The 144,179-nt window shown below is 34.9% G+C and overlaps 1 protein-coding gene, 1 non-coding gene and 1 pseudogene across 2 annotated transcripts; 1 reads left to right on the top strand and 2 right to left on the bottom strand.

Annotated features, from left to right (window-relative positions):
- Nucleotides 1-43,655: 43,655 nt before the first annotated feature.
- On the bottom strand, nt 43,656-44,415 carry LOC136309280 (small ribosomal subunit protein eS6-like; annotated as a pseudogene).
- Nucleotides 44,416-50,001: 5,586 nt separating this feature from the next.
- ADAM2 (ADAM metallopeptidase domain 2) lies at nt 50,002-136,738 on the top strand. The gene is made up of 18 exons (XM_066237506.1): nt 50,002-50,051; nt 50,415-50,493; nt 53,826-53,902; nt 54,289-54,457; nt 67,130-67,186; nt 72,057-72,128; nt 72,548-72,714; nt 73,685-73,766; nt 80,070-80,206; nt 95,459-95,639; nt 97,785-97,883; nt 97,996-98,191; nt 104,496-104,601; nt 113,484-113,667; nt 128,341-128,415; nt 128,641-128,776; nt 134,934-135,093; nt 136,675-136,738. Exons 1-18 carry the CDS (start codon nt 50,002-50,004, stop codon nt 136,736-136,738), a joined length of 2,091 nt encoding a protein of 696 aa, XP_066093603.1.
- Nucleotides 98,920-99,024, bottom strand: LOC136309751 (U6 spliceosomal RNA). Its single transcript, XR_010726400.1, has one exon. It is a non-coding gene; the product is annotated as a U6 spliceosomal RNA (small nuclear RNA).
- Nucleotides 136,739-144,179: the final 7,441 nt, after the last annotated feature.

Here is a 144,179-nt window from a genome sequence, read left to right as displayed (position 1 = left end):
TAATAAACGGCTTTATTGAGTACAGCGCATCCCGCCTGGCAAGGTTCCCTGGCCCCGAGGTAAGATGGAGGCCAGGGAAGTTGCAAGGATTAAACCGCGTGGGAGATATTTAAAGGGGTCCCTCTAGGGAAGTCGAGCTAACATGATGTGGTGAAATCCCACTGGCTGGTAGATGGTCGCTTTTTTCCAAATGGTTCCTGTGAAGCTTCGTTTGGCACACTTGGTTGTGGGTGGTCCTAGCCAAATTTCGCGGGTCTGAGTTCCCCAAGTGACCATCCCCCATTATCCACCAACCTTACATTCTGACCTTTTGTGTTAAATAGAAAAAGGGGCATCATTTATTCATCTGGCTACTTCCTGCTGAATAGGGGCATCATGGGGAGGGGGAGATTGGAAGGTGGTGGCTTTGAGGGGTGTCAGGAGGAACATTTGTGTGGCCGTGATAGGAGAAACTTCATGGATGCGGCCCTGTAAGGATTTTAAAAAACAGGGAGTAATAGGGGAATTAGTAGGGTCCAGCCTTTTGGTGAGCTGGAGATGGATGGAGTCCAGTGGTTCCGACTGCCAGTGGTCCTGTAAGGAGGCAAGCTTGAGGCAAAACTGCATGTCAGGAGTGGTGTAAAAATGGGTAAAGAAGGGGTCCCATCCATTCCCATAACAGAGACCTGTGAGGGAATTAGAGGTTCAGAGTGTAATGGCAAAACAGAGAAGGTAGCCCCCGTGTCCACAAGAAATGAGATGGACTTATCCACTTGTTGCAGCATACCCTGGGTTCTTCGTGTCCAGGCTGTGTCCTAGGAGTTCGAGCAATGCACCCACCTGGCTGGATTGGCCTTCCCATTCGGGCGGCTTGTCCTCCACGTAGAGGTGCTGAGGAAAAACCTGTTGCCCAAAGGGGCAATCACTCCGCCAGTGACAGGAGTGCTTGCAGTCAGAGCAGGGCTCAGTGGGCAGCCGCTGGCAGGGGCCCTGCTAGGACCAGTGGTCCTGCTTGCCACACTTAAAGCAAGCTGCTGGTGGCTCTGCTGGTCTCAGGGTTGCCACAGGAGTCGGGGTTTGGAGCGTTACCTTCTGCTGTATGCGGGCCTGGCAAACAGCCTTGGCCTGTTTCTACTAGTTGGGACCGTTAAAAACTTTAAATGCCATGTAAACAGGTTCCAGATAGGGGTTTGAGGGTTTGGGTATAAAAGGAGGAGGGCTCATGCGGAACCTGGCACCCAGATCCCGCAGGAAACACTGGAGCCAAAGACAGGACAGGGCCAGAACTTCCTGCAAGAAAATTGGGGTTGGACGTCCTGAAAACCAGTGTAAGAGCCAATGCTAGGCTGAGAATGGCCTGACAGAGGAGGGGCTTAAGAACACAGTGAAGGGAGGGGCCCCAGGCCAGCAGGGGAGGAGAAAGAGATGGTAGTGGTGAATAAGAAACAGGTTTTTGAGAAGGGAGGGGAGGGGGCTCTCAGAGGGAAGAGACCCGAGCACAAAAGAGGTCTGCAGAGGGACCAGAGAAAAGTCCCGAGAGAGGTGCCCCCAGGGGTCAGACAGGAGGGAGATAGGGTTGGGAGTCCACAGAGAAGGAAAGATTAGGAGTGGAGGTTTTAGGTGAGGTTTCTTTGGCCAGAAAAAGGCCTGCGCAATGGAACAGGCGGCACAGAGATTAAGGATGGGTGCGCAAATAATTAGAAGCCGTGTATGTAAGAGATCTCCAATCAGTTCCCAGCTTTTTTGGCTATAGTTAAATTGGTGAGGGTGTTAACACCGAAAGTCCCTCCAGGAGGCTAATTCAGTGGGTTCTGTGGCCTGGCCACAGCGGAGAAGAAGAACAGTTTCTTCTTTAGGGAGGGAGATTCCTGTGCCCCCACAGCCGCCCTCAGTCCTCGGAGTGGTCAGATTTGAGTGTTAGCATCATAAAAGTCAAGCTCTGGCCACGGATGGAAAAGGTAAAGTGGATGTGCTTGGCAGGTCTCCACAGCACACACACTCGAACGGACAGAAAAGACTTCACTGACGTCCCTATGGTTTTGGACAGGGAGTCTCGGAGGCAAGGGACTTACCACACCGTGTGCCCAAGTGGGTGGAAGGTCGGAGATCCTGGTTCTTTCTCCTGGTTCTTTCTCGGAGGGGATGAGGAAGAGGAGCAGTCCTTGCGGACTTCTACTCCTCCTGGGTTTTTGGCACCAAAATGTAAGGTATTTTTCCCTGCCGAGAAGGAAGGAAGAGGCCGGAGCCACAAAGTGTGGAATAATAAACGGCTTTTTTGAGTACAACGCATCACGCCTGGCAAGGTTCCCTGGCCCCGAGGTAAGATGGAGGCCAAGGAAGTTGCAAGGATTAAACCATGTGGGAGATATTTAAAGGGGTCCCTCTAGGGAAGTCGAGCTAACATGACGTGGTGAAATCCCACTGGCTGGTAGACGGTCGCTTTTTTCCAAATGGTTCCTGTGAAGCTTCTTTTGGCGCACTTGGTTGTGGGTGGTCCTAGCCAAAGTTCATGGGTCTGAGTTCCCCAAGAGACCATCCCCCATTATCCACCGACCTTACAATAACATCTCTTAAACCCACTTCTGCAAGGGAACATCAGAGAGAAGCAGCAGCTGTAGGAACTGCAATAAAGACTTACAAGTGAGCAGCTCTTTTACAGCTGCTAACAGTCAGGGGACAGACAAACTCTTTGATCTCATCTTTCAAAGTTGCTTTGAAATAAAGAGCCCCCCCCCAAATATCCTAGAGATTGAGACAACACAGAAACTATTTCTTTTGTCCTTAAAGCCCATAAATAGGAGGCCAGGTATCTTACTTCAAAATTATGGGCTACAGTAAGAAAAATAAATGGCCATTTACTTTCTGTGAAGTTTATTAAGGAATGGGCCCCAGGATTATGCACCATATCTCAACATTGTCCTGAGAAGCAGAAAAGAAAAATTACTTACTTTCAGTGACTACCATGAGGAAGCAGCCATATGACACAAAGGGCATCAAGAGTATGGATGATAAGAGCCATTTACAGGCTGACAACTTCAAGTCACAATAGTGGTGGGAAGAACAAAGGAAGTGGGAGAGAGAGATCCTGCCCAGAGCGAACATAGAGCAGGCAAGAAATTGCCTAAAAGAAAAGAGCACATCAAGAATGAGTTGAGGCCTGACCTGTGGTGGCGCAGTGGATAAAGCGTCGACCTGGAAATGCTGAGGTCGCCGGTTCGAAACCCTGGGCTTGCCTGGTCAAGACACATATGGGAATTGATGCTTCCTGCTTCTCCCCCCTTCTCTCCCTCTCTCTCTCTCCTCTCTAAAACTGAAAAAAAAAAAAAAGAATGAGTTGAAATAGGTGTGGACCCTGGAGAATATACTCTTTGAATTCTGGTTTCTGGAAATTCACAAGACATGTAATAATCACCTCAAAGACTCAAGAGCATGAAATCAGAGATTGTATTTTCAATAAAGTCAACCACTTCTGAAAAATAAAGAACGAGTTCAAACAATAAGACACAAAGATATTACAGAGGGATGCTGTAAACCTCTTGCAAGACCCAGTGGAAAGTGCCAAATAAGTCGACATTAAAGCAGCTAGACTGACACTGGCCTGATCTGACCTCAGCTCCTCATCAACTCTATGCAAGAACATTGTGTTGGCCTGACCTGTGGTGGCACAGTGGATAAAGTGTTGACCTGGTTGCCGGTTCAAAACCCTACACTTGTCTGGTCAAGGCACATGTGGGAGTTGATGCTTCCTGTTCCTCCTTCCTTTCTCTTTCTCTCTCTCTCTCTCAGTCTCACTCACTCTCCTCTCTAAAATGAAAAAATTTAAAAAAAGAATACTTTAAAAAAAAGTACAAACTTTCAGTTATAAAATAAATAATTTATATATAAAAAAGAACGTTGTGTTGGTTAACAACTAAATTAACTTTTGTATAACATACCCAAAGTAAGGGACATTAGCTGAAATATTTACCTGTTTAAATTTGTTAGTCATACATCTCCCTCAAGGAATAGTATAATTGCAAACATAGCTAAGGGAAACCCACAGCTGTGGTCTCAGCACCTCATAGCCATGTAGATAGAGCCATCTCGGAACCAGACAGCACATCACTAGAAGCACACGAATGCAGAGCATTGTTCCTCCAGGCAGCTCTAACTGGTATAGTCCCAGGTTGCTACCAATGCTACCTTAATCCTTCCCTTCCTCTAAGACAGAGGTCAGCAAACTACGGTGGCATGTGGGTCAAATTCAGCCAGCTGCCTGATTTTGTAAAGAAGCTCTTTGGGTTCATTTGTCTACATATTCTGTGGCTGCTTTCTCACTACAATGGCAGAGTTGAGTAGTTGCAACCATCAATACACTTTCTCCATCGCCTGCATCCTTCCTTTTCTTTGTCTTCCCTCTTCCCTTCTTACGGCTATTGCCCAGCCATAACCTTAACCCCAGAAAGTATATATATCTCCATCTAATCAGCCAGTCCAGAATCCAGCTGCCACTACTGGTACATTTTCATTTTGTTTTGGAGTTTGGAGAATTTTTCTGGTTATTAATTTCATCTCATTGGTTTTGTTAAATTAAAAACACTGCTTTTTTTTTTAAAACTAAATCATTTTTTAAAATTTTATTTATTTATTTTTAGAGAGAAGAGAGACATAGAGGGAGAGAGGAGAGAGAGACAGAGAGAGAGAAGGGGGGAGGAGCTGGAAGCATCAACTCCCATATGTGCCTTGACCAGGCAAGCCCAGGGTTTCGAATCGGTGACCTCAGCATTTCCAGGTCGACACTTTATCCACTGCGCCACCACAGGTCAGGCTAAAAACACTGCTTTTGATAAAAAGTCAAAAAGTACAGAGGAGCCTGACCTGACCTGACCTGTGGTGGCTGAGTGGATAAGTCGTCGATCTGGAATGCTGAGGTCGCCGATTCAAAACCCTGGGCTTGCTTGCTCAAGGTATATATGAGAAGCAACTACTATGAATTGATGCTTCCTGCTCCTCCCCCTGCCTTTCTCTCTAACCTCACTCTCTAAAAATCAATAAATAAAATCTTTTTAAAAAATACAGGGAAACTATTTTTAAAGAGACTCTTTCCTTCCTTCCACTACTTGAAATTATCAGTATTAATAGCAATCCTTCCATACTTTATTTCCAGGGGTGACTACTTTTAAAAATCTGTAGTATTATAAGGCTGAAAGAATAAAATACTTAATATTTAACATGCAGAGGACATTCATTCACTCAAGAAATATTTTTTAATACCTTTATGTTTCAAGCAGTACTCAGTGCTAGAAAATCAACTTAAAATTCTCTAAGGCAGATACCTGAATAGCAAATAATATCAGTTATTTCTTTTTTATAGAGTAATTAAATAGCCCCTACCATGCTTAATAAAGTAATAACAGTTTTATTGTGCACACTAGCTAGTTAAGCCAAGGACAGGTGACATTAGGCACAAGGAAGACTAATAAACAGTTAAAGTCATTCACCAGATCTCAAAATAAAATCAACTCAAAATCCAGGGTAAAAAAAAAAAATTAGTAGGAATCTTCTTATACTCTTCTATAGTCATCAGCTATATTTAGCCACAAGTCTGGTTCTCAGCCTTCCAAGGGGCTTGGTAGGCTTTTCACATTTTTTAGTGTACTTTTCACATTCTTGAAAGTAGGTAGCACTGTGGCACTTTCACTGGAACTAGGAAATTGGAAAAAGGAAGACCACTTAGTAGGCCTACATAATACCAAGGCACAAAGCAAAGAGGGCCTCAACTAAAGCAGAAATCGAGGCGCTATAGTAAATCACGTGGCTACTAGAGATTTAGGATGATGGAACGCAGTGCTTAGAGAATGAGACAATGAGTGAGAGCAAATGTCCAGTTTCCGGCCTGCATTATGGGTGGGAGTAAATGATTCCATTCACTGAGAAAGCATAATTGAACTGAAGAAGGATCCTGGTGAGTTTGAGATAAAATGTGTCTGAGGTACCATATGGAGATGTTTGGAAGTTGGATAGACAAAACTGAGATGATGGAGAGCAGCCTATAGTAGAGGCAAAGATTTGGGGTTAGAGAATAAATAATAATTAAGTTCATAAGTTTGGATTAGTTCTTTCACAGAAAGACTGAAGCAGCCATGTTCAATATAAATTTCTGCGGTAATAAAATTGCTCTATATCTGCCCAGTTCAATACTGTAATCATTAGACATATGTGGCTAGTGAGCATTTTTAATGTGGCTGGTATAACTAAGAAACTAAATTTTTAATTTTAACTTTGATTTACTCAAATTTAAAGGACATGTAATCAGTGGCTCCCATATTGGATAATAGCACAGTTCTCAAGTGAAAGTAAAAATGAGCTAAGATTATAGTCTCAAGAACTACTGTCTACTCTATTTATGTGTGCCCACATACATACCCATATATGCACTCAGTGTATGTGGATGTGTGTGTGTGTGTGTGTTAAAATGAAATAGTTTCAACTTCTGCTTCCAGCCAAGATGGAATAACAGAGACCAAATTTACTTTCCCACTTGAAACAACTAAAAAAAAGGTGGGAGGGCAAGATATATAAAACAACATGTTTCAAGACATTGGACCTTGGGCAATGAAATGACAGTGATTCCCTGAGAAACATAAGAGGTCAGTTGTGTGATTGCCCCAACTTGTAGAAAGTCTTCAGGCTGTGATACAAAAAGAGAGAAACAGGCAGACCATGTCTGATCCTCTTAGATAATGAGATAGAGTTGGGAAGCTGGAAAGCCAAAGTACCTAAAATACACAGGGTAAAATACCAGAAAAGACGGAATTTCTTAGAGAGACAGAGTCATAGGCATAGAGTATGAGTGCTCTCTGTATAGAGTTCCCCTTGAGTTTTAAGTAAGCACATGCATGGGCAGTGCTCTCTGTATAGTGTTCCCCTTGAGTTTTAAGTAAGCACATACATGGGAAGAAACCACTTGAGGCCAGGATAAAACAACCAAAAACTTTAGAGAAAACAATCCTTTGGGCTCACACAGAGTCAGGAATAGTTCTGTTCACACTACTGGGGAGGGGGGACCTCATGATTCCTTCAGCATTAGATAAAATACTCAGAAAAAACTGGCCTTGGTAGTGGGGAGAAAAATTAACCCTAGACTAATATTTCTCAATCTTAGGCAATGATTGCCTCCCAGGGGACGTTAGGCAATGTCTAGAAACATTTTTGGTCATCACCCTAGGGAGATGCTATTGGCATATAATAAGTAGAGACTGATAATTCTGCTGAACACCCTATAATATGCAGGCAGCCCTCCACAACAAAAATGATCCAACCCAAAATGTCAATAGTGATAAGGTTGAGAAACCCCACCTTAGACTACATGCTGCTCTGGTCTCACCTGACAGTTTAAAAGCAAGCCATGAAATGATCACATTTCTAAATAACTTGGCTGCATTCCACAATAAAACTCAAGAATATTTATAGAAATACAGAAATATACAATACCTAATAATTTAAAATTCATGTCTGGCATCCAATCAAAGATTATCAAGAATGTAAGCCAGGAAAATAGAACATAATAGAAAATAGCATAGTCAAAAAAACAATTGAGGCCTGACCTGTGGTGGCGCAGTGGATAAAGCATCGACCTGGAAATGCTGAGGCCGCTGGTTCGAAACCCTGGGCTTGCCTGGTCAAGGCACATATGGGAGTTGATGCTTCCGGCTCCTACCCCCCTTCTCTCTCTCTGTCTCTCTCTCCTCTCTCTTGGTCTCTCTCTCTCCTCTCTAAAAACGAATAAATAAAATGAAAAAAAGAATTTAAAAATTGTTAAAAAAAACCACACAATTGATCAATTATAACCAACAGAGAAATTAAGCAGATAATAAAATTAGTAGACAAGGAAACTAAAAGTTATTAGACCTGTATTCCATATGTTCATGAAGGTAGAAGATTGAGCATGTTAAGTGAACACATGGAAAATATTAAAAAAACCCAAATAGAATTTCTAGATGTGAAAACTGATGTCTAAAATGAAAAATATGCTGTGATATTAACAGCAGATTTACTAATGCAAAACAAAAGATTAGGGACTATAATATAATAATAAAGTATCCACAATGAAATACAGAAAAGAATCAACAGAGCATCAGTGATCTGTGGGACTCTAGTGGCCTAATGTACATGTAATTGGAATCCCTGAAGAATAAAAGAGAGAAGGTGGATGGAAAAAGTATTTGAAGAACTAAAAACATCAGATCATTTACAACAACAAGGACAGAACTTGATAACATTATATTGAGTGAAATAAGTAAATTAAAAAAACTAAGAACTATATAATTCCACACTTAGGTGGGACATAAAAATGAGACTCAGGGACATGGACAAGAGTGTGGTGGTTACCGGAGGTGGGGAGGGGAAGGAAGGGGTTGGGGGGATAGGAAGGGCACAAAGAAAACCAGATAGAAGGTGACAAAAGACTATATGACTTTGGGTGATGGGTATGCAACATAATAAAATGTCAAAATAACCTGGAGATGTTTTCTCTGAACATATGTACCCTGATTGATTAATGTTACCCCATTAAAATGAATTAAAAGAAAAAGAAAAACCAACTATAAATAAATACCAAAATATTTTGATGTCTGATGAAAGCTATAAACCCACAAGCTTCTTATTCACTAAGTTTGATAAATCTCAACATGAAGAAAATGCAATTGTTTTTTATATAGGTTTTGATAGAAGCTTCAAGACTGCGGATGCCAGCCTCACCTGTCAACTCATTTGTCATGAGTTGAAGTATATCCCCCAAAGAGATATATTGAAGTCCTAACACTCAGTACTTATGAATATGACCTTATCTTGAAATAGGGTCTTTCAGATTTAATCCAGTCAAGATAAAGTCATACTCAGTTAGGGTGGGCCTTTACCCAATATGACCAGTATTCTTATAATAAGATAAAATAGAAAAACAGACAGAGACCCAGAGAAAGAATGCCAGGTGATAAAAGATCCAGAGACTGAAGTGAAGTATCTACAAGCCAAGAAACTGTAAGGATTGCTGGCAATGCCAGAGTCTAAAGGAAAGTCATGGAACAGAATCTCCCTTAGAGCCTTAAGAGAGAGCATGAAGCTGCTGATACCTTGATTTTGAACTTTTAATTTTCAAAACTGTGAGAGAATAAGTTTCTATTGTTTCAAGTTACCCAGTTTATAGTCATTTGTTATGGAATCCCTAGGAAACCAATATGTTGTCTATGCAGGACCTGTACAGAATCAGCCAAAACTGTTTTTGTCACACTCAGCCTAACCCTCTTTCCCTACCTTAAAGATAAAAAAAAAATGTGAAATTGAAAATTGCAGGATTTTTCCAATGTGCTCTGAGTCTCACCCTCCCCTCCCCTCTCAGTGTCTGATGAATGAATTGATGCAGAAGGAGATGACAGGTAATCTCTTACCCACCTGTGTACAGCCAGCCCAAAAGCCACAGAGATGGATTACTAAGGCATTGGATCAAAATGACAAAGAGTTAAAATTTCTAAGAAGGGTTCCACTGATTCAAGGCTCTTAAAAAACATTGCCCTCAAGCCCAAGAAAAGGACCTGGCTGATGAAACTACCAGAAGGAGTGTCATTTACTCAAGGAAAACTAAATAGTTTGTCAGGCAGCACTGCTATAGCCTGATGCAACGTGCAGAGAGGATCTCAGGACAGTGAACCTATTCGGTCTCTGGCTGTCCCCAAACACATCGTAATTCATATCAGGTTGTAGTGGAGTGCTTTATGGCGCAGCAACCCTTTTATTCCTCAGTCAGAGACTCTGAGCACTGAGGAGCACTTGGAAAGAGCACATGCAAGAGCACATACAGAGAGGTGGTAGAGGAACGGAGGCCTACAGGCCCCTGACAGCTACCTGGGCCTTCTATTTCACATACAGATGCTCAGTGAGGCATCACATCTCTCAGTTCTTCTGTATGCATGGTGTGAGTGGTATGAGTGACATGTGCTTGTGTGTATGTGTGTGTGTATGTCTGTGTGTGGTGTATGTATGTTTGTATGGGTCGTATTGTACGTGGTATATGTGTGGAGTTGTGATGCAGTATGTGTACGGTGTGTGTGTCTGTGTATTGGGGAAGGTTGAGGGGAGGGGGAGGGGACCTAATCCCTGGCTACAGGATTAGATTGAACAAAACAAGTCCTAAGTAACAGCTGCAGCATAAGCAGCAATTTGGAGCTGATCCATTGTCTGGACTATTTTTAGCAGTGATGCTGCTGTGACTTTGCACTCTTCCCTAATATAATTGATGACAGCAGGATTCCATTGGGAGTAGCAAGGACAGCTAAGAACTCTCCCTTTTCCATATCACACCATCCCATAATCCTTTTGAACAAATCATGAAGTATTTCTGTACCTCTGAAACCTTTCAAATAAATGCTACATAATATTTTCCAAAAATCAAAGGGCAAAAGAAAAAATTGGTTGAATATATCAACACTAACACTATATGGGAACTTGTAATCTGTCACTCCAATCACCTTAAAATCTGGAAACTAAGCAAAAAAATGCCAACGTAGTGAAAATTCATGATTAGCATTCACTAGAGGCAACAAAGAAAGGAAAATAGTATCATAGTATGAATTTAGTAGCTTCTAGGCCCATTATAAAGCTCTAGGGTAGGTAGCTATTAAATAATATTAGTATCCTTTTATAAGAGGAGGCTATATCATAGATATTACAAGAATTCATATCAAGATTATTAAGAGATATTAGTTGCCCGAGCAACTCGTCAGAAATGTAATGAAATGAAATGAAATGAAATGCTATTATAGAAAAGCTCAGGAACTCCGAGAATGCCAAATCTGGTGAAAAAGCAAATCCTCACTTCAGTAAAATTGCATGAACAATTAGGAAATGACTGTGAGAGTCACAGATTAATTATGAAACCCAAAAGACACCTGAGCTCAAAACTTTCCTTTTACAGGCAAGGAAATGAATTGTCAAAGAGGTTAATGACTAGTCCAAGGTCATATCTCTTATGAGAGGCATCTCTTCAATTAATCCAAATCTTCTGACTTGTTGCCCAACATTCTTTATACTTCCTGAATTATACTGATACTCTCTTTGTCTGGCCCTATGCTAGGTGTTATAGAACCAGAAAAATGAAAACCCAGTGATGGCCAATCAGGAATGCACTAGAATTCTCTTGTTAGTATGACTATCCTGAGATAGAGAAAAAACTGAATTATGACCACCATGAGAAGCTGAAGTCAAATCACTACAGTCTGCAGACTTTAATAACTGCTTCCCCAGTGGAAATGGATGGTGACCACTTTCTGTTCCTAAGAGTCCTCCTTGCTGCAACTCTACCACTCCAGGCCTAACTCTTAAACTGGACTGCTCTGTCAGCCCTGGCATGGGGAGGGAGTTGACTTTGGGTGAAGAAAGTCCAAGTATATAGATGGGAGGTAATGGGGAGACTAATATAATTTCATTTTCATTTTAAACACCTATTGATGTAGGCACTAAATAGTACAAAATTGAATAGTACACAGTACCTGCCTTTAAAGATCTTAATAAGTGACAAATAGGTAAATGTATCAGGTGCTATACCAGAGGTAGGTAATAAATCCTGATCTGAGAAAATATTTGATAATGAGCATAGAAGTTGATCTTCAAAATAGAGGCAGATGTGACCAAAAGACACAATCAACAGAAGGAAAAAGCAACTATGGAATGAGAAAATATATACTGCCCACAAAAATTAGGGGATATTTTATTACTTCATACTCATTTTAAAATATTCCTTAATTTTTTTGAGCAGCATATTTGTAAATTATATACCTGATAAGGGGTTTTATTCACAATAAATAAAGAACTCCTACAACTCAACAACAATAAATAACCCTGTTAAAAGTGACCAGGCGGTGGTGCAGTGGATGGACTGTCGAACTGGGACACAGAGGACCCAGGTTCAAAACCCTGAGGTTGCCAGCTTGAGGACCAGTTCACCTGGTTTGAGCACAGCTCACCAGCTTGAGCCCAAGGTTGCTGACGACTTGAGCAAAGGGTCACGTGCTCTGCTGTAGCCCCCTGGTTGAAGGACATATGAGAAAGCAATTAATGAACAACTAAGGTGCCACAACAAGGAGTTGATGCTTCTGATCTCTCTCCCTTCCTGTCTGTCCTTATCTGTCCCTCTCTCTGTCTCTCTCTCTCTCTCTGTCTCTGTCACTAAAAAAAAAGTGGGCAAAACTTGAATAGACATTTCTCCCAAGATGGTATACAAATAGTCAAGAAGCACATGAAATGATACTTAATATTAGTAATCATTAGAGAAATTTAAATCAGAAACACAATGAGATATCATCTCATATCCACTAGGATGGCTACCATGGGGGGAGGAAAACAGAAAATAGCAAATGTTGGAGAGGATATGGAGAAATTAGAACCTTTGTATATTATTGGTAGGAATGGTAAAATGGTAGGGCCACTAATGGAAAACAGTATGGATGTTCCTTAAAACCTTAAAAATATAACTATCATATGGTACAGCAATCCCACGTCTAGATATTTATCCAAAGAATTACAATCAGGTTTTCAAAAAGATATCTGCACACTCATAGTCATATTCTCACTCACAATGGCCAACAGAGGAGTATCTATTTACAAATGAGTGGCTAAACAAAATGTGGAACATACATACAATGGGATAGTCAGCCTTAAAAAAGAAGGAAATATTGTCATACACCTTGAAGATACCATGTTAACTAAAATCGGCCAGTCACACAAAAAAGAATATACTGTATATATATATTAGAATCACATTTATATGAGGTATCTAAGGTAGTTATACTCATAGAAGTAGTCTGCCAGGAGCCAGGGTAAGGGAATAATGGGGATCTGATGTTTAATGGCTATATATGATAGTTTTAGCTTTGTAAGATGAAAAAGTTCTGAAGATCTGTTGTACAGCAATATAAACATACATAACTGTATTAAACTGTACACTTAAAAATGGTTTAGCCTTAACTGGGTAGCTCAGTTAGTTAGAGCATCATCCCAATATGCCAAAGTTGCAAGTTGGATCCCTGCTCAGGGCACATACAGAAACAGCCAATGAATGTATAAATAAGTGAAACAATGAATTGATTCTCATTCTCTCTCTCTTTCTCTCCTCATTCCTCTATTTCTAAAATCAAATTAATCAATCAATTAATTTTTAAATGGTTTAGGTGGTAAATTTTATGTTATACACTTTTTATCACTATTTTTTTTAAAAGAAGCCAGTAAGTTTCTCAGGCACAACAAGCTCTTTTTATTTCTTCTCGCATCTTTTTTATTTTTTATTTTTTATTTTTTTGTATTTTTCTGAAGCTGGAAACGGGGAGAGACAGTCAGACAGACTCCCACATGCGCCCGACCAGGATCCACCCGGCATGCCCACCAAGGGCGACACTCTGCCCACCAGGGGGCGATGCTTTGCCCCTCCAGGGCATTGCTCTGCCGCGACCAGAGCCACTCTAGCGCCTGGGGCAGAGGCCAAGGAGCCATCCCCAGTGCCGGGCCATCTTTGCTCCAATGGAGCCTTGGCTGCGGGAGGGGAAGAGAGAGACAGAGGAAGGAGGGGATGGGGGTGGAGAAGCAAATGGGCGTTTCTCCTATGTGCCCTGGCCGGGAATCGAACCTGGATCCCCCGCACGCCAGGCCGACGCTCTACCGCTGAGCCAACCGGCCAGGGCCTCTTCTCACATCTTACCACCAGACAAATAAAGTTGACTTACAAATTCAGAGCATTGTCCTCAAAAAAGAAGTCCCTAGTATGACCTCATATTACTAGAATATGAGCACTGGGAAAGTGCTGGAGTCCCTGATGAGGTGGGGAAATCTCCAAGGTTAAGTCAGGAAGGGCAATGAGTGCCTTAGATTGGTGGGAAAGAATACTCTTGGCAAGTAGAGGCCAATCAGATAGATCAGCAGAGGCCAGGTCAGGAGGGAAGTGTGTATCTGAGCCAGTAACAGCAAATCTGCAGACTGCCCAAGAGGGAAATCCTTCTTCACCAACGTCCACAGACTGAAAGGAGCATTCAATAATTGCTACCATGAGACTGTTGGATCCTATAATTTGCTGATATGGAGAGAACCCTTTTTGCTGATTTTCTTTGCTTTTATTACATTTTCTTCTGAAGCACTGTGGCTTGCAAGTGGTAAAATTAGTGTCAGGTTTGGGCAACAGTCAATGAATGAAAGAGAACATTGTCCCCAGAGTCTGAGACCAGTTGTACCACCTCCCAGACAAGTAATTCAAGCAAGTGACTTAAACTTTCTGATATTTCGTATACAAATCAGAAAAATGGGAGTAGTAATGTCAACTCAAAGACTTGTTTCAAAGATAACAAAAGATAATGCAGATAAAACTCCTAACACTGTAGCTGCAGTTTGAAAAATGATGATCTGAATAAATTAGACCTACAAACTTTAAGAAGCTCTATGCCACATTATCATCCCAACATCCTCACTTTACTACTTATATGGAAGCATGCCTGTTCAGATCAGCACCATCCTGAACTCTTCCATTCACCTTATGGAAGCTCTGCCCTTCCTACTATATTAGTCACTGACTGATTCTCCCAAAAATAAGAGAAGACAGAACAGAGGCAGGGAGAAGGGCACATACCCAGAACCAATCCCCAGTACCAACCATTATATTCAGATTTTCATAGGAGACATTTGCATAATATGCAGCTTGGGTCTTATTATACCCCTGCTCAAAAATCTTCTGTGATTTCTGATATGCATGCTAAAGTGTGTAAGGAGAACAATAAAATGGGTTGATGGAATGATAGACGACCAGATATGTTTAGATATGGATTGCATAAACCAGTTGCTGGTCATAGAATTCTTTTAATTTTTCTCCATGGCTGAAAATTTTCACAATAAAATGTTGAGGGGGGAAAAATTATTCCCATCTCCCTAACAATGCAGTTTATGCACAAAAATGTTCAGTATGCACTTGTTGGATAAAACTACAAATGGGTGATAAATACTTTAACAGGTAAAAATTTCCACTGATGGAAATAGCACAAATCCCAATAGCATGTACACTATAGGTATTTAATATAAGATCTGAGAAAAAAATGATAACTTTTGATTCATTTTCCAAATCTTGTCAATATTCATTGTGAGTGGATTACATTTTATCTGGTACAGGTTCTCTGGAAAGCTTATCTAGATATGAAAAAAATCCATGTGGGTCTTACCACACAGCTAATATGTGTTTATGCCAACTATAATGTCAAATCTATTCTTTTATCAAGAGTTGACTAACCAAGATACAGGGATGCACCAGTATAAATTCTAGTCTCAACTCTATTAGCCCTTTTCTACAAAGCAGTCATCAAGATTCTCATCACAACTGTACTTTGGGTCCCACAATCACCAGACAGGAGCCATATCAACTATATTAGAAGGTGGAACAGCCCTGCCTCAGAGACATTGCCCCTGAGCCCTCTTATTTGATATTCTGCCCCCTGTCAGGTATTACCTGTATGTTTCCTCTGTAACATATGTGGCGATGATCATCATAATTCGTAACCATTACACAATAGTTTAAAGTCACAAAGTATTTTCCACATATATCATCCTTTTTAATGCACATAGCATTGCTCTTAAGTAATGTCATCTCCCTTTTATAGATGCATAAACTGAGGATGAACAACATTATGAAATTTTCTCATGGTCAGTACTGGAGGCAAGGACCAAGCCTGGGTCCCCTGGTTCTAAATCTTGTCCTGTTTTTACTGTATTGTCATCCGTCGAGGCTCTTTTATTAGATGTGGCCTCCATTTTAAATCAAAGTGATCTCTACAGTTCACAAACTTAGGACCTCTTATGATCTCTGTACCCTGTTCCTGGCTGCCATTTTACTCCAGGCAGCAAATGGAGAGTGAATGCCATTGAATCAGGACACTCTGGAAACTTTTCTCCCCCTGGCTGAGGATGCCCTATTATTCATCTTCCCCACATGTCCAACTCAGCCCACAAAGAGTTTTAAGAACAATTTTTAAGATAGATACATTTGACAGTGCCCCAAAACCTCCTCCTAGTTAAAAAAAAAGTGCAACTAGTCATCTCCACCATGCAAACAGGCACTGGATGGCAGCTAAGGTGGATCTTGAACATACATCCTCATAAAATATTGAAAGATAGAACTTTTCAAAGTCCCCTGAACCAAAGGTGCAAAGTGATGCTCACAGAACTTCAAATAAATAGTTAACACTTCTGCAGATATAACAAGTATGTTAAAAAGAAAAGATTCATCATAGGAATTGTCAAATAAATGGGAACTAAAGGGAACAGGAAATGAGGAGGATGCAAGTGAGAAAGAAATGCCAAGTGTTTTTGCATGTTTTGTCTCATTTAATCCTCACGACCACCTAGCTAATAGTTATTATTGTTCCACTTTACAGTAGAAGAAATTGAGGCACAGAATCATTAGGGTATATGCCCAGGGTCGACTAGTAGAAGACTTGGGTTTCAAACTCAGACCTGTCTGAATCCAGCTAACATTTTATCACAAAGAGAACTAAGAGACGAAGAGAGAGACGTCAGGAATCATACAGGTTCATTCTTTTCAAAAAAGTTCGTAATTCATTGTTCATCTCACCCCATCAAGCCGTTAGTAGCTCAAAAGGCCACATTATGTCCATTGTAAGAGTTTTTTTTCCCAGTTTCTGACACACCGTCATGCTCACTAATAGGACTCTCCAGTGTCTTCCTTGCAGAGGTGACCTGAGTCCATGCTAGCATTAGCAATGGAATTCAGTATTGTCTGCAGTCATATGTCTGGCTTCCTGGCAAGGAGTGAGTAGGTCATTTTAGGTGTCTCTGTCACAGTGTGTCAGAGGGAAACCAGAGACCACTTAAGTCAGAACCCAGATTGTTCTGTAGGCCAAAATTTTGATGTTCACCTTACCTAGGAGTGGAAATCCCAGGTATGGGCTGGTTTGTGCCACCAAAGTTCACACTAGTCAGATTTGCTCCAGGGAAAGAGAAGTCCTTCATGCTGACCAGAGTACCAGGCTCTGGGCCACCAAAGAGACCTGTACTGTGCTAGGGCTGGACAAAACATTAGTGGTCCCACCCAGTGATTTTCAGGACACCCAGCTCCCTCCTTTGCATTCATTTACACTTTAGGTTTTCTGTAGAATTTTTTTTTTGAAATCTGTTGCTGGAAAGGAAAAAATCTAAAAACAATACATGATTCTAAATCTTTCATCTTTACCCTGGGAGACTGGGTCTCTCACAAATGCATGGGCTTGCAAGGTTACTCTAATAATCACGATGGGCAGGGTTATGCCAATGCAACAAAAACTTCAAAAGTCCCAGTGGCTTAACATAACAAAAAGCTATTTCTTACTCACACTGCATGCCCAACACAACCAGTGGTGGGATTGAAATAATTTAACAACCAGTTCCTGCCCTAATGACTGCTTTAAGTATAAAAATATGATATAGTAAAAGTTGGTTTATTATTTTGTGCATTCAATACTTAAGAACAATAAGAGATAACCCAAACTAGATTATGTTATAAGGAAGTTTTAAAATATGAATGAAAAAATATAAATAATACCTGAGAAAAAACAATAAAACTGTTATTTAAGATATTTCCATATCATTTCTTGATTGGCATCCTCACTTGCTATTTTTTTTCACCTATGGATGGAATGAACATTACTACAGGCATTTAGAATACGCTGTTGCACAGGTGAACGCTAAAAAAGGAGTAAGGAATGTAAATTTATGATTTCCACATTGGGAGGCTGCCCAGGCACCCACCTTAGAGAGAACCCCGATTACAAGTACCATTTTAACAACCATTTTGTCAAATTCAACAAAAAATTAGGTACCTGTTCTGGTGCAAACTGGCTAAATCCCACCACTGAACACGATTCTTCCTAATTCCTCCTCAGCAACCCAGACTGACAAGGGCTCTATCTTCACACATGCTTATGTAGTTACCACAGCAAGGAAGAGGGCAGTTGGCATCTGGCAGTAGTGAGTCATTGCTTCTACCCACAAGTGACATGTCTTTTCCAATCACATTTCCGTACCATTGATGTCATATGGCCACACCTGACTTCAAGAGGCTAAAGAAGTATAATCTGGGTACCTAGCCAAGTGGAAGATGGAAACAATGTTTGGGAACAGCCCTAATAACAACCAGAGTCACATAGCTAGTTAAGGGCAGAGCCAAGAACTCTAGTCTTCCAACACCCTTTTTATGTATTTTTGTATCCTGGTCCTTCCAGGCCTAGGTCAAGCTTACCTTCTTCACAAAGCTACCCCTGTGATTCTGGCCCATTTTTCTCTCTCCCTTTATTTCACTACTTTGGCTTTTCTTCTTCTTCTTCTTCTTCTTCTTCTTCTTCTTCTTCTTCTTCTTCTTCTTTTTCTGAAGTGATAAGTGGGGAGGCAGAGAGACAAGACTCCCACATGTGCCTGACCAGGATCCACCTGGCAAGCCCACTAGGGGCCGATGCTCTACCCATCTAGGGCATTGCTCCATTGCAACCAGAGCCATTCTAGTGCCTGAGGCGAAGGCCATGGCACCATCCTCATTGCCCAGGCCAACTTTGCTCCAATGGAACCTTGGCTGTGGGAGACGAAGAGAGAGATAGAGAGAAAGGAGAGGGGAAAAGGGGAAGAAGCAGATGGGTACTTTTCCTGTGTGCCCTGGTTGGAAATCGAACCCGGGACTCCCACACCAGGTCAATGCTCTACCACTGAGCAAACCAGCCAAGGCCACTCTTCTGACTCTTTAAGCTCTGTTTGGATACACTGGTGACTATCTTCAAAGAAAGCACAAAACCTTCACTCTTTTAGGTCTAGGAAATATTTATGAGGTAAACATACCTGTGCACTGAATGCAGGTGTGTGCAGTTTTTAAGAGACCTTTCTATTGATAATGGATCCTACAGTCTCAAAAAGGGGTGCCAGAAAGAGAAAGATCCCTCACTCCTGGGCTCAGTACAATACAAGACAAGGGAATTAAGAAGGGATAGTCCCTAGTGTAAGAGGATGCAGCAGGAACTGAGCCATGGGAAGCATTCTGACTCTATGAAGCAATGGTTGCTAGTCTGGATATTACTTTTGTTTTGTTTGTTCTGCAATCCACACTCATTCCCATTCCTCTCCTGCATTCTCCCCTGGATACCATGGGCTAGACTCCTAGAAGTAGAATCTCAAAATCCCCTTGCCTACAGAGGGATGAATGTGATTTATGTTCTGCCAGTGAGATGCCTTCACATGTGACTTGAAAGGAATAAAGGAGACAGAAGCCATTCTCTCATTTCTGCAGTAGTGGCACCAGATGCATCAGTTTTACATAAATAAGTGTGTCAATGGCCTCTGTGTTCCCATGCCAGTCACTCACCTCAGGATGGGAAGAGGCTGTGAAATCAGCAGCTATTTCCTGCTGGTTCCTGGCTCTTGGGTGACCACCTCTGGCTCTGGACAGGAGAATAGCAAAATTGAAAACTGATGGCTGATCCCCTGATTTTCACTCCTCAGGCTTCCCAGTGGTTTTTAAACACCCAAATACCTGAATAAGATTATATAAAATTCTCATTTTTCTGACCAAACCCTGACTGGAACAATTTACCTTTTTACATCTTTCCCTTCTGAGAATAAAATTAATACATAAAGTATAAGAAGTAAATTTAAAGCAACTATAACTCACCACCCAGATATTACTCTGTACATATGTTGATGTATTTTATTCTACTCTCTTTTCTATACAACACTGTTCCAGTCCTAATGTATGGATATTTCAATATGCACACAGATGATTCCAAACCCTAGTCTTCCAGTTTCTGGAGCTCCTCTCCTCATGTGATCTTGTCCTTCACTTTACCTCGGCCCCTCACATCCATGGCCACATCCACAATGGCCCTGTCATTACCAATCACTGCAATTTTCCATAAACTCATTTTTATGTATCTCACCTGCTGACCATCATTTACCTTTCCAGCTCATACCCTCTGGTACCCAAAATCCATCAATACTGAGATTTCCCATAAGACCATCAACTTATTGGTCCTACCAACTTCTCCTTCTCCCTCACTCAGCTTATCTGTGATAAATAATTATAATCAATTTACTCCCTTGTATCCCCTAATCCCCCTTGGCTCTCTCTTACTTCATCATTTGACTGTGACAATACCACAGCACTAATTAAATCCAACTTGCCACCTATACTATATGCCACCTATATGCCTACCTTAGTGCAGCTGGATGTGACTGAAGGAAAACATACCATCTATGATGACTGGCCTCACTATAACTCCAAAACACAAACCTCAAATATGCTCTTAAAGCTTCCCAACAATTATACTTTTTTTTCTTAGTCTATTCACTCTTTTCTAAACCTAGGTGATTATTTCACGTCTCTTCCTCTCTTTTCAACCTCTAAACTCTATAGCTCCAATCAACTTTCTGAACCTATGATCATGATTCCTACTTCACTAAGAAAATCCTCACATCTGAATAGACATCTTCTAAGGAAGACATACCAATAGCCAATAGGCACATGAAAAGATTTTCAACATCACAAGTAATTAAGGAAATGCAAATCAAAACCACAATTAGATATTACTTTATACCTGTTAGAATGTCTAGCATCAAAAAGACAAGAAATTAAGAAAATGTGGACAAAGGGGAACTCTTGTACACTGTTGATGGAACTGTAAATTGGTACAGCCATTATGAAAAACAGTATGGAGATTACTCAAAAAAATTAAGAATAGAACTACCTTGTGATTCAGCAATTCCCATTCTGGGTATTCTGAAGAATATGAAAACACTAACTCAATCTCATGGACGTAGATAAAAGTGAAGTGATATCAGGCGGAGGATGAGGAAGGGATGGGGAGAAGGGAGTAAAGAGGAACAAATATACAGTGACAGAAAATGATTTGACTTTGGGTGATGGGTAGACAACATAATCAACAGTTCAAATGTTATTGGAATGTTTACCTAAAGTCTATGCACTCTTATTGTTCAATGTCACCCTATTAAATTTAATTTTCTAAATAAAATAAATAAATAGATAAATAAAAGAAAACACTAACTCAAAAAGATATGTGTATCCCTATGTTCATTTTAGCTTCATTTACAATAGCCAAGTTATGGAAACTTCCATTGACAGATGCATAGATAAAGAATATAAATCTATACACACACACAACAAAACACACTACTCAGCCATGAAAAAGAAAATGGAACATTGGTATTTGCAACAACATGTATGGATCTGGAGGATATTATGCTACGTAAAATAAGTCACACTTTTATGTGACAAAACATATGATTTCACTCATGTGGACTATAAAACAAAAAACTAAAAAGCAAGCAAAATAAAAACAACCTCATAGATACAGACAACAAATGAGTGGTTACTAGAAAGGAAGGGGGTGGGTGGGAAACGAAATGGATAAAGGGGATAAAACATATGATGACAGATGAAAACTAGATGTTCAGTGGTGAGCATACAACAGAGTATACAGATGGAAATTATAATATACACCTGGAATTTATATAATGTTATTAACCAGTGTTACCTCAGTAAAACAAAATAATTTTAAAAGAAAATCCTGAGTACTTTATCCATCTACAGTATCTGTACTCACACACTGTGCCTTCCTGGATTCTCCAAAGTTCAATTGTTTCTTAAAAGCCAATGTTGCCACTTATCCACCACATGCTATTCCTTCCAGCCCGTTCACAGACATCACCCCAGCAATCCTCACCATTCTCTCCCGCATCAACTTTCCCACTCTGGGTGATCTTTCTTATCAGAAATATATTCTATTTCTCCCATCTTTAAAAACCAAACTCTTTTAAACCTATATCCCCTGACATCTTATATTCAATTATCTGCTCTTCTTTGTAGCAAAGCTTCCCCCTAAAAAAGTTGTCTATGCTTGTTTTTATAAATTCCTCTTCTCATTCTGATTTAAATCCATTCAAATAAAAATGTTTGTTCACATGACTGAAATTTGTCCAATAGAGGTTACAAATGACCTCCATGATGCTAATTACAATGTTATCTCAGTCTTCCTCTTTTTAGCACTTACACAACACCACACTCCACTAGATTTCCTTCTGTCTCACAGGTCCTTCCTTCTCAATTTTCTTGTAAGTTTCTCCTCTTATCTCAGAACTCTAAATGTTGTAGTGCCCAGAACTCTTCCTTGACTATTCATGCTCCTTGGAGATCTTATTTGGTCTGATGGCTATAGATGCCATCTATCTCCCAACATCTCTAACTTTACACTCTAACCTAGACATCTCTTCAGAATGCCAGACTCATATACCAAACTGCCTACTCAATGTGACTAATTGGAATATACTTGACATCTTAAACTAAAAATTTCACAATTCAATTCCTGAAGTTTCCCTCCAGAAACCTACTCCACTATCTCAAACAATGACAGCACTATTCTAGTTGCTCTGGCCAAAATTGTTGGCATTACGCTTGATTCCATTCTTTCTCTCATACCTTATATCCAAAGCTATCTCCAATAGCTGTCAACACCTTCAATATATGTCCAGAAGGTGTCCACTTCACATTATCTCCACTGCTACCATCCTAGATCAGGCCACCTTCATCTTTCATCTGGATTAGTATAAAGCATTCTAATTGGTCTCTCTGCTTCCATGCTTGGCCCCTAACATCTACAATCAAGTGTAAAGGTACAAAGTGATCCTTTAAAAACTCCAAGCCAGATAATATGACTCTTCTGTTCAAATTCCCCAGTAGTTCCCATCCAATTCATAGTAAGCCTAGAATTCAATAAAGCCTCATATTTTCTGGCTCCCTTGTTCATCTCTGACCTTATATCTTACTGCTTGCCTCATCGTCACTCTGCTCCAGGTGATCTGTTTGCTTCACTGTTGCTAAAATGGGCTCGTTCCTTAAAGCCTTTGTGCTGACTGTTCCCTATGCTTGGAATAATTTTCCTGTGGTACCCTCATAACTAACTCTCTCACCTTTCATGAACAGTTCCCCTCAATGAGGTCTCCCTTGGCCAACTCTAGATTTTTTAAATTAATTTTAATGGGGTGACATTGACAAATCAGGGTACATATGTTAAGAGAAAACAATCTCTAGGTTATTTTGACATTTGATTATGCTGCATTCCCATCACCCAAAGTCCAATTGTCTTCTGTCATCTTCTAACTGGTTTTCTTTGTGCCCCTCCCCTCCCCCAACCCCCTCCGTCTCCTCCCCCCCACCCTGTAATCCCTGCACTCTTGTCCATATCTCTGAGTCTCATTTTTATTTCCCACCTATGTATGGAAACATATAGTTCTTAGTTTTTTCTGATTTACTTATTTCGCTCAGTATAATGTTATCAAGGTCCATCCGTGTTGTTGTAAATGATCCGATGTCATCATAGGCAGTAAGCTCTCTGACATTTCTCGCAGCAATATATTTGCTGATTTATCTCCACAGGCAAAAGAAATAAAAGACAGGATAAACAAATGGGACTATATCAAACTAAAAAGCTTTTGCACAGCTAAAGACAATAAGAACAGAATAAAAATACAAACTACACAATAGGAGAATATATTTGACAATATGTCTGATAAGGGGTTAATAACCAAAATTTATAAAGAACTTATAAAACTCAATACCAGGAAGACAAACAATCCAATCAAAAAATGAGCAAAAGAAATGAATAGACACTTTTCCAAAAAGGACATACAGATGGCCAATAGGCATATGAAAATATGCTCAATATTACTAATCATTAGAGAAATGCAAATTAAAACCACAATGAGATATCATCTCACACCAGTCAGAATGGCGCTCATCAACAAAACAACACAGAATAAGTGTTGGCGAGGATGTGGAGAAAAGGGAACCCTCCTGCACTGCTGGTGGGAATGCAGACTGGTGCAGCCACTGTGAAAACAGTATGGAGATTCCTCAAAATATTAAAAATGGAACTGCTTTTTGACCCAGCTATACCACTTTTAGGAATATATCCCAAGAACACCATAGCACTGTTTGAAAAGAAGAAATGCACCCCCATGTTTATGGCAGCATTGTTCACAATAGTGAAGATCTGGAAACAGCCCAAGTGTCCGTCAGTGGACGAGTGGATTAAAAAGCTTTGGTACATATAAACTATGGAATACTACTCAGCCATAAGAAATGTTGACCAACTCTATTTTAAATTACAATCTTCCCTCATCTACATCCTACCTTCTTCCCTGTTGGTTCTGTCCTCCAACTACATCCAGAATCTGGTTCTTTTTCCTCTTTTCAATCACTATTACACTTTTCTTAGATTTATTTATTTTTTAATTTTTATTTATTTATTCATTTTAGAAAGGAGAGAGAGAGAGAGAAGAGAGAGGGGGGGGAACAGGAAGCATCAACTCCCATATGTGCCTTGACCAGGTAAGCCCAGGGTTTCGAACCAGCGACCTCAGCATTCCCAGGTCGACGCTTTATCCACTGCGCCACCACAGGTCAGGCCTTAGATTTATTTTTTATTGCCTGATTTCCCTTACTAGAATACATTCGTAATTAGACTAGGCATATTTTGCTCACTGATAATGTCAAGTGCCTAAAATAGTGCCTAGCATAGCCTAGATGCTTAATAAATTTTTGTTGAACAACTTTATATATATTCCAAAGTGTACTTTTTTTAGAAACAGGGTAGTGTCTCATAGCATGAGCCATCACAGAACAAAGATCCAAGGTCATGCTCTATCATCATTTCTCTACATCTCAGGACACCCTCTCCTCCACCTTTCAAAAGAAGGATGTTGCGGACACTATTGGTGCACCACACATTGGCCCTTTATACTCACCATTCAGTGCATACCTATTGTTTCTTACAACAAGCACCTGCAACTCTTTGCCTGAAGGCTTTCCCTGGCCACAGGGATGAACGATGCCATACACAGAGTTGGTAAGAAGTACCAAGGAGTAAACACCCTGGAGCAATTCTTTACCAATGTCACATGGTGACTGACAGATAAATAAAACTAGTTCCTTTTTCCCTCAAGTGGTAACTCTTCTAACTCTGAGGTATGTTATACACTGTCTTCCCTGTTACTCATGGTGGTAATCTACACAGTAATGCAACCATTTTGGCTACCTTCCTTTTTCCATGTCACCCCTACTCCCCTACTGGCGGTCCCAGGGATCATCTCCTAAATAAACAATTTGCTTTCAAATTCTTGACACAGAGTGTGCTTTGGGGAGAGAATCCAAGCCAAGGCAAGGCATTTGGATCAATGCTTGTCGAGACTGTGTGTTACACAATCTCTTAAATTTTCCCAAAGTTTCTCCTGAGCTCTCACAAAGTGCTAGAGATCAAAGAGTAGGAATTTAGAAACATCTCAAAACTCACACAATGCAGTTTTATTTTATTCTGCTTTATATATACTGAGCTTCCTCATAAGAATTGTAAAAAATAAAATATAATAAAGCTTCCCCTACAAAATGTAAAATTTTTAAAACCATAAAACAAGATGATCTCCAGTGATCTTGAAGGCCCCTCTTAGTTCTAATACTTGGTGATGCTAACCACACTTTTGTGAGTGTTACACCCAAGGAAGTTTTAGACATTCAGCTTTTACTATCAGTTTGTTACAAAGTTCTCATTGAGGTAGTGGAAACTGTTAAATTTGGAGGGTTTCTCAGGAAATTACACATGTAGCCATTTAGGCTCCTTGTGCCATCCTCCTCCCTGGCAGGTGTCACTGCTTGGAGACGATCGCCTTCCTCCAGGAAAGTGAAGTGTCACTCATACCCACAGGACCTGTTTCTTTCCTGTCACCTCTTGCATAAGCATAATTGGCAGGGATAACCAGGCAGATGGATAAATGGCTGGAAAGAAAACTCTGTTCTCCTGCTATTTTTCCAATTAAAACTAGGTCAAGTGTTTGATATTTTGCTTTGAAAGCTGAGCCACTGGTGACACTCTACTGGGGAGTTAGCATTTCCAACGGGCTAGTGAGGGTTGCTTGTTTATCATAATTAGATCATGTTTAACTTGGCTACAGGGCATACCAATATGGACAAAAATATGTGAACAATTGCATTCCTACTCCCTAGCACTCACAACCTAGCTGCTGCTATTTGCTTTAATCCATCAGCACTAATCTAATTAAAGCCTTTCTGACTGCTTACATCAGTTATTTGAAGACTCCCCAGATTCCAAGATAACCTCTCATTGCTCACATTCTAATCTTCATAAGGCCATATATATATGTACCTTCTATTCCTTCTCCTTTACCCCTCTCCCAACTCCTGCAACCAGTCTGGTGTGCTGTCTGAAATTGTCATCATTTAATTCCCTCTACTTTCTACCTCTGCTGCTACCTCTCTATGAGTTCTTTTTACTGACTTCTAACAAAAACCTGTCTCCCAGGAAGATGCTACTTCCCTGAAGCGCTCACAAGAAAACTTATTTCTTATCCCACAGTCATCAAACCACTGGGCATTGGGGTTCTATAGGCATCATCCTTGCTCATCACTGTCATGTTAATTCTCCTACCCTCTTTTCTAAAAAAGTAAAATAAAAATAAAACTTTTAGCTTTGAAGCTAAAGCCATCAGACTATATTATCTCATACCCCCTCATTGCTGCTGTCCTTCAACAACCCCCAGACTAACCTCCCCTCATTTCTCACTGATTCTTTTTTCTAATTGATTTTAGTTCCTGGTTCATTATCATTTTAATACTAATCTTGTTTTAATTTTTGGCAATTTTGATACACATATAAATGACCCTCCCAATAATCTGGCTTCTATATTCCTCAACATCCTCCTCTTCATTATCTTGTCCTTCATCCTACCTCAACCACTGACTTCCATGATCATATGCTGCATCTTGTCGTTACCAACACTGGACTTTTCAGACTCCAACTAACATGTCAATCCACCTGACAGCATCTTCCTGAATGTTCTGCCTTCCCATCTGTTAAGTTAGATAAGCACATTCCTATATAAATCTTCCCCTTCCAAGTTCACACTAAACTCCTCTTTTTTCACCTATTCAAGGACTTCTCCAAAAATTTCCGTCTCATGAATTTTTCCATCACTACTGAATTTTTCCAAACAGAATACAGACATGACATTGTTTATCCATTTAAAAAAAGAAAAAAGAAAGAAAAGCTATTGACTCACTTTCCCCATAAGTTATTAATTTCTTTGCATCCATTTGCAGCAAGTCTCAAACGTGTTCTGTAATTTTGTGTCTATCAGTTCTCTCTTCAGCCCACTCTAATCAGCTCCTCTTTGTCTATATCATTCCACCAGAATATCTCTTGAATAAGTCACCAAAACCTCCAGGCTGCTAAATCTAATGGTCAATTCATTTTACTTGATTTATTAGCATTTGACACAGTTCAATTCTCTTTCTTCCTGGACTTCACATGACTTCCAGGCTACTATAATGTCTGCTCCCACCTTCTCAACCTCCTTTCCTTGCTCCTCCTTTTCTCTTTTCATTCTTAATATTGAAAGGGCCCCAGATGCATGGTTTGAAAGTATTTTCTCCTATTTCATAGGCTGCACTTGCACTTTGTTGACTGTTTCTTTTGTTGGGCAGGGGCTTTTTAGTTTGATGTAGTCCCAGTTGTTTATTTTTGGTATTTTTGTCTGTGCTTCTGAAGTCATAAGCATGAAACCTTTGCCAAGATGAATGTCATAAAGTTTTCCCCTTATATTTTCTTCTAGGAGTTTACAATTTTAGTCTTTAATACATTTTGAGTTGATTTCTGTGCTTAGTATTCTTTTGAATGTGAATATCCAGTTTTCCCAACACCATTTATTGGAAAGACTATCTTTTCCTATTGTGTATTCTTGGTAATCTTTCCAAAGATCTTTATTTATGGATTTATTTCCAGGATTTCTAGTCTGTTCCACTGATCTCTATATATACCTTTATGCCAATGCAAGCTTGCTAAAAAAAAAAAAACCCTAAAAAAACTATTATTTTACTTTTTTGATTACTGTGGCTTTTGTTCATCTTCAAAACATGTAAGGAATTCAACTCAGATTAAAGAAAAGCTGATTTAAAAATGAGCTAAGGACTTGAATAAACATTTCTTCAAAGAAGACATATACATGGCCACTATATATAATATATGGAAAAAATGAAAAAATGTTTAACATTACTAATCATCAAGAAAATGCAAGGTTAACTCAATTAGTTAAGAGCATTGTCTCAAAACAACCATGTTGCAGGATCAATCCCCAGTCAGGACACACACAGGAAGCAACCGAGCAATGCATGACTAAGTGTAACAACAAATGAATGCTTCCCTTCTTCTATTCTTCTCTTTCCCTTCCTCTCTCTGCCTCTCTAAAAATCAACCACTCAATAAAACTCTGGCCAGATTACTCAGTTGGTTGGAACATCATTCAGAGCACAGAGGTTGCTGATTCAATTTCCCAGGCAGGGCACTAGGAGCAGTTCAATGTTCCTGTCTCTCTCTCTCCTTGTCTCTGTCTCTCAAAATATATAAATAAATATGCAAATAAAAACCACAATGAGCTATCACTTCAAACATAACAGAAAGGCTACTATAAAAAAAACTGTTGGTGAGGATATAGAGAAGTTGGAACCTTTGTACATTGTTATTATGAATGCAAAATGATGCAGCCACTATGGAAAACAGTATGGAGGGTCCCAAAACAACTAATAAAACTACCATATTACCCAATAATCATACTTTTGTATATTTATATAAAAGAATTGAAATATGGATCTCGTAGAGATATTAGCATTCTCATATTTATTGTAGCATTATGCCAGTATGTAGAAACAACCTAAATGTCCATTGATGAATAAATGGATTAAGAAAATGTGTCATATACATAGAAGAAATGTTATTCAGCCTTAATAAAGACAGAAATCCTGCAATATGCAGCAACATGAATGAACCTTAAGACATATGTTGGTCCTGGCCAGCTGGCTCAATGGATAGAATGTGGACCCAGTGTGCAGATGTCCCAGGTTGCATCCCCAGTCAGGGCACACATGAGAAGTGACTATCTGCTTCTCTTACCCTCCCTCTCCCCCTTCTCTGTTTCTTCCCCTCTTGCAGCCAGTCACTTGACTGGTTCAAGCTTTGGCCCCAGGTGCTGAGGATAGCTCGGCTGATTTGAGCGTTGGCCACAGACTGGGGTTTCTGGGTGGATCCTGGTCCAGGTACGTGCAAGAGTCCATCTCTCTACCTCCCTTCCTCTCACTTTAATAAAAAAAAAACAAAGAAAAACAAAAACAAACAAACAAAAATCCATTATGCTCAGTGAATTAAGCAAGTCACAGGAAAATACTGTATGATTCCAATTATATAAGGTATCTCAAATAGCCAAACTCAAACTTATAAAGGCTGAGAGCAAAACCATGGTTGCCAGGGGTAGAGGGGAAGGGAAATGGGGAGTTGTTCATCAATGAGTTACAAAGTTTTAGCAATGCAGGATGAATAAATTCTAGAAGAGATCTGCTGTACAACATTGGACCTATACTTAGCAATATTGTATTTCATCCTTAATAATTTATTAAAAGAGTAGATCTCTGTTAAGTGTTCTTACTACAATAAAATACAAAATTAAAAATTTTAAATATATATTGGAGGGCCCCAGGACTCACTCTCTGATCAAAGTCTCTACTTTATCCTTACTCATTCCTTTGGCAATCATTAAAGTGATATGGTTTTTGAATACCGTCTTTATGACAATGATACTCAAATGGATATCTATAATCCAAATCTTTCTTCCGACCTCCAGTCTTATATATCCAACTGCATACTTGACATCTCCATATATATGTCTGCAGTATATAGTTTTCTATTGCTGTAGAACAAATTACCAACAGCAGTAGCTTTAAACAGCAGCTCTTTGTTATCCCATAGTTTTTGTAGGTCAGAAGTCTAGGTGGGCTAAACTGGGCTTTGCTTGGGATCTGACAAGGCCAAAGTAAAAGTGTTGGCTAGGCTGAGCTCATTCATAGCTAAAGGTTCTGGTGAAGAATTGAATTACAGCTCACTCAAGTGATTGACAGAATTTAACCCCTTGAAGCTTTAGGATAGATGTCCCTGTTTTCTCGATGGCTGTTAGCCAGGGACTGCTCTCTCAGCTTCTGGAGGGCACTAACATTTCTCATCACAGGGGCTCCCTCCATCTTCAAACCAGCATGTAGAAAATATTTTGAGCTTTAAATCTTCCTGACTTTCCTTCTGCTTTCTTCTTCTATCACCAGCCAAAGAAAACTCTGATCTTAAAGCAGTGGTCCCCAACCCCCGGGCCGCGGACCAGTACCGGTTTGTGGGCCATTTAGTACCAGTCCGCAGAGAAAGAATAAATAACTTATATTATATCCGTTTTATTTATATTTAAGTCTGAACGATGCTTTATTTTTTAAAAAATGACCATATTCCCTCTGTTACATTTGTCTAAGACTCATTCTTGACGCTTGTCTCGGTCACGTGATACATTTATCCGTCCCACACTAAAGGCCGGTCCGTGAAAATATTTTCTGACATTAAGTGGGTCTGTGGCCCAAAAAAGGTTGGGGACCACTGATCTAACCTACATACAATGAGACTAATAGAATGAGACAAGAAATAAAATTGAATAGGGAAAATATTTGAACTGATCATGGCGATGAGTTTTTTAAAATGAATGCAAGATATAGACTCATGAATTCAATAAACTCCTCAAATTCTAAGAATAATCAACATAAAATAACACATCTGGGTGTATCATAAATTGCTGCTAACCAAAGATAACGAGAAAAACTCTTTATCTTTAAAAGTTACCGAAATAAAATTTTAAATACTAAATAAATACAACCAGTGAAGAATTTTTTAATCTAAAAAGAATATACTACAAAAATTAAGGCAAAATAAAAGAATTTTATAAAAACAAAAAGCTGAAAAAATTACTTGTATAAAGTAAAAGACATGTTAAAATTTATATTAAATTATTTAAGTAAATAAAATATTAACATTATTATTGTACTTAGCATATATAATGAAAATATATGAAAAAACTTTAAATGTATATTACTAAGGGAAAGAAGCCTACCTAAAACGATTAGTTACTATATAATTCCAACTACATAACATTCTGGAAAAGGAAAAATAATAAAGACAGTAAAGAAAACAATCAGTTGTTACCAGATATTCAAAAGAAGGAAAAAAAAGATGAAAAGTTGAGGCTATTTTGTATAATATTATGATGGAAAATATCTGTCATTATACAGTTATCAAATTTCATAAAATGTACAACATTGAGTTAACTACAATGTAAACTATAGATTTGGTTGATAATAACATGTCAATGTAAGCTTATTGATTGTAATAAATGTACTCCACTGATGCTGAATGATGATGTGAGGAAACTGTGTGTGTATGTGTGTGTGTGTGTGTGTGTGTGTGTGTATGTACGTGATATGCAGGTAAAAACTGTATTTTCTGCTATATTTTTCCATTAACCTAGAATTGCTATGTGTGTGTGTGTCTGTGTAAAATATCTGCCAATAATAAATGAAGATAAAAAATTATCTTGTTGGGAAGTCCTTACAGTGTTCATGATACAGTATGTGGAATACAATATGTTGAATATGTATAATATAATCTCTAGTCACTAAAGAACAAAAAAATAAGCGGTATGTTTTAAAAATTAAAGAGAATAAATCGAATGGGTTATTAAAGTGGTTTCAATTATTTAAGAAGATAAAGACTTGAAAAAATACAAATAAGAAAAAACTACCAGCAAGATGAGAGAAGTAAACAACACTTCTGTAACTAGAGCAAATGAAATGAACCTATAACTCAATTACAGCCAAATATTGTCAAATTAAATTTAAAAAAAACTATATGCTATTTAAAAATACACACATTTTAAATATAAGGACACATTTTAAAGTATAAGAACTCTTTTAAAATATTGCATGCAAATTCTAATTATAAAAAATAAATCTGGCTATGGAATTGTGAGATAAAACAGACAATGACAAGGAGTATTACAATAAATAAAGAATGATATTCCTAATGATAAGCATCAATTCACCAAGAAAATAAACCATTCCTAAATGGGTACATAGCAAATAATATGTTCAAAATACAAAAATCAAAAACTGATAGAACACAAAAGACAGGTAGAAAAATCTATCATTTTATTTGACAATATTAAAAAAAAACAGAGGCAAAAGAATTGGCAAAGTATAAAATATTTGAAACTCTATTATCCAATTTGACCTAATTGACACTTATAGAATACTATAATTCACAATTGACACTAATTCAAATTCTTTAATTTTTTATCTTTTTAAAAAATTTTATTTAGAAAATTAAATTTAACAGGGTGACATTGATCAATGAGAATACATAGGTTTCAGGTAAACATTTCTATAGCATTTGAACTGCTGCTTATGTTGTATATCTATCACCTAAAGTCAATCATTCTTTTAAAGTTTACAAGGAGCCATCTGTCTTAATAGACCATCTAATGAAGCATGAATTTTGTCTCAATGAATCACAATGTCTTAAAATTATTTAGAGTATGATTATGCATCAATAGGATTAAATTAGACATCAATAAGAAGAATGCAATTGGAACACCCTTAAATGTATAGAATTTAAATAACACATGGGGCAAAGAGAAATCATGATAAAATTAGAATATATTTTGAACTAAATATTAATGAAATACAATATATCAAAATATGGTATGTTAAATACGATAGATATAAATTTGGTGAGAAATTAAATGACATTTATAGTTTTTATTTTATTTATTTATTTTAATTTTATATATTTCTTTTTTTACAGGGGCACAGAGAGTCAGAGAGAGGGATAGATAGGGACAGACTGACAGGAACAGAGAGAAATGAGAAACATCAATCATCAGTTTTTCGTTGAGACACCTGAGTTGTTCATTGCTTTCTCATATGTGCCTTGGCCGCAGGCCTTCAGCAGACTGAGTAACCCGTTGCTCAAGCCAGCGACCTTGGGTCCAAGCTGGTGAGCTTTTTGCTCAAGCCAGATGAGCCCTCGCTCAAGCTGGCAACCTCGGGATCTCGAACGTGGGTCCTCTGCATCCCAGTCTGACGCTGTATCCACTGCGCCAATGCCGGGTCAGGCTGACATTTATAGTTTTAAATGCATATATTATAAAGAAGAAAATTTTAAAATAAATAAGAAAAACTTCCATTTTTAGAAGCTCAAAAAGAAAAAAATTGTACCTAAATTAGAAATAAAGAAATGAACACAAAAGCAAAAAATTAGTGAAACAAAAAATAAACAAATAGTAGAAGAAATTATCCAAACTTTATTTTTAAAAATAAATAAAAATATACAAAAAACTTCAAGAATAATTGATCATGACTAAATAGAAAAGTCACAAAATTATCAACATTAAGAATTTTTAAAAAGGACTATCTCTACAGATGCCACAGAAATCAAAGGAATGAAGAAGGAGGGGAGAGCATTATGAACAACTTTGGCCAATACATCTAACAAGTCAGAAGAAATGTACAAATTCCATCACAAATTAAACTTCCTCTAACACAAGAAAAAGGAGACTATCCGAATATTTTTAAAAAAATTGGTTTAATAAGTTAAAAATTCCTATTCTCTCACAAAGGAAATTTTATGTCCAAATAGCTGCATTTCTAAATTCTAAGAAATGTTAAAGGAAGAAATAATTAATCACAACATTGTATTAACTCTTTCAAAGACTAGGGAAAAGGGTAACATTTCTCAATTTATTTAATGAGGTCATTATGACTTTGATATAACAATTGACAATAAATTACAATAAAAGTTACAAATATTTCATATGAATATGGGTGCAAAAATACTAAACAAAATGTTGGCATATTAGTCCAGCAAAATATAAAAAAGGATAATACATCATGACCAAACAGTTATATTTCAGGAATACAGGTTTGTTTCAACACTGGAAAAAATAATTTAAATCATAACATTAACAGAAAATGAAAAAAACTATTTGATCAACATCTGTAGTAAGATACATATCATAAACATTTCATCAAATTGAAAAATATAGTAAATTTCAAAATATAAATGTGTATCTACAAAATCCCATTGAATGTATGCCCTAGCATAGAAGATATTTGCAACTATTATATTCAACAAAGGAATCATATCTAGAATATGTTAATAGCTTTTACATATAATAAAAAAGAGATAAGGCCTCTTAATTGAAAAATTAATCAGTCTCAAATAGGCATTTATAAAACAAGCTATATGAATGTCCAATAAATATGTAAAACTGCTAATTAACTTAATAATTAACAGTGACCTTCATTAAGAATGATTATATGCAAGTAAAACCAAAATGCAGGACATCTACAGGTCCACCAAAATGAATAGAATAAAATAAAATAATAAACAAAAAACTATAAGCATTGATGTAAAGTGTAATTCTCATCTTGTAAAACTCAATAGAAGTGTTTTCTAAAGCATACCTGGTGATCAGGCAACTTCACTCTAGTAATATACCAGTGAAAATTCATATGTTCACCAAATGACATGAACAAGAACTAAAATAGCCAAATATAACTTTTAATAGCTATAACTACAAATGAGCCAAATTTTAACAATAAAATGTAAAAACAGATGTTATATCGATTCTATCTGTAATATCGCCAAAAAGAATAAACATAACTATTGCTACTTACAACATGTTTGGATATTATAATCATTATAATAAAAGAGCTAAACCATTAAAGAGCCCATGGTTGTATACACTCATATAGAGTTCAAAAAACAAGAGAAAACTATGCTCTTAGAAGTGATGATTGCCAGAGGGTAATCTGGAGACATTAGTGGTTCTACATTTTATTGCTTGATATGGATGTAGGTGCTAATTACACTCGTTTGTTTACTTGAATATTATTAGTTGAGCTGTGTGCCTGTGGTTTATTGAAAATAATTATGTATACATAACTTTAAGTTTACTTAAGAATTACATATGAATCTTTCTGTTCATTAGCTGTTTCTTCAACCCTGCCGTTTAGAAATGATTCTGCTCTTTTTTAACCTCAAACAGGCATCCAAATGAGTCGAGGCCTCCTAATGCTTAGGTTTAAGGGGCTAAGGTCACCCATGTTCAACAGCTCACAGCACTGACCCTCCACCCACCCTCGCTCCAACAGCTGCCTGCCTCTGCAAGGGTCTCCTCGCGCTTCCAACTGTCTTCTACCCAAGTCAACCGCCATTATTCGGGCTGGAATCCAGGACGTCAGACCATGCTGTGCTTTCTGTTTTTGCTCATTGGGCTTCCCGGGCTCCAGACAGAGAATGGCAAGTACACTATTCTCCCCAAGCCCCTTTGACCTGTCAGAATATCAGCCCTCTTTTGGATTTCCCTCTGAAAGGATAGCTATCCCTGGGGAACCGCTTTCTTGTGGGGATCCAACTCGGTAATTACTCCTGAGCCCACTCCTTCATTGCCATCTTCCGCAACTGACATTGCTCACATTGGATGCCAGGGGACTTTCCCATTTGTCTTGGGACCACTGAAAAAATGGGAGATGTCATGTGTGGCTTGAGTGGACGCCTCAGGATTAGTGTTTCATACACTGCTCTGCATTTTTTACCCCTGGACACTGTAGTTGGAAGGTAGAATGCACCCGAGTTTATATCTACTGACAGTGCTTGGTCCTATTGTTTCAGGACTGCTGCGAATTGCCCACAGATCAATATTCTTAAAGCAATATAGCTGTTTCTCTTTACAAAGTCTTGTAATTACAGAAAGACTGTGGTTTGAGGGAATTTGAAAAGATAGTAAAAACAAATGATGGTGCATAGAATTCATATGAAGAATTATGAATTACAAAAAGGAAATAATGAAGGAAGATATGAGGCAATGGGTGTTGTTCTAACAAAACATTTTGAACCTTACAGATTCTGAAATACTACATTTGCAAATTATAATTCCGGAGAAAACACGGTCACTATCAAGAGAAGAGGATGAAACAAAAGTAATTAAGCCTTAACATATTTTCTTATAATCTAAAAACCATGTGACTGTTTTGTTCCTAAGAAATAAACCTGACATTTTTCATCCACACACACTTGCTCAATTTTATATTTTTACCCATTTTTCTTGAGTAAAAAAGTCCTTTGATATTGAACCAAGATTAAGAATGTTTTATAGACATATTGTGCAGTGACGCTGATTTTCAAAGCTCCAAGCTCCATCTTCTAAATGTATTTCTTTCTTGACTGAGTAATCCTTGGTATGATCCATCTAGAGATTCTCTCTTCACTCCCTCACCAGGCTATATTTGGAGGAAATTGTTCTTAAATAATCTTATGGCTTCTTTATGTGGGATAATGATCATTTGACTTTATGAATTGTTATGTGATGATTTTTTTCATCTTTATTGCAAACATGTTCATCATTAAGCCTGTTCTTTCATGCCATCGTAGTTCATCTTGGTTCAGCATTGTTTTCTTTTTTTTTAATTTCTTCAAATTAATTAGAAAGATTTGTATCTTTTCTACTAATTTCTAGAATCATTTCTAAGGAACCAAAAAGTGGTTTTAGATATACTATCTAGCTGGGTAGTAAATGTTCTGGTAAATTGAATGCAAATGTTTCTTAGCAACTTCCACTTGTCACCCTAATGCAAACATTACAAGCTTAAAATTTTCTGTATATCATTTTTAAAAGGATGCATGTTTATGAAAAATTCAAATATAATTACTCAAATGGCAAAAAGAGATAAAGCATTTAGCAGTATTTTAAATGCTTTATTTTATGCAAAACTATATGTAATTGTTTGGTTATATTAGAAAATAAACACAGAATCTCTGAACACATTACACACCAGTAGTTTTATTGCTAGATTTACCCAGTGGTCAGATAAGTTTCTATTGAACAAATACAAAAAAATATTTTGCATACACTTTAAAGTTAAATTTAAAGGTACACTTTAAAGTTAAATACCCAGTGCATTTTGAAGTTATTTATTACATGTTCTTACAAGCTAATATCTTTTTAAAGTATGATACTTTGTAAAACAAACCTTAGAACAGAAAACACGAGAAATATTGTGATCTGTCCGCAGAGGGTAATATCTTAAACCAATCACCACTAAGTTTTATGCCAGCAATTCTCATAACATTTGTAGAAAAAAGTCACCTGTATTCAACTGTTTAATTTATGAGGGAAAAAATTTAACTATTGTGTTAAATGTGTTTATCCCCAGTGTTTAGAACAGTGCTGACTACATAATAAAGTGTTAATAGCATTTTTTTAACCAGTAAGGGTTTACTGATCCAACAAATGCTACAAACAATATAAAACAGAGTATGTTTATGATTATTACAATTAATAAAGATTAAAGATCATAGAAGAGAATATTTAACTTGAAAAGACTAAGAGATTAAAAAAACAGAATGGAGCTTCTAGATATAAAAATTATAATATGAAACAAAAAGGATAAAGAATGAACTATAGACCAGATAGCTGAAGACAGTAAGAAGATGTAACATATAAATGGCTAAGGAAAAAAGGAGGATAGAATCAGAGGCTCAGGTATAAAATAATTGGAATTCCTGAAAAAAGCAATAAATAACAATGAGGTTATATTTAACATATATTAACTGAAAAAGTTTTTAAAAGAAACCTCAGATCAGGTATTGCACCACAGAGTACATAAAAATCAAAGAACAACTTGACAGAATGATATCAAAATACCAAATCAAAGAAAATATCTTAAAAGCAACCAAGCATAAAAGGTCCTCAACGTTGAAATAATAGACCCTCAAAATCAACAATGGGGATGAGAAAATAATGAAATACAAGCTTCAATGGTCTGACTTTAAATGGTATATCTTCCAGAAATTAGAGTATATGAACAATTTTTAGATTATAAGATAAGAAACAGTTAAAATAATATCTTCAACATGTAGAAATGAAAACTGGGACAAATAATAACATAAAAACTAAAGCTGGTAAAAAAAGTAGTGAATATGTAACTCCAAACAAAAAATATTGAGTGCACAATTGTAACAAAAGACTAAAAGGAGTGTATTAGTCTCAATCTAGTAGAAAATAAAAATAAAACTTAAATAAAAATAATTGACTGATTATCAGAAAATACACATATTTCAGATTGGATTTAAACATACATAAGAGACAAAGTTTAAATTATAAGTAAATAAAAGTCTAAGACAAAAATATGAAAAATTATGCAAACCAAGTTGTAACTAACAATAAGATCATGTAGCCATATTTTTCAGGCAAAAATAGTCCTTAAGGCAACACAGAAGAACAAAAGTATAAAAAAGACTATTAGTAAAGTTGAAAAAGTGATTTAGTGATACATAGAAAGTAAATTTTAAAAATGAATGGTACAATGAATAAATGTGCCAACAAATTTGAAAACCTTCAGGAGATGAGCAATTTTATAGGAAAATAACTTATGGGGAAAAGGGAAATAGAAAAATGGACAAGATTTAAAATATTTAAATCTGTATATAAAAACCTCTTTCTAATAGGAAAACTATTAATTGAACATAAGTAGGATTTCTTTGACAATTATGAATTAAAGAAGAATGGCTATTAGGGTTGTTTCTGTTCAACATTACATTTGACATTATAACTTAAGAGTAAGATGAGGAAAATGATAAAAGACAAATAATAACAATAAAGAAAAATTTAGAGTGATAAAAGTAAACACACAAACATATATATATATTCATTCACACATATAATATTTATTGGTAAATAACTCTTATTATAAAGTGTATCATATATATATATGAACATTTATGCATGTATAAGCATGTATATTTATAACACACATATATACAATACACACAAGTTTTTAAAAAATATTAGTTATTACAAGAAAGAGGTGTCTCCTTTTACCACTCGTATTCAACATAGTCCTGGAAGTCCTAAGTATAATCAGACAAGAAAAAGAATGACAAGGCATCCAAATTGGAAAGGAAGAAATAAAACTGTCATTATTTGTAGATGACGTGATTCTGTACATAGAAAACCCTCATTGCCACCAAAAAAAACCTATTAGTCCTAATAAATGAATTCAGCAAAGTGACAGGATATAAAATTAAAATTAAGAAGTCAGTGAGATTTTTATATGCCAATAATGAACTTTCAGAAAGAAAAATGAAGAAAACAATCCCATTTACTATTGCAAAAAAAAAAAAAATAATAAGGTACCTAGGAATAAATTCAACCAAGGAGGTAAATGACTTGTATTTAGAAAATTATAAAGCATTATAAAAAGAAACTGAGGTAATGCAAACAAGTGGAAGCATTTACTGTGTTCATAAATAGAAAGAATTATCATGAAAGTTTCTATACTATCTAAAGCAATCTATAGATTCAACTCAATTCTTTTTAAAATGTCAATGGCATACTTCACAGATCTAGAACAAATATTACAAAAATTTATATGGAACCAAAAAAGAACCCAAATAACCTTAGAAATATTGAAAATAAAAAATAAAATGAGAGGCATCACACTTCTGGATATCAAGCTATACTGCAAGGCCATTGTAATAAAAAAACCTGGTACGTGCATAAAAACAGGCATATAAACAAACGGAACAGAACAGAGAACCAGAAATAAGCCCATGCCTTTATGGTCAATTAATATTTGACAAAAGAGGCAAGAGTATACAATGGAGTAAAGACAGTCTCTTTAACAAATGGTATGGGAAAATTGGACAGGTACATGCAAAGAAAAAAAAAGAAAGAAAGAAACTAGAACACCAGCTTACATCATTCACAAATACAAATTCAAAATGGATAAAAGACCTAAATGTAAGTCTTGATATCATAAAAATCCTGGAAGAGACCATAAGCAGTAGAATCTCAAACAGCTAATAGCAATATTTTTGCCGATATATCTCCTCAGGCAAGTAAAATAAAGGACAAAATAAACAAATAGGATTATATAAAACTAAAAGGCTATTGCACAGCAAAAGAAACCATTATCAAAAAAATCAACACCCATAATTAGTATAAATATAAAAATATATATGGAAATGATAAACATGAATTTTATGATGTTAGCTTGTGTAAGAAAAGGAAATAATTATGGAAATGGTACTAAGAGTACTTAAAATTATTTTCAAATACTTGTAATGTTTTTATTTTTTAATATAGAAATTGGTGACAAGAAATCTTATATGGTTATACAGTTTTCTTTATAGTTTGTTTGCCCAAAATATGTATTAATGTAAATAATAGGCAATTGAGGTTTACAAAGAAGTTCAAATACCTTTTTAAAAAACATGCATAAAGATGAAATAGTGAAAACTTTTCTCCTGATATGAAGAAAAAAACAAGAATATACATTATTACATTTTGTAGTTATCATTGTTCTGGAAGTAGTAGCCAGTGAAATAAGGAGAGAAAATATCCAAAATTTATAATAGACATAATAATTGGGAAAAAAAACATTATCATTATTTGCAGATAAAATTCTTATATACAAAACAGATTCTAAAATAATCTAGAGAAAATTTAAAATAACACAATAATTTAGTAAATTCTCTAGAAACAATAAAAATTAATTTTATTTTTAATCTGCAAAGCAAAAATGTAAAATAAAAATTTTTAAACTTATAGTTTATACTTCACAAAAATCAATAGCTAAATAAATCTCACAAAGCAAGCAAAACCTCCTCACTACAGACAGTAAAACAAGGTGAAAGGCGCTAAAGACCTAAATTAATTAAATATATCCAATGCTTATGGACTGGAAGGCCTATAATATAAAGATGTCAAAGCTTCCAAAATTGATGTATAAAAACTAAATTGTCCATTAGTTAGATATCATTTTCTAATCCTAATATTAATAAAATAGATTGAGTGTTGTATCTAAACTGACAGAATAAAATTTACAAATATTTTGTTATATGCTGTTCATTCCTTGCTTTACTATGTAAATTTTCTATTGAGTAATTTAGTCATACTCTTTCATTTTAAACAAAAGTTTTGTAATGTTACCAAGTTTTCCTTAGATACAGCTATTGAATGAAAGTAATAAATTTTTGAGACTCTTTTATTGGATAAATTTAAAGTTAACAAATAAGGAATGACACAAATTATATTATTCTACACATTTTATTATAAAACCCAATATTTTAATATCAAATTCTACCAAAATACATCAATATTAAATTATATTTTTTCTTTTTATTGTATTAGTGTGCTTTATAATGTAATTATCATCAATATAAAAGGACAATTTCATTTCTAACATTCTCCTCACTTTATTTTGCCTTTTTACTATACTCTCCTGCAAGGTGTCCTACAACATTGTAATTGATGGAAACACATATACTGTGAACCTGATGCAAAAGTAGGTGATCTATGTTATTTTATCACATGTCTATGTTCTATTTATAATTATCACTTATAATTATCCAGAAAGTCATTATTTTGCATTTGCAAATGTTTCTAGGTACTTATTTTATCCTTTAAAAAATCTTAAAAGTCTATATAATAAATCTTGAATCTATGTACAAAGAACTTGAACCCACAGTGAGGCTTCCATCTTTCTTCATGCAGAACCAGATTTCTCTTTTGGTTATCCATGTTATTTCTAGGGGATGAATTTTGACAATTTTCTATTTGAAAGAACATTGAGGATTTTCAGGTAAAATACTGATACTTTTAGAAAAAAGTTTACATATTTTTTCAGAATATCTTAAGAATCTAGAATATTATCTTCATTAGCCAAACTCGATTTTGTACCTGCTAATAAATTTGAGGAAAACAAGCATAACATACTAAGGAATAAATAAACATCAGAGTCGTAATGGTCTATTTTTTAATGATAAGAAAAGACATCCAAAAATAATGATAATCATACTTCTGCAAGTGAAATTTACCAAATTGATATAAAACTAAGAAATACACTAGCGTCATTTCTAGAACTCAAAGCTGCGATTCTTTCATATATCATAGTTTGGAAAATGTTCTCTGTGTGTAATATGAATAATGCTAGTTTGAAGGAAGACATTGAAAACAGACTCAAAACTACCTCCTCCTGAAGAAATGCTGCTGCATTTTTGCAAGAAATAACCTTTGGAAAATCTAGGTAGAACCTCATAGCTAACCACTAGTTTGGAATGCCAAGTGAAGGACATCAAAGTGAACCAATGGAGGAGCCTAAAGCAGCCTATGCATAATTGCCAGTATCACAGGTATGATATTTACTGAATGCTTAATATGTTTTAAAATATGTAAAGTATATTGTTTAGAAAAATAAGAAGATTTGAGTTAAAATGCAATAATAGCAGTTGATTTCTTAGACTCAAAAGGTATAGAATACAATACAGCTAATGATGACTTGGGGTGGTAAACATACAATACAATGTACAGATGATGTGTTATAGAATTGTGTACCTGAAACCTGTGTAATTTTTTTAACTAGTGTCATCTCAATAAATTCAATAAAAAGGAATAATAATAATAATAATACAACTAATGGTGATGTAATAATTCATGAATCACATATTATACACCCTACAATTAAAGCTTTTTTGTTCACACACAAGCACTCAAAGCATATTTAAATAGAAAGCAATCACATACTAGAATACACAATCTTTTGAAGGAGAACATTCTCAATGTCTAGCACAGTAAAATTCGAACACCATAACAAACACTTAATCAAAAACACCAGCTTTTTGGTAATTAAGTAGTCACTAAATAATGCTTGGCTCCAAAACATTCAAAACATTGTTACCAAATTATCAACAGAGTAACTAATTGCAAGTAGACTATTATAAATAAAAGTTTTTAAATATTACCAAATCTATGATCATAGCAAAATGCAAGCTGTCGCTGTTTTTACATTTTATATGCAGCAGATCAGAATAAAACGAGTGATAAACTGGGATACGGAGAAGACAGAATAAAGTGTTGTCAGGTTCCCCCTGCTGGTGGAGTCATGAAACCTTAAGTAACCATTGTTACTGGTTTGCCTCAAACCCTGGCAGCCCTTACCAAGGAAAGGTATCTTGGTAGTTAGTTAGTTTAAAGATCAGCCAACAGCTTGTACAAAAACAGAGTGATAACCACTGCACTCTCAACAGACTATGAGGCTTGGATTGTGTTTAGAGCTAGCATCAATCTGTCCCTTGTCACAGCAATATGGCAATCCCCTAGGGAAGGGCCTTCAAACATGAAATTTGAACAGAGACTAATTTTATCACATTTCTCAATGGTATTCTTGCCAAACTCAGGGATCAATCTAGATTAAGATATTGAGAGTAATACTAATTCCATTGATTCCATTGAGTACTCTGATTATCTTTTAATATGCTATAGTTTTTCTGCAATATGCTAATCATGTTTTTTTGTTGTTATATCTCCAAAACTTCTGTGATTTTTGTTTTGAAGATTAATATCTTTGATTCAATTCTGGAAACTTCTTGCCAATTTTTAAAATTAATATTTCCTTTCCCCCTACTCAATTAACTTTTTATGGAATGCTGTTGGATATATATTGGGCCCTCTTAGTTGAAGTAAACCTGGGTGAATGATCCTTTGGTTCTTCTAAGGAAGCAATTCCAGACTCACTTATTCTATCACATATATTTCTAATATTCTTTTTTCCCCCATCATTCTTATTTTATGGATTATCTTATTTATTTGTTTCTCATAATAAAACCTCCTTTGTTACTGGACTCAAACTTAGAGGTACAAGCTTTCAGGGAAGACAGTTTACGTCTCTGGTGGCAATCTGTACCTGATGTTTTTCTTTGGCCTTCTTCATTCTCTTGGCCAAAAGTTCTGCATATTCTATGCCCTCTTAATTATTTTTCTTAGCATGTCATTTCTTTAGAGCAATACAGCTACATTTGTGGTGCAGAACATATGGAGAAACAAGATGCTGGATCTTGGTTGCTTGGTTTAGGCTATATTTCTTACCTTTCTTCTTTAAGAGCTTTCTCATAATGTATTGGCAGACATTATCTTCTTTGGAGATTGAAAAGTCTGTGGATTCTGCTAACTCTTTTGGGCCCCAAGTGAGGAGGCATAGTAATATCAATGAGACCAGGAATATCTTTCTCTCCCCACCTTTTTTTTTTATAATGACCAAGTTGAGAACACTGAGATTGGCATCCACTGTACAACCTCAAACAGATTTGTGCTTTCTCTCTCCCGTCCTTCTTGGTCTATGATAGGTGGACACAGCCATGGGTCAAGACACCCTGCTTCACGGGAAAAGCTTGCTTCTTGTTGGCACCACTGATTCAAACCCCATAACCCTTCCATTCTTTATCCAGAGCATCAGCAGCAACTTCAGTAGTCAGACATTTATCATAAAAGGTACAAAGTTTGCCTTCATCATCTGCTTCAATGAATTTCTGGCAGCTAGTAGCTGGAAGAGATGTTCAGCTTCATCCTGAAGCAGCCAATCACCTCCAGGACACCACCAAAAAAGAGGCTCTCGTTGTTTTTGATTTGTTCTTTATTCTGGGTAGTTTCCTCAGATTTTAATTTACACTTTAAAATATCTTCATGTAAGTATGTCTAACCTACTTTTCAGAGTTTTTTCTATGGCTATACTTTTTATGTTTAGAATTTCTGTACAAACATGGATATTTATGCTCTGCAAATATTTTTTATGGTTTCTATTTCTGTCTTTTTTTTCTTTTGAACACAAAAGTATATTTATTCTAAGTTAGAGTTTAATTATTACTTAATTATTGTTATTTCTCTGTACAAGAATTCTCTCTTTTTTAAGCTCTGAGTTTTTCTATATGTCTGCAACTATTATTGATGAACCTTTTCTACTGGACATTATCTTCCAATGATATTTCTTGACCTTATATTGGGTTGTAGAGGCTTCTCTCTAGGGTGGTTTTATGAATGATTTTGCAGATCCTGAGGGAGAATGGCACGAAATTAAGAAAAGAGACTCATCTAGAAAATAGGATGAGATCGGGAGGCCTCTTCAATGCTGATGGCAAGATCAAAGAGAGAGAGCCCCCAATCTGCCTTATATTTATAGTGTAGAAATTAAAGCCTTTAAGCCAATATACAAATGAGGAAGTCTCTAATACAAAGCCATTTATCTGAGGCATAAATGGGATTCCTCATAAGAGTGCACCATCCCACATTATGCAACAGTCAAGGGTATGGAGAAAAGCTTAGCTTTGAGAAGGGTGTTGAGAAGATCTTAGTATTATAAGGGTGTGTGGAAGATCTTATTATTAGAAGGCTGGAGAAGTGCTTAGTCTTAAACTAAGCCCTAGGCCAGTGGTTCTCAAACTTTTTGAAGTCGGGGCACATTTAAATTCTACAGATAATTATAGGCTCACTAAATACAAATTTCTGAAAAATATGTTATAATAATTAAGTCAAATATTAAAGAAAAAAAATAAAGTCCAAGCGCGCTTTTATGGTAATTAAACAAAATAAATATGACAAAATTAAATTTACTCTGATATTAACTTTTTTTTTTTTCTGAAGCTGGAAATGGGGAGAGACAGTCAGACAGACTCCCGCATGTACCCGACCGGAATCCACCTGGCACGCCCACCAGGGGGCGATGCTCTGCCCCTCCGGGGGGCCACTCTGTTGCGACCAGAGCCACTCTAGCACCTGGGGCAGAGGCCAAGGAGCCATCCCCAGCGCCCGGGCCATCTTTGCTCCAATGGAACCTCGCTGCGGGAGGGGAAGAAAGAGACAGAGAGGAAGGAGAGGGGAAGGGGTGGAGAAGCAAATGGGCGCTTCTGTGTGCCCTGGCCAGGAATCGAACCCAGGGCTTCTGCACGCCAGGCCGACGCTCTACCACTGAGCCAACCGGCCAGGGCCGATATTAACATTTTTATGTTACATTTTTTGAGTTATGTTTTTTAGAAATCATAAAAAAGAGGAGTTAAAAAATAAAAAAAAAGACTGAAAAGTTATCTTTTTATATATATAGATAAATTCTTAGTAAGATTTAGTAAATTTGGCAGGTCCCAGTGCAAATGTGTTTTTTCATTCTTGTGTTTATGAGAAACATAAGCTTGATGTGTCCTAGTGATTTCTTCAATGTTTGGGCACATATCTGAAAGGCAAACTTTCATTTTCTCATCAATACATTGAAGAATTCCTCTCTTTTTACTCTTAATTGTGATGAAGGTAGAAAATCCTAATTCACATAAATAGGATGTTGAAAATTGTAGTAAAATGTTCAAAGCTTTTTTAGATATTGCCACATGTTCTTCTTTTATAGAAATCCAAAAGGCTTCAAGAGACAATTCCTTATGTTTAATCATCAATCCATGATCAGTGGATATAGCTGCCAGTTCTTCTTCTTCTGTTAATGTTAAACCAAAACACTTGAAGCTTCCATGAATGGGTTTCTAATCCAATTGTATTATTCAGTGTTAAGTGTTAGAAAATGCTATAAATTAAATTCTGCCTTTCAGCCTTCAAGTCCTGTTTTATTTACACTTAACTTTTGCTCACTTCCAGAATTGGATTCTTCAATATCATGCTTCTTTTTGAGAAATCTATCCATCTTATTTGGGTGTATTTATCTAAAAATAATATAATGATGTGTTAATAATAAATATAATAATGATGTGTTAACAAAAAAGACCGGTATTTCTGTAATGAAATGGTATAATAGAGTAACTATATTTATTTTTATATCTGGGCACATGCCGTAAACCAGCGCAGCTAGTAATTCCAGGTCCTGAGTGGGAATGCTGTGGAATTAAGAAAATACACAGAATTAAGAAAATATGGGGTCGGAAGGGCCCAATAATTGCTGCTGGCAAGAACAAAACACACCCAAAAACCGCATCTTGCTTTATTTGTAGGGCAATTTTGGCCATTAGCATATCAATGAGATCTTTGATCATGTTTCCAAGGCAACCCAAGAATTTTACCAAGTGCAGAAATCCCCCTCCATACATATTATCTTAACTTTATACCAAAGGATAGAAGAAACTTGCCTCCAGTCTTTCCTGGGAACATGGGGGTAAACAATCCAGCACCAAAGTTTAACAGCCTTTTGCAACCTAATCAGGCAAGTGAGGTGGGAAGTTGGGCAGACTGTCAGCTTACAGCCAATTCCCCACACCTCTGTACCCCAAAAATGTAAACTCCAAAAACCTTGTTGGTTTTTTGGTCCCCAACAGGCACATATTTCTCTGGAATACCATAGGGCACACCTAGAAATCTTCTAGGGTGCACCAGTGTGCCCTGGTGCACACTTTGAGAACCACTGCCTTAGGCTGTAAAGATTTTATCAGCTTACAGCCTGTCTCCCACACCTATGGGTTCATTTGTTTGGTCCAATGTCTATTTTGCTCGTCATCTCAGGATTTCAGCAATGATGAGGCTATTTGTAATCCATTTAACACCTACCCAAGATACAGTTTAGGGTATTTGTTTTTGCATGCAATGTTTCTACTATGGTCAGGACTGGATACTTTCCTTCTGTCCATGGTCTGTGAACAGAAGGTATTGATTTTTCTTTTTCCTGTTCCTTAATTGAAGAGGATATTTCTAGGTCAATGTATTTTATTGGAACGTTGACTATATTTTCTCATACTAGGGACAACTGTTTCAAATCATATCTTTTTATGCTAGGGACCAGAGGGCATAAAGACACTATAGAAGCCACTATTCTGAAGGCACAATTCTGGTCCAGATTCTTCATTTGCACAGTGTCACTTGCTCACTATTTCAGCTGTGGCACAGGTCTTTGTTTCTATTTTTTTGGTCATTATCTTTAAAGCAAGAGTCAGATAGTAAATATTTTAGACTTGAAGATTATTGCATCTTTTTCAGGTCACTGAAATGTAGAGTGTCTGGTAATGCTCACCTGTGAAATATCTTCACCTGGAGTTCCTTTAGTTTAGAAACTTTTTATTATTGATTTTAATTTTTCTGAAGGCTTTATGATTGTGTATTTTCTCTTACTGAGTCTGTTTTTATACATTTTCTGGGTATTCCATCATCTCAATTTAACACTTCTATTTCTGGTTTATAGTATTGTATTTTTTTTTCTAAAAACTGCTTTTTCTAAGGTCATCCCACCTCTTCCATTCTAATATTAATTATTTTATCTATTTTCTTTTTTCTTTGACAAATCACAATATAACTTTGTGAACTTAATAAGCTTTTCTTGAACTAATTTTTGTTTTGTTGATCATTTATATCAGTGGTTTTCAACATTTTTACACTTGGGACTGGTGAAAATAGGAGAATTATTTCAGGTACTACTAAGAAAGAAATCACCCTGCTCCTAAATAAATTTGACTAAGGTTATTGGGTTTATAATCTTCATACAACATCACAATGATTAACTCTTTCACAGACCAGCACAAAATTTCTGGCAGACTGGGACCTGTCCAAGAACTGACTGTTGAAAAACACTGATCTATATTATATGATTTTTATATTACTATATTGTTTTATATCTTTTTGGGTTATTTTTTTCTTTGTTTATAACTTCTTCAAATGAATCCTAAGTTAATTATGCATCAATCATTTTAATTTTTAATTTAAGAATTTAAGGTTAATTTTGTGCCCTAAATACTCTTTATCTATCCCTCAGATGTTTATATATGCAATTTTCTCCAATTTACCAGTAGCAAACATTTTCTTAAAATAAGTTATTTTATTTTCTCCAATTTACCACTAGCAAACATTTTCTTAAAATAAGTTATTGTTTATATATAGTCATGAATTATATCCTTGATACATTTTAAATGTTCAGTATTTTTATTCCAGGCCTGCATGCCCCCCGCATTTCTGTTTATTTCTATACTTCCAAGTAGTGGCTTTCTCCTTGGGACAAACGTGGATATTTATAGTTTTTGTTTCTCTGCAAAAATAATTGTACCTGTATATCACTAGCTTTTTTTTTTTTTCCGAAGCTGGAAACGGGGAGAGGCAGTCAGACAGACTCCCGCATGCGCCCATCCGGGATCCACCCGGCTCGCCCACCAGGGGCGACGCTCTGCTCACCAGGGGGCGATGCTCTGCCCCTCCGGGGCGTCGCTCTGTTGCGACCAGAGCCACTCTAGCGCCTGGGGCAGAGGCCAAGGAGCCAACCCCAGCGCCCGGGCCATCTTTGCTCCAGTGGAGCCTTGGCTGCGGGAGGGGAAGAGAGAGACAGAGAGGAAGGAGGGGAGGGGGGTGGAGAAGCAAATGGGCGCTTCTCCTATGTGCCCTGGCCGGGAATCGAACCTGGGTCCCCTGCACGCCAGGCCGACGCTCTACCGCTGAGCCAACCGGCCAGGGCCTAAGCTAAATTTCTTTGTATAGTTTCAACTCAGAACTGGTGTGTTGCCTGGAGTCTCACCTCTCTATAGGTCATTTTCTCTCTCTCTCTTTCTTTCTTTCTTTCTTTCTTTCTTTCTTTCTTTCTTTCTTCTTTCTTTCTTTCTTCTTTCTTTCTTTCTTTCTTCTTTCTTTCTTCTTTCTCTTTCTTTCTTTCTTCTTTCTCTCTCTCTCTCTCTGTCTCTCTCACTCTCTCTCTCTTTCTTTCTTTCAAGACAAGAGAAAAAAAATTTGTTCCACTTGTAAATGGCTTGGCTCTTAGACCTGTTGCTTCAACAAATTTAGATGATCATAACAATCACAATCTTTATATTATACTAGCTTGGGTAAATGAAAATGGGATATCTATACCTACATTTCCCATTATAGGGCCTTTTAAGCATATTCTTGCCATATTTACAAATAATATATTTTAATGTGAGATGCCATTTAATCTGTTGAACATTTGTCATACTACATAGTTTAGTATTCATTGGCCATTTGCTACTTACCAGATATTCTTCTAAGTGCTTGAGATGCATTAGTAAACAAAATGGATATGAATCTCTTAGTCTATACTATTAGCAGTAGATTCTAATAATGATTTAGTAAATAAATAGATTAGGAAGAGTGTTAAAATGCTTAAACAAAAATATAAAGCAAAGTAAAAATATCTTTTGATAATCCAATAAAGACTTGAAGTAAATGAAATAATGAGCCATGCTGAAGAATATCCCAGGAAGGGACAACACTTGTGCAAATACCTTGAGGCAAATGATGTTTTGTTTTAACTTGTGTTAAAAACAAAAACAGCTAGCAGGGCACTGTAACAGTAAAGTGAGTGAGGGGAGTATGGGAAACTAATATCTTTGTATTTTCTTCTATATCTCTCTTTGTTTACCTGCTTAGTTATAATAAATATAACAAAGTAAATATTTTCAAAATAAAAGCTTAGAAAAGAAGAGTTCATTTACTGAGCAATGGAAGAATGCCCTAGATTGGCAGAGCATTGCCCCCTAGTGGCCTTCCTTGCCCAGTGGATCCTGGTTGGCACATAGAGTCTGTCTCTGCCCCCCCCCCCCATTGAATAAAACAAAACAATTTTTTTACTAAATTTTTTATTTCTTTTGCAGAGTTTTTTTACCTCAGTATTTTAAAGTTTATGGTTATAGTGACGCAGGCTATATGAAACCTTTTGAACAACAAATTCAGGTATGATTTTAATTGTTTCTTTTACTCTTGTTATGATCACATCAATTTGGGTCCTCTTATTGCTGGAATGCAAAGGATTGAAGTTATGTTTTGTTTTGACATGAATTTAAACATCTTTTTTTGATGAGTTGTCTTGAGTGAGCCTCATTGCACAGATGATTCTTCAAAACAAAAATGATTGGGATGTTTTAAAGTTATTATTTTTTGATGATGTACATCTATGTGCTCATGTGGTCAAAGGGTTGACTATGTTGTGACACACTAAAGACAAAAATGTACAATTTAAGTTAGGAAAGCTAAATCTGGAAAGAAAAGGAGAATCCAGAGACTTTTCTGAAGTATTTTCAGGGACCAAGCAAATACACATGGAATTTTATGCACATTTAAGAATATATTAAATTTTCATATATTTGGAACAGTTGGAGCTTCATTTTATAGAGTCTGAAATGCTGTTTTTATTTTTACTTTTGCCCTCCTCTACCAATTCCTGTTGTTTTTTCCATTTGCATTACTGATTTCTATATGTGGAATCTACCGGTACTTTAAAATTAAAGCATTTTTATACAGACTAAGCTTTTAACAGAAGAAATGATAGAGATAGTGAATAATTGCTTTAAATTTTGCTGAACAAACTGGATAAATATATGTGAGTTATCTATGGTGTAGTCTATACAGATATATAGATAATACATGGTCAAACAGTATTATGACATATACATATACACAAATATATGTTTATATGTATGTTTATGTGTCATGTATGTGTGTGTGTAAGAGAGAAGAGAAAATGTTAAAATCAGAGAAAGAGATACATAGCACAATATCTCACAGCTGAATTTTATATAATTTTGCTATTACTAACACTTAACTCTACTTTCTACTACCTAAAAGGTAACCATGAAAAGTAAATGTATTATTAAAAAGCAACAACAAAGAAAGCTTTATTAATAACCTGAATGTAGTAAGTTGTTAAATATTGGTCTCTATTGTAATGGGCAGTCCTGTGCCACATAATGACATTTCTGTCAATGATAGAGAATCTATACAGTAGTGGTCCCATAAGACTGTAATGGAGCTGAAAATTTTTTAATACCCAGTGACACTATAGCCATTGTAATATTGTAGGGCAGTGCATTACTCACATGTTTGTGGTGATGCTGGTGTAGACAATCCTGCACTGCCAGTCATATCAAGAGATGGTACATATAATTATGCATAGTCCATAGTACTTGATAATGACAATAAATGACTGTGGTACTGGTTTATGTACTAATTATACTCTGTCTTTATCATTATTTTAGAGTTTACTTTTTCGACTCATTAAAAATGATTATTATACAACAGCATGTTGTGTTACCCTGTAGCAGGCTCTTACATCTCATTGAACTTGGAGGTGGGGAAGGAAGGTCCGGGTTTGGTTAAAATAAAACAGGTTTTCATGCTTCTTTCTGAATTTTCCTAAGTTTACTTGAATAGCTATTTATTCATTTTATCTTAAAACTGCTTGCGTTTTCGACCACTTCCAGAAAACTTAAGTGGTTGTTTATTTATAATTTCATTTATTTTGCTAAAGAGCAGATTTGTGGAGCTCCTTAGGTTGTCATACCAGATGTCAGTTCTCTACATCTTCATTTTTAAAAAGTAATTTTTCTTAATATGTAATGCTGCAGCTTTTTTCTCTCCCAGAACTTTATTTTATTTCATAATATTCTGGTTCCATTTCTCTATGTACCTATACCCATATCTATACTTCTATCTATCTATCTATCTATCTATCTATCTATCTATCTATCTATCTATCATCTCTCTATCTATCTATCTATCTACCTATCTATCTATCTTCTCTCTATCTAGTAAAAAATATTATTGTTTGCATTATTTCTCTGAATGTTATGTGCTATTTTTCTTTGGTTTATTTCAAGATTTTCTCTTTATTTTTGGTTTTCATCATCAGTTCATTATGATGTGCTGAGTTCCTTATATCTTGTGAATATGAAGAAAAATCAAACACATGAAAATAACCAAAAGCTATTTATTCAATGCTTACAATAGCAAGGGAGTCAGTCACCATCATTTGTATTTTGGCAGATACTGTTACTGAAACCCCAATAATTTTTCTGAGTTCACCTGCCTGCACACACTTGTCCAAAGAAATACATAACAGGAGTTGGCAGTATAAAAAATAGTTTAATATTGAATTAGCTAATTTGGAGATAGGAAGCTAATGCTTCTAAAAACACAACTGATAACTTATATGTTATCTTTAGCCTGCTGAAGGTCTGGACTATGTGACCATTAGATTTCTACTACAATCTTCTACTGCCATGGGAGCTGCTTATTATCTGGGGGTCTCCGAGGGGTACATATAGACTGCTCACAAAAATTAGGAGATATTTCAAAATGAATATGAAGTGATTTTAAAAAAGCGTTTGATTTTTTATCATTCTTAAACAAGAACATCTGAAAAGCAAACGACAAGTCAAAGAAAGTTGTTCGATTATGCAATTAAGATGCAAAACCAACTTTTATTTCACTGGTGAAAATGCACTGTACAAAAGGCTGAAAGTACTGGAGTATCTGCCCATTCCCGTTCTCTGATCCCCTAATTTTTGTGAGAATTATATATGTATAGGAAGAAGGATATGATTTCTAGAGCTAAGATTTAAAACTAAATTTAATCACAATTGTATTTCAAAATTATTTTCCCAGAGTCTGTATCTGTAATTGTTAAGAGAGACAATCCAATGCAAGCTACTCTGCTATTACACTCAAACAATTTTGAAAAGAAAGGATTTCTCTTTTGGATTCATTTTGTTTTGTTTTATACAAATTTCAGCCAAAAGAGTACAAAAAAGTTTCTGAAGATTTTTTACCTTGATCCTAATGATGAAGAATGTCATGTTTAATTTATAACAAGAAAAAACTTGCAGTGTACTAATTCTTTTTTTTTAGTTGATTGATTTTAAGAAATAGAGAAATGGGGAGAGAAAGAAAGAGATAGAGACTGATTTTTTATTACAGTTATTTTTGCATTCATTAGTTGATTCTTCTAAGTGTCATGACTAGAGTTCAAACCTGCAACTTTGGTGTACTGTGACAATTCTCTAACCTACTGAGTTACCAGACCAGGGCCTAATCATTTTTGAACTTTATGGGAAGAGTTTTGGATAACTGGAGCAAATATTCATCTAACAGTTTTATAAATATGTTTGGAAACAATGAGTATTTCATGCATATATCCAAATAAACATTTTTCTTAAATATTTGAAAATAGTACCTTTAGCATGAGTTATTCTAATAGAGATATTTATACTTCATCTTTTATTTTTCAGAGTTCTTGCTACTACCAAGGGTATATTGAAGGTTATCCAAAATCTGTGGCGATCCTTAGCACATGTTCTGGACTCAGGTTGAGATATATAATTTTATAACTACAAAATAATTATTTTAGAAATAATTTTTAATTTTAAAAATTATATTCAAGGGTTCTAATGTGAGGCATGCTTTATTGTGGAAAACTGTCTTTGGAAAAACATAGTACAGAAATTCTTTTAATGCCTTCTACTCGTACTCTGAATTAAGATTTTTGATATATTCGGAGACCAAAAAATATCGATAGCTAAGCAAATACCAATAGCATTACTATTCAGTGCCACTCAGTTTGTGGATACTTAGGAATTTCTTCCTATTTTACCATCCAAGACTAATACTGAAAATTATCTACATACTATTAATCAAAAACCTGACTAAATGGCATTTTATGTACTTTTAAAAAATGCATCTTGAAATTTATAGGGGCATATTACAGCTTAAAAATGTAACTTATGGAATTGAGCCCTTGGAGCCTTCAGTTGGTTTTGAACATGTGATTTATCAAGTAAAACCTAAGAAAACAGGTTCTTCTTTATATGCTGAGGTGAATATGGAGACAAAAGATATGTCTTATAAGATACAAAGTTTACAGGTAGGTGATTAACTGAGTAACTATATGGTTATTGTTATTTATTAGTATAAACAATATATTTTTCAGATAAATTTTTTACCTTAGTAAATATGATTGAATGATAGAGGTGTTATATGTACCAGAAGCTTTGTGAGTTATATTATAAGCCTTAAAACCAAACATTAAGGTGACCAATCATCCTCCTTTAGGGAGGACAGTCCTTCTTTTGTAAGTTCTGTCCTCACTTGAAAAGTGTCCTCCTACATGTCCTCCTTTTTGATATTGGAAGTCTAATCTGTAAATGTCTGTATTTGATCGATGTAGAGTTGATTCATTGTGTGTGATGTGACATATTTGTATCTAAATGAGTACTTTTTTCTTACAATTATTATTAAAAATTAATAGACTGTAAGCATAATTACAATATTAAATATTACAAATGTTTTTATTATGCATTTATCATATTATAGAGTATTATTGTTGCAATGAATAAATTTTTTTTTATTCATGATATTGTTTTCTTCAATTTATTTTTGTCCTCCTTTTCATTGTAAAAAAGTTAGTCACCTTACAAACATTCAAATTTCCAGAACTACAAACTGACATCTTTCATTGTTAATGGCCTTTCCCCCTGTAATTGAGACCTTATTGTCTGCAGATACACTTCTTTCTCCATTATCATTATGTCAAAATTTTGGTATAATAAATACAAATACCATTCTCATAAATATTGAAGACATTTTCTTAATAGTATCACTTGGATCTTTTTAAAATTTTCCCATTAATTTGAGAGAGAGAAAGAGGAGGAAGGAAAAGAGGGAAAGAGAGACAGAGCCATCTACTTGTTGTTCCACTTGGTTGTGCGCTGAGTGGTTACTTCTCCTATGTGCCCTGACCAGGGATGGAATCTAGCACCTCTATGCACCAGGACTATGCTCTATCCACTGTGCAACCCAGCCAGGTTCTCACTAAGGTCTTTGAAGACAGCTGCATCAGGGGAAACCATTATATTTTCCTCAAGATTCAGGGTTAATTTCTTTTTATAATGAGAATGAGCTATTTCTACTGGCAAAGAAGACTTCATAATTTAGGCATCTGGTGATCCCTGATTGATCAGTCTTCCAATATGTTCCCATTCCAATTATTAAGATTTCAATTTTTTTCCTGATTTATATCCTCAGTTTATCAGTATATATTCTGTGATTGAAATTCAATTTGTGTTGTAATTCATCAACTCATAGAATGAGATTCTGAGTTTAGTTTTCAACTATCTCTGATCTGTGGGTAAGGTTTTTGTTGTTGTTGTTGTTAAAATAGGCTGAGAGAACCAACAGGATATCTGTATACATACATTTGTGTGTGCATATATAAATGTATTTGTTTATACACACACATTAATGATATCTGGACATTGTGGCCCAGTTATTTGACAAATAAAATTAACCATCTCAACAGGGTTATAAATTTTATTTCTCTATTTCTTCAATAAGTTTTATTGTTGATTTCTTACATTTGATATATGATTTGATTTAAGTTAATTTTGTATGGCATGATATAAGATTCTAAGTTCATCATTATTTGTTTGGCTATTTAATTTTCCCAACATCATTGGTTAAAAATACAATTTTTTGCTCCACTAAATTTTCATGGTCCTTATTTTTAATGATCAGTTGACCATAAATGTTAGGGATTATTCTCACAGTTGCAGTTACACTAATTTGATTTTTATGTTTATTCTTATGTCAGAACTGCGTGGGTTTTTTGGGTTTTTTTTTTTTACTATTATACCTTTGAATTAAGTTTTGAAATGAATGAGTGTGCATTCTTCTTTTTTGATATTGTTCTGGCTATTCTTGTGACTATACATTAGCAAATGAATTTTAAAATTTATTTATTTCAATTTCCCCAAAAAAGCAAACTATGGTTGTGTTGATTCTGATGATTCATTTGGAGAATATTGCCATTTAACATTAACTCTTCTGATCTACGAACATTTAGTAGCTTTTTGATTTTAGGTTTTCTTTAAAAATTTTCTGCATTGTTTCTCATAGTTCAGTCTTCAAGTCATCAAGTAAACTGATTTTGTTAAATTTCGACAATTTTTATTATTTGAATGCTATTGCACAGTTAACTTTTTTATTTTAAATTTGCTTTTCTCATTATTAGTGTTTGGAAATTATTAATTTTGTGTACTGATTTTGTATTCTGCAGACTTATTGAAATTCTTTTTTAGCTGTATTATTGGACTCTGATTTTCTTTGTATAAGGTCACATCATCTTGAATAATGATGATTTGATCATTTGTGTTCCCCCTTTTCAGTTAGCGTAACTTTTATTTCTTTTTCATTGCCCAGCACCCTCCAGTATTTGTTGAATAGGTGAGATGAGATATCCCTGTCTTTCCCCAATTTCAGGAGGAAAGGATGGAGTTTATTACAATTAAGTGTTATGTTAATGGTAAAATGAAAATAAACAGCCCTAGAATTTTCAACTCATTTTACTCTACAATGAAACAGCCTTTTTCTCATTCTATCTCATTTTTCTTGACTTTCCTTGACGATACTGATATTTTATGTTATGTTTCAAGTTTTTGTTGGTTTGTCTTCTATATTTTTCTATGATCTAATCTACATTGATTTACATATCTCCCACTCTCTTTCCAATTTTTTTCCTGAGTTATTGATCTATATTGAACATAATGGTTGCTCAAGTTAAAGAAAATATAGGAACACATTATCTATCCACCTACTTCTCTATCATCTATCATCTGTTTGTCTATCATCATCATGTTCTTTTGCACTCCCTGAATATCCTTACCAATGACTTTTTATGTCTTTTTAATTTAACTCTAACCCATTTATATTGTATCATTCAGTAGTATTCTCTATTGTGCCTGAATTAAATTCTTTAATATTTACTTTACTGAAGCAAACTTTACTGCAATTGAAGTTATCTTTATATGGTACATAGTTAAGGAATTTTTCTCCTTAAATGGCCATATTGTCCTACAACATAAAATGGCTTTTGAGGTCGTTTGAAATATAACACCTGCTCACCTTTCAACGGACACACTTATTGGCATTCTCTTATGCACCTTAGTCTTAAATTTACTTATTTGGCTAAAATAGACTTTGTATCTTTTCTCCATAAAATTTATTGTTTATTAAATGAATGAAAGATTATTTCAAAGAATGTTAGACAACTGTGTTAGACAACATTCCTTCAGGGAATGTTTAACACTTATGTTGGTTAAAACAAAGAAATAGTTTGAATCCCTCAATCCATTAATACCTTGTTTATCTGAATTAATTTATGCATTTATGTTTATCCTTTAGTAAAGTACTTCCTTGTTTAGGTACTTTAATGAAAAGATGGAGTCCTATAAGCAAACTCATAAAATATCTGGTGCTTAATTTTTAATGAAAATGATTAAAAAAACAGTAAGACATTAGGGATTTAATTTATTTTTTCTGTTGTTGTTGTTTGCTTGTTTATCTTTTTTTTTTCTTTTTTAATAAATTTTTATTAATGGTAATGGGATGACATTAATAAATCAGGGTACATATATTCAAAGAAAACATGTCTAGGTTATTTTGTCATCAAATTATGTTGCAAACCCCTCGCCCAAAGTCAGATTGTCCTCCGCCACCCTCTATCTAGTTCTCTGTGCCCCTCCCCCTCCCCCTAACTCTCTCCCTCCCTCCCTCCCATGTCCTCCCTCCCCCCCACCCTTGGTAACCACCACACTCTTGTCCATGTCTCTTAGTCTCATTTTTATGTTCCACCAATGTATGGAATCATGTAGTTCTTGTTTTTTTCTGATTTGCTTATTTCACTCCTTATAATGTTATCAAGATCCCACCATTTTGCTGTAAATGATCTGATGTCATCATTTCTTATGGCTGAGTAGTATTCCATAGTATATATGTGCCACATCTTCTTTATCCAGTCTTCTATTGAAGGGCTTTTTGGTTGTTTCTATGTCTTGGCCACTGTGAACAGTGCTGCAATGAACATGGGGCTACATGTGTCTTCACGTATCAATGTTTCTGAGGTTTTGGGGTATATACCCAGTAGAGGGATTGCTGGGTCATAAGGTAGTTCTATTTGCAGTTTTTTGAGGAACCACCATACTTTCCTCCATAATGGTTGTACTACTTTACAGTCCCACCAACAGTGAATGAGGGTTCCTTTTTCTCCACAGCCTCTCCAACATTTACTATTACCCGTCTTGTTGATAATAGCTAATCTAACAGGAGTGAGGTGGTATCTCATTGTAGTTTTGATTTGCATTTCTCTAATAACTAATGAAGCTGAGCATCTTTTCATATATCTGTTGGCCATTTGTATCTCTTCCTGGGAGAAGTGTCTGTTCATGTCCTCTTCCCATTTTTTTATTGGATTGTTTGTTTGTTTGTTGTTGAGTTTTATGAGTTCTTTGTAAATTTCGGATATTAGGCCCTTATCTGAGCTGTCGTTTGAAAATATCAGTTCCCATATAGTTGGCTGTCTGTTTATTTTGATATCAGTTTCTCTTGCTGAGCAAAAACTTTTAATTCTGATGTAGTCCCATTCATTTATCTTTGCCTTCACTTCTCTTGCCATTGGAGTCAAGTTCATAAAATGTTCTTTAAAACCCAGGTCCATGATTTTAGTACCTATGTCTTCTTCTATGTACTTTATTGTTTCAGGTCTTATATTTAGGTCTTTGATCCATTTTGAATTAATTTTAGTACACGGGGACAGGCTGTAGTCGAGTTTCATTCTTTTGCATGTGGCTTTCCAGTTTTCCCAACACCATTTGTTGAAGAGGCTTTCTTTTCTCCATTGTGTGTTGTTGGCCCCTTTATCAAAGATTATTTGACCATATATATGTGGTTTTATTTCTGGGCTTTCTATTTTGTTCCATTGGTCTGAGTGTCTATTTTTCTGCCAATACCATGCTGTTTTGATTATCGTGGCCCTATAATATAGTTTAAAGTCAGGTATTGTAATGCCCCCAGCTTCATTCTTTTTCCTTAGGATTGTTTTGGCTATTCGGGGTTTTTTATAGTTTCATATAAATCTGATGATTTTTTGTTCCATTTCTTTAAAAAATCTCATAGGGATTTTGATGGGAATTGCATTAAATTTGTATATTGCTTTGGGTAATATGGCCATTTTGATTATATTTATTCTTCCTATCCAAGAACAAGGAATATTTTTCCATCTCATTGTATCTTTTTCGATTTCCCTTAACAATGCTTTGTAATTTTCATTATATAGGTCCTTTACGTTCTTTGTTATGTTTATTCCTAGGTATTTTATTTTTTTTGTTGCAATCGTGAAGGGGATTATTTTTTTGAGTTCGTTTTCTAATATTTCATTGTTGGCATATAGAAAGGCTATGGACTTTTGTATGTTAATTTTGTATCCTGCGACTTTACTGTATTGGTTTATTGTTTCTAATAATCTTTTTGTGGAGTCCTTCGGGTTTTCGATGTATAGGATCATATCATCAGCAAAAAGTGATAGCTTTACTTCTTCTTTTCCGATATGGATGCCTTTTATTTCTTTGTCTTGTCTGATTGCTCTGGCCAGAACTTCTAGCACCACGTTGAATAAGAGTGGAGAGAGTGGACAACCCTGTCTTGTTCCTGATTTAAGGTAGAAAGTCCTCAGTTTTATGCCGTTTAATAGGATGTTGGCTGATGGTTTATCATATATGGCCTTTATCATGTTGAGATATTTTCCTTCTATACCCATTTTGTTGAGAGTCTTAAACATAAAATTGTGTTGTATTTTATCAAACGCCTTTTCTGCATCTATTGATAAGATCATGTGGTTTTTGTTCTTTGTTTTGTTGATATGGTGTATTACGTTAACCGTTTTGCGTATGTTGAACCATCCTTGAGATTCTGGGATGAATCCCACTTGATCATGATGTATTATTTTTTTAATATGTTGTTGTATTCGGTTTGCCAGTATTTTGTTTAGTATTTTAGCATCTGTATTCATTAGAGATATTGGTCTGTAGTTTTCTTTCTTTGTTCCATCCTTGCCAGGTTTTGGTATGAGGGTTATGTTGGCCTCATAAAATGTGTTTGGAAGTATTGCTTCTTCTTCAATTTTTTGGAAGACTTTGAGTAGAATAGGAACCAAGTCTTCTTTGAATGTTTGATAGAATTCACTAGTATAACCGTCTGGGCCTGGACTTTTATTTTTGGGGAGATTTTTAATAGTTTTTTCTATTTCCTCCCTGCTGATTGGTCTGTTTAGGCTTTCTGCTTCTTCATGACTCAGTCTAGGAAGGTTGTATTGTTCTAGGAATTTATCCATTTCTTCTAGATTGTTGTATTTGGTGGCATATAATTTTTCATAGTATTCTACAATAATTCTTTGTATATCTATGATGTCTGTGGTGATCTCTCCTCCTTCATTTTGGATTTTATTTATTTGAGTCCTGTGTCTTTTTTCCTTGGTGAGTCTTGCCAAGGGTTTGTCAATTTTGTTGATCTTTTCAAAGAACCAGCTCCTTGTTTTATTGATTTTTTCTATAGTTTTTCTGTTCTCTATTTCATTTATTTCTGCTCTGATTTTTATTATCTCCTTTCTTCAGCTGGTTTTGGGTTGTCTTTGTTCTTCTTTTTCTAGTTCCTTAAGGTGTGAAGTTAAGTGGTTTACTTCGGCTCTCTCTTGTTTGTTCATATAGGCCTGAAGTGATATGAACTTTCCTCTTATTACTGCTTTTGCTGCATCCCAGAGATTCTGATATGTCGTATTTTCATTTTCATTTGTCTGTATATATCTTTTGATTTCTGCACTTATTTCTTCTTTGACCCATTCATTTTTTAGAAGTATGTTGTTTAGTTTCCACATTTTTGTGGGTTTTTCCCCCTCTTTTTTGCAGTTGAATTCTAGTTTCAAGGCTTTATGATCAGAAAATATGCTTGGTACAATTTCAATTTTTCTAAATTTGCTGATATTGTCTTTGTGGCCCAACATATGGTCAATTCTTGAGAATGTTCCATGTACACTAGAGAAAAATGTATACTCTGTCGCTTTGGGATGAAGTGTCCTGTAGATGTCTATCATATCCAGGTGTTCTAGTATTTCGTTTAAGGCCACTATATCTTTATTGATTCTCTGTTTGGATGACCGATCTAGAGCCGTCAGCGGTGTATTGAGGTCTCCAAGTATGATTGTATTTTTGTTAGTTTTTGTTTTAAGGTCAATAAGTAGCTGTCTTATATATTTTGGTGCTCCTTGGTTTGGTGCATATATATTAAGGATTGTTATGTCTTCTTGATTCAACTTCCCCTTAATCATTATGAAATGACCATTTTTGTCTCTGAGTACTTTTTCTGTCTTGTAGTCAGCATTATTAGATATGAGTATTGCTACGCCTGCTTTTTTTTGGGTGTTGTTTGCTTGGAGTATTGTTTTCCAGCCTTTCACTTTGAATTTGTTTTTATCCTTGTTGCTTAGATGTGTTTCTTGTAGGCAGCATATAGTTGGATTTTCTTTTTTAATCCATTCTGCTACTCTGTGTCTTTTTATTGGTAAGTTTAATCCATTTACATTTAGTGTAATTATTGACACTTGTGGGTTCCCTACTGCCATTTTATAAATTGCTTTCTGTTAGTTTTGTATCTAGTTTGATTCTTCTCTTTTGGGTTTCTATCATTTGTTTTTGTTTGTTTGTGTTCCATACTTCTTTCCTCTGTTGCTACCTTTTTTAAGTCAAGTGTTTTTGTGGTGGTTTTTTTTTTAAGGGTGGTTACCATTAAGTAATGAAAAGGGTACCTACCATATTCATTGTAGTACCCTATCTTATAAGTATTTCTGCACTTCATCATCCTTTGCTACTGTTAATCTCCATCCTCTCCCCCCTTTTTTTCCTTTGTTGTCACAGTTTAAGTTTGGTTTTATTGTGTTCTTGGTGGAGCTGTTACTTGTGGTGTTGTTTTCTTTTGTTCTTTGAATCTGTTTGGAAAACCCCCTTTAGTATTTCCTGGAGTGGGGGCTTTCTGTTGATAAATTCTCTCATCTTTTCTGTATTTGTGAATGTTTTTATATCTCCTTCATACTTGAAGGATAGCTTTGATGGGTATAGTATTCTTGGCTGAAAGTTCCTCTCTTTCAGGGCTTTAAATATTGGGGTCAACTCTCTTCTAGCTTGTAGAGTTTCTGCTGAGAAATCTGATGATAATCTAATAGGCCTTCCTTTATATGTTGTACTCTTCTTTTCCCTGGCTGCCTTGAGAATTTTTTCTTTGTCATTGGTTTGTGTCATCTTTATTATGATGTGCCTTGGAGTGGGTTTGTTGGGGTTAAGAAAACTTGGTGTTCTGTTTGCTTCTTGAATTTGAGGCTTTAGTTCCTTCCACAGGCTTGGGAAGTTCTCGTCTATTATTTGTTTGAGTATATTCTCCATTCCATTTTCTTTCTCTTCTCCCTCTGAAATACCTATTATTCTTATGTTATTCTTTCTGATGGAGTCAGACAATTCCTGTAGGGCTTTCTCGTTTTTTATTATTTTTGAGTCTCTTTCTTCTTCTCTCTGTTGTGCCTCAAGTTGTTTGTCTTCTATTTCACTAATCCTATCCTCAATCTGGGCTGTTCTGTTAGCTAAGCTTGTTACCTCGTTTTTCAGCTCGTGAATTGAGTTTTTCAATTCTGTTTGATTTGTTTTTATAGTTTCAATTTCCTTGGTAATATATTCTTTGTGTTCATTGAGTTGTTTTCTGATCTCCCTATATTGCCTTTCTGTGTTTTCTTGTATATCTCTGAGTATTTTTAAGATTTCTATTTTAAATTCTCTGTCATTTAGCTCCAAGGCTTCCAATATGTTAAGTCTTTTCTCCATAGATTTTTCCACATCTATTTGTGTTACCTCTCTTTCTTTTGTATCCATAATATTCGATTTCCTCTTTCTTATCGGCATCTGAGGGTGGTCTTATTGATAGCACTAATTAGAATTAATAAAGAGTAAAAAGTAAAAAAAAAAAAAAAAAATGGTAAAACACCCCACAAAAATACAGTAATAATTTATTATTTCCCCCTTTTTTTCTCTCTTCTCTTTCCCTTCTCTCCCCTCCTCAGGGAAGTATCGTGCCTATAATGGAGGGCCTGATTTGGGGTGAAGAGTTCAAGAGGTAAAAAAAAGGGAGTAGGGACCTACTAAATGCAAAAAAAAAAAAAAAAAAAAAAGGAAGAAAATCTTAGACAAGCATAAGATGATTTGCTTGAAAGTGATGGTCAACTAAGAGATATAATGAGAGGGATAAGAGGGAACCAGAAAAAAGGACCAAAAAAGAATAATAAAGAAGAAAAAATAAAATTAATAAGTAAAAATCTGTTGTATTAAGTGGAGCAAAGACTAAGTACAATGGAGACCTTGGGTTGGGAGGACCCAAAATGCCACAAAAATAAACAAACAAGAAAAAAAATAAAAACAAAAGCAAAAAAGAGAAATAAAGCCAAAAAAAAGCCTTGAGTCCCAAATTAACTAATTTGTTCGTGATTGAGGATTATATGGGAGGAAAGTAAAATGAGAAAAGAAAAAACGAATAGAAAGGAAAAAATAAGAAAAAGAGAAAAACGAAGGAAGAAATAAAATAGGAAGAGAAAAAAAACAAAATAAAGCAAGACAAAAAAAAAAAAAAAGAGGAGAGAGTGAGAGTTAAGTGTTTTGGAGTATAACCTTAAAGGAGGGTGAGGATGAAGAAGAAAAATAAAATGCAACATTCATGGGTAGTGTAGTTCAAGAAAGGGGAAGCATAAGATGGGCAGAGAATAGAAGGACCGAGGTGGAGGAAATAAAGGCAAAAAGATAGAAGAAACAAACAACAACAACAAAAAAAAAATTAGTGGATCAAGTTGTAAAGTCTGTGGGTTTTTCTTGATTTTGAGAGGTTAACTTCTTCCTTTTTCTTTTCTCTCCCTCTTCCTGGTCGGTGACTCTGTACCCCAGGCTCTGCCCCTGTGTCACTCTTAGGTAGGGATTTGCAGTTGATGGGATTCTATGGCAATGTCATATAATTGCCTTTAGTCTTGCTGGAAGTAAAGGCTTGTTGGCTTTTGCAGGGTCCAACGATGAGAGAGTTTGCTTTCCTGGATTCTCTCTCCTAGTCCCCCCTTTCTGAATTAGCAGCCTGGTGATCCAGCTATAAGGCTGCAACTCCTTCTGCCTGGGGAGTAAGAGGCTCAAAGAGCTGGGAAATCCCCACTCTATCCCCACTCAGTGCAAGGCTTTGGGAAAGGCTCTGACAGTCAGGGCCTCCAGTGTAATCAGGCGGGGGTGGGAGTCAATTGTTGTCAAGGTGACTGTTCAGCGCCTATCATTTAGTTGGACCTCTCAACCCAGGCTTTCCACACTTTGTAGCCTGTTTTTGCAGGGAAGAAGAGGCACTAGTCTCTGCTTACGACTAGTGTAGTATAGACCTTATTATCTGCCAAGTCCTTCTTGTTAGTGTTTATCCCTAAATATGGAGGCTCTATCAATCAGAATTTGCCCCCGCCCCTTTAGCGAGAGGCACTAAAAAATATCACGCCTCTTGTCTTGGATCGCTGAACTGAGAGAGATCTTATCAATTAGAAGCGAGGGTGCGCAGATTTCATGGGTTAAGCTAATTTCAGTGATTGGGTCGCAGCTGTGCTTCCGAAGGTATTTTAGGCTGCCTGCGTGCGCCCCTCCCCCAACGCTTGATTGTTAGCTTGAATGGCTGGGTGAGGTGCCCCGCCCACGGAGAGAATCTCCCAAGCCTCTCCCGCTCGCCCCGCTTCAGGCGGCTGGACCGCACCAGGCGCAGGATAATGGAGCCCCCTGGGTATGCGGGCCAGCAGGGCACCCTGGGCGCGTGGAATGCCCAAGGCACGTGCGCGAATGGGGCGCTCCGGGCACCGGTGGCCGGTGACCCCCACTCGCTGTGTGCGGGCCGCTGGGAACGTCAGCGGTGCTCAACCGGACCGGGCGCGCGTGCGGCCGCTCGCGGGGGTTCACTGCGGCTCGCGGTGGCGGCTCGCGACGGCTTGCGGTTCCCAAGTATATGGGCTGACTCACCACAGGCGCACTTCCTTGCGGTTTGAAAGAACGTCCCTGTGGTAGATTCCTCCACACCCTCGTCTCTCAGATTCAAGTGATAACAGTCCTTTCGCTATCAGTTTGTGTGGAACTCCGGAATGCTCCGAGGATAAATTTTTCTGTTTCTAGTTGATAAATTTGTTGTGATTTAGGGGAGAGCTGTCGGACGCGCTGCTCACGTTGCCATTTCCGTGTCGTCACCTTTGCTTGTTTATCTTAAAAAAACCTGAAATCTCCAAGGTTTGGGACAATTGGAGAAAAATGAGTGATCAGTCAGCTTTAAATTTGTATTACTGAACTTTCCCAACTTTTCTCTTATTTTATGACAGAGACAGAGAGAGAGAGAGAGAGAGAGAGAGAGAGAGAGATAGGGACAGACAGAAAGGAAGAGAGATGAGAAGCATCAATTCTTCATTGCAGTTCTTTAGTTGTTCCTTAATTGCTTTTTCATATGTGCCTTGACCAGGGGGCTCCAGTAGACTGACCTCTTGCTCAGAACAGCGACCTTGGGCTCAAGCTGGTGAGCCTTGTTCAAACCAGATGAGCCCACACTCAAGCTGGCAACCTCTGGGTTTTGAACCTGGGTCCTCCACATCCCAGTCTGATGCTCTATCCACTGCGCCACCACCTGGTCAGGCTCAACTTTTCTTGTTCCTTTAAGTTACTATAAGCATCACTTTTCTAATCTCTACTAAATCTCGTATTTCTTGATCTCTCTTTAGTGCTCCTTAATGGTGTGACTAAAATGTGGGATAGTTTTAAACTTTAATGTGAAAAAAATGCATACACTGAAATAAACATAATAAAAGTTTCATAACTTTCTAGATATTTGTACAGTGTTTGTAGACAGTATGCTATTTTAGTAACAAGATATTTTGAGTTTTCTACAGTCCTAAAGAGTTTGCAATGTTTGTATTACAAGTTTTTACTAGTGCATTTCTCCTAAGCTATCTTCATGTAAAAATAATCATGAAAATAAGTAACATTTCTTGATAGGTACAATAATTACTTCTATATCCCCATTTTTTGGCAGAGTTTAAGTCACATAAGTGACAAACCAAAGTTCAAATCTCAACAGACTTGACAATTTTGCCTGACTTAACTACTAGATGACATCATATCCAGAATTTACATTTTGAGATAACTATGGTCAAATTTAAGAAAGTTAGTCATTTTGATTCTTTGTTGCTCATCTTTTTCTGAGGAAAAACTTTATTGTTCAGATGAAATATAATCACTCTATACACAGAGGTGATTCCTTACACTTTTAGTATTATGTATAATTGCCTCATTAAGCTAATAAAAATGTACAACTTTTGTAATGAGTCAATGAAAAGGGTTTTATTTCTTTCAGAAAAGCAAATAATGTAAATATTTTAAAACCAATGAGAATATGGAGAATGAAAGGTAGAAGAAAGTTATTTTCTGAGTAAATTATATGGTTGATCAGCTGCAAGAAAGGTGACAAAGAAAATATTCTAAAATGAATCTTTGATACCTAGTTTTACTGATATTATCTGGTTCTATATATATATATATAAAATTCAATTTTTCACATTTGAATTCATGAAGTAGTGATAAACACTAAAATATTTATATAATTCTTAATTTTCATGTAATTTTTTCAGCCATTTACAGAGTTGCCTCGGTATATAGAAATGCATGTTATAGTTGAAAAAAATTTGGTAAGTATATTATGATTTATTTGCCTTATGTCAATTTATATTAGTTTCTTCTGATAATGTCTTGTTTTTCTGGAAGATTATGAATCTCCTATAATGTATATCTTTTTTTGCTTAATAGTTATTTCACAAATCCCACTTTTACTTTTTTTGGCTGGTCCTTAGACTCAATAATTTCAATTTTACTCTTTTCAAGTTTGCTGATTCTTTGTCTCACCTCTTCAAATCTGTTGTTGAATCTTTCTAGTGAGTTTTCAGTTCAATTATTCTATTTTATAGCTATAGAATTTATTTGGTTTCTTGTAATAATTCCTATATTTTTATTGATGTTCTCATTTTGTCTATATGTAATTTTCTTGATTTTCTCCAGTCTGTGTTTTTTTTAGTTCTTTGATTATATTTTAGACAGTTATTTTAAAGACTTTGGTACATCTGCATTTACTCAAAGATTATTTCTGTCAATTTATCTTGTTCCTTTGGGACATTTTTTGTTTGTTTATCTTATGGTATAGACTTAATATTCACATTTCTCTGAAAATTATATAGAAACCTAATATAATGTGATGGTATTTGGAGGATGGGGCCTTTGGGAGAAGGTTAAGCCATTAAGGTGGAGACCTTACCAAGAAAATTAAAGATTTTATAAAAGAGACTCCAGAAAGTTCCCTCACTCTTCTGCCATGTGAGGACACAAGAAGAAGATAGCAAGATGGCCATTTCTGAACGAGGAAGAAGGTTCTCCTCAGATACCAGATCTGCTGCGGTCTTTAGCTTAGACAATTTCCAGAACTTAGAGATAAATATTTGTTGTTTAAGCAACTGGTCTATGATATATTTGTGATAGCACCTCAAACTGACTAAGAAACATTGTGTTTTTTGTTGAAAATTCAGCATTTGAAATAAACACTTCTTGCAGTTTTTGCAGATTGGCTCTGCACCAGGGCAGTCCTTCAGTGATTAGTTAGGCTTGTTCTCAATTTAGAGGTCAGCTGAGATGGAAATTTAGGATATTCTCAGATCTTTTCTGAGTATAGGTCTTGATAAGCTTTCTTTTTGTGTGTGTGAGAGAGAGAAGGCGAGATAGAGAGACAGACACCTGTATGCGTCCTAATTGAGATTCACCCAGCAACACCCACCCCAAGCTATCCTCAGTGCCTGGGGCGATTCTCAAACTAATCAAGCCACTGGCTCCTGGAAGCAAAGAGGGAAAGAAGAGGGAGAGCAAGGGGGAGAGAAGCAGATGGTCCCTTCTCCTGTGTGCCCTGACCAGGAATTGAACCCAGGTGTCCACATGCGAGGCCAATGCTCTATCCACTGAGCCACTGGCCAGGGCCAATAAGCTTTCTTAATTTCACCACATACAGGGCTACTTTTGAGTATCTCCCAAAGAGTCTTATCCTGGCTTCTTGAGGTTTTAGTGGGCCTGTTGTATATCTTCACCTATGATCTCTTACCCAAGCATCTGACAGTCTGTCACCCCCTCAAGCTTTACCAAGTAGTGGCTATTCCTTTCTGTTGCCTGAAATCTGAATTGGGTGATACAGAAACCAGCCCTTCAGGCAGCATTTAGACAGGTTAGATTAGAACATTTCAAATAAAGTCTTTCTGCAGGCCTTGATTTGACGGAGGAAACGGAACTGGGCTGCAGTCTCCTCCAGGTTAAACCATGTGACGCAAGAGAAGGTGTAGGGCAAGGGAGTGTAAAAGCACCACAGTATTTTCCAATATTTTCAAGTTGACTCTCTCTTGATTGGACATCTGCTTGGTTGCTGTAGTCTTTCAATTGGTTTCCAGAACTCTTATTAGTTTATTTCAGCTATTTCTGATTGTCTTTTGACATTTCCATTGATGAACAAGGACTTGGAGTTTTCTAGCCCTCCATTTTGAAAATGCCATGCCCCCTGAGGCATATTTTTAGTTTCTTGTTGTCATATTGCCATGAAGCCTACTGTAAAAGCTTTGTCAGGTAATTCTAACAGATTATCTACCTTGGTGTTGACATATATTGGTTGCTTTTTCTCAAGTTGTGATTTTCCTGGCTCTTGGTATAGCTAGTGTTTTTTGGTTGTTTTCTGGACATATTGACTATTAAGTTATGAGATACAGGATTCTATTTAATATTTTAATTTTATTAGATATCAGTATTGACCAAGTTATGCAGCTGTACTCAGTGACTAAAGTTTTCAGAACCTTCGTGATGCTATTTTGGTCTTGATTCACTTGGTGTTTCTCTTGATCCCCTGTTGCTACCTGCCTGTGCTACCTGCAGGAATTGAATGAAGGTTTTCTTGTCCTTCTGCTGCCTCTGAGGAGGGGATTGTAGATGATGGGTCTATGCAGGTAGAGGTATTCTCTTGGCCAACCCAGTGCCAGCTGGGATTTCTATTTTCATTTTCCCAGTACTGTTTGTGGGAATAGAAGTTCATTCTCAGGGTCATTCTGCCTACTGTTTCTAGGTGGGGGTAGGAGACATCAGACATTAGGGAGTGGAGCTGTTTTGTGTCATCAGAGCCACATGATACTGCCAGCAGGAGCATATGGCTCTTCCACTATACTACTTTAGGCACCAGATTGTTAGTAGGGTTCTCAATCCATTCTTACCTGGGCTACTTTTTGCCAGTGGATGAGATTGGGTGTTTGGAGTTGTTGGGCAGTTATGTTATTCTTTTATTCTTAGCATACCTATACATGAACCTTTGATTTCCACCTTTTAAAGACCTATTATGATATTTTTGTTATATTATTTCAGAGTTTGTAATTTTTTATAGTCTTACTCAGCTGGAGAAACTGGGAGAGAGCAGTCTACACCATCTTGTCTGAGCCAGAAGCCTCCACAGTATACGTTAAAATTTAAATTATTATTTTTTGCAAGTATTTATATTAAGAGGAGAAAAAATACTATGTTTTATACTTACCTTTGCAATTGCCATAACCAATGTTCTTTACTGTTTTTGTGTACATATAAATTACTCTTTTAAGTCCGTTTGAACCTGAAAAATTCTTTATTATTATTTCTTATTATTCTTAGTAATATAGCTGTTATTAATAATTTTTTGTCTTTTTTAAATTTGTAAATGCCTTTCTATTACCTTTACTTTTAATGAATATTTTTGCTGGTTATAGAATTCTTAATTGAGACTAGTTTCTTTAGGCACTTAGAATTTCTAACTCTACCCAGTCTCCACTGATTTTGATAAGCCATCTCTTAACCTTGTTATGTTTACCCTGCATGTGATATGTTGTTTTCCTATTCTCACTTTAAAAATTTATTTTGTTCTGACTGATGTCCAGTGAGTTAACTATGATGTGTCTGAAGGTTCTCTGACTCCTACTTGACTTTGGAATTTTGGTAGGGATAACATCAAATCTGTAGATTGCTCTGTGTAGTGTAAACATTTTAACAATATTCATTCTTGAGCATTAAATATATTTTCATTCATTCTTGTTTTTTTCAATTTTTTCATCACAATCTTATAGTTTTAAGTATACAGATCTTTTGCTTGTATGATTAAGTTTATCTTAGGTATTTTATTCTTTCTGATGTCATTGTAAATGGGATTGTTTTTTTAATTTCTCTTTGAGATAGTTTGCCATTAGTATATAAAAATGAAACAAATTTTGCATATTTATTTTTTTATCCTGCTACTTTACTGTCTTTGCTTATTAGTTTTAACACTTTTTTGGTGAGCATTTTGGAGATTTCTATATATAATACCATGGAATCTACAAATAGTGACGATTTTACTTGTTTTCCAGATTGTGTGCATTTTATTTATCTTTCTTGCCTAATTTTTCTGACTAAGACTTTCAGTTCTCTGCTAAGTAAATGTGGTGAGTCTGGGAATCTTTGTATTGCTTCTAATTATATAGGAAACATTTTCATCTTTTCTCCATTGATCATGATGTTGAATGTGGGCCTGTCATATATGGTCTTTCTCATGTTAAAGTATGTTCCTTACACATATATATTATTGAGAGGTTTTATTATGTAAAGATGTTGAATTTTGTCAAATTATATTTTATGTACCAATTGAAATGATTATATGATTTTCCTCCTTCTTATGTAGTGTATTACATTAACTGTTTTGTGAATATTAAACCATTTTTTATCCATGGAATAAATCCCATCTAATCATGGTGTGTAATCACTTTAATGTACTGTTGATTTTAGTGTACCAGCATTTTTTTTGAGGATTTTTGCATCTATTTTAATCATAAATATTGGCCTGTAATTTTTTTGATGTGTTCTTCTCTGGATTTGGTATCAGAGTAATGCTGGTATTGTCCAGTGAGTTTAGAAGTAGTCATCTTTTATTTTTGGAAGTTTGTAGTGGTTTCTTTTTGTATTTTTTTAAATATCCCATTTTTTACACTGAAACTATATAATATTATATCTATAATTTTTAACATTTAACAACTAATAATTGGTAGTTTAAACATTTTAACTCACTATATTAAAATGTAAACAAATAATCATTAAAAACTAAACAATATATATTGAGATTTAAAATGTGCCAGACTGGGCAGTGGCGCAGTAGATAAAGCTTCAGACTGGGATGTGGAGGACCCAGGTTTGATACCCCGAGGTCACCAGCTTGAGCGCCAGCTCATCTGGTTTGAGCAAAAACTCACCAGCTTGGACTGAAGGTCACTGGCTCGCTCAAGGGGTTACTCGGTCTGCTGAAGGCCCACGGTCAAGGCACATATGAGAAAGCAATCAATGAATAAAGTGTTGCAACAAAAATCTAATGATTGATGCTTCTTATCTCTTTCTGTTCCTGTCTGTCTCTATCTATCCCTCTCTCTGACTCTCTCTGTCTGTCTCTGTAAAAAAATAAAAAAATAAAATAAAATGTGTGATTATCTTTTTCAGTATGATCATTTGGGTTCTGATACATTTGTTGTTACTCAAAAAATTTTGCAGTTGATTGGATTCACTAATGCTGTAAGTGTTTGTTTTTTAGTACTTTTGCATTTTGCATGTGCTTTGTCTCTTAAAAAATTCCCATAGTTTCTTTTATGAGACTGTCTGAATCCACATCTTGTGTAAAGGGAAAATTATATCATCATTTTAAGTTTCAGTTTTCTAGATGTTTAATAGAAATAATAATTGCATATACCTAATTAGGTTTTTGTAAGGATTAAATTAAGTAAAGCACTTGACATGGGACTTCTTGAGTACAAGCTTTTCCAATATTATTGTTTCATTAGCAGTATGTATTACTTAGGTTATAAGATTTAAAACAGACTTAAAATTAAATTTTCAATACTTTTCATGCATCTAGTGTTTATTTTTACACTTAGTTTCTAAATTTACTTAGACCATAATATTTGAATATATTTTCTTTATGTGTTCTATTTCAGATTTTTACTTCACTTAATATTACAATAATTCTATCTTCATTGGAGCTTTGGATTGATGAAAACAAGATTCCAATTACTGGAGATGCTAATGAATTATTACACAAATTTCTAAAATGGAAAAGATCTTATCTTGTTTTACGTCCACATGATGTAGCATTTTTACTTGTGTAAGCATATTTTGGCATTATTAAATCTTATACAAAGAATCCATATTCATATATGATCTAATTTCTGATAGTTGACAGGATTTTTAGAGAAAAACATTACATGCTATTTTTTTTACATCTTGTGAATATTATTTTTCACAGCATGAGTTTTATAGAATTATCAATATCATCTATTTGTATATGTAAAATTCACTCCTTCAATTATGTTACCTTATGCTTTATTACCCTATAGTATAATGTCTCTAACTATTCATAAAATATTAATAATGTATATCTGAAGAAATGTGCCTGAATTCTATAAATATAGTAATTTGTCTTCACTTTATGCTTCATTTCCATAAAAAAATAACAAGGAAATGTAAGCACTATTATATATTTAAACATCTTTAACATAATGCATTCACATTGTGCTACCTTTTTACAAATTTATGATACCCTTTTTATTTAATAAGTTTCTTGTTTTTCTTTAATCAATGTTCAGAACATATATATATATTTCTATATTCATAATTTAAAAAATAAACTTTTATGTTATTTTCTGCCCCTAAAATAAGCCATACCTTTGCATGACTCTGTCATTAAGGAGAAACTTCAGTTCATAAGATGACTCTGCCTATTTATCAGTGTGTTGCCTTATATTTTTAATTTTAAGAAATTTTACTTAATTTTCTATTTTGATCTTTCAGAAATATTTTAAATTTTAATGAATGCTACATAAAAAACTCCATTCTTTTTAAAAAGAATTCTGTATGAGAATACACTTTGTAATATTTGTTTTAAGATCTATTTTATTTTCAAAAGAAACAAAAACATTTAGTAATTTTATGCTTTGTTACTTTAATGTTCGGTGGATATATCTATGAATATATTATGTAAATATGCAAAAATATATCAGGTATATTCAAATTAATATTCAAAATGTTAATTGTTTTTAGTTTTAAAAATTGTATAATGTTATTTTTTTAACAAGTTACAGAGAAAGATCAAAATATGTTGGTGCAACTTTTCAAGGGAAGATATGCGATAGAGAATATGGAGGAGGTATTGCTATGGTTGGTATAATTTGCTTGGCTAAGATATATAAATAGAATGTTGTTTAGATCATATGTAGTTAAATATTTACTTCCTTTTTTATTTCTAAGTATATTAATATTTGCATAACAAATCTACTGATCTTTGTTCCTGCTGCTGAGAGAAATGTTTAAACTAGGGCAACTCTTTATTGAATTTAATACACATAAATTTTTACCATTTTCCTCTCATGAGTTCAAAATATTCTTTTTAGAATGTTAATATAGTGATTTATTTTAGTCTTATAAAATGCTGATATATTTTCTTGTACTCAGTATTTAATTATTACTTGATTTTAATTTCAACTTTAGATTTTGAACATTTTCTTAATTATGTAGCTAACATAATTATGACCCAGATTAAAATAAAACTTTTGAAGCTATTTATCAAATGCTTTAAAATGCTTTGTAGGGGACAGGTGAAGAATAACAGAATCAAATACCCTAATTGACATTATTTACCTTAATAGAAAATCTTGGTGTGTTTATAATTGGTATATGGTTTTGCACCTCTTTTGTAATGCTATGGTTATTCTGACATGTAAGACTTGCCTTTTTATTTGTGTGTGTTTGTGTATATACAATATCTGTTATGGTTTGTGGGAGCAATGCACTCTTAGTGAACAAGTGAAGCTAAGTGAAGATATAAAAATATAAATCAGTCAAATGAAGACACAAATATCAACTTTCAAATTTATATATCATAGTTTGGAAAATGTGACTTACATTTATGAGCAAACCACTAACCAGTCTCCAAAGCTAGAATTTAGCTGATTTACCCAGGCACATGTAATATTGAAATATTATATCACTCTCATGTGACATAGGAGTTTCATCAATCAACAAAAAGTAGAGCAGAAATCATTCTCTCTAAAGGCAGGTTAGATACCAAGTAGAAGGAGATGTCATTATTTACAGGAAAGTGTGTAGCTCATGGGTGGTGGGGAGTGGTCTCTATATGGAGAAGAGTGATTAGAGAAAGGCTCTGTATTATTCTATTCTGCATATTTCATTGGGATAACTATTGCCTGACCTGTTGTTGGAAAATCAGTAATAGCTGATATTCACTGTGTGAGTTGTTGAAGCAAACAGTTGATGCTCAGGCTTCTGATATAAACCTCAACCTTCCTCTCTACCTAATCCCCTTGTGGCACATCTGTCATTAAATCAGAGCATCATATTTCTAGTCTTTTCTTTTTATCATCATTGGTATTTATTTTCTGTCATTCCACCAACAACACGTTGTCTTAATAACTATAGTTTCAGAGTAAATTATCAAAAATGATAGTGTAAACACTACTATTACTTCTTTTGACTAATTTAGGTAGTTTGGAGTCTCTGAATTTCCATTTTAAAATCAACTTTTAATTTCAACAAAAACTGCTTGGATTTTGATTAATTTTGAATTTAATTTTTAGGCCAATTTAAACAACATAGACATGTTAGCAGTACTGAGTTCTTCTACTCATGAAATGGATAAACATGTGTGACATGTGTGGTATATTCACATAATATAAGTAACAACAACAACAACAAAAGCTTCCTGTTATACATTCAACATTGATGGATCTCAAAAACTCCCTTGACCAAAATAAGCCAGAAAAAAAAAAGTTTACTTCTTTATGCCATTTTTATGTGTAAGTGAAGATACACCATCTTGATAAAAGTCAGAATAGAAGTTACAAATTGTGGAGCAGTAATGCCAGAAAACTTGCTGGAGAGAACTTTCTGGAGGATAAAAATAACCTATACCTTGTACAGTTTAGTAATTATGTAGATATGTGTCACATACTTCACAAATATGTGTATATATGTATGTATGCATATATAATATTATAAATAGTGTATATGAATGTGTATCTATGTAAATATCCTATTTGTTCATACATATATATGTATATAAAATGACATCAAAGCTCTTAAGATTTGTGCATGCCATATAAAACAAAATTATTTAAAAGTCATAAAAACATCACACAAATAAAATGTTATTAATAATTTCAGAAGGTGATAATAAAATAAAAATACTTTAATTTCAGCTATTAAAAATAAAAATTATCTAATTACTTTCTCTTTAAATTTTAAACTCATATAAAATGCCACAAAAAATTTAACCCTAAAGAGTAAGAAAAAGAACTGAATATATCATCAAAGGAAATTTGATACATCAATAGTATAAAGCTACAAAATGTTCCTCACATAAACTAGATATGAATTTTAAGTGATTATTTAGAATGGAACAAAATTTTACAATACAAGCATATATATGAACTCATATATATATATATCATATATACCTATATTTTATGAACTCATATATACCTAACTAAGATACAAAAAGCAAACTCTGAAAGAGCTACTAGCAGGAATAATCGTACTTGGCTAATTAATTTATCAGACCAAAACTTTAGAAAGTTTGAACAGATAACAATCTTGATCTAAAAGGCATATATAAAATCTTGATTTCTAATGTTAGTGACTGGAAGTTTTTACAAAGCAATCATGGCAGACATATTTATGAAAAGTAATCACATGTTGTAAAACAAAAGAAGTATCCATCAATACTTACTTGACTGTATATTTCTCACTCTAGTGATTGGCACATACAGAGTCTTAGTAAATGTCAACTGCTGTTATTGTTATTTGACAATTGTTATTCTAAGCAGGTATTTTCACCAAAAGAAATCTGTCTGCTAAGTTGTAAACTTTTATATAAAATATTTATATATTTCAATGCTAGATGTAATTTCAGTTTTTCCATTATTTTCAAAACAGAAGTAATCATAACAGTATCCTATAGAAAATTCTAATACTCCAGTTTATACGTCTTTGAGGTTATTTTTATTTAGTCTGTTATGAACTAAATTGTGTGCTACTAAAATTCATTTGCTGAAGCCTTAACCTCCAGTGTAACTACATATTGGACATTGGACCTTTACAAAGGAAATTAAGATCAAAGGAGGTTTTAACAATGGGTCTCTAATGCAGTAGGACTGCTGTTCTTATAAATAGAAGAAAAGACAAGAGACCTCTATCCCTGTGAATACACAAAAAAAGGCCACATGAGGACACTGTGAACAGGCAGCCCTCTATAAGTTAGGAAGAGTGACCTCACTGGAAAGCAACCCTTTTGGCAACTTGATCTTGGACTTCTAATCTCCAGACTGTGAGAGCATAAAGTTCAGTTATTTAAGCTAGCCCAGTCCATGGTATTTTGTAATGATAGGCTTAGCTGACTAATAAAAGTCCAAACTATTGATACTATTGCCATAAAGAAAATGCAAAGGAATGTCTTCTCCAGTACAAACCATATCTTTACCCTAGTACACTATAAAAGGAAAGACCAGAAAAGATGCATTAGTGAAAAGATAGAAAATAAAGGGGAAATTGAACATGGGAGTGCTGGGGACAGCTTTTATACAAATGACTAGAGTGAAACATTTTAGATGTTGTTATTTCCATCTTATTGAACTATAAAAGATTATAGGAAACAGGAGCAACAGAGAAAACAATTATAAGGCCATATTGATTGGATGCTAGGCCTTTTCTACAACCTAAAAATGAATAACAAAAACTAAAATAACTACACTAATAATATAATATCCTATTATTTATTATATTACTATTTATAATATTTTATTATTTACATTATTGAAATTTAGCAGAATCCTCTATTTTCTTTTCCACAGAATCAAACATTACTCTTCTTCCTTTCCTACCCTTTCTACTGTCCCCCGTGTTCTCCCTCCCCTTTTCTTCTCTTCCCCCTACCCCACACCTCCATCACTTCTTCCTTTTTCTCTCTACTGCTCTCTGAAAATGGATGGTACATTCAACTGATAAACCAGTTGATCTTGTGCAGCCATTGTGGAAAATGGTATGGAGTTTCCTCAAAAAAATTAAAAATAGAGCTGCCCTTTAACCCAGCTATCACATTTTTAGGAATATATCCTAAGAATACCAAATCACTGATTCAAGAGAAGAAATGCACCCCCATGTTTATTGCAGCATTTTTTTTTACAATAGCCAAGATCTGGGAACAGTCCAAGCATCTGTCAGTGGAAAGTGGATAAAAAAGCTTGGTACATATACACAAAAGAAGGAAATCTTATCTTTTGCATTGGCATGGATGGACTTGTAGATTATTATGCTAAGTGAAATAAGCCAGGCAGAGAAAGACAAATATCTAATGATCTCACTTATATGTAGAATCTAATGAACAAAGTGAACTGAAGAATGGAATAGAAGCAGAGGCAGGGTCACAGGGAGCAGAGGGACAGCAGTCAGAGGGAAGAAGGATGAGGGGATGAGATCAGAGAAGGTGAAGGGATTAATGAAATTATATATACATAATACATAGATACAGATAACAGGACAGCAAATCCCAAAGGGAAGGAGGGAGAGAGTTAGGGGGAGGGATGCAAAGGAGAGGTAATGGGGGACAAGAAACAGGGGTGAGGGAGTTATATTGAGTGAGACACTTGAATCCATGTTAACACAATAATTTAAAATTAGTAAACAATTAAAAAAGGAAAAGAAAGTAACCAGTTTTCAATGTGTATGCAAGACATAAGGACTTTGTACTGTCTCAAGACTAGTAATAAAAATATTTAATTGGTCACCCAGGCTTGAAGGAAAAGACAGAGTCAGTGTATTAGGGTCACACACAGAGTACAGAGACTTCTACTCAAGAATTCAGACAGTCAGAGGTGCCTTGACAATGAAAATAATAAATACCTTGATCTTTTCTCACCCTCTCCTACCCATTAGACCAAAGTAAAGCAGAGGGCAAAGGAACCTTTTGACATAATCTACCTTTTGACATAATCTATTGATGTCATCCTGGGCTAGAAAGCAGGGTGGAAAATGATGGGTAGTTGATGAAAAGAAGCAAATAGAAAATGCAAAATGTATTCTTTGAAACTTATCCTGAAGTACATTTATAAAAGTGTTATTATTAATGAACACCATCCTGACAGGTGTGAGGTGGTAACACAATAAATTAAAATCAATAAAAAAATAAAAGAAGAACAAATTGGTAGTTACAGAATAGTCATGGGGATATAGTCAGCATAGGGAACATAGTAATATTGTAATAACTATGCATGATGTCAGAAGGGTATGAGATTTATCAGGGTGATCTCTTAATAAGTAATGTACCGTCTAATTACTGGGGTATGAACCTGAAACTAATATAATAATATATGTCAACTGTAATTGAAAATAAATTAAAAAAGAAATGAATGTTGAACAAATGCAAAAATAAAGATATATTTTAAAGCAGTGGTCCCCAACCCCCAGGCCAAGGACCAATACTGGTCCATGGGCCATTTGGTACCGGTCCGCAGAGAAAGAATAAATAACTTACATTATTTCCATTTTATTTATATTTAAGTCTGAACAATGTTTTATTTTAAAAAATGACCAGATTCCCTCTGTTACATCTGTCTAAGACTCACTCTTGATGCTTGTCTCATAAATTCAACAATTATATTTAAAAATACCACAGTTTTTACGCCGGTCGCATAATTTTATTTTGTGCATTTATCCGTCCCACCCTAAAGGCCGGTCCGTGAAAATATTTTCTGACATTAAACTGGTCCGTGGCCCAAAAAAGGTTGGGGACCACTGTTTTAAAGAACTAGTGTGATTTGTGGATTTCTCTTAATCTTCATATGTTTTGGTATGGTACAAACATATTATATGATAATAAGCACATTCATTTAAAAAAGAAAATGATAAAGGCATTTTAATTTTGAAAATAATGTTTAAACAACTGTGGAAAGTTGGCATTTTCTACCAGTCATTATAATCATAATATAAATTAATTTAATGGGTTAATTTATGATTTTTTAAAATATGTGAACATTTATATAAAATATATCTCTAAATTATCAAATTATAAATAAGCATTATTATAAATTTGATGCTGTATGTGTTTATGTATATATCTTTAAAAAATTTTTTGTTAGTGCAAATATGACTTTAATTATTGTTATATATAACTATGTTATTGGGGCAATTTCTATCATGTTCTGATGCCACCAAATGAACCATACATTTATATTTTGATGAAATTTTAGATTTCACTATCCATATTTATCTTATATTGATAATAGTACCTGTAACAAATTAGGCCAACATGAATGACATTTCTATGGTTAATAGATTAGAAACAACTTACCTTTTCATCATGTGACTATTTTTAATGACTACATTATTCTCCCAATAAATGAATTATCATCTAAAATGTGACTATGCACATGTATGTTTTTTCTTCCCCAGCACCTCAAAACCATAAGTCTGGAATCGCTTGCAGTTATCATAGCTCAATTACTCAGCCTTAGTATGGAAATAGATTACGATGACATTAGCAAATGCCAGTGCTCAGGAGCTGTCTGCGTAATGAACCCAGAAGCAATGTAAGATGCCTTATTTTTATATGCTTTATACATATGGTGTGTATGAAAATAATTTTAGTATATTTAAAGTCTACCCTGTTAAAATAATTTAAAATGTTTGAGCATAAACTGTGACCAGTGATCTTCAGGTCAAAACACATAATACTAGTCCCAAATATCTATCTCAATACTTCTTAATTTAATGTCATACTTGCTTGGTCATATGTGATCTATCCCTACATTTATTACTATATTTACTGCATGATTTTATAATTTAAGGCTTAAATAGGTAAACAAACACTGATTTGTGATCACTATGCAAGAATGATTTACTAGTATGGTTTTGTCTGCATGAATCTCCTTCATTCTACCCTGGTTCACCTGAGGTCTTGGCATCTATTAATTTTGTAGATGCTGTGATTCAGTTTTTCCTTTGTCATTAGAGAAGGTTTATTGTAATATCCTTATCATGCCTTAAAATCCAGTGAATTTTCTATTATCATCATCATTATTCTTAGTGTGTGCTATGAGGTTTTATAAAATTGGGATCAAATAGTCAAGGGTTAGGAAATTTATCATCTAATCAGTTGACTGGAGCCAGCCTCTTATCTTTCTGATGGACAATTTTTGGAGATGTTTTCTGATTCTTAGGTGTATTAGAAAAATCAAGGTCAATTGTCTGTAGAAACAAACTTAGTACCATCTCACTCTCTTCATTCCCTCACTCTTGCTCCCACAATTATTTCCTAAAAGTACTTGCATTCAAATTTTTATCTCAGTCTCTAATTTATGAGGAACTCATATAAAAATAGTTATCCCGAAAGTGGTTATAGTAAACAAACATTTATGAAATAATTGTTGAACTGGATCAGTAAGTAATCTGATGGTAACAAGGACACCTTTGGCAGGAGATGCTGTACAGAGAGCATACTGCAGCAGGAGCAGGGTGCAATGCAGGATGCCTGTTCTTTGGTACTTATGACCATTAAGATACAATAAGACTAAAGACATTCCTGATAAAATAGGTTTCATGGGGAATCTCTGACAAGTGTCAAACTTTGTAGTGCAGACCCCTGGAGTACTTTTTCAGCTTTTGGTGGGCTACTAGACCCTTGGATAGTTGAGCATGCATCCGGGAAACACTAAGTTAATATGTTCCTGAAGTTGAATAATTTTATCATAATTTGTATATTTTTATAACCACAGAATTATAAGATCAAGTAGGCATATTAATCTATCCGATGACCAAAATAGTATATCTGAGAATAAGCTTAAAAAGATCCAGATAGGCCTGACCTGTGGTGGCGCAGTGGATAAAGCGTCGACCTGGAATGCTAAGGTTGCCGGTTCAAAACCCTGGGCTTGCCTGGTCAAGGCACATATGGGAGTTGATGCTTCCTGCTCCTCCCCCTGTTCTCTCTCTATCTCTCCCCCCCCTCTCTCCCCTCTCTCTCTAATAAAAATGAATAAGTAAAATCTAAAAAAGTAAATAAATAAAGAATAAAGAATATTTTAAAAAAAAAAGATCCAGATAATGCAAGTAAATAACACAAACAGGGATCCCAAATCCCCAAGGCTCTTTCAGCTATTGGACCAATATCTCAATTTCTTCACACCAATGGCAAAACGAGAGTACCTAAAATTGACTAGACAGAGAAAATGCTGTCTGGTTTCAAGAGCATGTCTTCACAATGTTAGTTAAAATTTTTAAAAATCACTATTCCACATTGTTTTCTAACTAGATTAAGACCTAAAGACAGTAGAAAATAGTAAATGTCTAGTAAACATATTTACAAATAATTAATTTTTATCTTGTATGAGAGAAATGCCAGAGATCAGGATGTATATAACCTGAACTGTGATATTTGGTCAAGGATCTAGATGCTGCAAACTTGGAAATTTAGAGACAAGAAAGTGTGGAAATGAGGAATGTGAATGATTTGTAGTGAGCAATAGGTATGCATATCTTTATAAATTTTACTTCACATTCCACCTAAAAGTATTTCTGTATTTTTTGTATTTAGAAATTTAAATTTAACAGGGTAACATTGACCAACAAGTGTACATAGATTTCAGGTAAACATCTCCCCATCATTTGAACAGTCGATTATGTTGTATACCCATCACCCAAAGTCAAATCATCCTCCACCACCTTTTTTGGTCCCTCTTTATACCCTTCTCACAACTCCCTTCCGCCCTCCTCCCCAACAGTTCTCCTCCCCCTGGACCTTGAGAACATTATCAGAAAAAGCTAAAAACTGTATGATTTCACACATAGGTGGGATATAAAATTGAGATTTATGGACATACATAAGAGAGCAAAAGTACTTCTTTAACAGGAAACACTCAATGACCTGGTCAACATTTTGCAATCCATGAAATATTAATCAGCTTCTTCCTTAGGCTATCCATAAAATGGGCCTTAAAATGAAGGCAGTCAGCACTTTCACAGGAGCAACCTTCAACAAATTTATTGGAACACCAGATCCTGACTATCTAAGAAAAAATTAATTAAATACTCTATATGCTTCTTTCTGGTCCCAACAGAATTAAGCCACTATTACCATCTCAATAAAACATACCTAGGTTGACTTTTCCTCATTCTCTTTTTCTATTCCTACACTCTTAATCTTGCTTCCTAGGATCACATTCCCAAATAAATTTCTTGTAATAAACTCCATGCCCTGTTTTTTTTTCTCCTAGTTATTTAAAATAAAGACAAATGATATTTTATGTAGCTCATAATAATAATATTAAGCACTGTTTAAATTTTTATTTATCTTTGATTATAGTTCCTTTTTTACAGTGATGATATGTTGCTTGTGATACTGAATGTAATGATGATAATATTTATGATGATGATGATGAAATTATAAGAAGGATTAGAAGATTTTAAATATGAATAGCTTTTTGGATCCTCCACTGCTTCCTAAATATTGTCAAATTATTCTTTGTTCAATTTTGAGAGTAATTTGGTTGGGATACCTGAATTAGTCTCATCATGATTAGAAACTTTCAAAATGAAGTTTCCTCACTATATTTTTTTGGAGAGATTATTAAGTCTCCAAAATTATTAAATAGATTGACATATATTGCTTTTTTTTTATTGTGCCTACTATATGACTATGATATTTCCATTTTTTGTGACGAATATATATTCTATTGATCATTTTATATTGAAATTACATCCTATAACTTTACTAAACTAACTTATTAGTTCTGGGATTTTAATTTAGCTTTCTTAAAATTATACACCTGTGCAATTACATATTGTACATTCAATTTTAATTATTCTTTTCAGTCATTACTTTTCTCAATTTTTGTATTTTGTCTTCAACCATGATTAGGACCTCTACTTTAATATAAAATAGGAGTGGGATATGTGTCTGTCTTTGCTTTACATTTATTTGATTTATGGACAAAATCTTTAATCTTTCACCATTAAATAAGTTAGGTAAAGGTTTTTTTTTTTTTTTTTTTTTTTAGGTTTTTTAATAAATTTTTATTAATGGTAATGGGATGACATTAATAAATCAGGGTACATATATTCAAAGAAAACATGTCTAGGTTATTTTGTCATCAAATTATGTTGCAAACCCCTCGCCCAAAGTCACATTGTCCTCCGTCACCCTCTATCTAGTTCTTTGTGCCCCTCCCCCTCCCCCTAACTCTCTCCCTCCCTCCCTCCCATGTCCTCCCTCCCCCCCCCCACCCTTGGTAACCACCACACTCTTGTCCATGTCTCTTAGTCTCATTTTTATGTTCCACCAATGTATGGAATCAAGTAGTTCTTGTTTTTTTCTGATTTGCTTATTTCACTCCTTATAATGTTATCAAGATCCCACCATTTTGCTGTAAATGATCTGATGTCATCATTTCTTATGGCTGAGTAGTATTCCATAGTGTATATGTGCCACATCTTCTTTATCCAGTCTTCTATTGAAGGGCTTTTTGGTTGTTTCCATGTCTTGGCCACTGTGAACAGTGCTGCAATGAACATGGGGCTACATGTGTCTTCACGTATCAATGTTTCTGAGGTTTTGGGGTATATACCCAGTAGAGGGATTGCTGGGTCATAAGGTAGTTCTATTTGCAGTTTTTTGAGGAACCACCATACTTTCCTCCATAATGGTTGTACTACTTTACAGTCCCACCAACAGTGAATGAGGGTTCCTTTTTCTCCACAGCCTCTCCAACATTTGCTATTACCCGTCTTGTTGATAATAGCTAATCTAACAGGAGTGAGGTGGTATCTCATTGTAGTTTTGATTTGCATTTCTCTAATAACTAATGAAGCTGAGCATCTTTTCATATATCTGTTGGCCATTTGTATCTCTTCCTGGGAGAAGTGTCTGTTCATGTCCTCTTCCCATTTTTTTATTGGATTGTTTATTTGTTTGTTGTTGAGTTTTATGAGTTCTTTGTAAATTTTGGATATTAGGCCCTTATCTGAGCTGTCGTTTGAAAATATCAGTTCCCATATAGTTGGCTGTCTGTTTATTTTGATATCAGTTTCTCTTGCTGAGCAAGAACTTTTAATTCTGATGTAGTCCCATTCATTTATCTTTGCCTTCACTTCTCTTGCCATTGGAGTCAAGTTCATAAAATGTTCTTTAAAACCCTGGTCCATGATTTTAGTACCTATGTCTTCTTCTATGTACTTTATTGTTTCAGGTCTTATATTTAGGTCTTTGATCCATTTTGAATTAATTTTAGTACACGGGGACAGGCTGTAGTCGAGTTTCATTCTTTTGCATGTGGCTTTCCAGTTTTCCCAACACCATTTGTTGAAGAGGCTTTCTTTTCTCCATTGTGTGTTGTTGGCCCCTTTATCAAAGATTATTTGCCCATATATATGTGGTTTTATTTCTGGGCTTTCTATTCTGTTCCATTGGTCTGAGTGTCTATTTTTTTGCCAATACCATGCTGTTTTGATTATCGTGGCCCTATAATATAGTTTAAAGTCAGGTATTGTAATGCCCCCAGCTTCATTCTTTTTCCTTAGGATTGTTTTGGCTATTCGGGGTTTTTTATAGTTCCATATAAATCTGATGATTTTTTGTTCCATTTCTTTAAAAAATCTCATAGGGATTTTGATGGGAATTGCATTAAATTTGTATATTGCTTTGGGTAATATGGCCATTTTGATTATATTTATTCTTCCTAGCCAAGAACAAGGAATATTTTTCCATCTCATTGTATCTTTTTCGATTTCCCTTAACAATGCTTTGTAATTTTCATTATATAGGTCCTTTATGTTCTTTGTTATGTTTATTCCTAGGTATTTTATTTTTTTTGTTGCAATCGTGAAGGGGATTATTTTTTTGAGTTCGTTTTCTAATATTTCATTGTTGGCATATAGAAAGGCTATGGACTTTTGTATGTTAATTTTGTATCCTGCGACCTTACTGTATTGGTTTATTGTTTCTAATAATCTTTTTGTGGAGTCCTTCGGGTTTTCGATGTATAGGATCATATCATCAGCAAAAAGTGATAGCTTTACTTCTTCTTTTCCGATATGGATGCCTTTTATTTCTTTGTCTTGTCTGATTGCTCTGGCCAGAAATTCTAGCACCACGTTGAATAAGAGTGGAGAGAGTGGACAACCCTGTCTTGTTCCTGATTTAAGGTAGAAAGTCCTCAGTTTTATGCCGTTTAATAGGATGTTGGCTGATGGTTTATCATATATGGCCTTTATCATGTTGAGATATTTTCCTTCTATACCCATTTTGTTGAGAGTCTTAAACATAAAATTGTGTTGTATTTTATCAAAAGCCTTTTCTGCATCTATTGATAAGATCATGTGGTTTTTGTTCTTTGTTTTGTTGATATGGTGTATTACATTAACCGTTTTGCGTATGTTGAACCATCCTTGAGATTCTGGGATGAATCCCACTTGATCATGATGTATTACTTTTTTAATATGTTGTTGTATTCGGTTTGCCAGTATTTTGTTTAGTATTTTAGCATCTGTATTCATTAGAGATATTGGTCTGTAGTTTTCTTTCTTTGTGCCATCCTTGCCAGGTTTTGGTATGAGGGTTATGTTGGCCTCATAAAATGTGTTTGGAAGTATTGCTTCTTCTTCAATTTTTTGGAAGACTTTGAGTAGAATAGGAACCAAGTCTTCTTTGAATGTTTGATAGAATTCACTAGTATAACCGTCTGGGCCTGGACTTTTATTTTTGGGGAGATTTTTAATAGTTTTTTCTATTTCCTCCCTGCTGATTGGTCTGTTTAGGCTTTCTGCTTCTTCATGACTCAGTCTAGTAAGGTTGTATTGTTCTAGGAATTTATCCATTTCTTCTAGATTGTTGTATTTGGTGGCATATAATTTTTCATAGTATTCTACAATAATTCTTTGTATTTCTATGATGTCTGTGGTGATCTCTCCTCTTTCATTTTGGATTTTATTTATTTGAGTCCTGTGTCTTTTTTCCTTGGTGAGTCTTGCCAAGGGTTTGTCAATTTTGTTGATCTTTTCAAAGAACCAGCTCCTTGTTTTATTGATTTTTTTCTATAGTTTTTCTGTTCTCTATTTCATTTATTTCTGCTCTGATTTTTATTATCTCCTTTCTTCGGCTGGTTTTGGGTTGTCTTTGTTCTTCTTTTTCTAGTTCCTTAAGGTGTGAAGTTAAGTGGTTTACTTGGGCTCTCTCTTGTTTGTTCATATAGGCCTGAAGTGATATGAACTTTCCTCTTATTACTGCTTTTGCTGCATCCCAGAGATTCTGATATGTCGTATTTTCATTTTCATTTGTCTGTATATATCTTTTGATTTCTGCACTTATTTCTTCTTTGACCCATTCATTTTTTAGAAGTATGTTGTTTAGTTTCCACATTTTTGTGGGTTTTTCCCCCTCTTTTTTGCAGTTGAATTCTAGTTTCAAGGCTTTATGATCAGAAAATATGCTTGGTACAATTTCAATTTTTCTAAATTTGCTGATATTGTCTTTGTGGCCCAACATATGGTCAATTCTTGAGAATGTTCCATGTACACTAGAGAAAAATGTATACTCTGTCGCTTTGGGATGAAGTGTCCTGTAGATGTCTATCATATCCAGGTGTTCTAGTATTTCGTTTAAGGCCACTATATCTTTATTGATTCTCTGTTTGGATGACCGATCTAGAGCCGTCAGTGGTGTATTGAGGTCTCCAAGTATGATTGTATTTTTGTTAGTTTTTGTTTTAAGGTCAATAAGTAGCTGTCTTATATATTTTGGTGCTTCTTGGTTTGGTGCATATATATTAAGGATTGTTATGTCTTCTTGATTCAACTTCCCCTTAATCATTATGAAATGACCATTTTTGTCTCTGAGTACTTTTTCTGTCTTGTAGTCAGCATTATTAGATATGAGTATTGCTACACCTGCTTTTTTTTGGGTGTTGTTTGCTTGGAGTATTGTTTTCCAGCCTTTCACTTTGAATTTGTTTTTATCCTTGTTGCTTAGATGTGTTTCTTGTAGGCAGCATATAGTTGGATTTTCTTTTTTAATCCATTCTGCTACTCTGTGTCTTTTTATTGGTAAGTTTAATCCATTTACATTTAGTGTAATTATTGACACTTGTGGGTTCCCTACTGCCATTTTATAAATTGCTTTCTGTTAGTTTTGTATCTAGTTTGATTCTTCTCTTTTGGTTTTCTATCATTTGTTTTTGTTTGTTTGTGTTCCATACTTCTTTCCTCTGTTGCTACCTTTTTTAAGTCAAGTGTTTTTGTGGTGGTTTTTTCAAGGGTGGTTACCTAAGTAATGAAAAGGGTACCTACCATATTCATAGTAGTACCCTATCTTATAAGTATTCCTGCACTTCATCATCCTTTGCTACTGTTAATCTCCATCCTCTCCCCCCTTTTTTTCCTTTGTTGTCACAGTTTAAGTTTGGTTTTATTGTGTTCTTGGTGGAGCTGTTACTTGTGGTGTTGTTTTCTTTTGTTCTTTGAATCTGGTTGGAAAACCCCCCTTAGTATTTCCTGGAGTGGGGGCTTTCTGTTGATAAATTCTCTCATCTTTTCTGTATTTGTGAATGTTTTTATATCTCCTTCATACTTGAAGGATAGCTTTGATGGGTATAGTATTCTTGGCTGAAAGTTCCTCTCTTTCAGGGCTTTAAATATTGGGGTCCACTCTCTTCTAGCTTGTAGAGTTTCTGCTGAGAAATCTGATGATAATCTAATAGGCCTTCCTTTATATGTTGTACTCTTCTTTTCCCTGGCTGCCTTGAGAATTTTTTCTTTGTCATTGGTTTGTGTCATCTTTATTATGATGTGCCTTGGAGTGGGTTTGTTGGGGTTAAGAAAACTTGGTGGTCTGTTTGCTTCTTGAATTTGAGGCTTTAGTTCCTTCCACAGGCTTGGGAAGTTCTCGTCTATTATTTGTTTGAGTATATTCTCCATTCCATTTTCTTTCTCTTCTCCCTCTGAAATACCTATTATTCTTATGTTATTCTTTCTGATGGAGTCAGACAATTCCTGTAGGGCTTTCTCGTTTTTTATTATTTTTGAGTCTCTTTCTTCTTCTCTCTGTTGTGCCTCAAGTTGTTTGTCTTCTATTTCACTAATCCTATCTTCAATCTGGGCTGTTCTGTTAGCTAAGCTTGTTACCTCGTTTTTCAGCTCGTGAATTGAGTTTTTCATTTCTGTTTGATTTGTTTTTATAGTTTCAATTTCCTTGGTAATATATTCTTTGTGTTCATTGAGTTGTTTTCTGATCTCCCTATATTGCCTTTCTTTGTTTTCTTGTATATCTCTGAGTATTTTTAAGATTTCTATTTTAAATTCTCTGTCATTTAGCTCTAAGGCTTCCAATATGTTAAGTCTTTTCTCCATAGATTTTTCCACATCTATTTGAGTTACCTCTCTTTCTTTTGTATCCATAATATTCTATTTCCTCTTTCTTATCGGCATCTGAGGGTGGTCTTATTGATAGCACTAATTAGAATTAATAAAGAGTAAAAAGAAAAAAAAAAGGGTAAAACACCCCACAAAAAAAAATAGTAATAATTTATTATTTCCCCCTTTTTTTCTCTCTTCTCTTTCCCTCCTCTCCCCTCCTCAGGGAAATATCATGCCTATAATGGAGGGCCTGATTTGGGGTGAAGAGTTCAAGGGGCAAAAAAGGAGTAGGGACCTACTAAATGCAAAAAAAAAAAAAAAAAAAAGGAAGAAAATCTTCGACAAGCATACTATGATTTGCTTGTAAGTGATGGTCAACTAAGAGATATAATGAGAGGGATAAGAGGGAATCAGAAAAAAGGACCAAAAAAGAATAATAAAGAAGAAAAAATAAAAATAATATTTTTATTTTATTGTTGTATTAAGTGGAGCGAAGACTAAATACAATGGAGACCTTGGGTTGGGAGGACCCAAAATGCCACAAAAATAAACAAACAAGAGAAAAAAAAATAAAAACAAAAGCAAAAAAGAGAAATAAAGCCAAAAAAAAGCCTTGAGTCCCAAATTAACTAATTTGTTCGTGATTGAGGATTATATGGGAGGAAAGTAAAATGAGAAAAGAAAAAAAGAATAGAAAGGAAAAAATAAGAAAAAGAGAAAAACGAAGGAAGAAATAAAATAGGAGGAGAAAAAAACAAAATAAAGCAAGACAAAAAAAAACAAAAGAGGAGAGAGTGAGAGTTAAGTGTTTTGGAGTATAACCTTAAAGGAAGGTGAGGATGAAGATGAAAAATAAAATGCAACACTCATGGGTAGTGTAGTTCAAGAAAGGGGAAGCATAAGATGGGCAGAGAATAGAAGGACCGAGGTGGAGGAAATAAAGGCAAAAAGATAGAAGAAACAAACAACAACAACAACAACAACAAAAAAAATTAGTGGATCAAGTTGTAAAGTCTGTGGGTTTTTCTTGATTTTGAGAGGTTAACTTCTTCCTTTTTCTTTTCTCTCCGTCTTCCTAGTCGGTGACTCTGTACCCCAGGCTCTGCCCCTGTGTCACTCTTAGGTAGGGATTTGCAGTTGATGGGATTCTATGGCAATGTCATATAATTGCCTTTAGTCTTGCTGGAAGTAAAGGCTTGTTGGCGTTTGCAGGATCCAACGATGAGAGAGTTTGCTTTCCTGGATTCTCTCTCCTAGTCCCCCCTTTCTGAATTAGCAGCCTGGTGATCCAGCTATAAGGCTGCAACTGCTTCTGCCTGGGGAGTAAGAGGCTCAAAGAGCTGGGAAATCCCCACTCTATCCCCACTCAGTGCAAGGCTTTGGGAAAGGTTCTGAGAGTCAGGGCCTCCAGTGTAATCAGGCGGGGGTGGGAGTCAATTGTTGTCAAGGTGACTGTTCAGTGCCTATCATTTAGTTGGACCTCTCAACCCAGGCTTTCCACACTTTGTAGCCTGTTCTTGCAGGGATGAAGAGGCACTAGTCTCTGCTTACGACTAGTGTAGTATAGACCTTATTATCTGCCAAGTCCTTCTTGTTAGCGTTTATCCCTGAATATGGAGGCTCTATCAATCAGAAGTTGCCCCCGCCCCTTTAGCGAGAGGCACTAAAAAATATCACGCCTCTTGTCTTGGATCGCTGAACTGAGAGAGATCTTATCAATTAGAACCGAGGGTGCGCAGATTTTATGGGTTAAGCTAATTTCAGTGATTGGGTCGCAGCTGTGTTTCCGAAGGTATTTTAGGCTGCCTGCGCGCGCCCCTCCCCCAACGCTTGATTGTTAGCTTGAATGGCTGGGTGAGGTGCCCTGCCCACGGAGAGAATCTCCCAAGCCTCTCCCGCTCACCCCGCCGCTGGCGGCTGGACCGCACCAGGCGCAGGATAATGGAGCCCCCTGGGTGTGTGGGCCAGTAGGGCGCCCTGGGCGCGTGGAATGCCCAAGGCACGCGCGAATGGGGCGCTCCGGGCACCGGTGGCCGGCGACCCCCACTCGCAGTGTGCGGGCCGCTGGGAACGTCAGCGGTGCTCAACCGGACCGGGCGCGCGCGCGGCGGCTCGTGGCGGCCGCTCGAGGTGGCGGTTCGCGGGGCTCGCGGCAGCTCGCAGTGGCGGTTCGCGGGGGTTCGCCGGAGCTCACGGGGGCTCGCAGCGGCTCGCGGTCGGCCGCTCGCGGCGGCTTGCGGTTCCCAAGTATATGGGCTGACTCACCGCAGGCGCACTCCCTGGCGGCTTGAATGAGCGTCGCTGCGGTAGCTTCCTCCACACCCTCGTCTCTCAGATTCAAGTGATAACAATCCTTTTGCTTTCAGTTTGTGTGGAACTCCGGAATGCTCCGAGGATAAATTTTTCTGTTTCTAGTTGATAAATTTGTTGTGATTTAGGGGAGAGCTGTCGGACGCGCTTCTCCCGGCGCCATTTCCGTGACGTCCAGGTAAAGGTTTTTTATACAAGTTTTTTTAAAGCAGACTGAGGAAATTCTTTTTTATTTTTTGTTTGCCAAAGTTTTTTTTTATGAATAGATTCTTCAAGTATTGAGCTGATCATGTGTTTTTTCTATTTATGCTGTTGAAATATTAAAATACATTTTGTTGATTGTCAATTGTCTAAATAACTTTGTTTTCCCAGGATAGATAATATTTGAGCATGATGTATATCCTTTTCTTTTGTATTTATTTTATTTGTTGCTGTATTTTTTTCCTTACATTTGATTCCATATTACAGGAAATATTTGTCTTTAGTTGTTTTTTCTTGTAAATATTTTTACTGGTTTTATTATCAGGGTAACATTGGTAATTTTGAAAAATTGGTATTAATTCTTTTTAAATTATTTTTTAGAATTCACCAATGAAGTCATCTGTAATTAGAGATCTTTTTTGAGGAAGGTATTTAATAATTAATAATTAGTCTGACCAGGTGGTGGCACAGTGAATAGAGATTTGGACTGGGATGTGAACGACACAGGTTTGAAACCTGAGGTCGCAGGCTTGAGCACAGACTTAACAGTTTGAGCATGAAGTCAATGGCTTTAGCATGGAATCATATTCATGACCCCACTCTGCTGTAGCCCCCAGTCAAGGCACATATGAGAAAGCAATCAATATGAGAAAGCAATCAATGAACACCTAAGGTGCTGCAACAAAGAATTGATGCTTCTCATCTCTCTCCCTTCTTGTCTCTTTGTCCTTATCTGTCCCTTTCTCGGACTCCCTCTCTGTCTCTATCAAAAAAAAATTAAGATATAAAGATATTAAGATTTTAATAATTTTTTCTACTATTTTTATTGAAATTAATTTTTATCAAGTATTAATAATACTCATTTATTTTTCCTTAAAAGTAACTGGGATCTCTAGTGATAATTATCTCTCTTATCTATGACATACCATAGATAATTTGTATTTTCTCCTTTTATCTTAATCACTTCTAACAGATTTCATCAAATTAACTAAGTTTTTTAAAGATCATATTTAATTTTATTCACTCTTACTAGTCCTTGTCCATTTTGTTTTTCTTTATTTGTGCATAGTTTGAGGTAATTTTGTTTTTTTCTCCAGATTTTTATATGAAAACTCAACTAATTGATTTTAAACTTTCTTTTTATATCCTGGACATGTTTTCTTTGAACATATGTACCCTGATTTATTGATGTCACCCTAGTAAAATTAATAAAAGGAAAAAAATAAATAAACTTTCTTTTTGTGTAAGTCTTATAAAGTTACATAGTTTCCTCTAACCACAGTTTCAATTACATACATGATATTTTTTATATTTTTAAATTTGTTTTTTCTGTGGTTGAAATATTTTCACAACTTCTTTGAGATATCTCTTTGTCCAGTAGATTATTTTAGAAGTATATTAGTTAATTTTCAAATAATTATGAAATAATTTGTTTCAGAATTAATGTCAGGCATCATCCAAAAATATATTTTTTAGATATATCGTATTTCCCTATGTATAAGATGCTCCCATGTATAAGACAAACCTTAATTTTGGGGCTCGAAATTTGAAAAAAAAACGTATTACATTAAGTTATTGTACTGAAGTTTTATTCATCATAAAATTCATACAACTCCTCATCTGTGTGAAAAAGCAGGTAATGCAAGTAAAAAATTCACAACCACTGTATAAGATGTACCCAGTTTTTAGACTCCAAATTTTTCAAAAAAGTGTGTCTTATCCATGGTAAAATATGATATATCTTTTGAAGTTGTTACAGTTTATTTAATAAAGTATTTCTAAATCTCTCTTGTTTACCATTTTTGCTTGATTTTTTTCATGCTGTGCATACTTCACAGTAAATGTAAGAATGTGAGGTGTTGTTTTTCTGTATTTAGTTGGTAATGGAGATGCCACAGTTAATTTCTTTAAGGTTATATTTGAAGACAAGTTTTATTTATTTTATTTCTAATAGTGTTGCTTCTGAAAAATGAAATATATGGAAAACATGTTTTATTTATAAAGTAAGAAAAAGGTACTCTATTCTATTATTTTCTACAGCATTGTAATGAGAACACTACGACCTCTTATTAATGCTTAGCAACTTTGTGGTCAAGAAATAAATATCTAAAATGTGATTAAAACAGCAATACCCTGATTGAGATCTGTATTTATTGAGATAGTTTGTATTTAAATTTTGCTGCAAGTAATAGAAAACCCAAAGTAATAATGGCTTAAACCAAAGATAAACTTATTATTATTTTGGGAAAATTCTATTGTGTAACATTTTGCAATTAACTTCACATTGATTTCTGCAGAGTGTCTTCCATTTCCAAGATAATGTTATAACCCATGATGGTAGCTTTAACTCAACAGTTAAGCAAATTTATGGTCATCAATAGATCAAAGGGGCACATAAAAGATTGTCACATAAAAGCATGGCTGTTAACATTACTTCCTAGAACAATTTTTATGGCTTCTTTTTAGCCTAAATATCTAACCTTTATATTTGCTCACACCTAATTTTACAAAAAGTTGGAAAATTTAGGCATTTTTACCAGAAAGTTATGTGTTGATCTGAAAGTCAGAGACTCTGTTATCAGGAAAAATTGAGAGACTAGGTAATGGAAATATCCAGAAAATCCATGCAAAGATTCAAACTGCAAATAAATTCTCCAGTTGGATATAATTATTATTATTTTCTTTCTAATGAAAACATTAATTTTATTACCAAAAAGTGTATCATGGACTAGTTCACACATAGCAAACATACCTTGCATTGCCTGGTTCTCAGTAATATTAAAATTTTATTCAATTCTTCCTTTTGATTTGGTATTTAGATAGAAATAATCTGAATTGTTAGTAGTGTAATAATAAATCTATTCATCATGGCTAATATCACTGAAAAGCATGTTCAACCAGAATGTGACAACAACAAAAAAATCAAAATTGGTACTATGTTCAAAACTCCCTAATTTGTTTGAAGTCCTCAAGTAAAATAACATTTTCATGTAGTAATCTGAATGACTAAGATTTAAGTTTATGTGGCTTTAAAGTTCATTAACCTCATTTTAGCTATATATGTCATCAAATTATAACCCTTCATGATTGTATTATTTTTACTTTTTGATACTGTTCAGAATAATAAAAATTATAGCAAAAGAGCAACCAAATAATCTACTATACTACATTTTTAACTTGTTGTGTATTATTTATATTTTTTAAAATAATCATTGAGCTCTTAACTTTGTGCTAGTGAACATAACAAATGAAATGCCTTCTCCTAGAGTTAAAAAGTTAGTATGACAAGATAATCAATACATATTAAATAAATAATATTTCAGTTTTTTATTAAAATGTTGAAGAAAAATCAATGTTACTAAGGGAATAAAGAGAAGTAGTAACTACGTGTGTGCTTAGAAATGTTATCTCTGTTTAAACACTGAGTAAAGAATTGGATATTGGACTCTAAAGTTTAGGTGATAAGTTTGAGTTAGAAAAAATAAATATCTTGAGTTGTCAGGTACTGGAGTAATGTAAAACCAGAACTGAGTAAAATTACTTATAAGTAAATAAAATGAAGTGGAAACGCCTAATCTTTTTGTCCATACAAGAACATTACAATATTTAGAAGTCATGAAAGGAAAAAAAAGCAAAAATGAAACATATACACCACTCTGTGAGGTAGGAACTAAAGGAGACAATAGTGTTATAAGTAACTGTAATAGAAGATCTAATAAAATTTTATTGATTAGCTATTTATTCTTACTAAAAATAGTTAACATAAATTTTTGCACAGTTGACTTACTATACACAGATAAACTTGAACACTATCAAAATTGAGCATTTTGTTGGTTGTAGAATGTTATTAAATAAGTTTATTCCCATGTTAGGCAGTTTATGGATGCAATGCTTGCAAAAAATTTGAAGTTTAATATATATATTTTTAGTTATTCCAGTGGTGTGAAGAACTTTAGCAACTGCAGCATGGAAGATTTTACACATTTTATTTCAAAGCCAAAGTCTCAATGTCTTCAAAATCATCCACGTTTAGATCCATCATACAAAGATGCAGTTTGTGGTAATCAAAAGTTGGAAGATGGAGAAGAGTGTGACTGTGGGACTACGGAGGTTGGTGATAATTTGAAAGAATACATACAAGAATTACATAGAAAATGATTTTTATAGTGTTACACTGTTATTTACCATAATTTATTGAACTCACTTTTCTATGAGGATCCAGAGAAGGCATATAAGAATTTTAATAAACTAACGAGTGCACTTACATATTGAAATATAGATTTAATGGTTTGTAAATTAGCCTTACAACTGATTTTTCAAGGTCATTCATCCTATAACTAAGTTAACCTAGGTTTCAACTCTTATGTATTCTTTCCTTGTATTTATTCTTAAGCAAAATCCTCCACCATTCAGAAAGATATAACAGGTTTACAATTGAGTAAAAAAAAAAAATAGAAGGAATATTTCTGGCTTTAGCATTTTAATTCAGGTCAATAGTTAAGTCTAAAAGATTTGGGCCATACAAATTTATAGGAGCTGGGTTTTTTTTTTGTTGTTGTTGTTGTTTTGTATTTTTCTGAAGCTGGAAACGGGGAGAGACAGTCAGACAGATTCCCGCATGCGTCCGACTGGGATCCATCCGGCACGCCCACCAGGGGCGATGCTCTGCCCACCAGGGGGGATGCTCTGCCCCTCTGGGGCGTCGCTCTGCCGCAACCAGAGCCACTCTAGCACCTGGGGCAGAGGCCAAGGAGCCATCCCCAGCGCCCAGGCCATCTTTGCTCCAATGGAGCCTTGGCTGCAGGAGGGGAAGAGAGAGACAGAGAGGAAGGAGGAGGGGGGGTGGAGAAGCAAATGGGCGCTTCTCCTATGTGCCTTGGCCGGGAATCGAACCCGGGTCCCCCGCACGCCAGGTCGACGCTCCACCGCTGAGCCAACCAGCCAGGGCCAGGAGCTGGTTTTTGAACACAAAGAGGTCTTAGAAGAAGCTACTGGATCAGAGGGAGGTGGGAAGAGAGGTGACAAAGGGAATGCAATGACGGAGAGAGAAACTGCAAGACTCACAGTGAGTGGTGTGGACCTGAGAGAATCAAGAAGATGTGAATAGAGCTCAGTGTTCTTTGCTGCAATAGCTAAAGTTATTCATGTGTACCCTCTCCAAAAGGAAAAACATATTTTAAGATATGTAGCTGGGTAATATGTTTTTAAGAAATTATTCCTCAGCACTCACCTGTTCTTTGCTTGTTTAGATTTTTTTGGAAAGGCCTTGAAGATTTCTAATAAAAATTGACAGTAGTACTGGATCTCTTGGCTCTAATAAATGTCACATAATTGAGTCCCAAATCCCTGTTATATAACCTAACCATCTGGACTCCTATAGAGATAGCAATAGCAACGATGATGACATAGATTAGACAGAATAGTTCTGGTAAATATTGCAAATTTAGTGTATTCTATTAAGCATTATGTTACAGTTCATATTAAGATCACTGAAATATGATTTACTGTTGTGCAACTTATTAAAATTTTTAGCCCAATTAACCCTACTTATAATCTATGGAAATTTTAAAAGAGTGTGCATGCGCGCGCACGAGTACATGAATGCATCACTCTCCAGCTTTCTTTTCTTACAGGTTTCTTTTATTAAGCCTAATAAAACTTTAGAAAAATGGATTCACTGGGCATAGATGAATTACAGCATAAAACACAAGACATCAAGAAATATGGATGAGTGATGTAAAGGTGATCATTTCAGTCACCATAGAAACATCATTTCTAGCTCTTCATCTTTAAAGAATTAAAAGTGATATAAACTTTGAATATCTCACAAATGTTACAGACATTAAATAGTAGATTCATAAAGAATGAGTAAGAACTAGTTATTAAAATGAAATTGTTAAAATTCAGCTTCCATTTCATAGCTTGTATTTAACTATCTTTATCTATAAGGACCAGAGAGTTTTTCGAGGACTGTTTAGGTGACCCCCAATATTTCAGAAAATCTTACCAGTATAGTCAAACCTACTCTAGAAAATATAAACAATACAGTCTAGCACATTGTAGGTAACCAATAAATTTCTGGTAAATATATGAATGAATAAATATGTTTAATTTTTCTGTTTGCCAACATGTAAGTTAAGCATCTATCTGTAATATATGCATTGTACAGAGACATCTTATTTTAACATGATTAAATTATGTACCTATGTAAATAACAGTTGGAAGATATTTAAGAACATTTGGTTTGCCTTTCAGCAATGTTTAGATGAAGAAAATGTTTGCTGTGATCCTGCCACATGTACAATAAAAGTCGGATTCAATTGTATTTCAGGATTATGCTGTTCTGATTGTAGAGTAAGAGTCTTCTTAAAATTTCTATATTACCTATGTAAGTAAGGTTATCATTCTTTATAATATTTATTATTCCATTCTGCTTTATCCAATATCATTTACCTCACATCATCAGTATAAAGATAAAGGAGAAACATGCAGGGATTCTTTAGATGACTGTGATTTGCCGGAATATTGCAATGGATCAGTTGCATCATGTCCTGATGACGTTTACATTCTGGATGGTTTTCCCTGTGGAAACAATGAATGGTTCTGTGTAGATGGAAAATGTTTGAGCCTGACACAACAATGTCAGGAACTATTTGGTGAAGGTATTTATTATTATTTTATTTCCTGTATATGCATTATTTGGAAACTGGAAAAAAATAGATATTGATCTATAATTGTGATTTTTAAAATAATGTAATTTTATTATAAATATTTTAAAAGATTACAGAGAGAGAAGAGGAATACTCTAAGGAAAAAATTTATAAAAGTCATCTGGGATTAAAATTCTGAATTATGTTCACAAAATAATAAAAGGAAAGATTCAAAGTGTAGGGGATCTGTGTTCAAGAAAAAAGAAGGCAGAATGAATGCAAGTTACACTTCCCCGTACACTCCATATTAACAGATATTTTTGTAAATGTAGAATAAATATGTATGCCTATGGACATTAAAAGGAGCATAAATATAAGTTGGAATACAAGTACAATTTAAACTACACGTGCAGAGGCAGAGACAGAGGCACATGTTCACATCAGAAAACTATAAGAGTGATTCAAGAAAATTCAAAAGAGAACTCCTAAAATCCAGGAACTATGAAATCATGAAAATGTTGAGAAGTCAGATGTCATCTTTATGGGGGCTCAGTATAGGTAATTAACTGCTTTTCTCTTGCAGCTTTTAGTATTCTTTCTTTGTCTCTTAATTTTGGCATTTTAATTATGATGTGTCTTGGTGTAGTCCTCCTTGTGTTCATGTTTAATGTTAATCTCTGTGCTTCTTGAACTTGTATGACTTTTTTCTTCATCAATTTAGGGAAATTTTCAGCTATGAAAAAAATATGGAACACTTCTGGAATTTGAGTCATTCTTGCATAGGAACCATGCTGATCTTCTCTCTATCATTCCAATTTTAGTATATATGCTTCCAAAGTGAACACTAGTTGAGTGTTTTTATCATTAAAAGGTGCTGAATTTTGTCAATTTTTTGCCTCAATTAACATGATTATGTGATGGGGTTTTTTCCACCTTTTATTCTGCTATTTTTGTATATGACATTGATTTATTTGTGTATTTTGAACCATGCTTGCATTTCAGGAATAAATCCCACTTGGTAATGTTGTATAACCAGAAGAGTCCATGATAAACAGTATTATTATTATTTTTTTAATGTATTTGGAATTCACCATTAAAAACATTTGCACATAAGTATTTTTTTTTATAATTTTATTTTTTTAATGGGGTGACATCAATAAATCAGGATACATATATTCAAAGATAACAAGTCCAGGTTATCTTGTCGTTCAATTATGTTGCATACCCACCACCCAAAGTCAGATTGTCCTCTGTCACCCTCTATCTTGTTCTCTCTGTGCCCCTCCCCCTCCCCCTTTCCCTCCCCCATTCCCCCCTCCCCCCCGTAACCACCACACTCTTATCAATGTCTCTTAGTTTCACTATTATGTCCCACCTACGTATGGAATAATACAGTTCCTGGTTTTTTCTGATTTACTTATTTCGCTTCGTATCATGTTATCAAGATCCCACCATTTTGCTGTAAATGTTCCGATGTCATCATTTCTTATGGCTGAGTAGTATTCCATAGTGTATATGTGCCACATCTTCTTTATCCAGTCATCTATTGATGGGCTTTTTGGTTGTTTCCATGTCCTGGCCACTGTGAACAATGCTGCAATAAACATGGGGCTGCATGTGTCTTTACGTATCAATGTTTCTGAGTTTTGGGGATATATACCCAGTAGAGGAATTGCTGGGTCATAAGGTAGTTCTATTTTCAGTTTTTTGAGGAACCACCATACTTTCTTCCATAATGGTTGTACTACTTTACATTCCCACCAACAGTGTATGAGGGTTCCTTTTTCTCCACAGCCTCTCCAACATTTGCTATTACCTGACTTGCTAATAACAGCTAATCGAACAGGTGTGAGGTGGTATCTCATTGCCGTTTTGATTTGCATTTCTCTAATAGCTAAAGAAGATGAGCATCTTTTCATATATCTGTTGGCCATTTGTATTTCTTTCTGGGAGAAGTGTCTATTCATATCCTCTTCCCATTTTTTTATTGGAATGTTTGTTTGTTTGTTGTTGAGTTTTATGAGTTCTTTGTATATTTTGGATATTAAGCCCTTATCTGAGCTGTTGTTTGAAAATATCATTTCCCATTTAGTTGGCTTTCTGTTTATTTTGTTATCAGTTTCTCTTGCTGAGCAAAAACTTCTTAGTCTGATGTAGTCCCATTCATTAATTTTTGCCTTCACTTCTCTTACCTGTGGAGTCAAATTCATAAAATGCTCTTTAAAACCCAGGTCCATGAGTTGAGTACCTATGTCTTCTTCTATGTACTTAATTGTTTCAGGTCTTATGTTTAGATCTTTGATCCATTTTGAGTTAACTTTTGTACAGGGGGAGAGACTGTAGTCCAGTTTCATTCTTTTGCATGTGGCTTTCCAGTTTTCCCAGCACCATTTATTGAAGAGGCTTTCTTTTCTCCATTGTGTGTTGTTGGCCCCTTTATCAAAAATTATTTGACTATATATATCTGGTTTTATTTCTGGACTTTCTATTCTGTTCCATTGGTCTGAGTGTCTATTTTTCTGCCAATACCATGCTGTTTTGATTGTCGTGGCCCTATAATAGAGTTTGAAGTCAGGTATTGTTATGCCCCCAGCTTCATTCTTTTTCTTTAGGATTGCTTTGGCTATTCGGGGTTTTTTATAGTTCCATATAAATCTGATGATTTTTTGCTCTATTTCTTTAAAAAATGTCATTGGAAGTTTGATGGGAATTGCATTAAATTTGTATATTGCTTTGGGTAATATAGCCATCTTGATTATATTTATTCTTCCTAGCCAAGAACAAGGTATATTCTTCCATCTCATTATATCTTTTTCGATTTCCCTTAACAATGGTTTATAGTTTTCATTATATAAGTCCTTTACATTCTTTGTTATGTTTATTCCTAAGTATTTTATTTTTTTTGTTGCAATCGTGAAGGGGATTATTCTTTTGAGTTCCTTCTCAGTTGTTTCATTGTTGGCATATAGAAAGGCTATTGACTTCTGTATGCACATAAGTATTTTATTGTGGAAAATTTTCCAGTTAGTAATTAAAATTTATCAACTTTGCTGATCTTTTCTAAGAAACACATTTTATTTTTATTAATATTCTCTATCATTTGTCCATTTTTTATTTTATTATTTCTGCTATAATCCCTGTATTTCTTTTGTTATATTTGCTTTATGTTTATGTTTTATTTTTATTTTTTGTATTTTTCTGAAGCTAGAAACGGGGAGAGACAGTCAGACAGACTCCCGCATGCGCCCAACTGGGATCCACCCAGCACGCCCACCAGGGGGCGACACTCTGCCCACCAGGGGGCGATGCTCTGCTCCTCCGGGGCTTTGCTCTGTTGCGACCAGAGCCACTCTAGCGCCTGGGGCAGAGGCCAAGGAGCCATCCCCAGCACCCGGGCCATCTTTGCTCCAATGGAGCCTCAGCTGCGGAAGGGGAAGAGAGAGACAGAGAGGAAGGAGAGGGGGAGGGGTGGAGAAGCCGATGGGTGCTTCTCCTGTGTGCCCTGGCCGGGAATCAAACCCGGGACTTCTGCACGCCAGGCCGATGCTCTACCACTGAGCCAACCGGCCAGGGCCTGCTTTATGTTTAGAATTCTCTTTTTTCAGTGTTTTAAGATGGAATGTTACTACTGATTTTAAATCATTCTTTTTTTATTTAAATATTTCAAGTTATAAATTTTTAAATACTGTTTTCAATGTTTCTTTTAAATTATTGTATACCATGTTTTTATTTCTATTTATCTCAAAGTATTTTGAATTTCTCATGACATTTTTTTTGATGTTTTGGTTATTTAGGAATATGTTCTTTAATTTCCAAATTTTTGCATTTTCCTTATGTACTTTTGTTGTTATCTTTTAAATTCAATATCACTGTATTTGGAGAACATAATTTTTATGATTTTAGTCCTTTTTACTTTATTTAGATTTTTTGTCCTCACATATAGTCTATCTTGGAGAATACCCAGATACATGAAGAAGAATAGGTATTATTTCTATTATTGGATAGAGTGTTCTATAGATATCTACTTTATTTGTAGTGCTGTTCTAATTTTGTATTTCCTTGCTGATCCTTTATTTGTTCTATCCTTTATTGAAAAGTAGACAGAAATAAACTATGAGCTATGGGTATGGTGCTTTTACCAGCTCAAAATATATCAGACCATTTCATTAGCTGTAAGGTTGCTGGCTTTTGGCTACCACGGAACTAAAAAGAGATAAGAATATTTTCAAATTAAAACACCCCAAGTCCCTTTGTCTTATAAACTTTATTAGCCAGGATTCCACCACAGTAACAAAATCTGTAGGAATTATATTTCTTTTCTGAATATGTATAGGTATATATGTATGTGTGTGTATATGTATGTGTGTATGTATATGTATTGTTGTCTATCCCCTACCTACCTATCAAACTTAAGGAATTGGCTTTTGTGATTCTGAGGGTAAAATCTCTTTTCTGAGAGATACAGGAGAACTGAGACAAAGCAGAGGGAGAAAGGGAAAGCTCAAAGTTGATGTCTGCCATCCTCTACCGCCTCAGAGAACATCGGTAGGCCTCTAGATGTATGCCAAACAAGATACCTTCAACTCAGGCCAAAGCTCCAGTTCAAGCAAAGAGGTCTCTTAAACAAAGAGGCTGAGCATGTGTTTCAGCCTGCTGTTTAATCAGTGCCCTGATGGTGGGAGCCAGCTCTCTCTTTGATTGTTACCACCCCTGGCACCCAAGAATGCAAGCCCTCTGACCATGGAAACCAGATGATTTAAGGGCACCTCACCCCATGGGCAGCAGCCACAAAAACTGTAGCAACCTAAAAATCATGGCACCAGATATGTGTAAAAGCAATCCTCTGAAAGATGTTTGTACTCTGGAGCATGGCAGATTGAAAGTGTGAATATAGAACTTAACCTCTGAGGTCTAAAAAAATTAATGTAAGCTTTTTGATGTGTGTTTTAGTTTATATGTATCATGGTTCTCTTACTCAATTATGTAAAAAATATAGATGTTTTCATTTTATATTCTTTCTTGAGGTTTTTTTAAAGATAAAATCAAATACTAGTTAAAAATTTTCCGCTATCTCTGTCTTTAATTTTTTCCCTTTGATAATCCCTGTTTTCTGTCTAAATACTTCTCTTGTATAGATACTGATATTGTGTCTTTTTTCTTCTGTTAGGTACATGAAATGAAAGACTAATCACTTTTATTAAATCAGGAAGTTATTATTGTTAAAGTTAGAGATTAAAGAAGGCTCAATCTACATTTAATTCATTCGTTTCTGGGGCATAACTTTCCAGGGTTTTCAACTGAGATTTGGTGTATTTACTGAGATACCTCCCCTGGGCAGGTGTGTAACCAGAGCACAGAAACTGCAGAAAAACCTGTACTGTTTCATGGAAATCATTTCTCTATATTTTAGTCTACTTTTCATATGTTTAGAAGTAGGAGCAAACCTTGGGGGAGGGCTAAGCTATACCTTAAGGCCCCCTACATCTAATTTTATCACTCTTGGTATAAAAGATCTCCAACTTTGACTTATTTTAGGTCTACCAGCAACCTCCTGCTTCTCTTGATAAACTTATAAGTTTGACTTTTCACCCATACCCAGCTTTGCCAATGACCTCTGGACAAATCAACTGCTTATTTTCAGTTCACTACTGACTCTGAGTTTCAACTGAGAATCTGATGTGGCTGCTGGGGCTTCTTTTCTGGCATTTTGTTTGTTTTGTTTTGTTTTTAAGCATCCTGATGCAGTGCTTAACTCTTATTATCAAAGGATTTTGACTTAATTTTTCAAATGGAGTAGAACTGATGATGGAGGGTTATGATAAGCAAATTGCTCTTTAAGTAAATTGGGTCTTATGAGAATTAAACACATTCTATGTATGGATTGGATAATGAATGTGAAAATGAATCAGTTGTGACTCCAAGATATTTTGTCTGAGGAAATCATAATGAACAAAATAAGAGATTAATTGAAGGAAATAGTTGACTGGCTTGACTTGAAAAGACATTTATGCAAACACAGACTATTGACCAATAAGTTAATTTTTTTGTTTTAATATACGTATAGATATGCATTTCTAGACTTACTAAAACTTAAAATATAAACTGCATACCATGTTTATATATAAGTACCTGGATAGTAAAAGTGTGCTTTCAGTTTCTAAATATTTCATTGAAGTTTTATGTGATCTCAAGCCAAGTTGCTATTTTCAATTTATATTATAATCTTATTTTTTACAATGTATTTTAAAGTATTTTAAAATAAGTGTATTTTTAATTTAATATAAGTTCAATATGACTAACCAAACTTTATTTTCAGGGATAAACAGTGGTCCTGAAGAGTGTTATAACTACCTTAATGCTATGACTGATCAATCTGGGAACTGTGGTCGCGATGATACAGGATACAAAAAATGTCAACCTAAGTATGCTTTACAAAATCTACCTGAGAAACTATATTTATTGCCTTAAACTTAAAAATACCACCAGATAAGTTTACATGTAATAAAAATATCACCTAGCTATGAAATTAAAATTTTCTGACATAGACAATGTCCGTACCTCTTTTTTTCATATATCCAAATTACCCTTTGTATTTTACCACACACTGCTTAATTTACACACACAGGTTCATTAATTATCCAAGAGTTAAAAGGACTGATTTTTTATTTTGAATGCTGTTACTTTAAAGATTTTATTTAAGTTTAGAGAGAGGAGAGAGAAAGAGAGACAGGGAGGCGGGGAGGAGCAGGAAGCTTCAACTCAATAGTTGCTTTCTGTATGTGCCTTGACTAAACAAGCCTGGGGTTTTGAACCAGCGACCTTACAGCATTCCAGATCGACCCTGCATCCACTGCATCACCAGAGGTCAGGCTTGCATGCTGTTAATGTAATTTTACAAAGAACAACCATTCTTATAATGATAAATTGAAAACACATAAATTTTTATTATCCAAGAAGTAATAAAGTATTATGTTTAAGAGCATGTACTTTACAGCCAGACCTTGAACATATGTTTCTCTTTTCTTATATATAAAATATAAATATCAATTTTACTAACATCATTGGTCTGGTGCCAGTGCAAAATTTAGATAGTCTGTGAAAAGCACTTACAATGGGACTGACATACTATGCACACCAGAAAGCAGTGGTGGAATTCAAGTAATCTAACAGCCGGTTCTCTGCCCTAATGACCATTTTAAGTACATGTGTCTTGCAAAAGAAAATTTACCTTTTTGAATGCTAGTTACAGTAGTCTCCAGGTTACAAATAAAGTAGATTCTGTACATTGGAAAATGTTTTAGTGTTTATATGCACAGAAAGGTAAAAATAAATACTATGGTAAGACAAACATCTGTCTAAGTTGCATTTAATAGATAAATGTATCTGATCCAATTTAACATATAAATTCACCTTAAGTACTAACCTAAGGAATGTATCTCATTTGTAATCCAGAGACTTCTGTACATGATATACCCAGGATAATTTTTGAGAATCAAATAGATTGCTCTCATATTAGTATTATTTTTTTTTGCTGAACAATTCTAAAAATCACTGAAAATGATAAATACAACACAACTAACACAATTAGTTGATCCATTCACTAATTTATGGTCAATTATGTCATGAATCGTTTTGAGGTATTATGAATAAAGTTGCTATAAGCTTTCAAAGAAGGTCAGATTTTTATGGTGAGATATAATTTCATTTATGTTGGGTACATAGATACATAAGATTATTATTACTGAGTCATATAAGTACATATGAACCTTTTTAAAGAAACTGATGAATTGTTTTAAAGTGGCTGTGAAATTATATATTCATGCTAACAAAATCTAAGAGTCTTTGTTTCTTCACATTGTGCTACTTCTTGATATTGTCAATCTATCTTATTTTAGTCATTCTAGTTGTAAGTTATTTTTGTTTTAATTTGAATTTATATAATTAATAACTGTTTTAAACATTTTTCAAGTATTTTTGTCAAATGTGTATATCTTCCTGTGTGATAATCTGTTAAATTTTTCTCTGTTAATTTGGAATGGTTTAGTCTTCCTTGCATTGAGTTTTACTTTTGTATCTTTTTATTCTGAACTAATTTTAGATTTACCAGAAATGGCAAAAATAATATAGAAAGATTACAGAGGCCTACTGTACCTTTTAGCTAGCTTCCCCAAATGGTAGCATCTTATTATATTTATTTTATCTGTAGTACAATATCAAAATCAAGAAATTAGCACTGGTAAATTCATAGACCTTAGTCCTTAGCTTTCATTAGTTTTATAAACATTGTTGGGGGGGGGGGTTGTGTGAATTGGCATCTTAATGATATTCAGTTTTCAATTTATAAATATAGAATCTCAATTTTATTTCAATCTTCTTTAATGTTTTCAGACAACCTTCTTTATTAGTTTTCAGTGTTCAAGTGTTATGTCGATTTTATTAAATATATTCCTAAACATTCTATTTTCATATTTTTGAAACTTATGAATAGGATGTTTTTCTAAATTTCCTTTTCACATTGTTCAATACTATAGTAATAATGAAAATGTATAACAATTTATATTGATCTTTTATATTGTATGGCATCCTTAAATTCTTTCTTTTGGCAGGCAGGAGGGGAATTAATGTGAATTTCTTAACATTTTCATGTCCAGAATAATATCAACTGCAAATAAAGTTTTAATTAATATTCTTTTCTAATTGGGATACCTTTAATATATTTTCTTGCTTGATTATACTGTATTCATATCCATTAAAATGTTGAAATATAAGTGGAGAAAGAGGAGAAGCTTGCTCATTCTCAGTTTTATGGGAAAAAATTAAGCCTTTCACCATCAAGTTTATTTATTTATCTGATTAGGAAAGTTTCTTTGCATTCCTTTTTTGTTGACAGATTTTAATATTGAATGGTTGCATTTTTTCAAATATTTTTCATCCATCTCTTGATATGATTCTATGGTTTTTGTCCATCATTCTAGCAATAGAGTATATTATACATATTAATTGATTTTCAGATGTTGTACCAACCTTGGGTCAGATTTTAATTATTCACTCTGACAATGTCTGATTTTTAATTGGTTGTTTAGACCATTCCCATGAAAAGTTAATACTGGTATAGTTGGATTTATATCTGCTATCTTCAAGCAACAATACATGACACAGTGTTAACATACCTTCTAACAATGGTATACTGCTCTTTGTGTCGTACAGGTTTGCTATTATCCCAATTCTTCCATCTAGTCCTTTCTGACATTGGTATTATTCATTTTACTATTACATATGGTATAAACACTCAATACTTTGGTATATTATTGCTTTAAGTAGTTCTATTTTAGGTCAGTTAAGAATAAGAAAGATAAAAACTATTATTCTCTTATGTATTCATTTTCTGATACTCTTCCTTTAATTATGTAGATACAATTTCTGACTATTTATCTTTATTCTACCTGGAGAATTTCATATAACATTTCATGCAATCAGACCTACTGGCAAAGAATTCTATTTTGGTTTAACTGAGAAAATTTTTATTTCTCCTGACTTTTGGAGGATAATTTCACTGGACACAGAATACTGAGTTAGCATTTTTTTAACACTTAAAACTTTCTTCCACTCTCTTCTTGAGTTATATTTTTTATGAAATGTTTGCTGTAATTTTTATCTTTGTTCCTCTGAAAAATGTGCACCAACCTAGTTGCCCTTCAGGATTTTCTCATAGACTAGTTTTCCTCTGTTTAAATGTGATATATTTGTAGGTGATTTTGTTTTGGCATTTATCCTGCTCGGCTTTCTCTGTGTCTCTTGCATTTGTGGTTTCATGTTTGCCAATAATTTTGGAGAGATTTTAGCTATTAATTTTTAAAATATTTCTTCTGCCTTTTTTTCTTCTCCTTTTGCTGTTCTTATTCAGAGAATATTGTACTCTTTGATATTATTCCATAGTTCTTGGATTTTCTGTTTTGATTTTTTTCATTACTCATTATAATTGTGGTTCACTCTAAGTTTCTGTTGGCCTGTCATTGACTTTACTGAGTCTGTCTTCCACTGTTTTGATTGAGTTTGATTGATAAGCCCTCAGAAGCTATTTTGTATTTCTGTTACTTTTTTTGCTATTATTTTCTTTTGAGTCTTGTTGGTTTTTATAGTTTCCGTATCTCTATTAATATTTTCTCTCTGAAAATATTGACATATTTTGCCTTTAATGTCTTTGAGATACTAATTATAATTATTTAAAACCTTATATTTTATCATCTCAACAGTTGTTTTATGATTTGATTCTGTTGTGATGCTTGTTTTGTCTCTTTAGACTGTGTTTTTCATGCCTTTCCACATACTTTGTACTTTTTTGTTGAAAGGTATTATGTAGTGTAATAGACACTGAGATAAATAGGCTTTTAGTGTGAGGATTTATGTTAACCTTTTTAGAAGCTGGGCTGTGTCTGATGTTTTTTGTAGCTATAGGCACCAGTATCTTCTGATATCTTTAATGGGTAGTTTCTTCCTCCTCTCTTAGAATTGGGGCTTCCCTTCATTCTGCCCCTCAGAGGAATTGTACGTCTTACAGATCTTTTAGTTTTAATTCATTGTTATTGTTATTGTTATTGGAGCTTCCCTAGTATGATGATAAAGATGATAAGAGTGATGGAGGGGACCATCTCTAGTTTTCATATCAATCTCAATCTTTTATTATGTCTGTGTTTCAATGGTGTGGCTTTCAGAGATGTTCCTGTTCTTTCTCCAGGTACAGAGCTTTCCATACCATGCTCCCGTCCCCTCATCCCTGAAACAGCTACAGCATTCCCAATCTGTTATCTTAATTCCTTATCTATTATTGACTATGATTAATTTATTATTTTTTCTTAGGTGAGACAAGAAGAATAGAGTTGGCCAGAGTGACATGCAATTTCCTTTCCCCAGCTAGAAATAATGTTTCAAATTTGCCAGCTGATAATGTTTTTCCACCTGCAGATTAAGTTTTTGTTAGGAAGAAGGGCCTTGGAGGGTTTCACAATACTCTTCTCTTTTCCCTGCAAGGTCTACATGAGAGCTTTGTTAAATAGGCCTCCTGATAGGGGTCTTAGGAAAAGACAAAAAGAAATACAGTTGCACTTTAGACTATGCTCTCTGGGAGCTTCTAATTCTCATGTTAGTCCACTTTGGTTTCCAGAAATTTGTCATAATGGCTTATGTAGTTCAGTGGTTTCTGCTCCAGGTAAGCAAGTTGCAGTTACTATACTGACTGTTTCTGCCTGTATTCAGCTTTCCAGATTCATATAAATGGTTTTCTCTGCACCCTCAGTTTTCTGATGGATCCAAGATGAGTCACTGATATAAGTTTCTTCAGCTTTTTCTCATAATGACAGGAGAAATGACTTGTAAACTCTTACTGTAGAAGCTCTTACACGACTTTCAGAGCTTTTTAAAGATATCAATCACTTTGCTAAAAAGCAATCAATTCATTTAAGAGGATATTTTACTTGCTTTGTTATAAATTTATAGAAGCACAAAAATCACCAGAATTCAGGATCATTTTGAATTCTTCTTTGTGCCATTTGGACATTCTTACACCTGATCCCAGCATCAAGCAACCAGTGATTTTCTTTGTCTACATGAATTGCTTTTTCAGGAGATTTTACTAAAGAAAATTACACAAATATATAGTTCTTTTGGGGTTTTTTTTGTTTGTTTGTTTGTTTGGTGTCATTTATCATATTGTGTTTAAGGTTCATCCATTGGTAGTACATATATAAGTAGCTTATCACTCTTATTGCCGAATAATATTATATGGTGTGGATATACAACATTTTGTTTAATAATTTGTTTAACCATAATCAGGTAATGGGAATTTAGAATGCCTCTAATTTTAGACTATTAAAAATAATGCTATTGTATACATTCTTGTGAAGTATTTTGTTTGCTTGTTTTGTAAAAGCGTATATTTGTTGCTTTTGCGATATAATAAGTGACAAAGGCTCAAGTGTCTATGTAGACATACTTTTCCATTTCACTTGTACATAAACTTAGAAGTAAAATTTTTGAGTCATATAGCAAGTGTTTAACATTTTAAGAAACTATCCAAATATCTGCCAGAGTGATTGCACCATTTTACATTTCTATTAACAATATATGAGGGTTCCACTTTTTCTACATCTTCACCAACATTTAGTATTATCACAGCATTTCTGTGGAGTTTTTTACTAGTCTTATTTTTCATATTAAAGGGACATCTCATTTTGGTATTAATTTATATTTACCTTGATTTATGAAATTATCATTCTTTCATGTAATTATTAATCATTTGCATATCTTCTTTGGTGAAATATCTTGAAATATCTTTTTTTCTTCAAAGTGAAAGGAGGGGATATGAAGAGACAGACTTGAGCATGCGCCCTGACTAAGATCCACTGGACATCCCTCATCTGGGGCTGATGCTCTGCTCATCTGGGGCCATGCTGGCAACCAAGTTACTTTTAGTGTCTGAGGCAGAGGCTCCATGGAGCTATCCTCAACACCTGGGCTGATGAGCTCGAACCAATCAATCTATGGATGTGGGAGGGGGAGGAAAAGAGAGAGAGAAGAGGGAGGGGGGAGAGGTAGAGAAGTAGATGGTTGTGTGGCCTGTGTTCTATGACTGGGAATCGAACCAGAAACATCCACACCCCAGGTCAATGCTCTACCACTGAGCAAACTGGCCAGGGTTATGTAGTCCATTTTTATAATAAATTAAGTTTTGTTATTATTATTGAATTGTAAAAGTAGTTTATACATTTAGAATATAATATTTATCAATATATAAATTATTAATATATTTTTGGCTATCCTTTATCTTTTTTTCTTTGATGGATGACATCTTTTGGAGAGTAAAATATTTTAATTTTTATACTGTCTAATTTATTCATTTATGTTTTTACACATCATGGCTTTGGTAAAATACCTAAGAAATCTTTGCCCCATTATATAAAAGTGTTGAAAACAGAAATTTTTGTCTTGCCTGTGATTGAAGGGTGATAACATTCAATCTTTCAACTTCAACCATGATATCATTAATAGGTTACACATACAAGTCTATCAGATTGAGGAATCTCTTTTCTGTGCCTGGTTAGATACGAGTGTTTATCATGGATCACTACTGAATTTTATGAAATGCTTTTCCTGTGATTATACATTTTTATTTTTCTCTTTATAGTCTACAAATTAGAATCATTTAGATATTAACTCAATCCTTCTCTCCTGGTTAATTCCCACTTAGTCATGGTATATAAGCATTTATATGTAAATTCTAAATTTGGTTTGATAATATTTTATTAAGAATTTGTGTATCTATGTTCATCATATTTTGATAACTTTGGCTTGATAGCAGGATAATACTTGCTTTACAGAATGAGTTAGAAAGTGTTTTACACTTCTCATTTTCTATAAAGTCTGTATAGAATTAGTACTATTTTTTCTTTATATATATATTTCATAAGTTTCATCACTGAGGTCATCTGGCATTGTGTGTGAATGTGTGTGTGTGTGTGTGTGTGCGCGTGCTTCTGTGATGGCTTTTTTTGTGACTTGGGAAGCACAATGTAAAGTTTCTTCTGAAGCTATTTCAAAGCAATCTTTCTCAAGTCTCCTCAGCACATGCATAGCTAGCAGAAAAGTGATGTAAGGAAAGTTTTTACCACCCTTTTTTAGAACTTTCATTTCTAGAATTGCACCTTTAAATTCTGGCTTACATATCACTAACCTCATTGGGACCCTCAACCTCAGGCTAAAAGTGATGCTATTTTTTACATACATTCCCTACTAAGTTTTCTACTTTTACTCAAAATGCTGCTGGGTGAGAATTTTTTTCTATCCGCTGCACCAAATCAAAAACAAACCCCTCTGAGATTATATTTATTGGTTTTCATGGTCAGGCCTGCTCTGGTAAAATGACAGTATCAGTGGACCTGGGAGAGGTCATGGGAGCAGACTCAGGCAAGAAGACAGCAGCTTCTCATTATTCTTGCTTGACGTTACGGCAGCTTTTCATTAATGCTTCTCCATTTGTTGTCTGTCTTTGGTCAGTTGTGTTATTTCACCCAATTTGCCCAGTTTAATACTTGTTTTAGTGGAAGATGACTTAATCTATATCTTCTCTCTCACACAGTAACCTCCTGTGTATTTATCTACACAATTTTCTTTGTTTTGTGTCTGATTTATCACAAAATTTAACAATGAACCACGATAAATGCTCTCATCTAACTAAAATAGAAATCTTCTCAATCACATTAAAGCGATATATGCATTTTGCACTTATACAAGCCACATCTAGGATAAATTTCCTTCAACATAAAGAACTCATTTTACATTTTCTTTTGTCCAAGACTGCTTACTGGTGACAAATATTCTTAACTATTGTCTGAAAATGTCACATTTCATTTTGAAAGATTATTTTTGCATATATGGTAAAATGTAAAGACAAATGACAGTTTATTTCACCTTTGAATATATCATTCAGTTATCTACTGGTTTCCATTATTTCTGTTGGAAAGTCAGTTATAAGTTGTATTATTGTTTGTAACTAATGCTTTTTTAATTTTCTGGTTATTTTCAGGATTATTTTTGTGGTTTATACTGCTATTGTTACAATGCATTTTAGTTTTTTATATTAATATTTATTGCACATAATACTTCTTGAGTGCAGATCAGTCTTGACACATAATGCTGAACATAGGTATTATGTTTAAAAAACTGAAAGGAAGTCAAATAAGACTGAAATTAGATGAACTTTACTAATTTTTAGGATAGAATAAATTAGAAATTGATTATACCTAAGAATCAAAAAGATAAAGAAATCATTACCAAAAATTATTTGCTAACTAGGAGTTCATAATTACTAAAATGTTTAGTTATTTTTTTATTGATTGATTTTAGAGAAAGGAAGAGTGAGGGAGAGAAAGAGAAAGACAGAGAGAGGAAGATCAATTTGTTGTTCCACTTATTTATATATTCACTGGTTGGTTCTTATACATGCCCTGACCTGGGATCCCAACCACAACCTTGGCATATCAGGATGGCACTCTAACCAACTAAACTACCCAGTCAGGGCTATTTAGTTATCATTAACAATGCAAGCAAAATCTCCCATTTTTTATCTTTGGTGTTTCACAATTAATTGACTATACCTTTTTTAAAAAACTTCAATGCTTTATTTAAATCCTTTAGCTTTGAAAATAATATTCTAATATTATTTATTTAATATTAGAATTAAATAAATTCTAATATTTATTTCTTGTAAATATTATTTAATCTAATGTTTTCATTTATTGGTAAATTTTAGGGATTTGATGTGTGGAAAATTAATATGTAAATATGAATCAAAACTTTCACTTACTATTTCGGATGCCATTACTTTCTATACTAATGTAAATGAAAACATTTGCATCTCACTGGAGTATTCATCTGGTCATGAAAAGTACACAAAGATGTGGGTAAAAGATGGAACTGTTTGTGCTACAAATAAGGTATGCAATTTTTTACTTCCAAATGACTTTATAGTTTACATTCTGTTTTTAAATGTATTTTTAGTAATTTTTTTCCTAATTTAAGTAAAGATTTAATTTCAAAAATAAGAAAAAAATTAAATATAAAAATACTTAAGAAAGAATAAACATCTGCATTCATACATCAATGATATCACCATAAATATTGTATTTTTTAAAATTATGTATGTTCACTGATTTGTGTATCATATTGTTCATTCAGTATATTTTGTTAAATTATATAACACAGAGTACTTGTAATGTCTTGAGTTATCTTATGATATGCTTACTTTAATATACTCTTAAATAATATATGTTCATTTTTATGCTGAAAATAATAGAGAATGCATAGAGTAAAGCCAAAATTAATTGAAGGCACATATCTGAGGTGTATATGCTCTTTGTATTTTCTTTTTTAAAATCATGAAGATATTTATTTTATTTTTAATCTATTGTGTGAACATGGTTTCAAGTGTTTCGTACAATATAACATCCTTACCCAGTGGGGGGATTCAATTAATTTAACAGTTGGTTCTCTGCCCTAGTGACAATTTTAAGTATAAAAAAATATATACCAAAAGGTAACTTATTATTTCATGCATTTAATACTTAAGAACAATGGAAGAGGTACAAAAAACTAGGTTATGCTATAAAAAAGTTTTAAAATATTAATGAAAAAATATTAAATTATAACTGACAAAAAACAATAAAACTGTTACTTAAGGTATTGCCATATTGCTTCTGGATTGGCATCCTCACTTGCAATTTTCTTTGCTTCTATCCAAGCATCATCAGCTGTGTGATTTATTCTTAACCGTCTTTTCACTGTAGGAGTAAGATATCATTCCTTTAGAGGTTGGCTGATTAGACTAATAATCATCATGTTCGATATATTAGAAACAGGTGACTTCTCTTCTCTGAACATATTATGTTCATCTTTGAAAAACCTCATCTTAGAGAAAACCCTGATTACAAGTGCCATTTTACCAACCGGTTGGCCGAACTCAACAAAAAATTAAGTAGATGTAAAGCAGCTGAATCCCACCACTGCCTTTACTTCCCACCCCTGCACTGTGCCCCTCATGCCCATGCAGTGTCTTTCATTTCCATTTTTGAGGAAAAAAAACGCCATACTGTTTCCCACTGTGGTTGCACAAGTCTGCATTTCTCCCAGCAGTGCAGGAGAGTCTCCTTTTCTCCATACCCTCACCACTACTATTAATCATTAATAAAAAAAATTGATGATAATGTTGAAGTTTCTGTTCCAGGTAGAGAGGTAGAGAGGATGAGTAGAGCTCTTGGAAGGTGTTATTCAAGTGGTAGTAACAAAACATTGGCTGCATGTATATCACATTTATCAAAAGGTAATCAAATTAGCTGCATGTTGGCGCTCTAAAAACTTTATGTATTCTGCAAATTAGAGTGTTATTTTTCATATTCTCATATATAAATGTTTGTCTGTATTAGAATAAACACATTGTTACAAGAAATTTCAAAATTATTTTTATCACCAAAGATACAGCAAGAGGCTTCGAATACTTGTTTCAATTCTGAAACCTTACCGACCACGTTTAAAAAATAATTGTAAACATTACCACCTATGTGCACAGTTAATCCTGAAAGGACTCTAACAGGCATTTGTCAAAATTTGTTATTTAAAGTCTTGATCTTAAAGTTCAAGTAGAAATTATAAGCATAAAAACTGATGTAAAAATGTTTTTTGGGTTTTTTTTGTGTGGGGTTTTTTTTGTATTTTTCTGAAGTTGGAAATGGGGAGGCAGTCAGACAGACTCCCATATGTGCCCAACTGGGATCCACCTGGCATGCCACCCGGCATGCCCACCAGGGGGTGATGCTCTGCCTATCTGGGGCATTGCTCTGTTGCAACCAGAGCCATTCTAGCACCTGAGGCAGAGGTCATGGAGCCATCCTCAGCGCCCGGGCCAACTTTGCTCCTATGGAGCCTTGGCTGCGGGAGAAGAAGAGAGAGACAGAGAGGAAGGAGAGAGGGAGGGATGGAGAAGTAGATGGGCGCTTCTCTTGTGTGCCCTGGCCGGGAATCGAACCCGGGACTCCTGTACGCCAGGCCGATGCTCTACCACTGAGCCAACTGGCCAGGGCCTGATGTAAAAATGTCTTATCAAAAGAAATAAATTCAAATTCTCATAAAAATATTTCAAGAAGATTAGAGTAAGAGATATCAGTTATGATTCTGAAGGAACAACTGAAGGAGTTATAGATGAATATGATGGAAACAAGATATCCCACACAAACGCTGTCATTCTCACTTTGTAGCAGGCCCTCTATGGTTGACCACAAGAAAACACAAGTGGAACATGACATCACCATTGAAAACAAAATGATAATTATGAACACTCCAACAAATTAGTGTTTCAATTTTTCCTTGAGTAAAAATTGTAAACTTTTATAGTATGAAAAGATCTCTACAATGTGGACAAGGTAATATTTATCTGACTCTTCTTCCAAAATGGATCAGATAAACTGGTTGTAAGTTGCTAAAATACATATAAACCATTTATATGCTCATAAAAAATAAAACACTGAAGAAGTATCAACTCGTTCCACTTAGTTGTTCCATCTAATTTTGTACTCATTTATTGCTTCTCATACATGCCCTAACTGGGGATTGAATCCACAGCCTCAGCATATAGGGATGATGTTCTCTATCCATTGAACCACATGGCCAGGGCTGATTCTCTTTTATTTTTTATATTTAATTGTTTTCTATTATAATTAATGTATTTTAAAATGTTTTTTAAAGTTGTCTGATTTATTTGGATTATCTTGTGTTTTATTTACATTTACTCCCTTTATTGTATTAAACAAATATTCTTACTATTATCCCACGATTTCAACCATGGAAAACAAGTGTATTTGTTCAAATTGTGTTTTCCTCATATACTACAAAATTTAATACATAATTTTTTAAGATGATCTTATCTCATGGGGATAAAAATATATATACAGTTGGTCTTCAAACAAAACTACTTTGAATTTACACTTATACACAAAATTTTTTTCAATAAATAGTCAGTTCTCCATATCCATCGGTTTTCCATGGTGGATTGAAAACATGGATTTTTGATCCATAATTGGGAAAACATAGACATGGAGGGCTGAAGGTATTAATTGTTCTATGCCAATTTATATAAGGAAATTGAGCATTTGTGAATATTGGTATCCATAGAGGTTTTGGATGCCAAGGGCCAACTGTAGTTAAGTTTTGGGGAAGCCAAAAGTTTATGGGGTGGCAATAGCTAGAGGTAAAGGGAGCTAGAGGTAAGAGAGGAGGGCAAAGAGGGGGCAAATGAAGGTGAAAAGAGAGTGTTTGTGGACAAGGTGCACAATGCAATGTGTAAATATTGTTATATTGAGTTTTACACTTGAAATCTGTAGCGTTTAGAGAATCATGTCATCTCAATATATTAAAATACATATATGGAAAGAGGGGGAAATGATGACTTTTTAATGAAAACTAAACTTTAAAATATTGGTAATTAAAGGACAGTTGTGCTTTAATTTTAAAGTGCAAGTGGGTCAGCGCCTCTAACCCCTGATATGTTCAAGGATCAATTGTATTGTTCTCACAACATGAGATTAATGATGACACTTCTTATCCTAGTCTATCAAACACTGAATATAAAATACTATATATATTTTGTATTTTTCTGAAGTGAGAAGTGCGAAGGCAGAGAGACAGACCCCTCCTGCTTGTGCCCGACTAGGATCCACCCGACATGCCCACTAGGGGATGATGCTCTGCCCATCTGGGGCATTGATCTGTTGCAACAGGAGCCATTCTAGCACCTGAGGTGGAGACCATGAAGCCATTCTCAATGCCCAGGCCAACTTGGCTCCAATGGAGCCTTGGCTGCTCGAGGGGAAGAGAGAAATAGAGAGAAAGGAGAGGGGGAGAGGTGGAGAAGTAGATGGGTGCTTCTCCTGTGTGCCCTGGCCAGGAAGCAAACCAAGTCTTCCACACATCGGGCCGATGCTTTACCACTGAGCTAACCAACCAGGGCTATAAAATACTATTTTTGTTTTAAAATATGCAAACAATAAAATTTACCACTTTAGCCATTTTTGAGTATACAGTTTAGGGACATACGTATATTCACATTTTTGTGCAACCATCATCACTGTTCATCTACAGAAAATTTTCATCATCCCAAACAGAAACTCTGTACCCATTAAACTAGAACTCCCCAGTGACACCCTCTTCCCAAAGGCCTTGGTAATAATTGTTTTACTTTCTGTCTCTATAAATTTCAAGATTCTAGGTACTTCATACAAGTGGAATCATACAGTATTTGTCCTTTTAAGTCTGGCTTATTTCACCCAGTATAATCTTTTCAAATTAATCATGTATCAAAATTTCACTTCTTTTTAAAGCTCATTAGTATTCCATTCAATATTTATACCATATGTTGTTTATTCATTTATTTGCTAATGGACATTTAGTTTATTTCTACCTTTTGGCTGTTGTAGAAAATGTTGCTTTTATTCCTGATGTACAAATTTATGTCCAGGTCCCTGTTTCAAATATTTTGGTTAGATAAATAGAAGTAAAATTGCTGGATCATATGGTAATTCTGTTTGATTCTTGAGGAACTCGTATAGAGTTTTGTACTACTAAATATTCCCACCATTAGTGCACAAGAATTACAATTTCCCTACATCCTCACCACCGTTAGTGTATTTTTAAAATATTTTTCTAATAGCTATTCTAATAGTTGGAGTGGCATTTCAATATAATTTTTTTATTTTTATTTCTCTAATGATTAGTGATGTTGAGCATGTCTCCATAGCTTTTTGGATAGTTGCATATCTTCTTTGAAAAATGTCCATTCATAACTGTGCCCATTGTTTAAAAATTTGAGATGCTTTTTGGTATTGAGTTTTAGTTCTTTATATAATCTTGAAGCTCTCCTTAATTAGACACATGATTTCCAAATATTTTCTCTCATTGCATGGGATGATTGAGTCATTTGATGTACAAAATTTTTAAATTTAGATAAAGTTCAGTTTATCAATTTTTTTCTCTTTTGCTTATGCTTTTTGTGTCATATCCAAGAGTTTCTTGCCAAATTTAATGTAAATTATCAGGTTTGCTTCTAAGAATTTTACAGTTTTAGATCTTATGTTTAAGTGTAGGATCCATTTTGAGTTAATTTTTATATCTGGCATATGTTAAAAGTCCAATTTTATTCTTTTTCATGTGGATATTAATATGAACTTCTGTAGCAACCTATTGAGAATCATTTGACCCTATCTGAAATACTTTATTTCTGGATTAATTATTTTTCTCCACTGGTTTGTATGTCTGTCTTTTTCTCAGTATCACACTGTTTTCAATATAGTAGCTATTTTAGTAAGTTTGAAATCAGTAAGTGGGTGTCCAAATGTTTTTGTTTTTTAAGATTGTTTTAGCAATTTGTATTCCATTAAGATTCTATAATGAGTTTTAAAATAAGTTTTTCTATATCTGGAAAAGCATTGGGATATTATAGGAGTGTGCTGAATCACAGGTTTCTTTGAGTAGTATTGAAAACAATATTAAGTCTTAAATGCATGAAGAAAGGATATCTTTCTATTTGTGTCTATTAAATGTTTCAGCATTGTTTTATATTTTTTGCATACAAATGTTTTAACCCCTTGATTAAGGTTATGCTTAAGTATTTTACTTTTTTTATTTTCATTTTTTTACAGAGACAGAGAGAGAGTCAGAGAGAGGGATAGATAGGGATAGACAGACAGAAATGGAGAGATGAGAAGCATCAATCATCAGTTTTTCATTGCAACACCTTAGTTGTTCATTGATTGCTTTCTCATATGTGCCTTGACCATGGGCCTTCAGCAGATCAAGTAACTCCTTGCTCAAGCCAGTGACCTTGGGTCCAAGCTGGTGAGCTTTGCTCAAACCAGATGAGCCTGTGCTCAAGCTGGCGACCTCAGGGTCTCGAACCTGGGTCCTCGGCATCTCAATCTGACGCTCTATCCACTGTGCCACTGCCTAGTCAGGCTACTTTTTTTATGCTATTGTAAAAGGAACTGTTTACTTAATTTCCTTTTCAAAATGTGCACCATTAATGTATAGAAATGTAACTGATTATTATGTTGCAAAATAATAAAAAACAAAGAACATAACTTAAAAAATACTTTATTCTATAAAATGATAACCATCTCTTGAGTCTTTAGTAAGTCATAATCTTTATAATAGTAAAAAGTCTTGTTTTGACATTGATGGCTGCTGACTGTTTAAGATGATTGTTTTTTGAATATTGGGGTGGCTAATGACAATTTCTTCAAATAAGACAATGAAGACTGTTTCACCAATTGACTTCTTTTCATGAACAATTTCTCTACCTCACGTGATGTTATTCAATAACATTTTCCTAATAGACCTTTTTTCAAAATCACAGTCAATCCTCTCAGACCAGCTTAATTTATGTAATATTCTAAATCCTTTGTTGTCATTTAAACAATCTTCAGCATCTTGACCAAGGGTGGATTTCATTTCAACAAACCACTTTCTTTGCTCATGCATAAGAAACAACTCCTCATCAAGTAAAATTTTATCATGAGATTGCAGCAAATCAGTCACATTTCAGGATTCACCTCTAATTCTAGTTTTCTCGCTATTTCCACCACATCTTCAGTTGCTTCCTCCACTGAAGTCTTGCTCCCCTCAGTCATTCATGAGGGTTGGAATCAACTTCTTTCAAACTACTGTTAATGTTGATATTTTGACCTCTTTCCATGAATCATAAGTGTTTTTAATGGTATCCATAATGGTGGATCCTTTTCAGAATGTTTTCAGTTTACTTTGCCTAGATCTATCAGAGAAATCACTACCTACTTTAACAGCAATAGCTTTACGAAATGTATGATTTAAATAATAAATTTTTAAAGTCAAAATTACCCCTTGAGCTATGAGCTGTAGAATGGATGTTGTATTAGTAAGCATAAAAAAAAAGAGCATTAAACTCATTGTACATCTTCACCAGAGCTCAGGTATCCAAGTATACTGTCAATGAGCTGTAATATTTTGGAAAAAAAAAATCTTTTTTTTCTAGCAGTATGTCTGAAGAGCTGGCTTAAAATATTTAGTAAACCATGTTGCAAACAGATGTGCTGTCATCCAAACTTTGTCGTCACATTGATACAATGAAGGTTTAGTATAATTCTTATCAGTATTGGGTTTTTTTGCAATGTTAAATGATCATTGACTTCAACTTAGTCAGCAACTGCGTGAGCACCTATCAAGAGAGTCAACCTGTTTCTGAAACTTTGAAGTAAGGCTTTGATTTCTCCTCCCTAGCTATTAAAGTCCTAGATGACATCTTCTTCCAATTTAAGTCTGCTTCCTTTAGACTGTAAGTCTGTTGCTTAGTTTAGCCACCTTCATTAATATTTGAGCTAGACATTCTAGATAACTTGCTGCAGCTTCTACATCAGCACTCAGTTCATTATGTACTTTGATGTTATCAAGATTGCTTATCTCCTTAATCTTCGTCTTCTGGTTCAAACATTTTTTTTCTGCAGCTTCCTCATCTCTCAACCTGCATAGAATTAAAGAAAGTTAGGTTCTCGCTTTAGATTACGTTTTGGCTTAAGGGACTGTTGTGGCTTGTTTGACCTTTTAGCCAGACCACTAAAACTTTTTCCATACTTGCAAAAAGGCTGTATTGCTTTCTTATCATTTTATATGAACATGGTTTATGGCACCCCAAAACAATTCCCATAACATCAGAGGTCATTGATCAGAGATAACAATTGATCATTGATAACAAATATAATAATGAAAAAATATAACATATTGTGAAAATTACCAAACTATGACACAGGGACATAAACTGAGCAAATGTTATTGAAAATATGGTGCCAACAGACTTGCTTGACACAGTTTCTGCGAAACTTCCATTTGAGAAGAAAACACAAATTCTGTAAAGTGCAATAAAGTGGAGCATAATAAAATGAGGTATGCCTGTACTGTGTTTTTCAGCACTGCAATTTGTTTTGATTGCTGTTTATAATTGCTATCTCTTTGTTGATACTCTCATTGTTTATGTAATTTTTCTGATTTCCTGTCATTCTTTATCCATGTTTTCATTTATCTTCTTCAGCATATTTAGTATAGTCATTTAAAAATAATATCCATCACTTCATTTTCTTCCTTTAAATGAGACATGTTTTCTTTTTATACCTTGTGATTTTTTTTTAAACAGTCACTTTTCTCGTTGTTTTCAGACTGACTCTGTGCAGGGGAGGTCGTTTACTAATTTGGTGGGTAGCTCTGAGCCTGGGAATTAGCCTGAGGAGAAAGCTTGTGGTCTTCTAATATTTTTTGTGATATGCATCTTTCCAGGGCCTCTGTATGACTTTTTTGATTTCTCACCTTCATGGATGTGTTTAAATGTCTTCTTTATTCAGTAGTCTGATGCAAGCATTTTTTGAGGACAGTTTTCAATGGCCTGTTGTTTGTCTCCACCTATAATATCTTGCCTCAAGTTCTGCAGAGTCTTAGTTTCCTTGTAGCTTCTTTGAGCAGCAACCATTGCTTCTCTCCATCTGAGATTTAAGTTAGGTAAGTTGTGACAAGTACCCAAGTAGCTTCTCAGACAGGTTGCAATATTGAAAATATGGTTTCCTCTGTTCCCTTCAGTTTAAGGTAAGGAATTGAGAACTCAGCTGCTACCATCTTCAGATCAAAACTGTGCTATGTCAGGCAGGAATGGGGCAAGTGTGAGCAAAGAGCCACAAACTTTTCTACCATCGTGACTTTCTTTTGATTGGTATTTGCTTCGTTGCCTTAGACTTTATAATGCTTCCAGAGCTCCTATTGGATCCCCTTCCTTCCCTTCCTTCCTTCCTTTCTTCCTTCCTTTTACCTCCTTCCTCCCTTCTCTCCCTCCCTCCTTGCTTCTTCTTATTTTTCCTCTCTCCTTCCCTCTCTTCTTTCCTTCCTTTTTTTTTTTTATTAAATAACTCCAAGAAAGAACAGGATTTAGGGCTTCCTAGTGCAATATTTTGCTAATCTCACTTTCTAGAATATTTTTTTTTTTGGACAAACAGCTCTTTATTGGAAGATACAAGAAAATGAACCTTTATTATATTTTGATGATGAACAACCAACAAGTTCTGGGCAGCAAGAAAAGAAAACAATTTTGGATTTTGAGAAACAAACTGAGCCATGACTTATTATTTTTGGCACTCCAAATATTGGTATTTTTTTATTCAGCAGTAGTCTAGAATATTTTTTTCAGGATTAGGTAAAACCTGCCTATAAGCATCACTGGTATAGGGTGCACATGATCAGTTAAATCCTATGTGTTTGGTCACTGGTGGTCACTGGAATAATGCTGGCTTCAGTCTTTAATTCTTTTGAGAAATCAAAATTGCTTCACATTTTCTGATCCTAAAAATAATTTACACTTACTTCTAGTAACAACCATATGTTTTGCATACACTTTTTTTCTTTGTTTTATTCCCATGTTTAGGTTCTCCAAACAAGGGGGTTTCTAAAGAAACCTATTTTTTGTAAAAGATAAGAATAAGAAAATGCATTATCTTTCTTATAACAAATTTTAAAAATCTACTTTAGAGAGTTTGGTGAAGAACCATTATTTTCTTTTTATTATTTTTATGTGGTAGAAAAATAACCTTTGTTTTGTAGTTAGATTCTTACAGGGGTCTCAAACTCGCGGCCTGTGGGCCGCATGCGGCCCGCCAAACAATTTTGTGCGGCCCGCAGACTAATCCACGGGCTTACTTAATTTTATCCAAAATATTTTGAACTTTGATTAGTCTGCGGGCCGCACAAAATTGTTCGGCGGGCCGCATGCGGCCCGCGGGCCGCGAGTTTGAGACCCCTGCTTTAGATGGTGTTTCTCCCTAGCATTCCTGCTTAGTGCAAGAGAAGTAAGAATATTAAATTATAAAAATAATTTTATTGAACAGAAACAGTACTAATAATATCAATAATCCCTTCTCAACTTCTTTCTAGTCTGGCTCAAGTAACACTATGGAACAGAATTTTTGTTGCATCCACAAAAACACTTGTTCTTAATTCGAATGTGCTGATCTCAAATTTGACATTAGTTTTTCTCTGTAAACTACAGGTTTTTTTTGCAATTCAAGATTTTAGATTTTCATCTTATTGTAAAATTTTCAACATTTAATTTAAAATAATGAAGTAGAATGTCTTCTTGGACATCATCTTTGTGAAAATATATATAATAATTTATATAATGCAGTAAATATGCTAATACACTAAAAGTTATGATTGCATCAGATTTTGTCTACAATTTCAAAATAGAACATATTAAAACACTTATTTTAATCACAAAATTTGTGCATAACTTATTTAAATTCTATTCAGGCAAAATTTGCATTTGTAGCTCTTGCGTTTATGTACTTGTTGAAGACAATCACGTTTGATGCTCCAGCAGTAGTCTGCTCATCACTAACAGCTCCAAGATTTTCGGGAAACTTATCAAGGTGACTGTTCAGGAAGTGAATCTTAACACTCATGTTATATCCAATGTTGCAGAAAGCTAATAGCATCCTTTGAACCAGAAGTTTATAGTTTTCTGCTTTTTTGTTGCCAAGGAAATTCTCTGAAACTGCCACAAAAGATTGCCACACTGCTTTCTCCCCCTTAGTCATCTTCCTGGCAAATTCTTCGTCATGTATGAGGATTCAAATTTGAAGTCCATTGAATACACCTGCTTTTATCTTCTCAAAAGACAAGGCAAGGAAAGCAGAATTAATATGTTAAAAGCATTCACTTTCTCTATTCAAAGCCTGAACAAACTGCTTCATTAAGCCAAGTTTGATGTGAAATGGGGGAAAAATGATCCTGTCTTGGTTAACTACAGGTTCATTCACAATATTTTGCATCCTTACTTCCAGAGCTTCACGTTTCGGCCACTCCTTCTGTGTCCAGTGTTTCTCTCGAGCTCAGCTGTCCCACAAACACAGAAAGCAAGGATACTTCGTGAAACCTCTCGGTTGTCCTAACAGGAAATTTACCATTTTAAGGTCCACACAAATGATCTAGTTATGCTTCTCATATTTCAGAAAGTCGAGGACAATTTTTATGTCATTCTTACTAAGTCATTCAATTCGGGTTGGCTAAACTGCTGAGGGGTTAATGACTGCTTGGCATCAGAAGAAGACCCTTCAGATTCTACAACCATTTCCTCATGCATCTTGTCAAAATACACTTGATCACCATGTTCACTTTTTTGTCCTTAGAAAAAATAAAACCATTGAAAACTGGAACCGGGAGAGTCTCAGAGTGTGGAACAGGTCATATTGCTGAAGGAATATTAAGATATGCGATCATAAACCGTTTTTTCTTGCCAATGCCTTTTGTATGGATCAGACAGAAATAACAGTCACTGCTGTGGTCCTTAGGTTCACGCCAAACCATGGGAATACCAAAAGGCATTCCTTTGTGTTTTCCTTTTGTCCAGTCACAAAGCATTTCCTCACAATGATGACACAAAATATGAGGAGCCTAATTCTTGTCTTGATTGCTAAGGGGAACTTGAAAACAGGCAATATATGCACGGGTCACAAATGATGAAATATTGCGCCTTTGACATTGAAGTGTATAACAGCCACATATATAACAGAAGGAAGGTGTCAGGACTATTCTTACATTTACACGTACTCAAAGAAGCCATGATTCAATCTTACAACAAAATAAGAGGGAGTTTTTATCAGATAATAATTTTTTACATTTAAAAACAACTACAATTATGTAAAAGTGATGTTTTCAAACATTAATTGTCTTTTGGTTATGTTCAATCCAACAGTCATTGCCCTTTAACTCCAATTTAAAAACCAATTTATGCCATTAACTGTAACAAAAAGAAATTAAAATTGCATAAAAACTAGAGCATGTATCAAAATATGAATTTCATATTAGGAATCAGCGATGCAGAAATATATAGAAACAGTTCTAAAAACTCATGCAACAGAAAATAAAAAAAAATTTTCCCCAGTGTAATTTATTTAACAATTCTGAGAAATAAGTTTATCTTCTTTGTATATTTTATTCTCTGTGCAAGTTCCAGTTAGGTATTAAGGGTTCATTATAGCAGAACAGAAGTATTATTAACTGTAGCAGCACTAGTCTGTATTCAGAGCTAGAACTTTTACACTATTATCACAACATCAAAAATAACTTGACCATATTTGTCATTAGTATATTTCTTTCTAAGTCTTAAACAGAGGTATGTGCTGTCATAATTATCAGGCGTTATCAATAATGTATTTTCCCATGCTCAGTATTGTTTAGCAAAACCTTTGTAAGCAGATTCACTCTCTGACTGTAAAAATTAATCTATTACATTATATATATTTCAGGAAAAAAATTCCAAAAATATATTGCCAATGACATTTGGAAAACTTTTTTTTACAAAAAGTGATATTTCCAATGACATGTTATTTGGTTTCATATCAGTTACTCTAAGGCTTTTTATGAGTACAATAAATTTTTATTTATTTATTTATTTATTTATTTATTTATTTATTTATTTATATTTTTCTGAAGCTGGAAACGGGGAGAGACAGACTCCCGCATGCGCCCGACCAGGATCCACCGGCACGCCCACCAGGGGCGACGCTCTGCCCACCAGGGGGCGATGCTCTGCCCCTCCGGGGCGTCACTCTGCCACGACCAGAGCCACTCTAGCACCTGGGGCAGAGGCCAAGGAGCTATCCGCAGTGCCCGGGCCATCTTTGCTCCAATGGAGTCTTGGCTGCGGGAGGGGAAGAGAGAGACAGAAAGGAAGGAGGGGGGGTGGAGAAGCAAATGGGCGCTTCTGTGTGCCCTGGCCGGGAATCGAACCCGGGTCCCCCGCACGCCAGGCCGACGCTCAACCGGCCAGGGCAATTTTTAAAAAATTTTTAAACATAGTATTATTTAATATTATAAGTCAAAAGATGTCTTAAAAAATAATGTTTAAAAATTTTAAGCTTTATCCTTAACTTTCCCTACAGCAGTTAATAGTATCATATCCAAGAGAGTGAGACAAGCCAAAAACCTTGTTGTCATTGACCCATCTCTTTTCATTCTTCATGTAGCATCTACTACTAAAGTTAGGTGGCTTAAACTTTTTAACTATATATCAAATACAACCACTGGTTTCTATCTAAACCAGTGGTCCCCAACCCCCGGGTCACAGACAGTACTGGTCTGTGGGCCATTTGGTACTGGTCCACAGAGAAAGAATAAATAACTTACATTATTTCCATTTTATTTATATTTAAGTCTGAATGATGTTTTACTCTTAAAAAATGACCAGATTTCCTCTGTTACATTCGTTTAAGATGCATTCTTGATGCTTGTCTTTGCCACGTGATACATTTATCCGTCCCACTGGTCCATGAAAGAGGCTGGTCCATGAAAATATTTTCTGACATTAAACCGGTCTGTGGCTCAAAAAAGGTTGGGGACCACTGATCTAAACCACTACTACTAAATTTCACTCTATAGTTATCATTTTCTTGTACTACTGTAATGATATTGTAATTCATTTCTCTACATTTATTTTCTTTTGTTTTTGCATTTATTTTCTCTTTTCCAAACCTTGCTTTTTATCAGCTTTCAATCTTTCAATTAAATTTCTAAATAAAATCAATTACCTATAAGTTATAGGCCAACTTTTTGATTAAGATGGGAAGGTCCTACATCATCCTGCCATAACAAGTTCTGTGAAATCACACTTAGTTTCTTTGTGTGTGTTTCTATATCTTTACTGCAATATGAGCAATATGAATTTTTTGTGTTCTTAGGGCCAACCACATTGTAGAAATTGAATATTTAATTAATTAATAATTTAATGGCTGTTTTCTGCATAACAGCTGCGTTAACCTTAATATTTTTTAAACGTCCTATACAATTTTTATTGTAGGTTCATTTTAAATATTTCTTTTTTTATAAGGATCTATCTTTCATTTCTATGCTTAAGCGGTATTATTTTTAAATTTCCACTCTTTTCAAATTTACTTTTAATTTTTTATTGAACTTATTAGGGTGACATTTGTGAATAAAGTTACGTAGGCTTCAGTAATGCAATTCTATAATATATCACGTGTATGTTGTGTGTTTATCATCCTAAGTCAACTCTCCTTTCATCATCACTTGTCCCCTTGTGCCCTCTACTACATCTCTCTACCCCCTTTTCCCTCTTGTAATCCTCATACTGTTTTTTAGTGTCTATGAATTTTGTTTTGTTTTTTTGCTTAATACTTAAGTTCTGTTGAACATTAGGGCTCAATAGAAGATCTTACTGTGTTTTCATTTGTATAGACAAATTCCCTGAATTTTTTCTTGTATAATTATTTTTCATTATACTAATTATCAAGTGTTAATCTTTGTTTTTATTTATTTCATGTCTGTACCTTCCATCCCAGCTAAAGAGAAAAGGACTTTTATTATATATATTTTGTATACTCTCAGAAAATCAGTCTCATCTAGTTTTAAAATCATAGTAATGTTATAAATTAATCATTTATTGTTAGTATATTAATATTTACTGTTAAATCAATACCTCTTAATGAGATGTTAAATACAGATGACATTCTATTTAACTTGCTTTGGTTTATTTCTTTTTTTAGGTGTGCAAGGATAAGGAGTGTGTAGATAATTATTTGGATTTTGACTGTCCTCCACAAAAATGTCACTCTCACGGTGTAAGTACTATATTATAATGCAAGAATAGAAATCATGGAAAGTAGTCTTAGGTAAGCAAACATACAGCTATACACATACATGCAAACACACAAACGTATTGATACTTTCATATACTCATAAACCACAAAAGAAAATTGGAGCATCTGACTTAAGTATATTTTTAAATTCTACTTGAACACAAATACTTTGAGCTACTTATAAGGTAACATTCCTCCTGTTTCCAGATATGCAATAATAAAAAAAATTGTCACTGTAACTTTGGCTTTTTACCTCCAAATTGTGAAAATGCACTAGATTCATGGCCGGGCGGAAGTATCGACAGTGGCAATTTTCCACCTGATAGAACAGCCCGCATTCCTGGTAAGTATTAATAACAAATTGAACACATAACTAAAATGACATTTTAATTTATAAAATTAAAAAACATTATTTTGGCTCCCAGTTTTAGATTATGTTCAGATATCAAATGGTAATTCATATACAGCTATGTAATTTATGTTTTACTTATAGAGAGTAATGTGATAGAACTTATTTAACATATATTTTGGATAATCTATGTCAGTATGAGCCCAGGCTGGAAAATTGAAATCACTTTAGTCCTTTATACAGAAGAAATTTAAGATAAGGCATGAGGTAAGAAATAATGGCAGAGATAAAAAAAAACCAATCAGAGAATGGTGAAGCAAACCAGAGATTAACAACAACAAGAATCTGCTATCACTTCTTGGGGCTGGTGGAACAGAAAAAGGTAGTATTTCTAGAACCAAAATTTGAGCTATCTGGTCATCTGGCATGACTTTTTAACTATGGTCAAGGCTACATATCAGTATCTAGACCACGAGAGGTACTGGCCAGCATGAGGCAGACATATGGAGTATTCACAGCCATTATTAGATATGTAGGCAAAGATTGGAAGATAAATGCCATGGATTGTTTACTCTTTTGACTCCCCTTGGCTAAATCTAACTAGAAGGCAGAAAGTCAAGAAGCTTGGGAAATAAATTTACTACAATTTTTTGTTATTGTTGTTCAACACAGAGATAGACTTTAGCCAGCATATCCAATGATGTATAAAGAGACTTCCTTTATTTGAAAACCTAAATTTGCATATAATTAAAACAGATTTTTTCAGATTTTGAGCTAGAGGCAGTTCTTAACATTTCCACACTCATTCCATTGTTTAAGGCTATAAGGTAATAGATTACTAAATTATAACATTATAAAATATTTAAACATTTTTTATTTTCATAGTAACAATTAACTTGCAGTATCTTCTGTTCAAATTGACTGAAATTAATTGCTTCTGTTCATGTACACATCTGCTTTTCCCAATGAGCAGAGGAGACCACTCTTTTCAAAGAATACAGGTTGACCTTAATAATATGATTAATCAATGAAATGTACAGAAGTAAGAATCTAGGACTTCCATAGTCTTTCAGCAGATTCTGCCTGGCTTATTTAGACTACTAATTCTTGATACTCACATGATTGGAATACTAACTCTGTTGAAATTCATTTGATTTGTATAAAAATTGACTACAATGAGGAAGAAACAAAAAATACAACTAAACATTTAAACTTTCCCTAAATTCATGACCCAGAAAATGATTAAATTTAAATGATTTTCTTAAGTTACTAAATTTGTGAATAGTTTCTTACACAGCTCTCTCTGATATGTATAAATGAAAACAATTTGATACTAGAAGGTATATTTATATAACAAGTATCTAAAACATATGACATTAGTTTTAGAATTGGATGGTAGTAGCTGAAAGACCTCTAGGAAACTGTTGAAGATTATTAGTATATGATAAAATTGTCTTGAGAAGACAGTTGGTGAGTAATTCAAAAGCATGTTAGAAGTTGGCAAAATGAGTTTTATTGTGAATTGGTGAGTTATTTGCCATCATTTATGCCTGTGATAATGTGAAAAGTAGAATTCATGGTTCTGGTTGGCAAGATTTTTAGGTAAGATGTAAAGTGTTCCAAGTAAGTGACTTTAATTACCTATAATTAGATATAAAAAGACAGTAATAATAAAAGAATAGGTCAATTTTCAAGTAAAATGTAGAGCAAATATAAAAGAGCTAACTTTATTTTTGGTTTGAAACTAAAATTATTATTCCTGGTTTGTTCTAGAAAAAATATTCTGAAAGCAATGTCTAATTGCCAGATTTGAAATTGATCTCAGGCCCTGGCTGGTTAGCTCAGTGAATAGAGCATTGGCCTTAAGTGCAGATGTCCCCAGTTAATCCTGTCAGGACACAGGGAAGCAACTATCTCTTCCCCTCCCTCCTTACCTTCTCTCCCCCTTCCCTTCTTGCAGCCAGTGGCTCGATTGGTTTGAGCATCAGCCCTGGGTGCTGAGGATAGCATGGTTGATTGTGAATTGGTCCAGGACAGGGGTTGCTGGGTGGATCGTGGCTGGGGTGCATACAGGAGTCTGTCTCTCTCTCTCCTCCTCTCACTTAAAGAAAAAAAAACAGAGAAAGAAATTGATCTCAGATAAAGAATAAGTCTAGCATGTGACTGTAAACTCCTGTATGAAAACCTCAGAAAAACTTAAAATAATGCTTCTTAAGATATCTTCATCTAAACAAAAGCCCTTGTATATATTGTATTGGAATGTCTTATAAAAACTCTCAAACAGGCTGTTGCCAGTTGTCTCAAAATTAGAGCATCAGCTAGGCTTATGGAAGCCCCAGGTTCAATTCCTAGTCAAGGCACACAGGAGAAGAGACCATCTGCTTCTCCACCCCTCCACCTCTTCTTGTTCTCTATTTCTTCCCTTCCCGCAGCCATGGCTTGAATGATTCAAGCAAGTTGGCCCTGGGCCCTGGGTATGGCTCCATGGTCTCATCTCAGGTACTAAAATAGTTTGGTTGCTGAGCAACAGAGCAATGATCTCAGATGGGCAGAGCACCATCTGGTAGGGAGTTTGGAGGGGCGCATGTGAGAATCTTTCTCTCTGCTTTCCCACCACTCAATAAAACAAACAAACAAACAAACACAAAAAATAAATAAAACAAAAAACCTCTCAAAGAAAGTTACTAAGAATCTTAAATATGTTATTTTATGACAGTCTCACCAGCCCAATATAGAAAATGGCTTATTTCAAAGAGATCTGTGAGTATGGCCTTTATTAAATAGGACATATGTTGAATTTTTTAAATAGTTCTTTTATAAGTGTTTATTTCAGCCAAACTGACAACATATGCCTGGAAGCAAGATCTCAACTGTTCCCTGAGTGTATATTTGAGATATAAGAAATTTACACATCCTGGCCCTGGCCGGTTGGCTCAGCGGTAGAGCGTCGGCCTAGCGTGCGGAGGACCCGGGTTCGATTCCCGGCCAGGGCACATAGGAGAAGCGCCCGTTTGCTTCTCCACCCCTCCGCCGCGCTCTCCTCTCTGTCTCTCTCTTCCCCTCCCGCAGCCAAGGCTCCATTGGAGCAAAGATGGCCCGGGCGCTGGGGATGGCTCTGTGGCCTCTGCCTCAGGCGCTAGAGTGGCTCTGGTCGCAATATGGCGACGCCCAGGATGGGCAGAGCATCGCCCCCTGGTGGGCAGAGCACCGCCCCTGGTGGGCGTGCCGGGTGGATCCCGGTCGGGCGCATGCGGGAGTCTGTCTGACTGTCTCTCCCTGTTTCCAGCTTCAGAAAAATGAAAAAAAAAAAAAAAAAAAAGAAATTTACACATCCTAGTAAAATTAATAAAAAAATAATAAATTTAAAAAAAAGCAATTTACACATTTTTAAAGAAATTATATCAGGCCAGCCTGAAAGTGATCTCAGTAGCCTATATACTCTTTAAGACCAAATCAATTATGAGAATGAAGCTACTCAGATATAAAAGGGCTTATTTCTAATGGAAATGGAATTATAAATTAAAGGGTATTATCAAGAAAACAGAAGCCAAAACTACATAGGTCTGTGAGTTTCTGTTTTTTAAAAATCACCAACAAAAATAAACAAACAAAATATACAGGTCTAGGTGGTAAAAATACAGATTAGTTCCACTAAATTTTTTCAAGGAAGAAATACCATTAAAAAAAATCAGTGATGAAATAACTTCTATCACCTCAATGTATGAGGAAAACATAACCCTGGTGCCAAATCCAGACAAAAATGTTTTAAAAAATTACAGAAATTTTTTTTTCATGAACATAGATTCTCATATATTCAAGAGAATTTTAGATCATGGTATATAGCTATCTATATCTAATTATTTAAAAGAATAATAAACTAGACTATGTGGGGTTTATCTTAGAAATACAAGACTCTTTCATCATTTTAAAAACAATCAGTACAATTCACTAAATCAAAATTTTTAACAGTATATGGTTTTTCAATTTGATACAAAAAAGAAAATCTGACAGAAAGTCACTACCTATTTATAAATGTTTAAAAAGCTGCATAAGTAAACTTTATCAAGCTGATAAAAATATCAACAAAAAACAGTCAAAATATTTAATAATGAAATACATTGTTTTCCCAAAATACTGAGAAGAGAATAAAGTCTGCTGTTACTATATGTTTTCAACATTTTATAATAAGTTCTAACCAGTGCAATAAATAACAAAAGGCCAAGAAATTGGGAGAATAAAATTGCAAATAATTAAATGAAACTGCAGATGATATAGTTAATTACATAGAATGTCCTAACGGATCTACAAAAACACTTCCAGAAGTAACAAATATATTTTGAAAGTTCAAGTGAAAAATGTTCAAAGGTCAGTAGCACAATTATATATTAGCTGCAGTAAATGGAAATCACCTTAAAATCAGTACCCTTTACAATACTATAAAAATAAAAATGATCCAGAATGAATTTAATAAAAGATGCTCAAGATCTTAACATTGAAGCTAAAAAAAAAAAAAAAAAAAAAAAGGAGATAAATGTTAAACATACAAATAAATGAAGAAATATTCACCCATTGGAAGGTGTATTGTTGCTAAAATTTTGATTCTTACCAAATTAAACCTGTAATTTTAAAATATCATAAAAGCATGCAAATTTTAGATAGTAACATTTTAATTCTAAAATAAACAAAAAAGTGCGCAGAATAGCCAAACAACCCTGAAAAAGAATAAAACACAGAGACAACTAAAGCTATTTGCCTTATTGTTTTATGTTGAATTTAGAATAGTATAAATTAGGATATAGTTACATTAATTAAGACAGTATGCCATTTGTAAAAGATAGATATACAAGTTTCAATAGAATAAAATAGTGAGCCTAAAAATTTACCCATTAATATAAGGTTAATCAATTTTTCAGGAAAAGTACAAAGATCATTTAATGAAGTAGGAAAGTCAGTTCAAAATGTTGTATTATAACAACTGGAAACTTGCATAAGCCTAAATAACCTCAAAAAATCTCATCTTACTTAATTATTCATATGAGATAGATCATAAATCTATAGGAATAAGCTTAAACTATAAATCTTCTTAAAAGAAAAAGAAAAATTTAATACGTTCTTAGATAAGCAAATTTCTTAGATAAAACATGATAATATGTCTAAATGCAGTAAAAAAAATTATTTTGACTTTACCAACATTTTATTAAATGTATCGTATTTTTTACTAAAAATTGAGATTGAGAGGCCCTAGCTAGTTGGCTTAGTGTAAGAGGGTCAGCCCAGCATGTGGATGTCCGAGTTCGATTTCCAGTCATGGCACACAGAAGAAGCGTTCATCTGCTTCTCCTCTCTCTCTCTCTCTCTTTCTTCCCTTCCTGCAACTGTGGGTTGATTGGAGTGAGTTGGTCCCAGGCACTGAAGAAGACTCCATGGCTTCTGCCACAGACGCTAACCAGAGCTCAGTGGCTGAGCAATGGAATAATGCCCAGTTAGGCAAAGCATGACCCCCTGGGTTTGCCAGGTGGATCCCGGTCAGGGTGTGTGCTGGAGTCTGTCTTTGCCTCTCCTCCTTTCACTAAATAAAAAAGAAAAAAATTGAGATTGAAGTAAAACTCAACTTTTAATTTTTTTTTTAATAAAAGATGCTGCAACTAAGAGTTGAGGCTTCTTTTTTTTAAAACTTTATTTATTTATTTTAGAGAGGAGAGAGAGAGAGAGAGAGAGAGAGAGAGAGAGAGAAGAGGGGAGGAGCAGGAAGCATCAACTCCCATATGTGCCTTGACCAGGTGATCCCAGGGTTTTGAACCGGCTACCTCAGCATTTCCAGGTCGACGCTTTATCCACTGCGCCACCACAGGTCAGGCAAAACTCAACTTTTACAAGGATCACACCCTTTCATTCTTTTCATCTATATTATCAGATAGTTCTGAAAAGAGACTGCATGGAATAGAAGTCAACAGCAGGGGATAGAGCTATTATTGTAAGGTTAGCAATGTCTCTTTGGGCACTTACACTGTCAACTTATCTACTTCATAAAATGTTAATTATAAAATTAAGTAGTTAAAAATTTTTATTCTAATTAGTTTTATTAAAATACAGACATATCTTTACTATATTCCTCATAATTACTTTTAAATCATTGATTTTTTTTTCCTAGAAAAATTCTATACTGAGACTGATTACCCTTCCAAACCTTTGCGATGGCCTTTTTTTCTACTCATTCCTTTTTGCATTGTTCTTTCTGCAATGATCACGATCCTGGTAAAAGTTTTTGTCCAAAGAAAGAAATGGAAAACGGAGGAGTATACAAGCGATGAGTAAATTGATTTCATATTTAAGATTTATTATTTTTATAATGTGTTAGCATCCATAGTAACTTATTAACAAATATTACAATAATGTTACTTAATATAATTCAGATTAATTTTATTTTTATATGGAAATTTATCCTTAATATATTAAGGATTAATATAATGAAAATGAACAATTTTTTTTTAAATGTCAGGAATTTTCAATCTTATAAAAACTTGGATTCTGTTATGGGTAAAATTAAGTGAAAATTATTTCTAGTTAATGTGCTTATTTTTATTAATTGATCTTTATTAAACATGTATCAATTATTACTACTTTATTTTAATAGTTACATATTTCAAATAATTTTGCACAGATTGTTTGATTAAAAGATAGAAGGGAAATCCAGGAGAGCAGTTAGCAAAATAAGTCAGTCAGAGAAAGACAAAAACTGGCACATATACACTATGGAATACTACTCAGCCATAAGAAATGATGACATCGGATCATTTACAACAAAATGGTGGGATCTTGATAACATTATATGGAGTGAAATAAGTAAATCAGAAAAAACCAAAAACTACATGATTCCATACATTGGTGAGACATAAAAACGAGATGAAGAGACATGGACAAGAGTGTGGTGGTTACTGGGGGTGGGGGGGAGGGGGGGTGCAGGAGGGAAGGAGGGAAGGAGGGCGAGGGGAAGGGGGAGGGGGAGGGGCACAAAGAAAACTAGATAGAGGGTGACAGAGGACAATCTGACTTCGGGTGATGGGTATGCAACATAATTGAATGACAAGATAACCTGGACATGTTTTCTTTGATTATACGTACCCTGATTTATTGATGTCACCCCATTAACATTAATAAAATTTATTTATAAAAATAAAACAATAAAACATTTAAACAATAAAAAAATAAGAGAAAGACAAAAACCATACAATTTCACTTATATGTGGAATCTGAAGAACAAAAGAAATCAATAAACATAATTAAAAGAGACCCATAGATAAAGAGAACAGACTGATGGTTGGCAGAGGGGGTGGGGGTTGGAAGACTAGATGTTAAAAGCAAAGAGATTAAGAAATACAAGTTGGTAGTTACAGAATAGTCATGGGGACTCAAAGCACAGCCCAGGAAATATAGTTAATAATATTGAAATTATGTATGGTGCCAGGTGCATACTGGAATTATCAGAGAGAACATTTTGTAAAGTATGATTGTCTAGCCACTATTATGTATGACGAAAACTAATATAAAATAATATTGAATGTAAACTGTAACTGGAAAAAAAACAATGAAAAAAACAAGGCAGAAGATAAATAGCAAAGAAGTTTAAAGTTATTTAACCAATAATGGTATAAATATGAAAATGACATGAGTTTATTTTCAGGTAAAATTACATTACTGTGCTTATTTCTTTCATTAGTCTTATTTAGCAGCTGAGAGCTGATTTCAGTGGTAAGGTAGTCTCAAATACTTGCTGCTCCCAGATCTCAGTTTGAAATTCAAAACTGTTTTAATACTGGCACATAGTGCAGTTTTGTACAGTAATCTATTAAGAAAATATAATTTTAAGTAATTATGTTTGTTTTTAAATACAGAGAATTTGAAAGTGAGAGTGAATCCAAGAGTAACCTGGAAAACAAAGAATCCATAATATCATAGTGAGTATGAAATATTTTAAGGATGAGGTGGAGAGACAAAGAAAATTTAATGTATTAGATAAAAACAAATAATATAAATATATATTGAAAGGTGGCAGTCATATAGATGCACATAATGAATACTAAATTAGAGAATATTTTAATATTATAAGCTACATAATAGATTAATAAACTATAAATGACATTCAAGCCATCATTTAAATTGTTTTGTAGTGTTAACATTTAAATTTTTTTTTTACTAATGTTTAATTCTTTAGTGTTTATGTATTCAAATGTTGGTTAAAAATAAATTACATTATAGAATTATAATAAGGTTATTCTTATGTTATTTGTTGAATTAATTATTATTTTTAACTGGGCATACATGTGACTGTTTCCCCTTATTTATTCTTCCAGAATAATTATCCTCAATGGACAGGAATAATGAAAAAGAAAAAGAAAAAAATACATGGATTGCTGGTTGCCTGGGATTCAAAACCTATATATTATTGTTTTAATTTGACAAAAATTAGAAATTTTCATATATAATTTATGTTTATTATATTATTTATATATTATATAACATTGATATCTATTTAATTGCACAAATAACTTATTTATAAAAAGGCATGTTTATGAGTTTTTATATTGCACATTTTTAAAGTTATCTCATACTTATTCTGTTAGTAGAAACTGTTAATCAGCAGGCATGAGATGAAAAATGGTTATAATATAATAAATGCAATGACATGAGTAAAAGCCACTGTCACATTTTAAATTGCAAAGTTATGTAATTATGTTATTATCTTATGGTCCATAACCTATCAAAAGAAATCTTGATAGGGTTTAACATTGTAAGCATTAATAGAGATAAAGAAGAATATATCATAATGCAAATTATCAATGTAAGAAAAGCTACAATAATGCATATATATATATATATTACTTAGGATTCTCCAGAGAAAAAGAACCAATAGATGATTATAGTTAGCTGATGATAAATAGATAGATAAATAGATAGATAGATAGATAGATAGATAGATAGATAGATAACATATGACTAAGGAGGTTTATTATAGGGATTGGCTCACATGGTTATGGAGGTCAAGAAGTCCCATAATCTACCATTTACAAGCTGGAAAACAAGAAAAGTTGGTGATATAATTCAGTAGTCTGAAGACCTGACTATTGAGAAGTCTATGGTGTAAGTCCTGGTCTTAGTCCAAAAACCCAAGAACCAGGAATACCAATGGATGTCCATGGGTGAGAAAAGACAGATGCCTCAGCTCGAGTGAAGAATAAATTCATCCTTCCTTCATTTTTGTTTTACTCAGGCCCTCCAAGGATTGGATGATGTCCACTTGCATTGATAAAGATAATCGTCACTCAGTCTAATGATTCAAATACTAATCTCTTCCAAAGACACACTCACAGACATCCAGAAGTAACATTTTAACATATACCTGGTCATCCCTAAGTTGACACACAAAATTAATCATCACAAGTCTACCTTTTGTCAACTTGGTACCCTTGTGTCTCCTTAAACCATACTTAATCTCCAAATAAAGGACATAATTCAGGCTAATATGATATAACTATCCTGTATACAACCAAAAATCCACTAATGAACTAATTTTTCCCCCAGAAGAGATAAAATCCTTGAATGATGTTTACTCTTCTCAAGATGCCTCATAACTTAAATACTACGCTGTAATATTAATACTGATATGAAGTCAATCATCTTATGTTATATGGTAAGAGAATAAGAGAGGAAAGAAAACAAAAGTGTCTCTTACGTATGTATGTATGCACACAGATACATTCAGAAGAAAATAAGGAGGAAATACTCATTACAATCCTTCTTTCTGTAACTGGTCATGTTATTGTTGGTAGTATTTATAACTACCTTATTCTACTACCCATTCTGCATTCTTTTAATTTCAGCACATACCAGAGCTGATTTGGAGAGCCAAATTTTCACTTCTGAAGGGTCTGAATTATTATTAGTACTGTCTTGATTGAGTTGTAGTTTTCCATTGATTTTAATTACAAGGCATAGTAATACAAAGAGAAATCCTAAGAAGCCTTCTGTATTCCAGACATCCTGTTTCTTACCTCAGCCAACACCTTAACTCTCTTCTTTGCCTGTTGACTTAGAAGCATGAGGAACCCAAAGTAGCCAGGTGTCAGTCTTAACTTGTAGTTCAAGGGATTATTATTATTATTATTTTTTACAAAGACAGAGTCAGAGAGAAGGATAAATGGTGACAAACAGGAATGGAGAGAGATGAGAAACATCAATCATCAGTTTTTTGTTGCGACATCTTAGTTGTTCATTGATTGCTTTCTCATATGTGCCTTGACCATGGGCCTTAAGCAGATCAAGTAACCCCTTGCTCAAGCCAGTGACCTTGGGTCCAAGCTGGTGAGCTTTGCTCCAACCAGATGAGCCCGCGCTCAAGCTGGCAACCTCGGGGTCTTGAACCGGTGTCCTCCGCATCTCAGTCCGACACTCTATCCACTGCGCCACTGCTTGGTCAGGCTCAAGGGATTATTTTATCTCCACATGAAATCATTTCTCCCTCTGGGACTAAGGCCTCTAGGCCAGCAGAGCATAAATTCATGGAAACAGGAAGCAAAAATTTTGCTAGTGAGCCACTTGGGATAACAGTGACTGGTGTTGCTTTTATTCTCATCCTTCAATTCCTGGACCTATAAATCTTATTTATGGGAGAAACAGAACAATATATTGGACACTGATTCAAAACATACATAGTCTTCTGGAGAAGACTTGCCCCAAACCTGAAAGCTATTGCTACGTAGATGGCACTATAACCGAGTGTCTGAAAGACCAGTCCATCATTCCACCAAGTCAGCTTTTTTTAGAGGATAAGAAACCTGTGAATTTCATGGCTAGGTCTGTTGACACACTTCTTTTGTTGTAAAGTTAGTTCCTTGACCAGAAGCAATGCTGAGTAGAATGCCATAATGGTGGATAAGGCATTTGGTAAGTCACTGAATCACAGTTTGGGCAGAAACATTGCATGCAAGAAGGCAAATCTGGAATCCAGAATAAGTTTATATTCCAATAAAGAAAAAATACTGTTTCTTCCATGATGGAAGTTGTCCAACATAATCAACCTGCTATGAGTTTAGCTCATTGGTCATTCTGAGGAATGATGTCCTATCTGGAGCTCAGTGGTGACAGTTTAGGAATTTAGCAATGACTGTGGCCAGGTCAGGCTTGGTGAATAAAATTTCCTGTTGCTGAGCCCATCTATAAACTTCACCCTTGCCATCACGACCACACTGGGATTCATTTGGTGATAACAGCTGTTGCTAGGGATAGAAGCTGACCAGTATCCACAGAAGGAGTGATCCTTTCCAACTGCTTATTAAAATATTTCTATGCCAAGGTCACCCTTTAGTGAGCATCCACATGTGACCCAGATATCGTCACAAGTTTTGCCCATTCATAGATTTCTAACCATATATATTTTCCCTAAATTTGTCACTTCCATTCATGTTTTTTTTTCAAGTCCCTGACCAACCAAAAGACACTGATATATAACAACATGTCTAACTGTTTCTCTTACCAAGTGAAGTGCACAACCAGTTACACTGCCTGAAATTCTTCCCTCTTGGGAAGATTTCCTTTCACTGCTGTCCTTCAGGAATGTCTAAGAGAGCAGTTATATTGCTGCAGCCAACTTCTTTCAGGCAGCACCTGTATATAATACAGAATCACCTGTTAACTAGACCCCAATCTTCTCATCTTTGACAAATAATGGTTGGAAAGCCCCTATGAGACCATAAATGCAAGCTGAGAGAGAGGGGCAGTGTAGCAGACTTGGAGACCATGGCCTTTAGGCTACTTCTTCATGTATTGATAACTTACCTGTGCCTTCAGGTACTACTTGGGCCTTATCACATATTTACCATTTGTGACCTTGGGTCCAAGCTGGTGAGCTTTGCTCCAACCAGATGAGCCCGCACTCAAGCTGGCAACCTCGGGGTCTTGAACTGGGGTCCTCCGCATCCCAGTCCAACACTCTATCCACTGCGCCACTGCTTGGTCAGGCTCAAGAGATTATTTTATCTCCACATGAAAGCATTTCTCCCTCTGGGAAAAAATGTTTGATGATGGAGTGTTACTGTACATGTCCATGTTTATGGCTTAGTGGACCAGAAAAAGCCCAGTTCATGATCAGCATCTGAGGCTGCATGGTAATTTGGGGACCTATGGTTAAATGTTCAGTAGCAGGCAAAGTCGTTTCTGAAAAGGAAAACAGTTATATGTAATTCATTACAGGCCTTTCTTCAAAATTTTAAAGGCCTACCCTGAGATGCATCTCTGGGGCCTGCAAAGTCTTCAAACAGCGTCTTTATCAGCCCTGATGCTTCAAGACCATTGGATCTGATGAATCATGTAACACAAGTGGCAGAAGAGCTTGCATTCCAGCCTTTACCTGTTGAAGAAATTTCTCCTGTTCTGGGCGCCAAAAAAAAAAAAACAAAAACAAAAACCCAACTAGCAGCTTTATGGGTCACTTGTTAAATAAGTTAGAATAACATTTCCAAATGAGAAATATGTTGTCTACAAAATCCAAAATCCCACTAAAGCATTTTTTTTGGTTGTAGGACAGTGCATGTGCAACGATTCATCTCTAGCCTAAGAAAGAATATCTGAACATGCTCCACACCTCTGAATGCCTATAAATTTTACTACAAATAGAGATAGAATATCTATAAATTTTAGTAAGACTTATTTTCCACCTTCTGACAGCAAAAGACTTAATAGTAATTCTAGAGTAGTTGCTGCCCCTTACTCACTTGGTCTAATAAGCATATTGTCATCAATGCAATAGACCAGTATGATATCTTGTGGAAGGGAAAGGAGATTAAGATCTATATTATGACATAGGGCTGGAGAGTTGATAAATCTTTGAGTAGGACAGTGAAAGTGTATTGCTGGCTATGCAAGCTGAAAGGAAATTTTCTTGTGCATGTTATGGACAGGCATAGGGAAAAGGGCATTTGTCATCTGCATACCAGGAACCAGAAGATGTGTTAATTTGCTCAAGCAATGAAATCATATCTGGTACAGCAGATACAACTGGAGTCATCACTTGACTAAACTCAATGTAATCCGTGGTTATTCTCCATAATCTGTCTTCTGCACAGACCATAGAAAATTTGAATGATTATGTGGTGGGAATCACTACCTCTGCATCTTTAAAATGGTGAAACTAACCTCTAAATCTCTTCTTTTACAATATATCAAACTGAAGAGATTGGATATTTATAATATTCTCACAATAAATCATGTTTTGGTCCATGTTTCATCCAACCAAACAAACATTAGAGTGCTTTTAACTTTTAACTTCCTAATATTACATTCATAATCTCGCTTAGTGAGCCCATATCAATAACTTTGGCTTAATCCAACTTTATGTTTCTTCCATTATTATCTCACACTCTTTGTATCCATGTCCACACAGGTTCCCCAGATGTTTGCTTGTGTAAATTAAAAAACGTATTCTTTTGAGTAGTTCACTTCTTCATGTTTAGACTTCGTACTTCCCCTGTAAGAATCTGCTGGGACTTGAGTTTAGTTATAGGCCTAGAAGTAAAGAAGGGTGGTTGGGGTGGTTCCTAAAGACAATCAACATTATCTTGCAAGGCACGACCTGAAAGGAGTCAGCTGCAGCACGGTAACTCCTCTGTGAGACATTCCTGAAGGACAGAGGTGAAAGGAAATCCTCCCAAGAAGGAAAACTTCCAGATTGTGCACATTTCTTGATCGGATAAATAGCCAGATTTATTATTACATGTCAAAATTGTTTGGCTGGATGGTCGGGGACTTGAAAAGAACTTGAACGGAAGTGACAATGGTAGGAGAAATTAATGTGGTTAGATCTCTCTGAATGGGCAAATATTGTCATTAAAAATAAAAAAAATAAAAAATCATCAAATATAGTGAGGTATTTAAAAAACATAATGATCATACATGGCCTACTTGATATAAAAAAATACTATAGCCAAAAATGGAAAAATACACATGTTAAGTATATGTAATAAAAGCAATCTAAATATCTTTCAGTAAATGAGTGGTACATCCAGACAATAGAACATTATTTAGTGCTAAAGAGAAATGAGTCATCATGCCATGAAAAGTCATAGAGAAAAAAAAAAGTCATAGAGAAATGTAAATATATATTACTTAGGAAAAAAAGTTCTATATAGAAGGTTATATACTGTATGATTTCAATTATATGACATCCTAAAAATGCAAAACTATGTAGACAGTAAAAATGTTAGTGCTTGCTAGCAGTCACAGAGAGGGAGAGAATAATAGGCAGAACGCAGAATACTTTTAGGCAATAAAACTATTAAGTTTGACACTATAATAGTGGGTACATACCAGTATACATTTGTCAGAATCAATTGAATATACAACACCAAGAGTGAACCCTATTGTAAACTATGGACTCTTTGTGACAGTGATATATTAATGGAAATTCACCAATTGCCACTATGATATGAAATATTGATAGTAGGGAGGCTTTGCATGTGGAGGATAGAAGGGTATATGAGAACTCAAGTACACATTTTGCATTTTTCTGTGAACATAAAACTGCTCTGAAAAAATATCTACTCTAAAACAATGACAATGAGCCTGACCTGTGGTGGCGCAGTGGATAAAGCGTCGACCTGGAAATGCTGAGGTCGCCGGTTCAAAACCCTGGGCTTGCCTGGTCAAGGCACATATGGGAGTTGATGCTTCCAGCTCCTCCCCCCTTCTCTCTCTCTCTCTCTCCTCTCTCTCTCTCTCTCTCTCTCTCTCTCTCTCTCTCTCTCTGTCTCTCCCTCTCCTCTCTAAAATGAATAAATAAAAAAAAATTAAAAAAAAAAAACAACAACATACTGATACTGACTGCTTTATGAAATTGTTTCATCTCTTCAAATCACTTAAAGCAAACTGGAAAACAATGTTTATTATAAATATAACAGAATAAATACATAAATTTCTTAACTAACTTAACATAGATTGATTAGAAAAAAACACTAAAATGGTATAGATATGTGACATAATACAAAAATAATTTGGTCTTTGTCCCTAGTTTTTGGCAGAGTTCCCAATCCCAGTGGAATTTTCTGGGTGATAGTAATGTAGTTTATTATTAATCACAAGCCCCGTCCAATCAAACTGGATTTATACAAATGATGTGACTTAGGATGGACCCATGGATAGCTTCAGGATGGGGCTGGTTACCAGAAAGACCAACTGATTGAAGGGCTGGAACTTTCAGTTCAGTAATCTTGATTTTTCCTTGTTTGCAAAGATAATAAATTAAGAAAGCAATAACACAGTTTAAGTAAAAATGTTTCATACAACTAGTTAACGTGCCCAATTTCCTTTCTCTTCCATCACAGTAAATTGAACATGCTAGAAAATTGTG

Source organism: Saccopteryx bilineata, chromosome 6 (genome assembly GCF_036850765.1).
Source record: "Saccopteryx bilineata isolate mSacBil1 chromosome 6, mSacBil1_pri_phased_curated, whole genome shotgun sequence".
NCBI lineage: Eukaryota > Metazoa > Chordata > Mammalia > Chiroptera > Emballonuridae > Saccopteryx > Saccopteryx bilineata.
The sequence above is the reverse complement of the archived record's forward strand: the minus strand, read 5'-3'. Positions and strand labels throughout refer to the sequence as shown.

Bases quoted from the DNA above. Each gene is read 5' to 3' on its own strand.
- ADAM2 (XM_066237506.1), top strand. From the start codon at position 50,002: ATGCTGAAGAATATCCCAGGAAGGGACAACACTTGTGCAAATACCTTG. The intron at 97,884-97,995 runs GTAAGAGTCTTC...TCACATCATCAG, and splicing joins TATGCTGTTCTGATTGTAGA to TATAAAGATAAAGGAGAAAC. The intron at 128,416-128,640 runs GTAAGTACTATA...TCCTGTTTCCAG, and splicing joins AAAAATGTCACTCTCACGGT to ATATGCAATAATAAAAAAAA.